The sequence below is a fragment of the Eptatretus burgeri genome, chromosome 9, assembly GCF_056783735.1.
Source record: "Eptatretus burgeri isolate ZD-2024b chromosome 9, Ebu_testis_v1, whole genome shotgun sequence".
NCBI lineage: Eukaryota > Metazoa > Chordata > Myxini > Myxiniformes > Myxinidae > Eptatretus > Eptatretus burgeri.
Window position 1 is genome coordinate 89,039,858 of NC_140969.1, and position 117,500 is coordinate 89,157,357.

The 117,500-nt window shown below is 45.1% G+C and overlaps 5 protein-coding genes across 20 annotated transcripts in view; 1 reads left to right on the plus strand and 4 right to left on the minus strand.

Moving 5' to 3' along the window:
• LOC147020573 (focal adhesion kinase 1-like) overlaps positions 1–3,962 on the minus strand; it is a 110,013-nt gene extending 106,051 nt beyond the window's left edge. The window contains exons 1-2 of one of the 2 annotated variants that reach the window (XM_085896009.1): positions 3,865–3,962; positions 3,732–3,777 (exon numbers count right to left, since the gene is read on the minus strand). The gene's annotated coding sequence lies outside the window, so the exon portion shown is untranslated. Of the gene's footprint in view, positions 1–3,731 lie in introns of both variants that reach the window. The other variant, XM_085896008.1, reaches the window with a different exon arrangement.
• Positions 3,963–9,488: 5,526 nt separating this feature from the next.
• Positions 9,489–19,180, plus strand: CHRAC1 (chromatin accessibility complex subunit 1). The gene is made up of 3 exons (XM_085896010.1): positions 9,489–9,831; positions 11,548–11,677; positions 18,861–19,180. The coding sequence occupies exons 1-3, from the start codon at positions 9,631–9,633 to the stop codon at positions 18,941–18,943; spliced, it is 414 nt and encodes a 137-aa protein (XP_085752136.1). The 5' UTR covers positions 9,489–9,630; the 3' UTR covers positions 18,944–19,180.
• Positions 19,181–35,741: 16,561 nt separating this feature from the next.
• LOC147020576 (sialin-like) lies at positions 35,742–70,046 on the minus strand. Of its 3 annotated transcripts, XM_085896013.1 has the most exons (12): positions 69,878–70,045; positions 52,287–52,492; positions 51,356–51,434; positions 49,198–49,431; positions 45,827–45,914; positions 41,923–42,009; positions 41,066–41,193; positions 40,773–40,934; positions 40,556–40,688; positions 38,341–38,488; positions 37,479–37,569; positions 35,742–37,300 (listed from the first exon to the last, which is right to left on the minus strand). In XM_085896013.1, exons 2-12 carry the CDS (start codon positions 52,319–52,321, stop codon positions 37,157–37,159), a joined length of 1,329 nt encoding a protein of 442 aa, XP_085752139.1. In that variant the 5' UTR covers positions 52,322–52,492; positions 69,878–70,045; the 3' UTR covers positions 35,742–37,156. The 3 variants fall into 3 exon arrangements, with proteins under 3 accessions (XP_085752139.1, XP_085752137.1, XP_085752138.1); XM_085896011.1 differs by lacking the exon at positions 51,356–51,434 and having other exon boundaries at positions 69,878–70,046; XM_085896012.1 differs by lacking the exons at positions 38,341–38,488; positions 51,356–51,434 and having other exon boundaries at positions 69,878–70,046.
• Positions 70,047–76,047: 6,001 nt separating this feature from the next.
• On the minus strand, positions 76,048–116,249 carry TDP2 (tyrosyl-DNA phosphodiesterase 2). Of its 8 annotated transcripts, none has more exons than XM_085896015.1 (8): positions 116,062–116,249; positions 115,762–115,904; positions 110,576–110,692; positions 93,301–93,806; positions 91,690–91,781; positions 83,189–83,307; positions 82,795–82,965; positions 76,048–76,559 (listed from the first exon to the last, which is right to left on the minus strand). In XM_085896015.1, the coding sequence occupies exons 3-8, from the start codon at positions 110,687–110,689 to the stop codon at positions 76,272–76,274; spliced, it is 1,290 nt and encodes a 429-aa protein (XP_085752141.1). In that variant the 5' UTR covers positions 110,690–110,692; positions 115,762–115,904; positions 116,062–116,249; the 3' UTR covers positions 76,048–76,271. The 8 variants fall into 8 exon arrangements, with proteins under 8 accessions (XP_085752141.1, XP_085752146.1, XP_085752145.1 ...); XM_085896020.1 differs by lacking the exons at positions 115,762–115,904; positions 116,062–116,249 and adding exons at positions 114,584–114,802; positions 114,905–115,140; XM_085896019.1 differs by lacking the exons at positions 115,762–115,904; positions 116,062–116,249 and adding exons at positions 114,578–114,802; positions 114,905–115,140.
• Positions 116,250–117,065: 816 nt separating this feature from the next.
• The window catches only part of LOC147020578 (protein FAM8A1-like), a 15,971-nt gene continuing 15,536 nt past the window's right edge, over positions 117,066–117,500 (minus strand). For 4 of the 6 annotated variants that reach the window (XM_085896027.1, XM_085896025.1, XM_085896026.1 and 1 more), the window contains one exon: positions 117,066–117,500. This exon is cut by the window's right edge and continues 41 nt beyond it. In XM_085896027.1, coding sequence (XP_085752153.1) covers positions 117,350–117,500 — 151 coding nt within the window. In that variant the 3' untranslated portion in view covers positions 117,066–117,349. The other 2 variants (XM_085896023.1, XM_085896022.1) reach the window with 1 other exon arrangement.

A 117,500-nucleotide genomic window follows, 5' to 3' on the forward strand; every position in this document is an offset into this window, starting at 1 on the left:
TAAGTGGCGATATTATGACGTCAACTTTTTTTCTTGGAAGAATTTCCAAAATCGGAGATGGTTACTGCCTGCGCGTGGGCTTTCTGCATATGCATAGCAAGTTTCACGAAGATCCGATGAAAACTCTGGGTTGTGAACCAAAATATGTCAAAAATAGGAATGACGTCATAAAAATTGATGATGTCATAGTGATGTATGTGCGGTAATTCATCTCTGCGAATGCCCTGTTCGATTCCCACAAAACAGAATTCAAAAAGCTTGCCTAGTTTCGGAGTTAAATTTTTAGGCGATTTCCATTCGCGGAGATATTTTGACGTCATAACTTTTTTTTCTAGGATTTTTCAAAATCGGAGATCGTTACTGTCTGCGCAGGGTATTTTTACCTTTATGCGCCAAGTTTCAGGAGGTTTCGAAGAAAACTGTAGGCTGCGAAACAAAAAAGTCCACAAGAACAACAACGTGAGTAAGACTTAAAGATCCTCCACGAGGATCTAAAAAAGGTGCAAAAACAGATCCCTGCAACTTCAGACCAATCAGCCTTCTCGCAATCATCAGGATTGTTATGGCATCCATCACCACTTCAGACATTAAAACCTTCCTCTTCTCCAATGGCTTGATTTCCGATCATCAATTTGGTTTCAAACCAGGTTACGCTACACTGGATATGCTGCTTCTGCTCTCCCAACAATGGATGGAGGTCCTCAATGCTGGACATGAAATCAGAGCCATATCCCGAGACATATTGTGGGCTTTTGACACGGTCTGGCACCCTGCCCTACTCACCAAACTCTCTTCCTATGGTATCCAAGGCCATCTCCACTCATGGCTCACAGACTTCCTCTCCTGTCACAGCCAACGTGTGGCCCTAAATGGAGTTCTTTGATCCCCTCTTCCTGTCCAGGCTGGAATTCCTCAAGGCAGCGTTCTGGGCCCTGTTCTTTTTCTGGTTTTCATCAATGATCTCTCTGACTCTCTGGAAAATCCTCTTTATCTCTTTGCTGATGACTCCACCCTCTGCTGTACCATCTGTCATCCCTCAGACCGGCAAGCAACAGATTCTTCGCTCTCTGTAGATCTGGACAAAATCACAAACTGGTCCAACATGTGGAACATGTCTTTCAATCCGGACAAATCTCACACTCTCACTTTGTCTCTGCGAAAGGACCGGTTGAAACCCTCACACCCCCCATTTACTTTCGCAACAATCCTCTGGAAGAAGTCCTTTCATTCAACTTCTGGGTCTCACTATCTGCCATGACCTTTCCTGGGAAAGTCACATTTCAAACCTCGCTTCCAAAGCCAGTCTCCGACTGGGAATCCTCCATCGTGCAAAGTCCTTCCTCGGCTCCCTGAGCTCCTGTCCCCATACAAAGCTTTCGTCCGCAGCCTGATGGAGTACTGCTCTCCCCTCTGGGCTGGTGCTCCTGCCTCTCACCTTTCTCGGCTTCACGTTGTGGAAACCAAGGCATTTCGCATATCTCCCGCGATGAGGCTGAGTCTTTGGGCCTCTCACTCTTTCACTGCAGGCAGGTCAGTGGTCTTTCTGTCCTCTCCCATCTCCTCTCTGGTCTCGCCCCCCCTGCTCTGTTTGCGATATAGTTTTCTGCCCTTGCCCCCCCTTTTTCCGCAGGGCGCTCAAGGTCCACCAACAACCCCCTTCTGGTAAAACTACCAAAATCACGAATCACTGCTCACCTTCACTCTTTCATTCCTCTTTTTTCCCCACGTATGGAATAAACTCCCACACTCTCTTCAATCCCATTCTTCCCTCCAGGCCTTCAAAAGAGCCTGTGGGGTCTTTAACGTCCACCAACTCATGTCGGCAGACGGGCTGCCGAGTTTAATGTCCATCCGAGGGACAGCACACACATTGATGAATCACCCTACCTGTGAAACACCAGGATGACAGTTTATAGCTGGGTAGGGATTCAAACCCAGGCTCGATAGCTTTGAGGTGAATGTGCATACCTCTTAGCCATCCTGCCAACCCCAAACTCTAACACAGTACTGCACAAATTTTTTGTATTTTTTTTCATTTAAAATAATTTTCATCAAGAAACGATTTGAATGGTGAAAGAATAACAGGTGGAATCATAATGCAGGTAAGTAAGTAAAAAAAGAAAAAGTAATAACTCCTTCAGGGTTGCAGAAAAGTTTGAGCAGGATCGAAAGAATCAGAGGCCTCGGCGCCTGCACTCCAGAGATAACATTCATGTGGTCAACCTGTACATTGGTGGAGGTTTCCTTTTTGTTTTTCCTGTGCAAAAGAGTGCCAACTGGAAAAAAAAGTAGAGTTCACAGTATGATGAGCAACTAAGGAACGAGAAAACAGAAATCAATGCAAATGAATCGATGGGTATTTCTCCACCGGCATTAGAGGTCCACCAACTGTTAAGTTTGATCTCGATTAAAGGTGACATTACCAAAATTAAAGATCACGGAGAAAAGAGGGTTATCAGATACTTTTAACTCGAGTTATGCTCTGCAAAATTATTAAACCCGATGAAAGACAGATGGACAGACGGAAGGACACACTGGCGAAAGGACGGACAACCCGAAACCATCATGCCCCCAGCCTTTGGCTGCGGAAGCATAAAAATCAAAACACTAATAATAACCATACAAAGGAAGACTTCAAATTTAATGTGCAAGATTTCATAACTTCCAATATATTCCACAAAAAGAGAACTAAGTAACGAGGTTGTGTAATACTAACTGTATGTACACATATCCGCCCGCTGTGTGATCCATGGATGGTCTGGACAAATGTCCTGTTGTCTGCACCTCATGCGTCAGCCAATACCTTTCAGCACAAACCCTATAAAATGGTTTCAACGACATGCTTGGTCTCGATGAACAGGACGCAGCCCCGACTGGGACATCATTTTGTTAGCCGATGACAGTTTGGCCATTAGGTGAGGCGGCTCATGTCTGCACAGCAAGTAAAGTGGGTTTAGATGTGTGGAAGAGAAAGAGGATTCAACTGTTTAGAGGGTCATCGATTGAGTGAGTCAAAGAGAGATCCATCCATCCATCGGGATCATACTCTGTGCAGAGCGTTGCTGCTGCCTAAACAGTCTCCTTGGCTATTGGACACAATCCTGGACGGGTTGCCACTCCGACACAGTATACCAGCACGCTGATACTCATTTTGCCAACCTCAGAAGGATGACAGGCAGTCAACCCCACCTGGTACTAATTCAACAGCCAAGTGCGATTTGAACTCAGGATCTTAAGATCCCAAGCCTGTCACCCGAACCATGAAGCCAACACCAGGCATGAAGAGAGATCCACATCGGCTGTTATCGTGAAACACCATCAAAAAGGGTAGAGTGCAACAACGCCACAAGATGATTTTCAAAAGCTTACACCAAGAACCGTTTATTAATTTCTTTAACAGAAATTTGGTGATGAAGCCATCTTCACCTACTCGTCATTATCAGAAGAGCTTGTAAAGCAGAAGACATTACATTATATCGAGCTAGAAGAGGACACCGAGAGAAAGTCTGGAGGGCAGCACACAATTCATGGCGACAGGGTACAGACACATTTCAAACACCTATTGACAGCCAAACAAAGGAAATAAAAAAATGGAGAAATAAATTTTAAAAAGGGAGGAATAAAATACTGTCACTGTTGAGATGGAATGGGTGAAAGTAAGCATGAGAGAGCGAAGGAAAAAGAGAATGAAGAAATGACAGAATAAACAGAGGATTGATTTTGAAACGTACCCGATCATGGCCTTCCCATAAATGAGAGCAGAAAGTGTTCCTGAGCCTGTGGACGGAGTAAGGTGGAGACAATCGGATGAGCAGACGATGCTGATCGTAGTGGTCTTCGATGGCCACGACGGTTCGTACTTACCAGGCGCAGTCGATTGTGACCCAAGCGGTGCCTGCTGAGAATGTCCTCGAGCTGATAACAGCTCCGGGTGAAATACTGCTTTGGTCGTGCAAGAAAACCAAAAGCAACGTCACACTTCCGCCAACGACACGTTATAGCAAACCACAAGTTGACATTATTTTGGGAAACCACTACAGAAGTACAAAACATCGTGGATTTTCCATACTCTATGATGTCCTGAAAATTGAACTCATGGTTTATCCTCAGAGGGCAGTGAGAGCATGCAGCACTGTCCCTAGGAGGATAGAGGTAGCACAAATGGTAGATAGATTTAAATGGGCAATTAGAAGCTTTGTGGGGATAAAGGGGTCTGTGCATTTTAGCATGACTGGTTGATAGCTCGGTATGGGGGGTTTTTTTGTGTACAAAGTTGAGGCCATGGAGGAGTGAGAACAATATAATGGATGAGAACAGGACAAAAGGAAGTACACCAACAGCAGGGTTGAGGATGAGCGGTTGTGATACCTGTAAGAGGGTCACATCAAAAGGTGAATAAGTGCTGTTGGAGTGTGTTCACTCTTCACCCTACAACTATCATCACTGCTCATGGAAAAATTGGTATATATATATATATATATATATATATATATATATATATATATAGGGATGGGTTGAAAATTGATGCTTCCTATTCATTTCCTCCAAAACAGGTAAAACATATTTGAATGATATGAAGAATACCGCAACCTGGGGGTCAATAAGGACCATTTTGGTCGTTTTAAAGATTGCAATTTATTTTCTGTAAGCCCTTGTATCAATGTTATGGTATTGTGTTCAATCCACCTATCATGTCTGTAAAGTGTAATCAAACAAAATGGATATCCACAGTACAGTGGATAAAAAAAAAAGAGGGAAACACCAATGAAAAAGCAAGGCGTTGAGCCACCACGTGCAGCCAGTACGGTCTGTAAGTGCCGTGGCATTGAGTCCATCAGCCTCTGGAATTCTGCAGGAGGGATGCGGCACCATTGTTAGACGAGAAAGTCAATCAACTCACACCTGTTTGATGGAGGTGGAAAAAAAAAATCAACCAATGTGTGTGTTTTCAACTAAAGAAAATGGCGTCGTTCCAGAATATCCCACAGATGCTTGATTGGGGTCAGATCTGCTAACTGAGATGGCTTTCACATCAGGACAACATCAGGGTAATGCTCATGAAACTATTGGGTGACCACACGTGCTCTGTGGATGGGGGCATTGGGGGGCGGGGTAGGGGAGTCTCCTCTTGCAGCTATGATTGCCAAAATTTTTGGCAACCAGGCCTGTGCAGCATTTTTATACATGACCCTAAGCATGCTGGGATGTTATTTGCTTCATTAACACATGGGCCACACCTGTGTGGAAGCCGTTGCTTGGTGTCCCTCGTTTACCCAGAGTGTTTCCATCCTTTTGTTCACTACCTGTACATACACATTTGTCAAGTGACCGTCCATATTCATTCCAGGAAAGAGGTAGGGACAGTAACTGTTGTGTAACGTTTTGTAACCCATTGACCTCACATACAAGGTGGATAGGGATGCCGTATGAGTTTTCAACTAAAGAATAAAATTTGATGCAAATGAGTCGATGGATATCCCTCCACCATTAGATATGAACTCATTGTGACCTTCGATCTCAATGAAAGTTCACATGAAAGAGAAAAGAGAGACATCGGATGTTTCTAACTCGAGTTATGATCTGCAAAACGATTTTCAAATGGCACATGACCTTTGACATATTGAACCCAAAATTGAATCAGTTCATCTTTGTATCACAGTCCATTACTTGTGCCAGGTCTGGTTGAAATACCTTCTGTGGTTCACAAGATATTGTGGTAACAAACTTTATCAATTGGAGGTCACGTGACCATACCTAGACCTTTTGAACCCAAAATGTAATCAGTTCATCTTTGCATCATAGTACATACTTGTACTAAGTTTGGGAAAAATTCCTTCAGTGGTTCACAAGTTATCTCGGTAAGGGAAAATCTGATACACGCACGCACGGACGGACGCATGCAAGCACGCCACAACAACATGTTCCCGGCGCCTTAGGCTGCGGAGGCATAAAAAAGAAACAATTACTTCGAGCACAATTTTTAAACCACCAAATAAATACAATATAATTGTTCTTCAAAATTAACATCCGTTTGTCACAAAACAACAAAAACATGTGTGTCCTGGGTTTCCATTGTTGGTTAAGTTTTCCACACCCCCACCCCCACCCCATTCCCTCCTCTTTCCAAATTTCCAGTGTTTAGCCCTTCCGAGGGTTTCCTTCTGTATCCATCTTGTCTATCCCCATTCATCCTCTCCTGCCCCCCATTCCTCTCCACACCCATTGTTTATCCAAGTCTCCCTCTATCTTGGCCTTCTACTCTGCTGTTGGTGTTTCTCCCCTCTCTCAACTGTTCCTTTAGTCCTGTTGCATCCTGATCCATTCAGTGTACTCATACGAGCTCTTCCATGAGCCTCGATTATGTAAATACAAAAAAAAAAGTTAAATTTCACATAACATGGTTCACACGGTTCTTCTTAAATGTTCTCTTTGATGCCACATTTGTCAAGGTAGATCTTCACAATATACCTTTAATGGCTCAAATGTGTCAAATGGGAAACCCCAATTCGTACCTGTCTGGATCCTCTTAATCATATACCGATCCACCGATGCACTCCAAACCATCTGTCCACCTTGATATCTCGTATCTGGAACGTTGTGGTGTCTGTAAATGATATTTTTTGGAATTCCTTCTCTGCTTTACTGGAACTCCTGCCTCGATTGACTGCCGACATGGCCTTTTTCAAATCACCTACACCTGTATTTTCGGAGAGAAAGGGAGTGTGTGTGGGATTTGCCGGGGTTGAAAGACATATTCCAAGTGTTGGACCAGTTCCTCATTCTGTCAATATCTGCAGAGTGGAAGGAAGCTGCAGCCTGGCTGTCTGGATGATAAGAAATGAAACAACAGAGGGTGTAATCATCATCAAAGGGATAGGCAAGGTTTTCCAGGGAATCAGAAAGATCATTGATAAAGATGAGGAACAAGACTGGGCTAAAGATACTGTGTTGGGGGCAATCCAGCTTTGACAGGGAGAGGAGATGAAAGGATCCCATTGATAGCGACACACTGAATATGGGAATGGAGGAAGTCAGGAAGCCACGAGAGTGTCCTGCGTCGGAGCGGCGACCCGTCCAGGATTGTGCCCAATAGTCCAGGAGACTGCTTCGGCAGCACCGACGCTCTGCACGGAGTATGGTCCCATTGGATGGATGGATGGAGAGGAGGTGGCCTTGGATACCATAAACAGAGAGATTGGATATCAAGGTAGGGTGCCAGACTGTTATCAAATACTCGAGATATGTCCACCGACATGGCCCTGATCTCATGCCTGAATTTGAAGGCTTCCATCGATTGTTGGCAGAGTTGAAGCAGAATATCCAGGGTAGAATGACTGGCTCTGAATCCAAATTGATGATCTGAGATGAGGCCGTTGGAGAAAAGGAATTATCCGACGTCATCTGCAATGATAAGATTACATTCCATGACCTTGCTGATGATTGAAGCAGCTGATAGGCCTGCAGTTAAAAGACGATCCATTTTCTTAGGAAGAGTAATTACCACAACTGTTTTTTTTTTTGTACTTTGGAAGGAAAATGTAAATTCCTACACCTGGAGCACCCTGGTTGTTGTTCACCTCTGCTAAAACCCCTCTCTCACCAGAGGGTTGCTGTTTCCATCTGAGAAAAAAAAGTAAAATATTGCATATTAAATAGTTCTTCATGTCAGAAAATTATGAGAGTGCCATACCCACTCCCTCTGGCAGGGGTCAGTATAGCACTTTCATGATGTCACCACAAATGTGTCATTCTGTCCCCCAGTTTAGCAAAAAACAAAACAACAACTAGAAGGGCACACGGTAGGGCGCACACCTCCACCACCCAATGCCTGATCCACAACAACATTTTGGGCCCATTACATTTTTGAAACATCATGCTATACAGGACTAAATCGTTTTTGGGGCCTATCTCTCAAGTCTCAATGGTGGAGAATCACTTCAATAAATTAAATAATTCTCTTATCCAGATCCAGATTCGGATCTTCACCAAAATCGAATCAATTCTTCCTCGTCGCACACCCGACGTGTCCACCAAGTTTCGTTCGAATCCGTCCACAACTTTTTGAGATATCCTGTACAAGTATAGCACTTTCATGATGTCACCACAAAATGTGTCATTCTGTCCCCCAGTTTAGTACAAAACAACAACTAGAAGGGCACTCGGTAGGGCGCACACCTCCACCACCCAATGCCTGATCCACAACAACATTTTGGGCCCATTACATTTTTGAAACATCATGCTATACAGGACTAAATCGTTTTTGGGGCCTATCTCTCAAGTCTCAATGGTGGAGAATCACTTCAATAAATTAAATAATTCTCTTATCCAGATCCAGATTCGGATCTTCACCAAAATCGAATCAATTCTTCCTCGTCGCACACCCGACGTGTCCACCAAGTTTCGTTCGAATCCGTCCACAACTTTTTGAGATATCCTGTACAAGTATAGCACTTTCATGATGTCACCACAAAATGTGTCATTCTGTCCCCCAGTTTAGTACAAAACAACAACTAGAAGGGCACTCGGTAGGGCGCACACCTCCACCACCCAATGCCTGATCCACAACAACATTTTGGGCCCATTACATTTTTGAAACATCATGCTATACAGGACTAAATCGTTTTTGGGGCCTATCTCTCAAGTCTCAATGGTGGAGAATCACTTCAATAAATTAAATAATTCTCTTATCCAGATCCAGATTCGGATCTTCACCAAAATCGAATCAATTCTTCCTCGTCGCACACCCGACGTGTCCACCAAGTTTCGTTCGAATCCGTCCACAACTTTTTGAGATATCCTGTACAAGTATAGCACTTTCATGATGTCACCACAAAATGTGTCATTCTGTCCCCCAGTTTAGTACAAAACAACAACTAGAAGGGCACTCGGTAGGGCGCACACCTCCACCACCCAATGCCTGATCCACAACAACATTTTGGGCCCATTACATTTTTGAAACATCATGCTATACAGGACTAAATCGTTTTTGGGGCCTATCTCTCAAGTCTCAATGGTGGAGAATCACTTCAATAAATTAAATAATTCTCGTATCCAGATCCGGATTCGGATCTTCACCAAAATCGAATCAATTCTTCCTCGTCGCACACCCGACGTGTCCACCAAGTTTCGTCCGAATCCGTCCACAACTTTTTGAGATATCCTGTACACAGACAAACAGACAGACAGACAGACAGAAAGGGGGTGAAAAAACATGACCTCCTTCACCTTCGGTGGCCGAGGTAATTACCAGGTTCGGATTGGGTTTGTACTGGAAAGGAACTGTCCCTAAAAACGGCGGTTTGGTGTTTTAACCTGTGATTGTAATCCATGACGGAGTGATTCGTACGAGCAGCAGGTTCATGAACACGTATTTTAATTAATTAATTTGTCCTGGTGTTTAATCCCAAAACCAATGACGTCACGTTTCCCGATTTTTTAAAAATTCCGTTTCGCGATCTGATGACGCCTGAGATTGTAAAACAATGTTTGTGTTTGACAAATCGGTATTTAAGGAAAATGGTGATCGGTTTTGTCCGAGTCCTTCCCGGTGATGGGACTCGGCGGTTCATCGTGTTCATCGCGCGCCCGGCCATGCTCGGCGCGTGACCATCCCGTCCTGCGGACCATCCCATGACAATGGCGGCTCTGACGGATGCTGGAGACGGAGGATGTTACTATGGCGGTTGTACTACGAGTACAAACAACGACGATCACACCGACAGCCACAAGTCGGTGTTGTTACCGCTCTCGCGGGTCAAGCTGATCATGAAGAGCTCGCCCGGTGTTTCCTACATCGGCCTCGACGCGCTCTACGTCATGGCCAAATCAACGGTGCGGCCGTTTAATCCTTCCCACCTTTCGTTCTTTATTCATTCGTTTCATTTGTTTGGGATAAACGGACTGGACTGTGCGTGGGCTCCTCGTGCTCGTCACCACATCCTCCATTAGATACACGCTCGTTGTGGGATATAATTAGCGCGAGCTCTTTCTCTGCAACAGGGTGCCGGCATTGTGGGAGGGCGATGTGCACCACTGCGGTTAAAACCTCAACCATGAGGAGGTTAAGTGGTTGGGGGAGTGGAGTGTCGGAGAGGTGGTTGGGGGAGGTGGAGTGTCGGAGAGGCGGTTGAGGGAGTGGAGTGTCGGAGAGGCGGTTGAGGGAGTGGAGTGTCGGAGAGGCGGTTGAGGGAGTGGAGTGTCGGAGAGGCGGTTGAGGGAGTGGAGTGTCGGAGAGGCGGTTGAGGGAGTGGAGTTTCGGAGAGGCGGTTGAGGGAGTGGAGTGTCGGAGAGGCGGTTGAGGGAGCGGAGTGTCGGAGAGGCGGTTGAGGGAGTGGAGTGTCGGAGAGGCGGTTGAGGGAGTGGAGTTTCGGAGAGGCGGTTGAGGGAGTGGAGTGGCGGAGAGGTGGTTGAGGGAGTGGAGTGTCGGAGAGGCGGTTGGGGGAGGTGGAGTGGCGGAGAGGCGGTGGAGGGAGTGGAGTGTCGGAGAGGTGGTTGAGGGAGTGGAGTGTCGGAGAGGCGGTTGAGGGAGTGGAGTGTCGGAGAGGCGGTTGAGGGAGTGGAGTGTCGGAGAGGCGGTTGAGGGAGTGGAGTGTCGGAGAGGTGGTTGAGGGAGTGGAGTTTCGGAGAGGCGGTTGGGGGAGTGGAGTGTCGGAGAGGTGGTTGAGGGAGTGGAGTGTCGGAGAGGCGGTTGAGGGAGTGGAGTGTCGGAGAGGTGGTTGAGGGAGTGGAGTGTCGGAGAGGTGGTTGAGGGGTTGTGTTCAGGGGTGGTGGGGAGTGTTGGAGAGGTGGAGTATCTGAGAGGTACTTGAGGGGGAGGGGAGTGCGAGAGGCAGTTGGGGTGGGGAGGGGTGTCTGGGAGGTAGTTGGGGGGGGAGTGTCACAGGTAGTTGAGGGGGTGGAGGGGTGTCTGGGAGGTAGTTGGGGGGAGTGTCACAGGTAGTTGAGGGGTGGAGGGGTGTCTGGGAGGTGGTTGAGGTGGTGGGTGTCTGGGAGGTAGTTGAGGTGGGGGGAGTGTCAGAGGTAGTTGAGGAGGGGAGTGTCTGAGAGGTAGTTTGGGGGGTGGGGGTGTCTGGGTAGTTGAGGAAGTGGGGGGGGGTGTCTGGGAGGTAGTTGAGGAAGTGGAGATGTGACGTTGATGGTGGGGGTGAAGAAGAACTCTTTTGTCAAGTTTAATATTTTATTGACAATGACAATGGCATTTTATCTGCAACCAAAAGGGAAAATAGACAATATTAGTCTGATTACTTTCACACGATATGGCACACAGGAAAATGCCATGAACCAACAATGAAGATCTCATATCGGCATTTACATATTGAACATTACTAACTGACGATATACAATTGCACTAATGATAATAATAATAATAATAATAATACGAAACAACGATAATGTCTAACTCGAATGAATAAACTAATAACGGACAAATGCACAAGACACAAGGACATAGGGCAATGACGATCACTCTTTGGGGGGGATCTGGGCAGGGATGTTGGAGATGTTGTGCACACAGTGAAGCTTTTGTGACGTTTTGTTTGTTTATTCCAGGAGATGTTTGTGCAGTGCATGGCACAACACTCACTTTTGGAAGGAGCTAATGGTGGAGATGTGAAAAACTTGTCTTACGGGAACCTGGCTCAGCTTGTGCAGAACAACAAAAGTTTTCAATTTCTGGCAGGTTTGTACCCCCATCGTGTTAATCTCGTTTTTGGTGTCTCGTAAAATCATCATCTCATTAATTCCTCTTTTTCAAGGAATCGTATCGTCTTGTAAGTACAATTAAATCTGCATTTGTAACTCCTCCAGCCTGGTGTTTGCTGAACAGTGAAGGTGGCTGGCTTAATATTGTTACGGTTGTGGAAATTCACAGAACACCATTCAGGTATCCCAGAGATCAGTTATGTCGATAAGTGTGTGTTCAGATTAGATTTCCCCACCGATGTCTAAAGGGAATTATTCGTGTCACCGGGCTGTGATCTTTGAGTCAGCCATTATTCTTTTGCTATCGTTATTTTGGAACAACCACTACTTCAACAACCACGCCATCCCCACCACAGCACCAACCACAACCACACCATCCCCACCACAGCGCCAACCACAACCACTATCTCAACCACGCCATTCCCACCACAAAGCAACCACAACGTCGCCTCACCTTCATCTCCACAAATGCCGCCATCTTTTCGCCAGCCACGGCAAATCCTACCAACGAACAACATCTCTGCCACCAGACGCGGGGACTCCCTAGTTGGGGCGAGGGCCGATGATCTCTGCAACGTCCGCGTGGGAAGGATGATCTCTGCAACGTCCGCTTTCTTCGCATGACTTGCGATCGGATCAAAAGATCCTAAGGGGCAGAGCCAGCGAGGGGTGAAGGCTGAGAGGTCAAGGATCAGACCTCACCCACGGACCCCATAGAAAGGCGCGCTGGAACGCCAAGCGAGTCAGTTGAGGTTTTGCCTGCGGTTAGTCAGGGAGCTGCAGTAGGTGGAGGTCTGGGTTCGCCGTGGAGTTCAGTCGGAGAGAGCCGAGGAGACTGGAGCTTGGAGCCAGGGTTCGAGTCTAGCGGAGGGCAGTCGGAGCTTGGAGCGCAGCCAGCTTGCCGTGCAGAACTGCGAGTCGGTGGGGAAAGCCGGAGAGAGATCGCCAACGCTGAGGAATGGACGGGCTCTGAAGAGAACATCAACTCTCGAAAGAGCAAAGGCCCGTTCATTCCTCTGAGGCGGCGTCGGCTGGGCTGGTCCACCAGGCCGCACGGCGGGGCCTGGACCAACCGAGCTGCCGTGTTTCCGGCGAAACGTCGAGGGTCGCTCAGCGAGTCACCACGAGTGTGACAGGTAACCAGCCCGGCCTCCCGGAGCTCTTGCGGTCTCCACAGCTCCGTGAACTATAAAGGTCCATGAGGTCCAGTTCTACCCCTCTCTTTCCTGGGGTTTCTTTGAATGAATGTTGTGGCACGATGTCCTTAAGTAGAATTGCAATAAGTGTACATAATAAATAGAACGGTTGTAGTCCTTTGTCTTGCTAGTGTTTTGTCCCTTACCTGCATTGCTTTACATACGTGCTTGAATGCATACGTGTGTAACAAATAAATGTCCTTGTGTGAATGTTGACCTGTTCGTTGCGTCCTTTCCCTCGATTGAGCTGCCGTATTGCATTCGGAATATTAGCTGGCTTTTAAATAGCTGATAAAGTAATCGGATCCGGCGGGGCTTGGCGATTTCCACCGCTCGGCAAATCGCAAACGGAGCGAGCTGCTTAAGCGGCTCGTTTCCAAGCAGGTCCCGTTGAGGTGTAAATCCCCGGCATTTCTGTCTGGGCGCATACTTAGGTAAATTGACAATTCGGCGATCGGACAGTCATGCGCGGACAGAATAGTTGGCTGATTTTCGGTGTGATTAAAGACACACCCGTGGCTGGATTTCGGCGTTGATCCGAAAGCTGCGACTAGGTTTGCCACGTTCGGTGGGCACGTGGCCGCGATTAGCTAAAAGCGGTCGCTTGCACGCCGGCGGGGCGGAAAACCACAACAATATCTTAGGGTGTTGAGTTTAAGCCCCTCTTCCATTTAAATAACACGAGGTGGGTTGACTCAGTCTGTCCTCCTTCCGAGGTCTGCAAAATGAGTACAAGCTCACTGGGAACGGGGAACTGCATCGGCGGCACTGCTGTGCTCCCAGCAATGGTGTGTGTGTGTGTGTGTGTGTGTGTGTGTGTGTGTGTGTGTGTGTGTGTGTGTGTGTGTGTGTGTGTGTGTGTGTGTGTGTGTGTGTGTGTGTGTGTGTGTGTGTGTGTGTGTGTGGTCACAAAGCATAACATGCTCTGATAACACTGAACAACAAATTTCAAAATTTTTTTTTTACTGGAGATGTGTAAAGTGATTTAGACTAATTTGGGTACGCTGATTTCAAAAATCATAACCGTTTTGCTGTATCACGTCAGGATTTTCAGGAACAGAAATATTCCCATTGCCTAGAAGTCAGGATTTCAATGAAATTTACATATGTCTTTCACATGTCTATTTCGTACAATTGTTGTTAACTTGTGCTATATTTCTTTCTTTCAGATAAAGATGAGTAGGCGTTCCTGTACCAATCATCCTGACAACTTCTGTTATGTCTGTGGTCGGTATACCAAAAAAGATCAACAGCGAAGTATATCTACAGCAGTGAAAATGAAGGCCGCCTACTTTCACTACTTCGGTTGTAAGGTGGGGGACCAAGAACAGAGCTGGGCACCACACATCTGCTGCACAAGCTGTCACACAACCTTGACTCAGTGGTTGGTGGGCAAGCGCGCGAGCATGCCATTTGCGGTGCCCATGATATGGCGTGAGCCGCAGAATCATCATGATGATTGTTATTTCTGCTGCACAAGCATCGCCGGCTTCAACAAGAAGAATAAAGGTCACATCAAGTACGCTGACTGCGTCTCTGCTCGTAAACCTGTGCCTCATGATGACGAGAACCCCGTTCCAACACCTCCAGCTGATCAGAACATAGCTGTAAGCAGTGGTGAAGAGGATGGTGATGATGAACCTTTTGAACCCGACACTCAAGAATCACACCTTCTGAACCAGGGAGACTTAAATGATCTTGTAAGAGATCTCTCGCTGTCAAAGGCGAAGGCAGAGCTGCTTGGATCAAGGCTGCAGCAGTGGAATCTACTTGAACCTAACACCAAGATATCCTTGTTCAGAGCACGTCACAGAGACATGGCTGAGTTCTTTGAGATGGAAGACACGATGACATTCTGCAGTGACATCAACGGTCTGTTGAAAGAACTTGGGTGTGATCACGATCCTGCAGACTGGCGCCTCTTCATCGACTCGGGGAAGAACAGCTTGAAGGCTGTTTTGCTCCACAATGGCAACGAGAAACCATCAGTCCCACTGGCTCACGCGTTCGGCATGACAGAGACCTATGAGACTATGCGGCAGCTGCTTGATTCCATCAAGTACAATGACTTCAACTGGCACATCTGCGGAGACTTGAAAGTGGTGGCGCTGTTGTTAGGGCTGCAGTCAGGCTACACGAAATACATGTGCTTCCTTTGTCTCTGGGATAGCAGAGACGACAAGAATCACTGGACGAAGAAAGATTGGGAAGAGCGAAAAGAGCATGTACCTGGTCGACACAACGTGAAGCATGTCGCCCTTGTCGACCCAGCCAAGGTTTTCCTTCCACCACTCCACATAAAGCTCGGCTTGATGAAAAGTTTTGTACGGGCAATGGATCTGAATGGGCGTGGGTTTTTATACCTCAAGGAAAAGTTTGGCAACACCTTGTCGGAGGCCAAGATCAAGGCTGGTGTCTTTGTTGGACCGCAAATCCGACAGATTATGAAGGACGAAACTTTTCCGACAACTCTAAACCCCAAAGAGCTGGCAGCGTGGAGGAGCTTCAAAGCTGTGACGGACAACTTCTTGGGGAACGAGCGCGCGGACAACTATGAAGAAATAGTGCAGCAGCTGCTGGAGTCCTTCAGGAAACTTGGCTCCAGGATGTCCCTGAAAATCCATTTCCTACACCAGCACCTGAACTTCTTCCCTGACAACTTGGGAGCAGTCTCGGACGAGCACGGCGAGCGATTCCACCAAGAGATTTCACTCATGGAGACGCGTTACCAAGGGCGGCACAACCCGAACATGATGGGCGATTTCTGCTGGTTCCTGCATCGTGAAACTGACACAGAGCAGCACAAACGCAAAGCCAAATGCCTAAAGCATTTTTAATTACATTCTAGTGGAGTTTTTCTGTAATTTCTATAATTTTGAAGCATTCATGATTAAATAAATGAATTTTTGTAAATTTCATTGAAATCCTGACTTCTAGGCAATGGGAATATTTCTGTTACTGAAAATCCTGATGTGATACAGCAAAACGGTTATGATTTTTGAAATCAGCGTACCCAACTTAGTCTAAATCACTTTACACATCTCCAGTAAAAAAATTGTTGTTCAGTGTAACCACCTCCAGCGAGAGAGGTGGTGTTTGAGAGTTATATGTATGAGAGTTATATCTCCATATGTCTCTGAGCGGTTTTTGTCTCTGGGCGGTGTTTATATCCTGACGGGAGTTTGTCTGGGTGGTATTAATGTGCGGGCGGTGTTTGTCTCCAAACGTGTCTGGACGGGAGTTTGTCTCTGGACGCGTACCTCCATATGTGTCTGGACAGTGGTTATGTCCGGGCCGGTTTTGGCTTCAGATGTGTCCGAGTGGTGTGTTTCCTCCAGACAGCTTTGTTCCAGACATGTCCGTGCGGTGTTTGTTGCTGAACGTGTCTGGACAGGAGTTTGTCTCCGGACGCGTATCTCCATCTGTGTGGTCGGTGGTTATGTCCATGCGGGGTTTTCTCTTGACGTGTCCAGGCTGTGTTTATAGTATGACTAGTAGAAAATGGATTTCAGACATTATTTTATTTCCATCTTCACTGTTATTCTATGCAGAATCATTTTGATGAGACGGAATGAATCGTAATCAATGCTCCACCGCACGTCTGCCTTCCCTTCCCCCACCCTCCCTTCCTCACTCTCTCCTCCCCCTCCCCCCCTGCCTCGCCCCTCCCCCTCCCCCGCGCCTCACCCCTCCCCCCTCCCCCGCGCCTCGCCACTCATCACTCCTCCCCCTGCCCCGCCACTCCCCGCCCCTCATCACTCCTCCCCCCGCGCCTCTATCTCCACTATCTTTCCTCTCCATCTCAGTGTTCCCGTCATTAAAGCAACGCGTGGTATTTGCTCATAAATAATAAGGGAAGATGATATTGTTGGTATGAAGTTGTTTAAAGCGCCGTCACACCTTGACGATTTAGCCAGCGTATGCTGAGTTATGAAAAATTTGTCAAACGCTGGCACACGTCGAATACGTTATGGGTAAGTTTTGATAACATTAAGAGCACGCTGAAAAACACTGCCATACGTCGTTGTACTTTGCGGTTGTCCTCAAATTTTAGCATGCTTGAAATTTTACGACGTATGCCAGCGTTTGACTCGCACGTTCCGCTACGCTGCCCATAAGTTGTAAGGCACGTTATGTGATCGTTGACACACGTTACTTTTAAGTTACTCATCATTTTAAACACGTCGAAATGCTTAGCGTACCTAAAACTTATTTCTAACCTATGAGTAACGTGCTTTTAACCTATGTGTAACGTACCTCCAACGCATATTGACGTATGTAGACGTATTTCATTGACGTCTTCCGGACGACCAGAGAACTTGCTGAACGTGTTTAATTTACAGCTTCCATATAATGGCGTATTGGCAGCGTTTAAAAAACAACAATAACTTCCGATATTTCGTCACGTGCCGATACGTTACATCACGTCCGATTTCCTCTTCAGTTTGCTCATGTCTTATTCTTAGTTCCTCCTCTGTGAATATTTTCTGTTTGAGGATATAGTCACGTCGACGTCGAAACTTAAAAGCAAATGTCCGAATATATTTTAAAATTCGTGATAGACTAAAAAATATATATATAAAAAACAACAACAACTTCAGATATTTCATCACGTGCCTTCACGGAGCCAAGGAGAAAAAAAAGAACATGTGCCTTGACGGAGAAAATAAGTTTCGGGTATGCTAAACATTACCTCGACGTGTTTCGACTTATGAGCAACTTACAAGGAACTTGTGTCGACGTGCGTCAACGATCGCATATCGTGCCTACAACTTATTCCCAGCGTAGCGGAACGTGTGAGCCATACGGCGAGTACGTCGTAAAATTTTCTGCATGCTTGAAATTTCACGATGTACGAGACGTACCACGAAATATGACAGCGTACTTCCTCGTTTTTCAGTGTGCTGTTAACGTATACGCAACTTCCCCATGCCGTATTCAACGTGTGCCAGCGTTTGACACATTTTTCATAGGTCGGCATACGCTGGCTAAATCGTCAAGGTGTAACTGCGTGGTTGACCCTTCCAATTCTCAGGCGGTTACGATTTAAATCGGCGAGCGGCAGGTTTTTAACAGGCTGCGCCACGAGTTCGTCGGCGATACGTACAGCGCGCTATGCCTAAGTTAAACTATCGTTGGGCATAGGTTGTGAACGCCGACAACAGGCTCAGCATTCGTTGGTATAAGTTATCTATTCGACAACGAAATGTTCTGTGCCCGTTACTAATATGTTACGCATACGACCAACACGTTATGAATACGACCAAAACTTAAAAAAAAAACATCAAAATTTCAGCGTACGCCAACGTTTTACATACATTTTTTATACGTTGCCATTGCTGGCTAAATCGTCAAGAAGTGACAGCGCCTTTATATCGAAAGCTATTGGCCAAAGGACATGAGTTATGTTTCTTTTTATATTCTCTGATGGGATGGTGCAAGGGCACTTACCTTTATACCTGACTCGACAACAATTGTTGAATCGATGTTTTGCAGGCAGGGCTACACATCACAAAGTGTCCCTCGGACGGAAGTTAAACTGAGGAGTCTCATCTGCCGTCATTGGTTGGTGGACGTTAAAGCTCCTTCCGTGTCCTTCACAAAGAGTAGGCGAGAAATTTCCGGCACTCCAAACAAATTCTAAATTCCTTCCTTGACTTCCTGAGTCGGAGTGGCCACCCATCCAGACATGTAGCTTAGAAAGCTCTGCATAGTGCATGATTATAATTAAAGATCCCTTGGTGTCCTTCAAGAAGAGTGGGCGAGTTATCGCCGGCATCCTGAACAAATTACAAATCCTGCTCGAACGAAGCACAATTGTTGGAGAAGACTGTGGACCACCAGGAAAAGGCTTCCACTAAAATCTCACGGACTTCATGTGTTTAACAGAGGAGGCAAAGGTTATGGGGTCGTGCTAGCGATGATGATGACACTCATAATACATCTTGTTCATCTTTCCTTCAGATGTCATTCCACAGAAGATCCTTGCAAGCGAATATATGGAGATGATGGAAGAAGAAAAGAGAATGTTAGATGAGGAAGGATGAGGACTTGAAGATGAGCAATTTTTATACATTCAGATAAAATTAAATCTCTTTATTCATGTTTGTCCTCTGTCTTTTTTTTCTTCTTCTTTCAATGTTATCGTGACACGTTTTTCATCCTCTTTTGCATTTTTTTTGTGTTGAAAATTCCTCGTTCCATCACAAGTACCACATGAGTGCATTGTGTACTGTACATACAGCAAAAGAAAAATTAAATTTGTAAAGATTTGTCATTCACAAGTTTGCCATAATATTTTTTATTATTTTTTTTAACAAAGGGGTTTATATATTGTGCCTTCTGTTTTCCTTTAACTTATTCTTCTGAATCCAGCTTTATGCTAAATACACCTGTTTGGTTACTCCCCCTTCCCCTGCACATGTATCACTTGTGATATGAAAGTTGAGTTTTAAAATACTTTATCTTGCTGTTTTTTTATTTTTTGCATTGACAGCTTGTCTGATGCGTTATGCCTCCCACCGAAGGTGAAGAAAGTTATGCTATCACCTCCTCTATGTCTGTCTCTGTCTGTCTGTGTGCAGGATATCTCAGTTGTGGACGGATCCGGATGAAATTTTGTGGACACGTTCGGTGTGTGACAATGACGAACTGATTAGATTTTGGTGAAGATCCGGAGCCAACGACTCAAATTTTTTTGGTGATTCTTCACCATTGAGAGAGAGCGCCAAAAATAATATATAGCACGATATTTCATAAAGTTGTGGACGGATTCAGATGAAACTTTGTGGACAGGTTGGGTGTGTAACCGTGACAAATTATTTTGATGAAGATCCGGATCTGGATATAATTATTTAATTTTTAAAGGGCCAAAAATGATTTTTAGATCCTCGTGGAGGATCTCCAAGTCTTGCTCACATTGTTGTTCTTCATCTTCTTCTTGTGGACTTTTTTGTTCCACAGCCTACAGTTTTCATCGAAACTTTCTGAAACTTGACGTATATATGTAAAAATACCCTGCACAGACAGTAACCATCTCCGATTTTGAAAATTCCTCCGAGAAAAAAAAAAGTTGCGTCAAAATATCTCCACTAATGGAAATCGCCTAAAAAAATTCTCAAACTCGGCAAGCTTTTTGAATTCTGTTTGCGGGAATCGAACAGGGCATTAGCAATTAGCAGAGACTAGTGCGTGCAAACAAAACAAACAAAAACTTTCAAACCGCGTGCAAGAAACAACAACCACGCAGGCCGTTCCTTCGCTCTCGTGTGCCTGTACGTGTGTGGCCGTATGTGCAAAAAAAAAAAAACTTTCAAACAACCAGACAGGCCGTTCCTTCACTGTCGTAAACGACGACTGGGTTGGGGCATTGTGTTTAAGAAAATCGAGAAAGAAAGAATACAGTCAGTCGATAAATCGAGAAAGAATACAGTAATAGTCACTGACTGGATTGGGGCATTATGTTTAAGAAAATCGAGAAAGTACAAAATCGAGAAAGAATACAGTACTCGTCACTATCCGGAAGTTCGCATATCGCAGTTATGATTATTCGCAATTTAGTTTTAATGGCCAATTATTCAATTAGCGCCAACGTATTTTGCCTTTTCGCAAGGAAAAACACGGAGAGGAGAGGAGAGAAAAAACCCGTAATGGCGAAGGCGGCTGAGTTTCTCTTCACTATCGACCACGGCTACGCAGCAACGCTTCGTCATTGGTTGATATAAAATGGCCGCAGCAACGGTTCCTGTCATTGGTTGGTAAATAAATGGCCATAACTTGGGAAGCACTTGTCCGATTAATATCAAACCTTGAAAAGGCACATCCTCAGGTCCCCAGCAATATATCTGGCAAGTTTCAATTAGATCGGACCAGCGGTTGTCGAGAAACAGCGGTTACACACACACACACACACACACACACACACACACACACACACACACACACACACACACACACACACACACACACACACACACACACACACACACACACACACACACACACACACACACACACACACACACACTGCTGGAATTATAGAGAGATGAATTACCGCACATATGATACATCACTATGATGTCATATCAATTTTTATGACATTCCTATTTTTTGTTTCACAACCCAGAGTTTTCATCGGATCTTCGTGAAACTTGCCATGTATATGCAGAAAGCCCACACGTAGGCAGTAACCATCTCCGATTTTGGAAATTCTTCCTAGAAAAAAAGTTGACGTCATATCGCCACTAATGGAAATCGCCTGTACCATTATCTCCGAAACTAGGCAAGCTGTTTGAATTTTATTTGCGGGAATCAAGCCGGGCATTAGCACAGATAATTTATCGCAAACCTGATGCATCACAATGACGTCATATTCGTTTTTATGACGTCATCATTAAGAGGACGAGGATCTTAGCTCATTTGAGCTTGTTATAATACACAGACACGACAGGGCGTAGTGGCGTGCGCCTGTAATCCGGCAACTCGGAGGCTTGGGTTGGAGGATCGCTTGAGGACGGGAGCTCTGCGCTGGGCCGTTATATGAGAGGGTGCAGGGAAGCCCGGAATCATGGTGAAACCCAATCCTTATCTCTGTGGCGTAAGAGGCGACCAGGGTTGCGTCAGGAAGGGCATCCAATGAGATTCTTCATCATTCAGAGATGGAGCCAAAAACAATATGGTACTGTATAGAATGATATTTCAAAAATGTATTGGGCCTGATATGTTCTCGTGGATCAGGCATGAGGTCGAGGTATGCGCTCTACAGACTGCCCTTCTAGTTTTGAACTGTTCTTTTAATCATGAGAATCCAAGACGTTCTGCAGAAGGTGAGGGCACGAAGCCTGTGTGTCCAAGGTCCGAGTGACGACCCCCGATGGGTGTGTTGGATATTGTGACTTCACATCACACTAAGCTTATTGGAAACGAAGTTTATCAGGAGAATTAAACCTCTTCAGTCGGTAATAAAACCAAATTGTGTTTGCAAATCTGCAGTGATTATGCAGTCTGGTCTACTTGGGCCTACATGTGCTGCAGCCTATGCTATGGTTTTAAGTGTTGCATGTTTACCTTATCCTGTAAACAAAGGGTTAGAAAGTGGGCAAGCTTGTCTAGTGGGGTGCAAAGATATGTTTTTTATTTGGAAATATATTGAGATTTGACAAAATGATTCATTTTAATACAAAAGCTATTTCAATGGATTTCTATGAACTCTTAAGGATCTAACAACGCTTATAGTAGGGCGCATACCTCGTCCACTCTGAACCAGTTTGTTTGATATACCACTGATAGGCCGGATCTGTTTCCGGACCTGAAGATCAAAGTGGCTTGTTCTTGTCACTGAACCAACACATTGACCTAGTTTTGTCTGAATCCATCCACCACTTTTTGAAATGCCATGAAACAGAAGACCAAAAAGGAACCCAAAGAAGTAAAGAACTAACATGGAGTCATCAGGAGGAACCTGGATGCGATTCAAGTTTCAGCCGCTACTCCACAACCCTCAAACCCATCCAGGTGCAACCAAGTGACCCTGACAGAAAAATTTCTGCAAGAATTCACTTCTCCTTAGATAGATAACGAAAGAGGAATAGAGAGTGAAAGAGAAGAAAAAGCAAAATTAAAATGAATAAAGAGAATTGTGGGAAAAAAAATTTTTAGAAAGAAATGTGTAAGGAACAAAGGTGTTGGGAAGAACCCGGACAGATAGATTTCATCAGTTTCTCCCCAGGCTCAAACGCAGCAACATGTCCAAGCTACCAGATGTCCATGTCATGTATTATTTTTGGTCCCATCTCCTGATGGTGAAAAATCACTTGAAGATAAAAACATTCTCATCTTCGAATCGGTATGTCCTTGACGGACACCGAACCTCTCCACGAAGTTTCATCCGAATCCGTAACTTTTTGATATATCGTGTTATACAGTGCAGTATATCATTTTTGACCCTCTCTTCCAATGGCGAGGAATCGCTTTAAAAATTATCGGATGCGGATTTCACCAAAAATCTCATAAATTCGTCCTTGTCACACACCCAACCTGTCCACCAAGTTTCATCCGAATCTCTCCATAACTTTTTGATATGTCATGTTCACAGACAAACAGGGGTGAAAACTTAACCTCCATCCACCTTCAGTCATGGAGGAAATTAAAGAATATGGATACATATCTTCAATATTATGACAAATTCGTGTATGAAATCAGGATTTGAGAAAGCTTGACGTTTATTTAAGTGGAATCGAACTTTTGCACCCCACTGTATGTACTCAAACCTCCAGATTTACACCAACCACCAATATCCCTTTCTTTTCCAGATACTATTATATATTAAAAAAAAAACCAATTGTCTTTGAATAAACTCAACTCGCACTCTTATCATCAGTCTCCATCTCAAAAGTAAACCATCGACCCCTTTATACTGTACATTTATCATAAATCCACCAACCCCTTTATACTGTACCTACATCATACACCCACCGACCCCTTTATACTGTACCGATATCATACACCCACCGACCCCTTTATACTGTACCTACATCATACACCCACCGACCCCTTTATACTGTACCTACATCATACACCCATCGACCCCTTTATACTGTACCGATATCATACACCCACCGACCCCTTTATACTGTACCAACATCATACACCCACCGATCCCTTTATACCGTATCTTTATCATACACCCACCGACCCCTTTATACTGTACCTATATCATACAACCACCGACCCCTTAATACTGTACCTATATCATACACCCACCGACCCCTTTATACCGTATCTTTATCATACACCCACCGACCCCTTTATACTGCACCTATATCATACACCCACCGACCCCTTTATACTGCACCTGTATCATACACCCACCGACCCCTTTATACTGCACCAACATCATCCACCCACCGACCCCTTTATACTGCACCAACATCATACACGCACCGACCCCTTTATACTGTACCTATATCATACACCCACCGACCCCTTTATACTGTACCTATATCATACACCCACCGACCCCTTTATACTGCACCTATATCATACACCCACCGACCCCTTTATACTGTACCGAAATCATACACCCACCGACCCCTTTATACTGTACCTATATCATACACCCACCGACCCCTTAATACTGTACCTATATCATACACCCACCGACCCCTTTATACTGCACCTATATCATACACCCACCGACCCCTTTATACTGCACCAACATCATACACCCACCGACCCCTTTATACTGCACCAACATCATACACCCACCGACCCCTTTATACTGCACCAACATCATACACCCACCGACCCCTTTATACTGTACCTATATCATACACCCACCGACCCCTTTATACTGTACCTATATCATACACCCACCGACCCCTTTATACTGCACCTATATCATGCACCCACCGACCCCTTTATACTGTACCTATATCATACACCCACCGACCCCTTTATACTGTACCTATATCATACACCCACCGACCCCTTTATACTGCACCTATATCATACACCCACCGACCCCTTTATACTGCACCAACATCATACACCCACCGACCCCTTTATACTGTACCTATATCATACACCCACCGACCCCTTTATACTGTACCAACATCATACACCCACCGACCCCTTTATACTGCGCCAACATCATACATCCACCGACCCCTTTATACTGCACCAACATCATACACCCACCGACCCCTTTATACTGCACCAACATCATACACCCACCGACCCCTTTATACTGCACCAACATCATACACCCACCGACCCCTTTATACCGTATCTTTATCATACACCCACCGACCCCTTTATACTGCACCAACATCATACACCCACCGACCCCTTTATACTGCACCAACATCATACACCCACCGACCCCTTTATACTGCACCAACATCATACACCCACCGACCCCTTTATACTGCACCAACATCATACACCCATCGACCCCTTTATACTGCACCAACCTCATACACCCACCGATCCCTTTATGCCGTATCTTTATCATACACCCACCGACCCCTTTATACTGCACCAACATCATACACCCACCGACCCCTTTATACTGCACCAACATCATACACCCACCGATCCCTTTATACCGTATCTTTATCATACACCCACCGACCCCTTTATACTGCACCAACATCATACACCCATCGATCCCTTTATACTGCACCAACATCATACACCCACCGACCCCTTTATACTGTACCTATATCATACAACCACCGACCCCTTAATACTGTACCTATATCATACACCCACCGACCCCTTTATACCGTATCTTTATCATACACCCACCGACCCCTTTATACTGTACCTATATCATACACCCACCGACCCCTTTATACTGTACCTATATCATACACCCACCGACCCCTTTATACTGTACCTATATCATACACCCACCGACCCCTTTATACTGCACCTATATCATACACCCACCGACCCCTTTATACTGCACCAACATCATACACCCACCGACCCCTTTATACTGTACCTATATCATACACCCACCGACCCCTTTATACTGTACCTATATCATACACCCACCGACCCCTTTATACTGCACCAACATCATACACCCACCGACCCCTTTATACTGTACCTATATCATACACCCACCGACCCCTTTATACTGCACCTATATCATACACCCACCGACCCCTTTATACTGTACCTATATCATACACCCACCGACCCCTTTATACTGTACCTATATCATACACCCACCGACCCCTTTATACTGCACCTATTTCATACTCCCACCGACCCCGTTATACTGTACCGAAATCATACGCCCACCGACCCCTTTATACTGTACCTATAGCATACACCCACCGACCCCTTAATACTGTGCCTATATCATACACCCACCGACCCCTTTATACTGCACCTATATCATACACCCACCGACCCCTTTATACTGCACCAACATCATACACCCACCGACCCCTTTATACTGCACCAACATCATACACCCACCGACCCCTTTATACTGTACCTATATCATACACCCTCCGACCCCTCTATACTGTACCTATATCATACACCCACCGACCCCTTTATACTGCACCTATATCATACACCCACCGACCCCTTTATACTGTACCTATATCATACACCCACCGACCCCTTTATACTGTACCTATATCATACACCCACCGACCCCTTTATACTGTACCTATATCATACACCCACCGACCCCTTTATACTGTACCTATATCATACACCCACCGACCCCTTTATACTGCACCAACATCATACACCCACCGACCCCTTTATACTGTACCTATATCATACACCCACCGACCCCTTTATACTGCACCAACATCATACACCCACCGACCCCTTTATACTGCACCAACATCATACACCCACCGACCCCTTTATACTGCACCAACATCATACACCCACCGACCCCTTTATACTGCACCAACATCATACACCCACCGACCCCTTTATACTGCACCAACATCATACACCCACCGACCCCTTTATACCGTATCTTTATCATACACCCACCGACCCCTTTATACTGCACCAACATCATACACCCACCGACCCCTTTATACTGCACCAACATCATACACCCACCGACCCCTTTATACTGCACCAACATCATACACCCACCGACCCCTTTATACTGCACCATCATACACCCACCGACCCCTTTATACTGCACCAACATCATACACCCACCGATCCCTTTATACCGTATCTTTATCATACACCCACCGACCCCTTTATACTGCACCAACATCATACACCCATCGATCCCTTTATACTGCACCAACATCATACACCCACCGACCCCTTTATACTGTACCTATATCATACAACCACCGACCCCTTAATACTGTACCTATATCATACACCCACCGACCCCTTTATACCGTATCTTTATCATACACCCACCGACCCCTTTATACTGTACCTATATCATACACCCACCGACCCCTTTATACTGTACCTATATCATACACCCACCGACCCCTTTATACTGTACCTATATCATACACCCACCGACCCCTTTATACTGTACCTATATCATACACCCACCGACCCCTTTATACTGCACCTATATCATACACCCACCGACCCCTTTATACTGTACCTATATCATACACCCACCGACCCCTTTATACTGTACCTATATCATACACCCACCGACCCCTTTATACTGCACCAACATCATACACCCACCGATCCCTTTATACCGTATCTTTATCATACACCCATCGATCCCTTTATACTGCACCAACATCATACACCCACCGACCCCTTTATACTGTACCTATATCATACAACCACCGACCCCTTAATACTGTACCTATATCATACACCCACCGACCCCTTTATACCGTATCTTTATCATACACCCACCGACCCCTTTATACTGTACCTATATCATACACCCACCGACCCCTTTATACTGTACCTATATCATACACCCACCGACCCCTTTATACTGCACCTATATCATGCACCCACCGACCCCTTTATACTGTACCTATATCATACACCCACCGACCCCTTTATACTGTACCTATATCATACACCCACCGACCCCTTTATACTGTACCTATATCATACACCCACCGACCCCTTTATACTGTACCTATATCATACACCCACCGACCCCTTTATACTGTACCTATATCATACACCCACCGACCCCTTTATACTGCACCTATATCATACACCCACCGACCCCTTTATACTGCACCAACATCATACACCCACCGACCCCTTTATACTGCACCAACATCATACACCCACCGACCCCTTTATACTGTACCTATATCATACACCCACCGACCCCTTTATACTGCACCAACATCATACACCCACCGACCCCTTTATACTGCACCAACATCATACACCCACCGACCCCTTTATACTGTACCTATATCATACACCCACCGACCCCTTTATACTGTACCAACATCATACACCCACCGACCCCTTTATACTGCACCAACATCATACACCCACCGACCCCTTTATACCGTATCTTTATCATACACCCACCGACCCCTTTATACTGCACCAACATCATACACCCACCGACCCCTTTATACTGCACCAACATCATACACCCACCGACCCCTTTATACTGCACCAACATCATACACCCACCGACCCCTTTATACTGCACCAACATCATACACCCACCGACCCCTTTATACTGCACCAACATCATACACCCACCGATCCCTTTATACCGTATCTTTATCATACACCCACCGACCCCTTTATACTGCACCAACATCATACACCCATCGACCCCTTTATACTGCACCAACATCATACACCCACCGATCCCTTTATACCGTATCTTTATCATACACCCACCGACCCCTTTATACTGCACCAACATCATACACCCACCGATCCCTTTATACTGCACCAACATCATACACCCACCGACCCCTTTATACTGCACCAACATCATACACCCACCGACCCCTTTATACTGCACCAACATCATACACCCACCGACCCCTTTATACTGCACCAACATCACACACCCACCGATCCCTTTATACCGTATCTTTATCATACACCCACCGACCCCTTTATACTGCACCAACATCATACACCCACCGACCCCTTTATACTGCACCAACATCATACACCCACCGACCCCTTTATACTGCACCAACATCATACACCCACCGACCCCTTTATACTGCACCAACATCATACACCCACCGACCCCTTTATACTGCACCAACATCATACACCCACCGACCCCTTTATACCGTATCTTTATCATACACCCACCGACCCCTTTATACTGCACCAACATCATACACCCACCGACCCCTTTATACTGCACCAACATCATACACCCACCGATCCCTTTATACCGTATCTTTATCATACACCCACCGACCCCTTTATACTGTACCTATATCATACACCCACCGACCCCTTTATACTGCACCAACATCATACACCCACCGACCCCTTTATACTGCACCAACATCATACACCCACCGACCCCTTTATACTGCACCAACATCATACACCCACCGACCCCTTTATACTGCACCAACATCATACACCCACCGACCCCTTTATACTGCACCAACATCATACACCCACCGACCCCTTTATACCGTATCTTTATCATACACCCACCGACCCCTTTATACTGCACCAACATCATACACCCACCGACCCCTTTATACTGTACCTATATCATACACCCACCGACCCCTTTATACTGCACCAACATCATACACCCACCGACCCCTTTATACTGCACCAACATCATACACCCACCGACCCCTTTATACTGCACCAACATCATACACCCACCGACCCCTTTATACTGCACCAACATCATACACCCACCGACCCCTTTATACTGCACCAACATCATACACCCACCGACCCCTTTATACCGTATCTTTATCATACACCCACCGACCCCTTTATACTGCACCAACATCATACACCCACCGACCCCTTTATACTGCACCAACATCATACACCCACCGACCCCTTTATACTGCACCAACATCATACACCCACCGACCCCTTTATACTGCACCAACATCATACACCCACCGACCCCTTTATACTGCACCAACATCATACACCCACCGATCCCTTTATACCGTATCTTTATCATACACCCACCGACCCCTTTATACTGCACCAACATCATACACCCATCGACCCCTTTATACTGCACCAACATCATACACCCACCGATCCCTTTATACTGCACCAACATCATACACCCACCGACCCCTTTATACTGCACCAACATCATACACCCATCGACCCCTTTATACTGTACCTTCATCATCCACCCACCGCCCCCTTTATACTGTACCTACATCATACAACCACCGACCCCTTTATACTGTACCTACATCATACACCCACCGACCCCTTTATACTGTACCTTCATCATACACCCATCGACCCCTTTATACTGCACCAACATCATACACCCACCGATCCCTTTATACTGTACCTTCATCATACACCCACCGACCCCTTTATACTGTACCTTCATCATACAACCACCGACCCCTTTATACTGTACCTTCATCATACACCGAGCGACCCCTTTATACCGTATCTTTATCATACAACCACCGACCCCTTTATACTGCACCAACATCATACACCCATCGACCCCTTTATACTGTACCTTCATCATACACCCACCGACTCCTTTATACTGTACCTTCATCATACACCCACCGACCCCTTTATACCGTATCTTTATCATACAACCACCGACCCCTTTATACTGCACCAACATCATACACCCATCGACCCCTTTATACTGTACCTTCATCATACACCCACCGACCCCTTTATACTGTACCTACATCATACACCCACCGACCCCTTTATACTGTACCTTCATCATACACCCATCGACCCCTTTATACTGCACCAACATCATACACCCACCGATCCCTTTATACTGCACCAACATCATACACCCATCGACCCCTTTATACTGTACCTTCATCATACAACCACCGACCCCTTTATACTGTACCTTCATCATACACCCACCGACCCCTTTATACCGTATCTTTATCATACACCCACCGACCCCTTTATACTGCACCAACATCATACACCCATCGACCCCTTTATACTGTACCTTCATCATACACCCACCGACTCCTTTATACTGTACCTTCATCATACAACCACCGACCCCTTTATACTGTACCTTCATCATACACCCACCGACTCCTTTATACTGTACCTTCATCATACAACCACCGACCCCTTTATACTGTACCTACATCATACACCCACCGACCCCTTTATACTGTACCTTCATCATACACCCACCGACCCCTTTATACTGTACCTTCATCATACACCCACCGACTCCTTTATACTGTACCTTCATCATACACCCACCGACTCCTTTATACTGTACCTTCATCATACACCCACCGACTCCTTTATACTGTACCTTCATCATACAACCACTGACCCCTTTATACTGTGCCTACATCATTTTTCCACCGACCCCTTTATACCGTACCTTCATCATACAACCACCGACCCCTTTATACTGTACCTTCATCATACACCCACCGACTCCTTTATACTGTACCTTCATCATACAACCACCGACCCCTTTATACTGTACCATCATACAACCACTGACCCCTTTATACTGTACCTACATCATACACCCACCGACCCCTTTATACTGTACCTTCATCATACACCCACCGACCCCTTTATACTGTGCCTACATCATTTTTCCACCGACCCCTTTATACTGTACCTACATCATACACCCACCGACCCCTTTATACTGTACCTTCATCATACACCCACCGACCCCTTTATACTGTACCTTCATCATACACCCACCGACCCCTTTATACTGTACCTACATCATACACCCACCGACCCCTTTATACTGTACCTACATCATACAACCACCGACCCCTTTATACTGTACCTACATCATACACCCACCGACTCCTTTATACTGTACCTTCATCATACAACCACCGACCCCTTTATACTGTACCTACATCATACACCCACCGACCCCTTTATACTGTACCTTCATCATAAACCCACCGACCCCTTTATACTGTACCTTCATCATACACCCACCGACCCCTTTATACTGTACCTTCATCATACAACCACCGACTCCTTTATACTGTACCTTCATCATACACCCACCGACCCCTTTATACTGTGCCTACATCATTTTTCCACCGACCCCTTTATACCGTACCTTCATCATACACCCACCGACTCCTTTATACTGTACCTTCATCATACAACCACCGACCCCTTTATACTGTACCTACATCATACACCCACCGACTCCTTTATACTGTACCTTCATCATACAACCACCGACCCCTTTATACTGTACCTTCATCATACAACCACTGACCCCTTTATACTGTGCCTACATCATTTTTCCACCGACCCCTTTGTACCGTACCTTCATCATACAACCACCGACCCCTTTATACTGTACCTTCATCATACACCCACCGACTCCTTTATACTGTACCTTCATCATACAACCACCGACCCCTTTAGACTGTACCTTCATCATACAACCACCGACCCCTTTATACTGTACCTTCATCATACACCCACCGACTCCTTTATACTGTACCTTCATCATACACCCACCGACTCCTTTATACTGTACCTTCATCATACAACCACCGACCCCTTTATACTGTACCTACATCATACACCCACCGACCCCTTTATACTGTACCTTCATCATACACCCACCGACCCCTTTATACTGTACCTTCATCATACACCCACCGACTCCTTTATACTGTACCTTCATCATACAACCACCGACCCCTTTATACTGTACCTACATCATACACCCACCGACCCCTTTATACTGTACCTTCATCATACACCCACCGACCCCTTTATACTGTACCTTCATCATACACCCACCGACCCCTTTATACTGTACCTTCATCATACAACCACTGACCCCTTTATACTGTGCCTACATCATTTTTCCACCGACCCCTTTATACCGTACCTTCATCATACAACCACCGACCCCTTTATACTGTACCTTCATCATACACCCACCGACCCCTTTATACTGTACCTTCATCATTTTTCCACCGACCCCTTTATACTGTACCTTCATCATACACCCACCGACTCCTTTATACTGTACCTTCATCATACAACCACCGACCCCTTTATACTGTACCTTCATCATACAACCACCGACCCCTTTATACTGTACCTTCATCATACACCCACCGACTCCTTTATACTGTACCTTCATCATACACCCACCGACTCCTTTATACTGTACCTTCATCATACAACCACCGACCCCTTTATACTGTACCTACATCATACACCCACCGACCCCTTTATACTGTACCTTCATCATACACCCACCGACCCCTTTATACTGTACCTTCATCATACACCCACCGACTCCTTTATACTGTACCTTCATCATACACCCACCGACCCCTTTATACTGTACCTACATCATACACCCACCGACCCCTTTATACTGTACCTTCATCATACACCCACCGACCCCTTTATACTGTACCTTCATCATACAACCACTGACCCCTTTATACTGTGCCTACATCATTTTTCCACCGACCCCTTTATACCGTACCTTCATCATACAACCACCGACCCCTTTATACTGTACCTTCATCATACACCCACCGACTCCTTTATACTGTACCTTCATCATACAACCACCGACCCCTTTATACTGTACCTTCATCATACAACCACTGACCCCTTTATACTGTACATACATCATACACCCACCGACCCCTTTATACTGTGCCTACATCATTTTTCCACCGACCCCTTTATACTGTACCTACATCATACACCCACCGACCCCTTTATACTGTACCTTCATCATACACCCACCGACCCCTTTATACTGTACCTTCATCATACACCCACCGACCCCTTTATACTGTACCTACATCATACAACCACCGACCCCTTTATACTGTACCTACATCATACACCCCCCGACCCCTTTATACTGTACCTTCATCATACACCCACCGACTCCTTTATACTGTACCTTCATCATACACCCACCGACCCCTTTATACTGTACCTACATCATACAACCACCGACCCCTTTATACTGTACCTACATCATACACCCACCGACCCCTTTATACTGTACCTTCATCATACACCCACCGACTCCTTTATACTGTACCTTCATCATACAACCACCGACCCCTTTATACTGTACCTACATCATACACCCACCGACCCCTTTATACTGTACCTTCATCATACACCCACCGACCCCTTTATACTGTACCTTCATCATACACCCACCGACTCCTTTATACTGTACCTTCATCATACAACCACCGACCCCTTTATACTGTACCTTCATCATACAACCACGGACCCCTTTATACTGTACCTTCATCATACACCCACCGACTCCTTTATACTGTACCTTCATCATACAACCACCGACCCCTTTATACTGTACCTACATCATACACCCACCGACCCCTTTATACTGTACCTTCATCATACACCCACCGACCCCTTTATACTGTACCTTCATCATACACCCACCGACTCCTTTATACTGTACCTTCATCATACACCCACCGACTCCTTTATACTATACCTTCATCATACAACCACCGACCCCTTTATACTGTACCTTCATCATACAACCACCGACTCCTTTATACCGTACCTTCATCATACACCCACCGACTCCTTTATACTGTACCTTCATCATACACCCACCGACTCCTTTATACTGTACCTTCATCATACAACCACCGACCCCTTTATACTGTACCTTCATCATACAACCACCGACCCCTTTATACTGTACCTACATCATACACCCACCGACCCCTTTATACTGTACCTTCATCATACACCCACCGACCCCTTTATACTGTACCTTCATCATACAACCACCGACCCCTTTATACTGTACCTTCATCATACAACCACCGACCCCTTTATACTGTACCTACATCATACACCCACCGACCCCTTTATACTGTACCTTCATCATACACCCACCGACCCCTTTATACTGTACCTTCATCATACACCCACCGACTCCTTTATACTGTACCTTCATCATACACCCACCGACCCCTTTATACTGTACCTTCATCATACACCCACCGACTCCTTTATACTGTACCTTCATCATACACCCACCGACTCCTTTATACTGTACCTTCATCATACAACCACCGACCCCTTTATACTGTACCTACATCATACACCCACCGACTCCTTTATACTGTACCTTCATCATACACCCACCGACTCCTTTATACTGTACCTTCATCATACAACCACCGACCCCTTTATACTGTACCTACATCATACACCCACCGACCCCTTTATACTGTACCTTCATCATACACCCACCGACCCCTTTATACTGTACCTTCATCATACACCCACCGACTCCTTTATACTGTACCTTCATCATACACCCACCGACCCCTTTATACTGTACCTTCATCATACACCCACCGACTCCTTTATACTGTACCTTCATCATACACCCACCGACTCCTTTATACTGTACCTTCATCATACACCCACCGACCCCTTTATACTGTACCTTCATCATACACCCACCGACCCCTTTATACTGTACCTACATCATACACCCACCGACCCCTTTATACTGTACCTTCATCATACACTCACCGACCCCTTTATACTGTACCTTCATCATACACCCACCGACCCCTTTATACTGTGCCTACATCATTTTTCCACCGACCCCTTTATACCGTACCTTCATCATACAACCACTGACCCCTTTATACTGTACCTTCATCATACACCCACCGACTCCTTTATACTGTACCTTCATCATACAACCACCGACCCCTTTATACTGTACCTTCATCATACACCCACCGACCCCTTTATACTGTACCTACATCATACACCCACCGACCCCTTTATACTGTACCTTCATCATACACCCACCGACCCCTTTATACTGTACCTTCATCATACAACCACCGACCTTTATACTGTACCTTTATCATACACCCATCGATCCCCTTTACACTGTACCTTTATCATACATCCACAGATTCCTTTATAACATACCTATATAATTTACCAATGGTCTTCTGGTTTGCGATGTGTATTATAATTTATGATGTGGTTCCACTGTAAATTAAAGTCACAGGTGTTCCGTGCAAACTGCCATGTCGCCTACAAGCGAGGAGGATCCGAGAAATTGAGGAAGTGTGACGGTTAACCATTTTACCTGCAAAAAGAAAACTCTGAACTCGAACCTTGGTTTTGCACAGATGGAATTTAATTATTCTTTTTGATTGTATTTCCGTTCAACTTTTGTTCACCTTTTACCCCACAACTCGATAAAATCGTGTCACACTGATGTTAATCAGTTCGGAAATGGAAAATGCAGTTGTTAAACCTAAAGCAGGAGGTGTTTGTGTGAGCAAAAAAATTTTTTCCATGAAATATATGAACAAATAGGAGGCACAGATCAAGTATTTTAAGAAGAATATATTAAAAAAAAAAAAAATAAAATAAAAATCAAGGAACAAACTCCCAATGGGGATGGAACGTACTTGTGGGAAGAGTTGCTGCCGCAAGTCAAGTTGAGAGTCCTCACGACGAGTAAATGGCGAAACGGCCTCATAGTTACACAATAAAGATAATAAATACTGCAATGCACTTCCACGACCAGGTTTGCACCGTGCGTACATGGATTGGTTCCTATAGCGTTTGCACCATACGTACAAAGTTCCTGTCGTGTTTCCACAAGCTGTGGTCGAATTACAATTGCAAATTTTGAAAAAAACAAAATTGCTTTCTCTTGTGCTACATTGGGAGTGCCACAACCTCTGAAGTTCTGTTGGGTTACACATCAGAGGTGTGCACCGCTTACAACGAACCATTTCTTGTATCTGCCGCGTGTTTGCGAGTTTCCGAGTTTCCGATGGGTAAGTGAAGGAAAACTCTTGAAATCAACTTTGTTGACTCGGCATTGCCCATCGAAGTCTGATTACTGCCGCTACATTGTGCGACAAAAGGTGTTTCTACAACGAAACACCAAACATAGGAATGAGCAATCGGAACAATTTATGGTTTTTCAAGCAAATTAATTTTATTTTTCCCTTAATTACTTGATACAATGTTTGGAGGTAATGTTGCTGTATTTAAATGACCAGCATCTGCCGCTTTCTCAGTTTACAAAAAGTGTTGGCACTGACATTGCTTCCAAAAGCTATGCGAGTACCTCTTATGCACCAGCAATTGGTAACCATGACGAGGACGTCTGGCTTAGTTAAGGCTCATCATGCGATACAAAGTTCCAAATGGTCTATCGATAGTTTAATTAATCTTATTAAGGCATAGTTGCTTTCCATTTCTTAAAGGTACAAGATAATAAAAGGCATTAAGTGTTTGATTTTGTACAAATAAAATAGCACGTTTCTTCTTAAAATATTATATTCCCACAGTTTACTCTCCGAAAGATAAGTTAATTACCACATAGTGATCCACAATTTGCTTCAGTTAACGATAATATAAAACCCAAAGTCTCCACGACCTTCGAAGGGATAAGGAAAAGCAGAAGTTGCTATTTGTTTAAATCAGAAAAACGTTTAAAATGAGATATTCCTGAAATCTTTCCTTGTGTCCGGCGAAGGGATCTCGTGGGGGTCAGAGATCACTGTGAAACCTCAGTGGACATGCGGCCTCGAAGCATCTGTGGCCACGGCCCAACTCTGCACCTTTCCGGATGCGCAGATGTTGAAAAACAAGGCACCAAACACGTCGATGGCAGCGGCGATACAAAACACGGTACGCCATTCCTCGAGCAGGTTCTGGGACATGGGTGGGGGGGGGGGGGATGTGCTTCCAAGTGGTGATGAATACATTGAAATTGATTTTAAAACAAATTCACCTCCAATCCCATTCCCTTAACGAGGTAATCAAAACGAGAACCCTTTTATATCACAGAAACACAAGGACCTATCATTTTCAATGGTGTTATGTACTTACATTTGGGGTGAGGTAGTGAGCAACAACAGGCCCCAGGAAGCCTGGAATAGTCGCGAAGGTGTTCGTGATACCGAGGAGCAGGCCTGCATAGCTATTGATGGAAAAACAAGGGATGGAAAGTGTCGATAAGTTGTGTGTGTGTGTGTGTGTGATTATTTAAAATGGTTTCAAACACAACATGTTATTGTTTGTATTGTTAAGGCGAGTTATAAGGTGTCGTTTGGAAAATATTCAAACACCGGAAGAATTAGGCTTGCAGAATGGACCTAAAAAGGCCTCCAAAAATAAGTAATTACAGCACCAGCAAGTTGGCCGTGCCCGCACAGGATTCGAAGTGGGGGCGGGATGGAGGAGGCAAAAATGTAAATGGCGTCCTCTGTCATCGAGCTGGGAGCAACAACTCCCATTTATTGCCACATCCGATGCAATTTAAATGCTCTAATGGCGGCGAGGTGCTTCAACTGAAACCGTTTGTTCGATGTATGTCGTTTTTTTGATGCCTCGAGTCCATAATAACAATTTGTGTTGTCAAAGCCAGTGAAGTGACCAATTTCAAATGAATACAGGAGTAGGATTACAAGATAGACTCGATAGAGCACCAGGTAAATCACTTAAAGGTGAAAAGGCTGTTCGTTCTGGATAAACATCATAAATTAGCATTTATTTACTTGATTACTAAAATGCACAAGAATCATTTTAAGATGACGTTCATCATCGCAGGTAAACAATGTGGTTTAAAAACATCGTCGAGTAGTATTACGGGGGGGGGGGGGTGATGAAAGTCATTAATAAATAAATCAAGGTAGTGATGGCCAATTCTGAGAGAATTAATATGATGTCATTGGGCCAATGGTGAGCTCACCCTGGTGCAATGTCCAGGTGATTAATATTGAAACCTGAGCCACAAAGACCTCCCACTCCGTTGGATAGTGCAAGAAAAGTCACAGCTAGCACGTGGTTGCAACCCCCGAACGTCACAGCAACAAGAAATACGGCCGGCAACACCATACCTGCGCAACAGGTGATGAGGAACTTTGTAAACATATGATGTCAGATAGTATGGTTAAAGAAAAAACAACATTCTCTTTGACAACCGAGACGAGCAATTATCAGGTAGGGTTTGGTACCGATAAGGTGACAACACAACCTTACATCTACTCCTTTAACTCGAGAATGGAGGAATAATTTGAACAGCAGCTATGAAAGAGTTGTTGGTTGACCTCTCTTGGAAGGAACCATCTATTAACTACGTCGGCAGATACGGTGGAATTTTTGACCCAACTCACCTGCAAGTTGGACTGATAGGATGGCCAGGAGGTCACCTCGAAGCTGTCGAGCCAGGGTTTGAATCCCGACTCAGCTATAAACTGTCATCCCAGCGTTTCATAGGCAGGGTGATTCATCAATGTGCGTGCCGTCTCGGTTGAACGTGAAGCTGGGTGTTCCATCTGCCAGCATTCGTTGGTGGAAGTTAAAGATCTCACAGTGTCCTTTGCGAAGAGATGGCGAGCTATCGCCGGCGCCGTGAACAAACTACAAATTCCTGCCCTAACCTACAGAGGGCACTGCATCAGTGGTATACCCAATGATGCCGCCCCACAGCTTGGTGCTGCATACGAACGAAGAAGACAACCTCGTAGATGGTTCTATGTTGCACTTGTTTGAAATCCATTCCAGTTCCTTACACAATAGGTAACAGAACTTGCTAAAATACTACACTGTCGTAGCAACCTCTACACTCGACGACAGTTTTCGAAGCAAAACAGTCCGCAATCGTCAATTATATGAGCAACAAACAGGCACCGTTTTCACCCTTATTGCTGCTTCTTAATTGATGCAAGACCGCTGCAGACTGAGGATTTTGAGAGGCATGCACTCCACCTTAATGGTTAGGGTGGTGGGCTTGAGATCCTGAGTTCAAATCCCCCTTTGCTGTTGAATTAATACCAGGTGGGGTTGACTCTGCCCGTCGTCATTCTGAGGTCGGCAAAATGAGTGTCAGCATGCTGGTACAGTGTCGGAGTGGTGGCCCGTCCAGGATTGTGTCCAATAGCCGAGGTGACTGTTTAGGCAGCACCAACGCTCTGCACAGAGTATGGTCCCGATGGATGGATGGATGCAATACACAGTCTTGAGAACTACCATGTCACACTGATGGTTGCTGAGCCGTTCGGGTTAGCCCTAACCCTAACCCTAACCCAAGGATTTGAGCAAAGGGAGGTTGACATTAGAACATGTCAATGATCATATTATCCGGCTTAAACGATATAGTCAATTGTGTCAACGAATATGGAATGCCTTTTCTTCAAAGTAGAGACCTATTGCAGCCTCTTGGGCCATCAATTCTCATGTTGCCACCACGAACGCCATAAATTACCATTTATTTCCCAGATCAGGAAGTGCCTCTGGAATCAGATTTTTCGATCACTCAACTGCTGCTGTCAGATGTTCCAGAATTCACCTTTTTTCTACAAAGTGGACAACTCTTGCCACAACCAAGTATTTTATGTTTTTATCCACTCCTTTTAACATATTCCTTATTTGTTGCTAAGCCTGGTGTTGGCTTAACGATTAAGGTGGCTGGCTTAAAAACTTAGGGTCTTGAGTTTGAGCCTCTGGAATGCTGTTACATAACACCAGGTGGATTGACTAAGCCTGTCATTCCCTCCAAGGTTGGCAAAATGAGTACCAGCTTACTGGGAACAAGGGGCACTGGATCAGTGGCACACCCATACTCCCAGCAATGATACAACCAGCAGCTGCAGGCTGCATACAAAATAATAAACGATTGGTTGTCTGGTTTGATCCCACCGAAGTTTGCTTTCTATTTTTGCATTTTGTAGTCATTCAGGAACTTTGTTCACAGCAGATGAGTTATCGTTTGTTTGTTCGCTTTATATTCAAAATATTTGCAGTGGTGAACCATGTTTCGCAAGTTGAAATAAAAAGAATTAAGTTATGACATCATTTTTACAAAGTGCCTCACGCGAGGTTTGCTTCAGTGAACTTAACTGAACATCCGTTCATGTACATCAAAGTTGGCATATGTAGGTGAATGCAAATCTCGATGCCCGTACCGAGTGTCGTGAAAACTTTGCGCGTGCTCGTCACGGACAAGATGTTCCTCTCAACAGTCAGGTCGGCCACCTGTCCGCCAGCCACTGTCACCAGCCAGCCCATCAAGTACGGCAATGCAGAAAGAATTCCATTCTGTGGTCCAAGATGAGCATTTCACTTTAGCACACAACACCACACGTGCCCTCTCCGAACAGAAGCACACCAGACCTAGAGCACCTGTTTGATGTTGAAGTGAAGGACGGTGTCCATGTAGGTGGGCAGCATGGTGAGCAACGTGTAGAACGTCCAATTGTAACAGAAGTGGGCAACGATAATGGCCCAGAGTCGGATCGACGTGGCAATCGATGTCCAAGGAACATCTCCACCTTGTCCCCAACCCTATGATATAGGTCTGGTTAGAAGGGTTTTTATGAACATCAAACCAATAACGAGGTTTCTCACAAACATCCTGTTCAAACTACCCACATTCTCACAGAGTGGTAGCGTGATGCTTCCCACGACCCACATACCGGTGGAGCTGTGTCTCCAATGCAGTCTGCAATGTAATCTTGCTCTCTGATGGAGATGTAAGGGTGCTGCTTGGGTGTGTTCCAAGCAAATACAAACCAGGACACCATCCAAAACAAGCCAATGGAGCCTTGAGGCATTCAGCCAAAAAAATGGAGAGGGGTGGAGTAGCTGTTAGTCGAAGGAAAAGAGTATCTTGTTTGAGAGTGGAGAAAGGTTCCAGAACATTTGGGAATGAGCAGCCATGAGAACAGGAAGTTGTGAAAGAGCAGACAAACACGGAACAGCACTTATCAAACTGCTACACTAGTTCACAACAGCAAGAGATTTGCCGCCAAACGAAGAGATAAAGTGTCACACTGTCACTGTACTTAATACTGTGTGTGTGTGTGTGTGTGCGTGTGCGTGTGCGTGTGCGTGTGCGTGTGCGTGTGCGTGTGCGTGTGCGTGTGCGTGTGCGTGGTTTCACTTCTATACACTCCTGAAATTAATTGCCCAAGGGGTTTTGCACCCCGACTCTTTCGATGCAACTGCGTATCATCTCGCACCACTTGGACGGAGCTGGTATTACAAGTCATAAAATATGCCATAGACATCATCAAAGTGGGGGAATTAACCCGTCCGTAAAGATGGGTTCTTTGCTCGTAACAAAAACTGCAGAGGCACGGCCCAAAAGATTTGATATGCTTGTAATTGGACAAATGCTGGAGGATCTCTGGAGAGAGAGTCAGTGAGTCAGATTTTATCAGCCCCAAGCCAGAGGGATAAAATATTAATATTCTTGAGAAAAAGAATAACAGCTTAAGCTACAGAATTGCAAGTGTGAAAACCAAGAGAATGGGAATTTGGGGCATCTCACCAAACACGTAGAATATGGATGGCCACCCCCAGTAATCCGCAAGGATCCCGGAGAGAGGAAGGGATACAACAGTACCCAGGTTCGTTCCTGAAAATGACCATACATCAACCATAATAATGGGACTGAGATAAAAGTGCAAGGAAATTCAAGGCTTGAGTATGAAAAGACAACACAATGTTGTTCATCGAGGTTGTAGACGTTAACAACCAAACATAAAAGGACGGATTTCAAAGGAGTTACAGTGAAACTGGTGCTCAGACAAAACGGCTCGAAACTGGTTCTTCGTTAATCATTATTTCAAATAAGATTTGTTAGAATACAAATACGCAAATAGTACTCGAACACGGATTGTAACAACCACATCTGCTTAGTCAGACCCAGCGAGGGTGGTTCTGGGTACTTGCAAGTCGATGGTCTATCGATACGCAACAAGTGTCGCTGAGGGTTCAGCCATTGTGATGAATGTGCGTTCACCAGGGAGCAAAACTCAAAGATTAAAAAATATATATATTTTGTTATGGTTTTAAGGGCCTCATAATCAATATGCCTGGTGTTGGCTTAATGGTTAAGGTAGTGAGCTTGGGATCCTAGGGTCCTGAGTTCAAATCCCGCTCAGCTGTTGAATTAGCACCAGGTGGGGTTGACTCTGCCTGTCATCCTTCCGAGGTCGGCAAAATGAGTGCCAGCATGCTGGTATACTGTGTCGGAGTGGCGACCCGTCCAGGATTGTTCCCAATAGCCAAGGAGACTGCTTCGGCGGCACCAACGCTCTGCACAGAGTATGGTCCTAATGGATGGATGGATGGATAATCAATGTTTGGGTTTAAAAAAAAAAAAAAAAAAACATGATTGAAAGCAATATTTTCAGACCGACTCAAGATCAGGTGTACTATACTTCCAATCATACCTTTTTTCTGAATGTTCCACCCTAAATTGTTTTACAAGTGTGACAGAAACACCGAAATTTGGTAAGTGTAATCCGACAAATTTGTCTTCCTTCCTCGAGATGGAATCGTACAGAGGAGGAGCTGCATGATCTTGAAGGCCTTGTTTTGCACGGCCTTTCTCTACAGGCAAGAATTTGCATCGGCTGTCGATTGAAAAGATAATTCATCAATCATTTATGAAACGTCTGCTCACGTTAGTTTGTGGATGCAAAAGATCCCACAACTGAACTGGCCAGGTGTCTTTTGAGTGTCTGTCAACAAAGACCAGCCAGGTTATCACTGGCACTCTAAACAAATTCCAACTTCTTACCACTCTGTGCAGAGCGTTGGTGCTACATCCATCCATCCATTGGGACCATACTCTGTGCAGAGCGTTGGTGCTACATCCATCCATCCATTGGGACCATACTCTGTGCAGAGCGTTGGTGCTACATCCATCCATCCATTGGGACCATACTCTGTGCAGAGCGTTGGTGCTGCCAAAGCAGTCTCCTTGGCTATTGGGCACAATCCTGGATGGGTCGCCACTCCGACACAGGATACCAGCAAGCTGGTACTCATTTTGCCGACCTCGGAAGGATGGCAAGCAGAGTTAACCCCACATGGTATTAATTCAACAGCTGAGTGGGATTTGAACTCAGGACCCTTGGATCCAAAGCCTGCCACCCAAACCATTAGACCTAGAGGAGATAAAGGAGATAAATAAACATTAGATAAAGGAGAGAGGAGGGAGGGGGAGCGAGGAAGAGGTGTGGGGGAAGGGAAGACAGTATAAAGTGAGAGGAAGGGAAGGCAGACGTGCGGTGGAGTGTAAATTACGATTCATACTGTTTCATCAAAATAATTCTGCATAGAATAACAGTGAAGATGGAAGCAAAATAATGTCTGAAATCCATTTTCTACCACCTGGACGCGTCCGGAGACAAACTCCTGTCTGGACAAGTCTGCAGAAAAACTCCCGTACAGACATAAATACCACCCGGACGCGTCCGGAGCCAAACTGGCTGGAGACAAACACCGCTCGGACACATCCATAACTCCGAAACCATGAAACCTAGCAGCCTGAAACTTTGCATGCATACCAAAAAAACTCAAAGGAAGTGCCAGACTGAAAATTGGGTGTTTGGGTCAAATAAAACACCCATTTTGAAAATAATTAACGGCCTTATTTAATGATATCCTCTGCCAGGCACATCCTCGGTCACCGCTCTCTATGGGGTCTTCAGGCGTATACCAAGTAACCTCGCTGGGGTCTGAAGCCGCCATGTTTTTTGGCCTGCTCAACCATGCTTTGACTTGGAACAGGCCGCAACGATTTCTGAACGATAATTTTCTTTTTCACTTTCCTCACTCGTATCGAATGCCTTTACATCATAGCTATAAATCGTTGTATACATCGCTTTTTAAGTACTACACTTTTCAAATTAGGAGCTTGGAGCGATTTCATGCATGATGATTTTCCATGATCTTCTCTCACGGAATAATTAAAGTATGTCATCAAAATATTATTTCAGTGTTGAGCATCGAATATCGTCTGGACTAAACAAGTGTCGAAATCTGTTCTGAAATCTGATAATTTAAATAAATAACGAGTCTTATAACTAAGCCAATAATCGTATTTACTTTAAGCCAGCAAGGCTATGTTCCCTTCCTTCATACATACAGAAGAAAATCTGAAACTTCCAAAGCATTTTAAAAACTTATCTTTTTCTACTGTTTGGAGAATTATATTGAGTGAACAAAAAATTTAGGAAAGGTAAAATTAACCAGCTTCATTGAGCGACATCATTTAATTCATTCACTGCAAGACCTCACACCCCGTCCCCCAGAGTGACTGCCTATCCATAGCGTCTGCCAGATCAGTGTCTAAATTTTCAGTGGTTTCGCGAGGTGCTCCACAGGGAATCAAAGGAAATCTGGTGAAAAACGGACGTTAAAAAAAAAAAAGTTATGACGTTTGCACACACATCACGTGACCCCGAACCAATGTACCACGTGACACGTGCACAGACAAGCAGTACAGGCAACATGGCGGATTTTTTGCAATGTTTATATCACGGGCGATTGAACTTTGCAATATTTCCAGGGTTGTTCTGCATTAAGCAGCAACTCTTTTGTGGATAAAGTTATTGTTTGAACGAATTCATTTTATTTCATTAACTGCTGCGTGTGCCGTGAAGGCCAGCTTTAAAGTTAAAGAGATCTAATATGGTATGCAGCGACAGCCTGGCCAACCGTTCCTTCTTAAGCATTTCATTGGAGTGCTTAAGCCACTTGTCGAGCACCCATTGTCGATAGCGATGCCGCCCGACATCAATCTGAGCGAATCGTTCACCCACTGCGGCCGCTTTTGACACGCCACTTCATTCAGAGCGAGTGGTTCCTGCTCCGTCACCCTGAGCGAGTGACTCGTGCTCCATCATCCTGAGCGAGTGGATCATCATTTTTTGTTTCCATCTTCACTGTTATTCTATGCAGAATCATTTTGATGAAACAGTATGAATCATAATTAACACTCCACCACAGGTCTGCCTTCCCTTCCTCTCACCTCATTATGTCTTCCCTTCTCCCACCCCTTCCTTGCTCCCCTACCCTCCTCTCTCCTTTCCCCTCCACGTCTTCATTCTCCCTGCTCTCTCTCCCCCACCACTTTCTCCCTTTTCCCCTTCAGTATTCCCATCAGTGAAGCGACGCGTGGCGATGGGTGTTATTTGCTAATATTATGTATGTATATATATATATATATATATATATACATATACATATATACATATACATATACATATACATATACATACACTGGAGTTACACATACAAATTTGCACATATGCATAACTAGTTAATTAACCCCCAGGTTTTACTTTTTAAAATTTTTTTAACAATCCCTACTACAATTTCACAATGATGTTTATGTCCTGTTTTATACACAAAATGTGAATGGCACATCTCCGACTGACCGACATAGGAGATGGTCATCAAGCGGCTGCGCTCGAATGGAGGAGCCCAATGTGACCACATAGCATGCATCGATGGGAATGTCACGCCCTGCCAGGTACAATGGGGGCAAAAAATAAGTTAACACAAACTTATCAAAACAGGCTGATGTGAAGATACTACACATAAGACCATACATACTGTATATATAAAAATTACTTACTCACTCACTCACCGATATAAATGCTTTGTACTTTCTAGCTGGGATATAAAGTTGAAATATTGGGCAGTTGTAACTCAAAGCCATGATTCCAGGAAAGAAAAATCACAAAACTGTCCGTTAATGTCCATGAACAAAAATGTCCGTAAAATAAAGTTGACCGATGGAGCTTCGCCCCCACTCATGGAGGGTTACATGACCAAAGACAATGGCATGTCACATGATCTTGCACAGAACAATTGCTCCCAAAGTTAGTGACTGTTTCTCAGTTTTATAGCGGTATGATTTGAGAAGTGTCTGTGGGTTTTTATCGTTTACGGACGACCTACACTTGTAGGAAGTCGTAAACATTTATTGTTTAAAGACTGTGGACAGTAGTGGTAAGTGTTACAGTGCATATTTTAAGTATTGCATGTTTATATATTGTACAGTTGGACCTATAAACCTCTAAACCTATAAACGAACCCCTGCTTTTAACGATCGACATTCAGAGCATCTTTTATTAAATTTATATTTTCCAGGCTTAATGATCCACATTGCTGGAAAACCTGGATATAACAATAACTTTGTCCAAGCAAGATGATTGCAAACACAAGGCACTGAATAGAAAATTGGCAGAAGACTGATGAGATTGCCAAAAAAATTTTTTAAATCAAAAGAAACAATTCTTTTATTATCCCCTGCATCATGATACAATCACGACATGGAATTTATTTTCTGCATCGGAATTTAGTTTTTTTGATAAACAAGAAAAACTAGAATGGCACTCGGTAGAGCGCCTCCTTCCGCCAAGCTGAACAGTTTACGTTTTGTATCTCAGTGATGGGCCGGATCTGCTCCCAGACCATAACCAAAATCATATTGGCTTGTTCTTGACATGTACCCAACTCATCCCGCATGTTTCATCCAAATCCGTCCATAACCTTTTGAAATGTCATGCTATAATCGTTTTTGGACCTGTTTCTAAATGGTGAAGAATCAGTTGAAATTTTTTTAAAACTCTTGGATTCGGATTTGGATCTTCACCAAAATTGAATCAATTGGCCCTTGTAATAAAAACACACCCAACCTGTCCACCAAGTTTCGTTAGAATCCCTCCATAACCTTTTGAGATATCCAGCTATACAGTATATCATTTTTAGCCTCAACGATCAATGGTGAAGAATCACTTAAATAATTATCGATCCGCATCCGGCATCTTGATCCAGATCTTCAACAGAACCAAATACATTAATCCTTGTCACATACACAACCTGCCCACCAGGTTTTGTCTGAATCCATCAATAACGTTTTGAGATAGCATGCCATACAGTGTATCGTTTTTGGCCCTAACTCTCCATAATGAAGAGTTACTTTAAATTTTTTAGTAACCGGAACTTCATCAAAATCTAATGTTGACCTCAAAAATACTTGTTCATTGAATTCAGTGACCTGATATGCAAATCCTCTTCAAATTTCAAGTCAATGGGATGAAAATTTAGGATTTTAGGAATTTCGCCAAAGTTGTTGACCTTTGGTCTATGTTGACCTTTTGACCTCAAAAACAATAGGTTTCTTGCTTATGACGAACTCTACCATGTGGTGAAGTTTCGCGAAGATCAGTTTAAAATTGTGACCTGTAGGCAACTGACATACAAACAAACAGACAGACAGACAGACAGACAGAATAATGCACAAGACCAGCCAATATACTTGAACAATCTTCAATTTTCACTAGTAACAGCAAAGTCAACCGACGAGATATTGAAAAAAAAAATCTTCGATTTTGCAAGTAACAAACTTTCCTCCGTTTGACTGTTGACTCACCCTGGATATAATTTTGCGCTTCTTTAGTGTCTGTCACGATTTATTTGATGGGGTTTCTGCTGTCGTGCCGTTGGAACCACTACATTCGAGCTCCAGGTCCTGATTATTTTTCTTCTTTCATCCCAGAAAGATGGGCTTTTAAAACGGGCATTTTAATGATTAAATGAACACAAATTTTTGGTTGGAACTCAATCGATTATTAGCTGTCCAACCAAATAAATCCATTTAAATAGCTTTCCAATGGGACCATTTAAATTATTCTACGACTTTTGGAATGAAGCGTGACTGACTGACACAAACACAAACACAAACACACACTTCTCCTTCTCGTAATAGATTATTCAGTTATTAAGAACTCATTTGGGTGAAGGAATCAATGCACAGAAGCGTTCGTGCCTCCCTGGCCATCATTAGTGCAGAGTATATTCCCCCAGAAAGTGAAATCCATCCTCCACACAAAGAATAGGTAAAGCTGGCTAAAAGACTTCCACTACTATACTATAAAGGTAGCTGTGCATGCGTCCTTGTGTGCGAGTTCCACCCATTGGTTGGATAGTTCACCTGACTCCACCCACAATTTATACACGAGGGCTGCTAATTCAGGAACCTTTTAGAACCCTCCAGAATTACTCTTTAGAATTACCCTTTGGAACCCCCCCCCCTTTTTTTTCCCCAATCAGCGCTTTAACTGCGGAGGTTTTGCAGGTTTGCTTTAACCGATTATTTTCTCTTAAAACTGTGATGGGTTTCTGTGAAGTCGGTGATAGCATAATAGGAAGCAGAAAGCGTTACATATTCTGCTGTTTTGACGTGGGAATACCCGTTTGCTTTTTTTAGCGATAGGATGGTGAGAGTAAAGATGGGACAGCTTTGGCGGGGAGAGGGGGGGGGGTTGAGGACTTTCAGTGGGGGTGATGGGGTGTGTGAGGCTTTGAAGGCTTGAGAGCAGGAGGGGAAGCAAAGATGGGAGAGAGTTGGGAGGGGGAAGCTAAGGCTTTTTTGTTGAAGAGTTGTCAGAACTGCATGTGTGAGTTTACTCACAGCAAAGATGCAAGTGTGTGCGTGTGTGTGTGTGTGTGTGTGTGTGTGTGTGTGTGTGTGTGTGTGTGTGTGTGTGTGTGTGTGTGTGTGTGTGTGTGTGTGTGTGTGTCACTATCCGGCAGGAGGGAGGGGGGGGTGACATGGTAATGTGCTAGTATGCCTACACTTCTTAGCATATATATTAGTGGCTGTCTGTAGAACTAACCATGCGCTTATGGAAACAAAATCGGAACTTTTAATCCAATTTGTGTCCAATTTTAAATCCAATGTGGAAACAAAAACAAATTAATCCCACACAAATTAAATGGTAGTCATTAAAGGTCTTACCTCACCAAGACCCTGCAGGAAACGTACTGCAAAGATGCATGGCAGGCCAAAAGAAGCGGAAATAGGGGTGACCAAAGAAAGCAGTGCAGTGAGGCCGATTCCCAATCCCATTGGAAGTTTGCTGCCCACTCGCCCTGCAAGGTAGCCTCCGGGAACCTGAGTAATAATGTACCCGTAGAAAAATGCTCCCAGCAACAAGCCCTGCTCTTTGCTGTTCCACCGATAATGAGGGCCCTGAAATCAAGGTGGCAGACAATGAGAAAACTATATATATATATATATATATATATATATAAGAACACATTACCACAAAACACAACATTATTCAAAATTCTGGGTCTTCACCTCCAGACAACAACAATAAAAAATAGGGGAAATGCCCCTGCGCTCAACCGGTGGAATCAGGGAACCACTGGAAGCCATAGACAACACACAAAATATGTAAATTAGCTGATGGTTTGAACAAAATTATGAAAGCACCATGCAGAGATGATTCTTATCAAGTTATATCCAAATTGGGTGAATATTTTTTGATAAGAAGTCAAAAGCAGCGATCCTAGAATCATAATGACCTTTTACCTTTAAATTTACCAGCTTAATATGCAATTTTTGGTGGGATTTGTAAGGCATCAGGAAACCTTGGCCCACAGAAGTTCTACAAAGTTGGGTGAAAATAGGGCGATTAGTTTTAGCATCACAGGTGATGAAGGTTGTGGTCAAGTTTCATCAACTTGTGTGTGTAGTTTCAGAGAAGAAAGCAAACACCTATTTTGGGGGTCAAACCCAGACCCACTTTGACCCCCCGTAGACCACCTTAGACCCTGCTTTATGTGAATGCCGTGAACAGACTTTCGTACATCACAGCTGATGAAGGTTGTGTTCAAGTTTCATCGAAATCGTGAGTGTAGTTTTGGACAAGATTTGAGTGCTCACATACTGACGTACACCACACAATGCTATGACCTCACCTAAACTATGTTCCAGGTGAACGAAAAACCAGAGAGTTCTAAGAACACCTTACCCACACAGTGTTCAGGGATATAATTCAATTGAAATAAAAGTGATTTTTAAAGATTTCGGAAGTTTACCGCCATTGATGCAGTGCCTTTTACACCACCTTATCGAACACGTTATATTAGTTCTTCATGGCTGTTTGTTCATATCCTTTGATTTCCTTAAAAACAGCAAGTTTTCTGTTTGGAATGATTTTCAATTTGTTCAACTGCCAGGCAAGGCAGACAAAGGAAACATATTATCTCACTCCTCTTTGCGCATGTGCGATCGGGACAAATTCAGAACCAAAGTACTGCTAAACTACATGTATGTTTGCTGATTCAGGTTCTGAATCATGTTCAAAATATAACATTCAATATAAGTCAAATTGTTCCTCGATCATAAACTGGCATTTGTAGACAGACAGACCAACAAACAGACAGAAGTGAGCCAACTGCTTTACCCCGCTTTTGGCTTCGCGTGCTTGGGGTAACAATATTATTCCTAATGTGCCTATCATATCATCACAATGTGGTGAACATCAACAGAAATTGCATATAAAGCTTTATGAGTCAAGTGATAAACAAGATTAAAATCCAAGGTAGAATAAAATGGAATGGAGACAGCAGCTTCCAACACTCACCACACCTTTCCCTAATTAATTTGCTTTGGTTTAATTGAGCCTGGTTCATTATGGCATTCATCGTTATCCGGTGAAGTTGTTCTTCAATGCTTGTCCCGACAATCGGTTCCGAGACCATTCAAACAATTAGCAAAAAGCATTGTTAATGGTGAGGCAAGCAGGTTGACAGCGTACAAGTACGAACGAGTATCTAATATCTGTCGTCTGTGATTATGCCTCCTCAACCCTCTCCCTCCATCGCTTTTCCCCCAAAAACTACCCTCATTTTGTAGACTCTGTGTCATCCAGCTAATTTGTTTCCAAACTAATCCCAGTAGGGCTTTCAGATACAGAATAAGAGTGATCACAACAATTCATGAAGTTTTTCATTGGTCTAAGTTTGTGTCACTTTGTCAGCCACTTACAATTTGTGATACAATACACATCGTACAGATGGCTCAACAACACCGAGGCAAGTCTGGCTTTCAGCTTTCTCAAAATGAGCAAATTAAATGAAAAAAAAAATAATCATGTAAGTCACACTTTCTGCTCCATTTTGTGAGAGGGTGTAGATTGAGTTGTCTTTTCATGGATGCGATTTTGCTGGCCATCAGAAGTTGTCCTGTGGGAATAAAGAGCCGTTCACCAAGTATGGACCGACAAAACACATTGGCCGCAGCAGGTGAAGGAGAGAGACTAACCTTCCTGAAAAAGATCATCAGTGCCAGAAACTGGGTTTTTAATCAACAATCAATGAGAGACATGGTAGTTATCCTGGACTTTCAGAAGCTTGGGATCAAAGTCCTTAATGTGTGACTTTTGAAATTACGCATGAATGGTAAACGAATTATAAACATGAATGGTAAACGACCTTTCACGCATGTGGTGTGTGTGTGTGTGTGTGTGTTTTTTTACAGTGACCTGTTTTAGCTCGTATGGTTGGGAGTTTGCATTACAGGCAGCTAACTGCTCTGCGAGTGAGAAAGTTTTCCAAGTCTTTCTTTGTGCAGAGACACGGCCCTTTCTCTCAGTTAGTTTTCCAGGTATTTTTGGCTTCTTTTAGAAGCTTTGTGAGCCATTTTAGTTCACAATCTTTATCTCGCGCACACTATATACTCTATGGTGCCCCGAACACCACCGTCTAGAGGTTTCTGCGTATGCGCAACGAGCATTCTGGGGCGGATTACGCCATTTTGAAAGTCACATATTCCTCGGCCTTAAATGTCCCAATGGGATTATCCAGCACAAGCAACATTGCTGCATGCATAGTGGGTAAGAGACATGTCGATATGGAAGAGATGAAAAAGGTCAAAGGGAAGAATTTGAAATAAAAAGAAAGAAGAAATTGTAGGATGAGATGACACAAGGATGATAAAATATACCCCAAACCAACAACTCTCCCCTGCCCCTAATCCACACCATCCGTCCCCTTTCATTTTACGATCACAATTATAAATTTCCAAACAACACCCACCTTTTCATGGCTAGGAAGTGCATGTGAAGGATCATTACCCATGGGACAAACTGAAGAGGAATTGATCACTTTTGGAATGCTCTCAGTTTCATTCACCATGGCCACCAATGCCACACTTAGGTTGACCCGAAGGGCATATGCCACTGCGATTCCAAAACAGGACAACAGTGCCAGATTGTACCGTGCGGAGCATAAAAATGGGACTCCTGCAAACACACAAACACCCGGTGCAAAGAGAACGTGACACATACAAGTAAAGATTCTTGAAAGACAAGACTTGCCTCCGCAATTTTTTTTTTTATGCTTCTTAGAAAGTTTCAATCACTAGATCTCTGTCGACTCACAAGACTTCTTCGAAAAAGGGAAGACATGATCAACTTTGTCACTTTCCTCAGACCTAGTGAAAATTGTAACGACTGTTTTCCTGACATCGGTGATGTCCGTTTGGTAGCTAAGACTCTTGAAGCCATCCTTTCAAACGAAATTAAATGAATCACAATCAATTGTTTAATATTCATATTTTAGAATTGATATTCAATAAAAATATCAATTTCTTCCTCTGGAAGAAGTCCTTTCTTTCAAGCTTCTGGGTCTCACTATCTGCCATGATCTTTCCTGGGAAAGCCACATTTCCAACCTTGCCTCCAAAGCCAGTCGCCGACTGGGAATCCTCCATCATGCAAAGTCCTTCCTCGGCCCACCTGAGCTCCTGACCACCAACAAAGCTTTCGTCCACAGCCTGATGGAGTACTGCTCTCCCCTCTGGGCTGGTGATCCTGCCTCTCACCTTTCTCGGCTTCACGTTGTGGAAACCAAGGTATTTCGGATCATTGGTATCTCCCACGATGAGGCTGAGTCTTTGGGCCTCTCACTCTCTCACTGCAGGCAAGTCGGTGGTCTTTGTCTTCTTCCGTCTCCTCTCCAGTCTCGCCCCCCCTGCTCACTCTGCGATATGTCCCCACCATATTTCCGCAGGGCGCTCAAGGTCCACCAACAACCCCCTTCTGATAAAACTAGCAAAATCACGAATAACTGCTCACCTTCACTCCTTCATTCATCTTCTTTCCACCTTTGGAATAAACTCCCTCACTCTATTCAATCCCATTCTTCCCTCCAGGCATTCAAAACAGCTGTTCACCACCACCTTTTATCATCCCCCATCCAAATCCTCGATCTTTTCTACCCGTTCATCCACCCCAAACCCACCTCCTTCAAATTCCCTACTTTCCTTCCTGAAAGTCCCTGTCATGTCCATCTTGAAAACCTCGTGTTCCTCGCCCCATCCCTCTCCCTTCCACAGATCTCCAAATGTCACTGTTCCCCACTGTTTTGTCCTTCCCATTCCCGCCCCTCTGGTCTCATGCTCCCTTGCTGTCTGTTGTGTTTTAGCTCTCATATGAGCCTCGACAAGGTATACAAAAAAGTTTTTTCACCATTATTATGACATAAAGTTAGACCAATAAATTGGACAGAAACAATTTTGCCATTTTAAATTTGATCCCTGATCCTACATTTCGATGCATGCCTAAACCCAGTTTGGAAACCTAGCTGTCCCTGATACTCTTTCCACACGTGTCTCAACCCGAGAGGGAAACCTGGCTGTCCCTGATACTGCTTCCACACACGTCTCAACCCGAGAGGGAAACCTGGCTGTCCCTGATACTGCTTCCACACACGCCTCAACCGGGGATGGAAACCTGGCTGTCCCTGATACTGTTTCCACACACGCCTCAACCCGGGATGGAAACCTGGCTGTCCCTGATACTGTTTCCACACACGCCTCAACCCGGGATGGAAACCTGGCTGTCCCTGATACTGCTTCCACACACGCCTCAACCCAGGATGGAAACCTGGCTGTCCCTGATACTGTTTCCACACACGCCTCAACCCGGGATGGAAACCTGGCTGTCCCTGATACTGCTTCCACACACGCCTCAACCCGGGATGGAAACCTGGCTGTCCCTGATACTGCTTCCACACACGCCTCAACCCGGGATGGAAACCTGGCTGTCCCTGATACTGCTTCCACACACATCTCAACCCGGGATGGAAACCTGGCTGTCCCTGATACTGCTTCCACACACATCTCAACCCGGGATGGAAACCTGGCTGTCCCTGATACTGCTTCCACACACGCCTCAACCGGGGATGGAAACCTGGCTGTCTCTGATACCGTTTCCACACACATCTCAACCCGAGAGGGAAACCTGGCTGTCCCTGATACTGCTTCCACACACGCCTCAACCGGGGATGGAAACCTGGCTGTCCCTGATACTGCTTCCACACACATCTCAACCCGGGATGGAAACCTGGCTGTCCCTGATACTGCTTCCACACACGCCTCAACCGGGGATGGAAACCTGGCTGTCCCTGATACTGCTTCCACACACGCCCCAACCCGGGATGGAAACCTGGCTGTCCCTGATACTGCTTCCACACACGCCCCAACCTGGGATGGAAACCTGGCTGTCCCTGATACTGCTTCCACACATGCCTCAACCAGAGAGGGAAACCTGGCTGTCCCTGATACTGTTTCCACACGTGTCTCAACCCGAGAGGGAAACCTGGCTGTCCCTGATACTGCTTCCACACACGCCTCAACCGGGGATGGAAACCTGGCTGTCCCTGATACTGCTTCCACACACGCCTCAACCCGGGATGGAAACCTGGCTGTCCCTGATACTGTTTCCACACACGCCTCAACCCGGGATGGAAACCTGGCTGTCCCTGATACTGCTTCCACACACGCCTCAACCCGGGATGGAAACCTGGCTGTCCCTGATACTGCTTCCACACACATCTCAACCCGGGATGGAAACCTGGCTGTCCCTGATACTGCTTCCACACACATCTCAACCCGGGATGGAAACCTGGCTGTCCCTGATACCGTTTCCACACACATCTCAACCGGAGAGGGAAACCTGGCTGTCCCTGATACTGCTTCCACACACATCTCAACCCGGGATGGAAACCTGGCTGTCTCTGATACTGCTTCCACACACATCTCAACCCGGGATGGAAACCTGGCTGTCCCTGATACTGCTTTCACACACGCCTCAACCCGGGATGGAAACCTGGCTGTCCCTGATACTGCTTCCACACATGCCTCAACCCGGGATGGAAACCTGGCTGTCCCTGATACTGCTTTCACACACGCCTCAACCCGGGATGTAAACCTGGCTGTCTCTGATACTGCTTCCACACACGCCTCAACCAGAGAGGGAAACCTGGCTGTCCCTGATACTGCTTCCACACACACCTCAACCGGGGATGGAAACCTGGCTGTCCCTGATACTGCTTCCACACACGCCTCAACCGGGGATGGAAACCTGGCTGTCCCTGATTCTGTTTCCACACACGCCTCAACCCGGGATGGAAACCTGGCTGTCCCTGATACTGTTTCCACACACGCCTCAACCGGGGATGGAAACTTGGCTGTCCCTGATACTGTTTCCACACACATCTCAACCCGAGAGGGAAACCTGGCTGTCCCTGATACTGTTTCCACACACGCCTCAACCCGAGAGGGAAACCTGGCTGTCCCTGATACTGCTTCCACACACGCCTCAACCCAGGATGGAAACTTGGCTGTCCCTGATACCGTTTCCACACACATCTCAACCCGAGAGGGAAACCTGGCTGTCCCTGATACTGCTTCCACACACGCCTCAACCCGGGATGGAAACCTGGCTGTCCCTGATACTGCTTCCACACACGCCTCAACCGGGGATGGAAACCTGGCTGTCCCTGATACTGCTTCCACACACGCCTCAACCCGGGATGGAAACCTGGCTGTCCCTGATACTGCTTCCACACATGCCTCAACCAGAGAGGGAAACCTGGCTGTCCCTGATACTGCTTCCACACATGCCTCAACCGGGGATGGAAACCTGGCTGTCCCTGATACTGCTTCCACACACGCCTCAACCCGGGATGGAAACCTGGCTGTCCCTGATACTGCTTCCACACATGCCTCAACCCGGGATGGAAACCTGGCTGTCCCTGATACTGCTTCCACACACGCCTCAACCCGGGATGGAAACCTGGCTGTCCCCGATACTGGTTCCACACGTCTCAACCCGGGATGGAAACCTGGCTGTCCCTGATACTGCTTCCACACACGCCTCAACCCGGGATGGAAACCTGGCTGTCCCTGATACTGCTTCCACACACATCTCAACCGGAGAGGGAAACCTGGCTGTCCCTGATACTGCTTCCACACACGTCTCAACCCGGGATGGAAACCTGGCTGTCCCTGATACTGCTTCCACACACGCCTCAACCCGGGATGGAAACCTGGCTGTCCCTGATACTGCTTCCACACACATCTCAACCGGAGAGGGAAACCTGGCTGTCCCTGATACTGCTTCCACACATGCCTCAACCCGGGATGGAAACCTGGCTGTCCCTGATACTGCTTCCACACATGCCTCAACCTAGGATGGAAACCTGGCTGTCCCTGATACTGTTTCCATGCATGCCTCAACCTGAGTTGCAAATCTGACTGTCCCTGATATTGTTTTCATGAACTACTCAACCTGGGTTGGAAACCTGAGAGGGAAACCTGATACTGGTTCCATGTTAATTGAGCCCCTCCCCATTGACTGGCAATTTGAGCTGCAATCAAATATTTTTGGACCTTTTTGGTGAAGCGGACCTTGTAACATCCACTACAGTCGCTAGGAATAGTGAGGAACTTGACAAGAAAAAAGCTGAAGTTAGTGCTCAATCTAAATCGAGTCACTTGTGGCTAGGATATCAGCGGATGCTCCATACTGCACGAGCGCTGATCAAAGCAAATCGCACTGGGTCTTGGCTGATCCAGTGGTGGAGTGTCATTGGGATATCCATACAATCCAATCATAGGCGGAGTGTAAATTTTTGATGCCAGAGGTCACATGGTTTGGAAGCCATATTCATTTGAAAACTGATCATTTAAAAATCTTCTTCTCTGAAACTGCTTAACTGATCGATATGAATCGTATCACAATAAATGCAGCAAGGGTAATGGACCAGAACTGCAAAGTCTCACATCGATAGGTTAATCAGTTTCATTGAATATTAACCGTTTAATTATTTTCTTAAAACCAATGCGGCTGCTACACCACGTGACTGATGAGGTCATTGGTAAATAAAATATATGCAGCAAGGGTAGTGGAACATAACTGAAAAGTCTCGCATTGATAGGTTAAGTGGTTTCAGAGAAATAAATGTTTTACTATGATTGACTGTTTGGGGAATATTGGTTGGAAATTAACATCATCGGTCACATGGTCTCACAGCCACGTTAGACTAAAAAACAAAAAAACAAAAAAAAAAAAAAAAACAACCTTATCTGATCAACGTGAAACTCCAAAGACATGATTGACCACAAATTCTGAATTTGATTTGATAAAGATGACGTCGTGGGTCAGGTGTCCGATCTAAGCAGGGTTGTATCCAAGCGGGGCAGCGTGGTACCCAGCCATACTTGCTCGCAGTTATAAAGTGCCCTCCTCGTCATTATTAAGCCTGGCGTTGGCTTAGCAGTGAGGGTGGCTGGCTTGGGATCCGAGGGTCCAGAGTTTGATCCCCGTCAGCTGCAGAGTTAACACCAGGTGGAGTCGACTCAGCCTGTCATCCTTCCGAGGTCAGCAAAATGAGTATCAGTGTACTGTTATTGGGGCACAGCATCAGCGGCACAGCCACGTCCCAAACCAATGACTCAACCAGCAGCCACAAGGCTGCACACAAGTGTGTATCGTCATTATTATTATCATCTCTCCATGCCTTTCCGTGGTTATTTAAGAGAAAGCAGAGCTGTATGCCACCACAGCACCTCCCCAGGTTGCGGCTTGGGGAATGGCCCCCAGATATGTGGGTTACCGGTGTTCACCGGGGCGGAGAATCAGCGGCACATGTCCTAGCTGGAGGTAGGGTAGTACCTGGCAGCTCTACCTCTCCGAAAAGCCTCCATGAAGTGATATTGGAACGTGTATTTGGCAATTTTTGGTCACTGTAAAACCCCTTTGCCCTCAGTTATAGGTTAAATAGCATGCAGCCTCCATCACAGTAAGTGGAGTTCCAGATATACTTGGATTCTGGTCAAAGGACGCTGGCCTGCTCGAGTTCGCTGTGTGCTCAGTTTTTGGGACCATGCGGCAGATCTTGCAGGAGAGAGAGAGAGAGAGAGAGAGAGAGAGAGAGAGAGAGAGAGAGAGAGAGAGAGAGAGAGAGAGAGAGAGAGAGAGAGAGAGAGAGAGAGAGAGAGAGAGAGAGAGAGAGAGAGAGAGAGAGAGAGAGAGAGAGAGAGAGAGAGAGAGAGAGAGAGAGAGAGATGGTGATGGGCCTGCATGAACTATCACTACTATAATTGTAGTGCAGGCTTTCCTGCAGACAAAATCCTGCGGCGATTGGAAGTGGCATCGGGAGCAGGCGCCGGGTGTTGCTGGAAGCTCTTAGTCATGTACCTGTACGTAGGTAACCAGTGTGATGGTCATTCATTGTGAAATCGGGGCGACTGCAGCGTTCGTGTACTGCTGAAGTGTTAGAGCAGCCATATTTCATGGGGAACCTGCTTCCCCTCCCACCCCCCCCAAGTCGGGGAGAGGCCTGGAAAAGGTGGCCTAAAAAAAGCTCATCCTACTTGCATCTACTGGCAGACCATGGCCAGCTGGCCGCCCAATTCTGTGGTCGAAGTAAGGAACAAAGAAAAGCAATTATTTTTGTATTTGGAGCCTGAAACGTTCACATATTGACCGATGGTGACAATTGCATTGAGAGAAAAACAGCCATTGTTGCCCTCTTTTTGAGCCAACATGACGTTGACTTTGCTGCAATCATTGAAACGCTTCTTGCTGACGAATTGCAGCTTACGGAGGTGAGAGCCGGCTACACATTCTATTGGATTGGGAAGCCAGAATCGCAGCCACGCCAGGCAGGAGTTGGCTTTCCAGTCCAGACATCACGCATGCAACATCTGGTGTGCCTTCCGAAGAGAAGAAATGAAAGACTGATCACCATGTGCATCAAGCTCGCAAATGGGCACCATGCCACTGTCTTCAGTGCCTATGCCCCAACGATGACCTATCCAGAGGATACAAAGGAGCATTTCCATGATTGCTTATCGTGGACAATCGCAGCGGTTCCTTCAAGAGACAAACTCCTCCTTGGTGACTTCAATGAAAGGGTTGGCAATGATTTTGCTACATGGGACCGTGTTTTGGGTCATCACGGTCTTGGAAAGGAAAATGCCAATGGTACGCTTCTCCTGAGTCTGTGTGCTGCGCATTAACTGGTCATCACCAACACCATCTTCCAGCAGAAAAATAGCCTTCAAAACATCATGAATGCACCCTCGATCCAAGCACTGGGCATGTGCTTGACGATGCCATTGTGCAGCAAAGGGATCGAGTAGACGTCCGCCTCACACGGACAGTTCGTAGCTCAATGGCCTGGTATGATCATCAGTAGCTCAAGGTCATTACTGCACTCAAGGTGCATGCCAAGTTGTCATCAAGAGCACAGCGCCTGGACATGGACAAACTCATGATTGAGGGAAACGGGGCACGACTGCAACAAAACATCAATGCAGAGCTCGAATCACTAGCCAATGCGTGCGACTCACCTGCTGACATTGACATAGAATGGCAGAAACTGATGGAAGCAATACAAAAAGCAGCTCTGACTACACTTGGCAAGAAAAGATGCCGGCACAAAGATTGGTTCAACAATAATGACCCGGAAATCTATACTATCCTGTCTGATCATGGTAGCAAACATCTGGAATGGGTGAATGATAAAGACTGTCAGGCCAAAAAGGAATGCTATCGGCAGGTAAGATCATTTGCCCAGGCTCGGATCCAACAGATGAAGGACAAGTGGTGGCTTGATTGGGCCAAATGTCTGCAGGAGGCGGCAAACAATAAGGATGTTTGGGCTTTTTACCAAGAACTCAAAGCAGTTCATGGCCCCAGCTTCAATGCTGTAGCTGCCATTCGCAGTGCCGATGGAAACTCCTTAGTATTGGAGCCGACATTGATATACAGAGATGGGCAGAGCATTTTGAGCAGGTCCTCAACCACCCGTCTGATATCGCCGATGCTGTCATTGATGAACTCCCACAAAGGCTGACACCGGACAACCTCAGTGTCCCCATTCAACTGGAGGAAGTTGAAAAGGCCATAAAAGCGCTGAAGAACGGAAAAGCCCCTGGAGCTGATGGTCTCCCTTCAAAAGTCTTCAAACATGGGGGAAGCCACCTGACCGACAGACTTCAGCACTTATTCAGCACCATCTGGGAGAGAGAAGTTGTGCTGCAGGACTTTAAGGATGCAACAATAATCTACCTTTATAAAAGAAAAGGTGACCAAACCGACTGTAACAATCACAGAGGCATATTGTTGCTGAGCATCGCAGGCAAAATCCTCGCGTGAATGATCAACAGAATCAACGCACGAGCTGAGGAAGTGAACCCTGAAAGTCAGTGCGGCTTTCAAAAGATCCGGGGCATGATCTTTGCTGTGCGCCAACTCCAGAAGAAATGTAGGAAACAGAACAAGGACCTCTACCTGGTCTTTGTGGACCTGACAAAAAGCTTTTGATTCTGTTTGTCAAAGAGGACTGTGGAAACTGCTGGTCCGTGTTGGATGCCCAGAGAAACTGGTGAATATCGTTCGATCATTTCACGACGGCATTATAGCCCATGTGGTGGATGGTGGACAAGTCAGCCGCCTTCGGTGTCGAGAATGGTGTCAAACAAGGATATGTATTTGCACCTCTGCTTTTCAGTGTTGTGATTTTTGCAATGATGCATGATGCCTAAAATGACTGACGAGGACATTAGCAATCTGTATGACGCGGAATGTTCAACCTATGCCGCCATAAGGCCACGACGAAGATTGGGCACATACTGATCAGGGAGCTGCTATATGCCGATGATTGTGTGCTTGTAGCACACACCGAAGCCGATGCATCAGGTCCTGATTGACTGTTTTGCTCGTTCAACAACGAGGTATGGCCTTACTGTTTCAATCAAGAAAACCGAAGTGATGCTGCAGCCGAAACCTGGAGTACCCTACGCCGTACCAACAGTCACTGTCGGATCTGAAAAGTTAATTTCAATGCCCAAATTCTGCTACCGAGGCGGCATGGTTTTGGATGACTGCACTGTTGTTGCTGACATTATTAGTGGAGCAGCAGGGGCCAGAAAAGAGGCTTATTTAGTGACATTCCCACACCAGCAGTACCACATTTTCCAATGTGGTTATTATTGACCACCAACTATCCCTGTACATGAAAACCAATGATACTAGTCTGGGAAATGGTGGCATTGTGAGAAATAGGTCAATTAAGGTCGTTGACCCCTGAATTTCACAATATTTACGAAAACGGCTATAGTTTATATAATTTTCATGTTACAATACCTTGATATACATCAAACTGATCCTAAGACAATAGGCTATAACATGCAATAACAACAAAAAAAAAACCATGTGGCTAATAATTGTAAGTGCAGAACCAATTTTATTACAAATTTTGCCCCCAAAATCCAAATTTTCGCATTTTTCAAATACTTTTAGCATCACTCATCACATGCATAATATAAAAGTATCAAATATTAAGCATTAAAAAGTTTCTCTTGGGTCTGCTGCAATTATTCATATATAATATTATCTATTATCTTAAAAGTAAATCATATTTTCATCACATTTTGTACAAGATGTCTGAAAATACTTGAAAATGGTATTATTCAATACTCATGGCAAATGATCATTAATTTCATATGAAACGTCTTTGAAATAATATATTTTTGTAAGGAATGATAATTGTTGATGAGTATATCAATAACACACAGGGATAGATCCAGAATTTTTGGAAGGGGTGGGGGAGGGGGTTACAAATACCTATGTACTAACACCCCCTCCCCCTTCCTCAATATCACTAAATACATATGCACTAAAAAAAAAAAAGTGCCACCCCTAAACCCTGAACCAACCCTAAAATAATGCCCCTGACAAAGAATATTGGATTATATAAGATGATCCCATATGCCACAATAACCCTGAGATGACCCCCCACATTCCTGAGATGGTCCCCACATGTGGCACTGCTATAAATAGCACTCTCATCAGCCATGAGTTTACAATGTATATGAAATTAGGTCAGTCACACTTGAATAGATGCGATAGACTACACATACTGCAGCATGTTTTATGTGACACCCTCTTCTCTGTTAAAATGTAAGTATGAAAATATTTGTTTCTATTTTTTTTTTAAATTATGAATAGTCTTGCGATGAAGATATATTACCATGTAGCAAATTTTCTGATGGAAAAACATGTGGTATACTGAAATGTTTTGCCTACAGGCTGTTGAGCTGGGGTTAAATGGTATTGTCATGAGAATGTGTCTAAAATGGAAGTCATTACTGCATAAATTTTATGTAAGGTACATGGTGTTGTGAAAAATAACCCCCCTAAAAGAATAAAGTCCTACGAATAGGGTTTATCCCAAGGTCTAAAATACTTTTGAATATACATTGAATTATTTTCAATTTAGTGGATTAAATAGACTTATTCTGCCAAACTATTGGTGACCAATATTTTTTACGCTTGCAGGCAGATCCACATTTTGTCTTAGTGTACTCAAGATTACTTCAACAGCACTGCTAACAAGAAGGTGCCACTGAAGTGAGTCTTATCATTCAAGAACTCTCCAGTGCCCCCGAGCCTTTTCACAGATGATGGCAACATGACAACCTGTGCTAAGTCAGACTTCAAGCACAAGCTTGAAGAGCTGGTACCTGGAGAGAAAATTACAACAATACAGAGGTGTGATGTTGTTATCTTCGATGGACATGCATCCATCCAGATGCTGGGAGTTCCAAATACTGTAGAGAAGGTGACTTTCAAGAACATCGCACAAAGGTTCCTTGCCTATATTCTGCACACCAGCAGCACCATTACAGCCAGCAATGCCCTAGTCCAGCAAGTGCACATTGTCTTTGACAAATACACCAAGGATAGCATCAAACCTCAAACCCATGCAAGGAGAGGTGAAGGACAAGGTCACATCTACCATGTGAAAGGAGATGCACTCATCCCTCAGAACTGGAAGCAGTTTTTGACCCATGGAGAGAACGAAGCAAACTTGATACGGTACTACACACAGTGCATCACAGAAAATGCACCAGAGCTATTGAAGGAAGGACAGACCATTTTTGTCAGTGGTAGTCAAGAAGATCAAGCATCTTCCATTACATGTGAAGGAGTAAAAGAAGTTAGTTCCTTGTGCTCCAACCAAGAAGAAGCAGACACAAGAATCATCCTCCATGCTGTAGCTGCGGCAGATGATGGGGCACAGACTATTGTGGTGTGCAGCCCTGATACTGATGTTCTGGTCCTCTTAGTTCACCATAGACAAGCAATCAAGACCAAAGAGATCTTTTTTTTTTTGACTCGTCGTGATGGCAGGCACACACAGCTTACCCGTTATATACCTGTGCACACCATCTATGATACACTCACCACTGAACAGCAGACAATTCTTCTGTCAGTCTACTGCGTGACTGGTTGTGATACGGTAAGCTCTTTTTTTCGGCCATGGAAAGCGCACTGCCTTTACGATAACGATGCAGAAAGCTGACCAGTTCCAGCCTCTTGGTCTGCTAGGATCTGATGAGCAAAACATTTCAAAGGAGATAGAAATGGCAGCCACAAAGTTTGTTGGCTACATGTATGGCAAGACAAACTGCATGTCATTGGATGCCCTGATGTGTCAGAAGACTGGACAGAGGAACATCCAGGGAAAGAAACTACCACCAACAGAAGACGCTTTCAGTCTGCATCTACTTCGCTCTGCTTATCAGCTGTTAATATGGAGAGACAAGCTGCTTACCCTTCTCCAACCTTACCTGATGCAACAGCATATGGCTTCGAACACAGCCCAGGTGGTACTGGTCTCCAGCCTCAAATGATGAGTCAATCGCCAGCTGCTCCAGAGTTGTTAAATGACCTTGTGTGTGACTGTCAACCCAACACCTGTGCAGTGGAGTGTTCTTGCTTGGAGAGTGGCCAACCATGACAGTAGCATGCACCTGTGAAGCCTTGGTGGATGGAGGGGACAAATCATGTTCAAATCCCTTTACTCTCTCTCTGCATTTTACAGTGATAATTCAGACTCAGATGCAGACGAGATATCAACATAATATGTAACAATAATGTTGACAGTTTCCTGGCATTTATCTTAGTAACTGATAATTTTGTTAGAAAGATTGTATTTGATGCCAAAAGTGGAGAGTTTGTACAAACAGCCATTATCGTCCTCAATATTTCTTTGAAATTTCTTTTCAACAAAGTACATTGAAAAATTACCATTTAAAAAATATTTATAGTATATAAGAATTCGTACCACCCCTCCCCCCCCGCCCATTTACACAAATCCTGGATCCATCCTTGTGTGTTGTTGATATACTCATCAACAAATATAATTCCTTGTGACAATATAATATTTGAAATAAATTTTTCTCTTAATAAATATGAAATTAATCAAGTTAATGGTCATATGACATGAGTGCTAAATAATACCATTTTCAGGCATCTTCGACAAAATGTGATGAAATTGTGATTTACACTGAAGATAATACAATGTATTATATATGGATAATTGATATCCCTGTGTGTCGTAAGAGGCGACCAGGTTTACATCAGGAAGGGCATCCGGCGTAAAAACCTATGCCAAATCATTATGTGGACAACAAAACGAATTTCCATACCGGATCGGTCGAGGCCCGGGTTACCAACGACCGCCACCGGTACCAGTGGTCAGCAGGGTACCAGTGGAAATTGTGCTACTGCTGGGCGAAGGAGGAGAAGGAGATGGGGAAGGTGAGTCTGGAGGCAGTGGGAGAGGGGGAAGGGTAGAAGTGTGGAGGTGAGAGTTGGAACTCTGAATGTTGGGACGATGACTGGCAAAGGGCGAGGGTTGGCTGATATGATGGAGAGAAGAAAGGTGGACATACTGTGTGTACAAGACACCAAGTGGATGGGGAGTAAGGCAAGGAGCATTGGAGGTGGTTTCAAACAGTTCTACCATGGTGTGGATGGGAGGAGAAATGGTGTCGGGGTAATCCTGAAGGAGGATTATGTTAAGAGGGTATTGGAGGTGAAGAGAGTGTCTGACCGAGTGATGAGTGTGAAGTTGGAAATTGAAGGGGTGATGATGAATGTCATCAGTGCATATGCCCCACATATGGAGTGTGAGATGGAATATAAAGAAGATTTCTGGAGTGAGTTAGATGAAGTGGTGGAGAGTGTATCCAAGGATGAAAGAGTGGTGATTGGAGCAGATTTCAATGGACATGTTGGGGAAGGGAATAAAGAGGATGAGGAGGTGATGGGGAGGTACGGTCTCAACAAGAGAAATGTGGAAGGGCAAATGGTGTTAGAGTTTGCAAAAAGAATGGAAATGGCAGTGGTAAATATGTATTTCAAGAAGGAGGAACACAGGGTGACATACAAGAGTGGAGGAAAGTGCACACAGGTGGATTACATCTTAAGCACGAGATGCAACCTGAAAGAAATTAGTGACTAAGGTTGTGGCAGGGGAGAGTGTAGCTCGACAGCATCGATTGGTGGTCTGTAGGATGACTTTAGAGGTGAGGTTGAGGAAGAGAGCGAGGGCTGAACCAAGGACTCGATGGTGGAAGCTGAAGGAGGAAGATTGTTGCGTGAAATTTAGGGAGGAGGTGAGACAGGCGTTGGATGGTGGTAAAGATGGGTGGGATGATTGGGCAACGACAGTAGAAGTTGTGAGGGAGATAGCTTGGAAGGTACTTGGTGTGACATTTGGACAGAGGAAGGAAGATAAGGAGACTTGGTGGTGGAACGAGGAAGTACAGGAAAGTATAAGGAAGAAGGGGTTGGCTAAAAAGAAGTGGGATAGTCAGAGAGATGAAGAAAGTAGGCAGGAGTACAAGGAGTGGCGGCAAAAGGCAAAAAGAGAGGTGGCAAAGGCCAAGGAAAAGGCATATGATGAGCTGTATGAGAAGTTGGATACAAAAGAAGGGGAAAAGGATTTATACCGATTGGCAAGACAGAGGGACCGAGCTGGGAAGGATGTGCTGCAGGTTAGGGTGATAAAGGACGCAAATGGGAATGTGCTGACGAGCGAGGAGAGTGTGTTGAGAAGGTGGATGGAGTACTTTGAGGAACTGATGAATGAAGAAAATGAGAGAGAGAGAGAAGGTTGGAAGAGGTGGAGATAGTGAATCTGGAAGTGGGGTGGATCAGTAAGGATGAAGTGAGGACTGCTATGAAGAAGATGAAAAGTGGAAAGGCGGTTGGCCCAGATGGTATACCAGTGGAGGCATGGAAGTGCTTAGGAGAGATGGCAGTGGGGTTGTTAACCAGATTGTTTAATAAAGTCTTGGAAAGTGAGAGGATGCCGGAGGAGTGGAGATTAAGTGTACTGGTTCCGATTTTCAAGAACAAGGGTGATGTGCAGAGCTGTGGAAATTACAGAGGGATAAAGTTGTTAAGCCACACCATGAAGTTGTGGGGAACAGTAGTGGAAGCTCGGTTGAGAGGAGAGGTGACGATCTGTGAGCAGCAATATGGGTTTATGCCAGGAAAGAGCACCACTGATGCGATGTTTGCTTTGAGAATGTTGATGGAGAAGAATAGGGAAGGCCAGAAGGAGTTACATTGTGTGTTTGTGGATTTAGAGAAAGCTTATGATAGGGTGCCAAGAGAGGAGTTGTGGTATTGTATGAGGAAGTCGGGAGTGGTGGAGAAGTATGTGAGGATGGTGCAGGATATGTATGAGGACAGTGTGACAGCGGTGAGGTGTGCGGTAGGAATGACGGACCGGTTTAAGGTTAAAGTGGGATTGCACCAAGGATCGACTCTGAGCCCTTTCCTGTTTGCAATGGTGATGGACAGGTTGATGGACGAGATCAGACTGGAGTCTCCATGGACTATGATGTTCGCGGATGACATCATGATCTGTAGGGAGAGTAGGGAGCAGGCTGAATCGAGCCTTGAGAGGTGGAGGTACGCACTGGAGAGAAGGGGAATGTTAGTCAGTAGGAGTAAGACGGAGTACATGTGCGTAAATGAGAGGGAGGGTGGTGGTATGGTGCGGTTGCAAGGAGTTGAGGTGGGGAAGGTGGATTGGTTTAAATAGTTGGGATCAACTGTCCAAAGTAACGGAGAGTGTGGGAGAGAAGTGAAAAAGAGAGTGCAGGCAGGATGGAGTGGGTGGAGAAGAGTTGCAGGAGTGATTTGTGACAGAAGGGTAGCTGCAAGAGTGAAGGGGAAAGTATACAAGACGGTAGTGAGACCAGCTATGTTGTATGGTTTGGAGGCGGTGGCACTAACAATAAGACAGGAAGCGGAGCTGGAGGTGGCAGAGTTAAAGATGCTGCGATTCTCGTTGGGAGTGACGAGGATGGACAGGATAAGAAATGAGTATATTAGAGGGACAGCGCAGGTAGGACGGTTTGGAGACAAAGTAAGAGAGGCGAGATTGAGATGGTTTGGACATGTGCACAGGAGGGAAACTGAGTATATCGGGAGAAGGATGTTGAAGATGGAGCCGCCAGGTAGGAGGAGAAGAGGAAGGCCAAAGAAGAGGTTCATGGATGCGGTGAGGGCGGACATGCGGGTGGTTGGAGTGTCAATGGAAGATGTCGAGGATAGAGCGAAATGGAGACGGTTGATCCGCTGTGGCGACCCCTAACGGGAGCAAGCCGAAAGAGGAAGAAGAAGATGTATAAATAATTGCAGCAGAGAGAAACTTTTTAATGCTTAATATTTGATACTTTTATATTATGCATGTGATAAGTGATGCTAAAAGTAAATGAAAAATATGAAAATTTGGATTTTTGGGACAAAATTTGTAATGAAATTGGTTCTGTACTTACTATTTTCAGCTACATGTTCTTTTATGTTATTGCATGTTATAGCCAATTGTCTTAGGATCAGTTTGATGTATATCAAGGTATTGCAACATGAAAATTATAAAAACTATAGACGTTTTAGTAAATATTGTCAAATTCAGGGGTCAACGACCTTAATTGACCTATTTCTCAGAATGCCATCATTGGTTTTCATGTACAGGGATAGTCGGTGGTCAATAATAACCACATTAGAAAATGTGGTACTGCTGGTGTGGGTATCTCCCTTTTTTGGTGGCCCCTGCTGCTCCACTGTATGGCCCGGATAGCAATCTTGTGGACAGATTGTGGAATATCCATGATGTACATTTATCCACCAAAGTGTCAGTCTACAAAGCCGTCGTATTGACAGTGCTGCTTTATAATTGTGAAACCTGGACACTTTACTGGTGACACATCAAGCAGCTAGATGCCCTACCACATGCGCTGCCTAGGAAGGATTGCAGGTGTGCAATGGCAGGATCGGGTACAAAATACAGAGATGCTGGGGCGCTGCAGCTTGCGAGGGATCGTGGCCTACATCATGGAAGCTCACCTGCGCTGGATGATCGGTCACATCATCAGAATGGGTGATGCGTGACTTCCAAAGGCCCTTCTTTACAGTGAACTGACTGATGGTCTGCAGAACATCGGTGCCCCCAAAAAGTGGAATAAAGATCAATTGAAAGCCACTTTGAAACTATGTCAAACGTCAGACACTGGGTTTGAGGCCCTCGCTCTTGACAGGTCGAAATGGCCTGCTGAGTGCAAAGAGAGGGTGAATCAGTGCGAGTGCTCGCGGGCGGAAGAGCTGAAGTGCTGCGCCAGGCAGCCACCCATGTGATCGATGTTCGATGGCGTCAGTTTGCTGAGCAACAGACGAGCACATGATAGACGAGCCACAACGGTGACGAAGATGTTGGCAAACACCGACGACGTGGCACTGTGATGTGGCATGGTCAACAGATCTGTCGACGACGACGGCTGAACCGATCTACCATGCCTTGAGCCACATAGAGCTGCTCCATTACACATCAGTTGTGCCGAAACAGTTTCTTGATGGACAACAATCCTGGATGAGTCCCACTTTGGCACAGGAATTGGTAATTTGTTCAGGATGCTGGTGACAACCCACATACCCTACGCATAGGACACCATGGGATCTTCAACGTCCACCAACTAATGCCGGCAGACTGGACACCCAGTTGAACGTCCATCTGAGGGACTGCGCACGCAAACACACACCAGGATTACAGCTTATAGCTGGGTCAGGATTCGAACCCAGGATAAACAGCTCAGATCTGCTTCGTACACCTACTATACCTGTACGCCATCCGGTCGGCCCCAATCCGCAGACTGGATCATTTACTTGCTTTCAATGTACCGACACATCGGTGTGGGGAAAGTTAATTCTTGCATTTGGATTTGGACTCGCAACCACTGGCACAGGTTACTCATTGATGTAGAAATACGCACAGAAAAGTTCACTCGGGGAGATGTCCACTGACCCACAACACGGAGCCGAACCCTGACAGCGACGAGTCACTTGTACCCAGTCCCCGGGTCCCTCAAATAAGTGGACGAGTTTCGGACCTGGGACTGCTATATCCGGCTACCCAAAGTGCAGGCCGAACCGAACACGGTGATGTGACGTTCACTGGGGAAACACAAGCACCTGATGGAACTGCACATTCTCTGCTCGGCAGCAGCGGTTGATCATCTTGAGACCGGATAATCTCCGACTCCTCGTCGCTGCCACTTTTTGACATTTACGAACACAACAAACACGACAGGAACGATCAGCGAAGAGGGAGGACGTGTGAAGTGAAAATGGAGGGAGGAGCCAGATGGGAAGGGGGGAGCAAGATGGGAAGGGAGGAGCAAGATGGGAAGGGAGGAGCAAGATGGGAAGGGAGGAGCAAGATGGGAAGGGAGGAACAAGATGGGAAGGGAGGAGCAAGATGGGAAGGGAGGAGCAAGATGGGAAGGGAGGAACAAGATGGGAAGGGAGGAGCAAGATGGGAAGGGAGGAACAAGATGGGAAGGGAGGAACAAGATGGGAAGGGAGGAACAAGATGGGAAGGGAGGAGCCAGATGGGAAGGGAGGAACAACATGGGAAGGGAGGAGCAGCATGGGAAGGGAGGAACAAGATGGGAAGGGAGGAGCAAGATGGGAAGGGAGGAGCAAGATGGGAAGGGAGGAGCAAGATGGGAAGGGAGGAACAAGATGGGAAGGGAGGAACAAGATGGGAAGGGAGGAACAAGATGGGAAGGGAGGAACAACATGGGAAGGGAGGAGCCAGATGGGAAGGGAGGAGCAAGATGGGAAGGGAGGAGCAAGATGGGAAGGGAGGAGCAAGATGGGAAGGGAGGAGCCAGATGGGAAGGGAGGAGCCAGATGGGAAGGGAGGAGCAAGATGGGAAGGGAGGAACAAGATGGGAAGGGAGGAACAAGATGGGAAGGGAGGAACAAGATGGGGAGGAACAAGATGGGAGGGGAGGAACAAGATGGGAAGGGAGGAACAAGATGGGAAGGGGGAGCCAGATGGGAAGGGGGAGCCAGATGGGAAGGGGTGAACAAGATGGGAAGGGAGGAACAAGATGGGAAGGGAGGAACAAGATGGGAAGGGAGGAACAAGATGGGAAGGGAGGAACAAGATGGGAAGGGAGGAACAAGATGGGAAGGGAGGAACAAGATGGGAAGGGAGGAACAAGATGGGAAGGGAGGAACAAGATGGGAAGGGAGGAACAAGATGGGAAGGGAGGAACAAGATGGGAAGGGAGGAACAAGATGGGAAGGGAGGAACAAGATGGGAAGGGAGGAACAAGATGGGAAGGGAGGAACAAGATGGGAAGGGAGGAACAAGATGGGAAGGGAGGAACAAGATGGGAAGCGAGGAGCAAGATGGGAAGCGAGGAGCAATACGGTGAGTGAGGAGCAAGATGAGAAGCGAGGAGCCAGGTGGGAAGGGAGGAGCCAGTTGAGAAGGGAGGAGGAAGATGAGAAGCATGGATTCAGATGGGAAGGGAGGAGCAAAATGAGAAGCGAGGAGCAAGATGAGAAGGGAGGAGGAAGATGAGAAGCATGGAGTCAGATGGGGAGGAGGAAGATGGGAAGCGAGGAGCAAGATGAGAAGGGAGGAGGAAGATAGCAAGCGAGGAGCAAGATGAGAAGCCAGCAGGAAGATGGGAAGGGAGGAGGAAGATGGGAAGCAAGATGCAACATGAGAAAGGAGGAGCCAGATGGGAAGGGAGGAGCAAGATGAAAAGCGAGGAGAAAGATAAGCGAGGAGCCAGGTGGGAAGGGAGGCGCAAGATGGAAAGCGTAGAGTCAGATGGGAAGGGAGGAGAAAGATGGGAAGCGAGGAGCCATGGGAAAGCGAGGAGCAAGATGGGAAAGCGAGGAGCAAGATGGGAAAGCGAGGAGCAAGATGGGAAAGCGAGGAGCAAGATGGGAGGTGAGGAGCCAGATGGGAAGCAAGGAGCCAGATGGGAAGCAAGGAGCAAGATGGGAAGCGTAGAGTCAGATGGGAAGGGAGGAGAAAGATGGGAAGGGAGGAGAAAGATGGGAAGGGAGGAGAAAGATGGGAAGGGAGGAGAAAGATGGGAAGGGAGGAGCAAGATGGGAAGCGAGGAGCCAGATGGGAAAGCGAGGAGCAAGATGGGAGGCAAGGAGCCAGATGGGAAGCAAGGAGCAAGATGAGAAGCATGGAGTCAGATGGGAAGCAAGGAGCAAGATGAGAAGCATGGAGTCAGATGGGAAGGGAGGAGTAAGATGGGAAGGGAGGAGTAAGATGGGAAGCCAGGAGCCAGATGAGAAACGAGGAGCCAGATGAGAAGCGAGAAGCCAGATGAGAAGCCAGATGGGAAACGAGGGGCCAGATAGGAAGGGAGGAGCAAGATGGGAAGCGAGGAGGAAGATGGGAAGGGAGGAGCCAGATGGGAAGGGAGGAGCCAGATGTGAAACGAGGAGCAAGATAAGAATCGAGGAGCCCGAGGAGCCAGATGAGAAGCGAGGAGCCAGGTGGGAAGGGAGGGGCCAGATGAGAAGCGAGGAGCACACTGAAAAGAAAGATGTAAGATGGGAATGATGCACAGAGTGAAATTGGAGGATCGTTTCAGCTTCCACGATACTGTACTCCAAAACAAGTCGTTTCAAACAGATTAACATAGAGATAGGCAGGTATCACCACATAACCACCCCTCAAATGGATACCTTGACCGCATGTCATTAAATATCAATACACTGTCCGTGCTTATAATCACGTGCTGATAATATATTAGCACCAGTCTTAGACACTTTTGGAATGCAATCAAATCTGCTATTCTGTAAGCAGTAATTAATGATTACTTTGATTCTCTTACCAATCCTGATATGTGGTGCAGTCTTGATATGTGACGATAGGTATACAGTCATGGCAAGTCCCACGTACCCCATCATGCCTCACAGCACAGCTTGTATGTGTACTGGTAAGTTCCATCGAGAGATGAACAGAAAATCATGTACCGGTATGTTAGATGTACAGTGCCCCGATATAAAGTGTACACCCCCTTTTCAAAATTTTCACCTTATGTTGCCTTATAACCTGGAATTAAATTGCATTAAATCAGACTTTTTCCACATCATAACCTACAACTTCCAAATGAAAAACAAATTCTATAAATTTGAGAAAATCAATTAAAAATACAAAACGAGAATATCTTGCTTGGATAAGTGTCCACCCACCCCCCATGCCCCTTATAATATAAATTGTAATTTAGCTCAGGTGTAACCAATCACATTCAAAATCACGTACCAAGTTAATTGTCCCCCACCTGTATTAAATTGTAGTGATTCTGATTATTTCATAATAAAATCAGCTGTTCCTGAAGGTTTCCTCTGCTGGGGAGTGAATTTCACAGCAAAGACTCAACCATGAGCACCAACGAGCTTTCAAAAGACATCTGGAATAAAGTTTGGGAAAGTCGAGATCAGAGGATGGGTATAAAAAAATATTTCAAAAGGCCTTGAATATCCCTTGGAGCACAGTCAAGATAATCATTAAAAAGTGGAAAGTGTATGGTCCCACCAAGACCCTGCCGAGATCAGGCCATTCCTCCAAACCGGATGACCAAGCAAGGAGGAGATTGATCAGAGAGGCCACAAAGAGACCAATGGCAACTTTGAAAGAGCTACGGGCTTTTATGGCAAAGACTAGTCACTGTGTGCATGTGACAACATCCCAAGCACTCCACAAGTCTGACCTGTACGGTGGCAAAAAGGAAGCCATTACTCAAAAAAGCCCACCTCGAGTCCCGTTTGAGGTATGCAAAAAAACCACTCCAGAGATTCTGAAGCAATGTGGCAAAACGTTTTGTGGTCTGATGAAACCAAGATGGAACTTTTTGGCCTCAATGCAAAACGTTATGTTTGGCACAAATCCAACACAGCACATCACCCAAAGAACACCATCATGTTGGGGGATGTTTCTCATCAGCAGAGACTGGGGCATATGTCAGGATAGAAGGGAAAATGGATGGAGCAAAATCCAGAAAAATCCTGGAGGAAAACCTGCTGACCTCTGCAAGAAAGCTGAAATTGGGACGGAAGTTCACCTTTCAGCATGACAACGTCCCGAAGCATCCAGCCAAAGCAACACTGGAGTGGCTAAGGAACAAAAAGATAAATGTCCTTGAGTTGCCCAGTCAGAGCCCCGACCTGAATCCAATCGAAAATCTGTGGCATGACTTGAATGAAGATTGCTGCCCATCAATGCCCCCCACGCAGCTTCACTGAGTTTGAAGACTTTTGTACAGAAGAATGGGCATATATTGCCAAATCAAGGTGTATACCATGGCACTCTATAGGCACTGTAAATACTATGTATGCCTGGTCTTGGCTTCATGGTTAGGGTGGCAGATATTGGATCCAAGGGTCCTGAGTTCAAATCCTGTTGAATTAATACCAGGTGGGGTCGACTCAGCCTGTCATCCTTCTGAGGTTGGCAAAATGAGTGCCAGCTTGCTGGGATGATTGAGCCATTCGAGTATCCTGTGTCAGAGTGGTGGCCTGTCCAGGATTGTGCCCATTAGCCCAGGAGACTGCTTCGGCAGCACCAATGCTCTGTTCCGAGTATGGTCCCGATGGATTTGGATTTTGTAAATACTATGACAATGTATAGACATCATGCATCACCAAACTTTGCAGGCTTAATTTACAATGTCATATAATTATGTTTACAGAATCTAAATATTCTGACAACCCCTCCATTTGTTCTATTCCAGAGTCAAAAGTCGACGGGTCGAAATGTTTGCCGTGCCAGATGATGTCACAGCATTCTGGATTCTGATCGTTGGTGTTTCAAACCCAATGACAGAATTGTTGTCTCCATTTACTGTGTTCATCACAGGATTGTTGTTGTTGTTCTTTGGCACCCTGTCATTCATCCTTGGTCAGTGTATTACAAATATGTAACATCATGACCTTTGCTCATTACTTGTTACCCTATGAAGTATAACCATCATCATGACAGAGCCAAATGAATAATACAAGTGTCAAAAATACAAAAGGAAGAATATAATTAGAAATTAGCAGGATAGAACCATAAATACATGTGGAAAAATTACGGGCCCAGACGGGGAATCAAACCCAGGTCCTCTGGCAAATCTATCTGAGCTATCTGGGTGACCCACTGACTGAGCAACGCAATTCTTCCACATATACAAGTGCCATTCTCTTTCCCCCCACTGCTTCCGGGGCCCTCGCTGCCAACCATATGAGCAGCGAGGGTCTGCTCTCGAGAGGGTCTCTCGGTGTTTGAACCTTGTGTTGGCTTAGTGGTTAGGGTGATGGCTGGGGATCCAAGGGTCCTGAGTTCAAGCCCCGTTTGCCACTGAATTAACAGCAGGGGGTTGATTCAGCCTGTCATCCTTCCGAGGTCGGCAAAATGAGCACCAGTGTAGCAGCCAAAAGGCTGCAACACGAAGGGAAAGGGTGTTGATAGATTTATTAAATCTGGTATTGGTGTGGTGCAGGCATGATGGGCCAAATGGCCTATTCCTGCACATAATTTCCTTGTAAATGCTGTGGAGTGCTGATATTAAATTTGTTACAATGGATGGCACTTTCGGTGGACAATCCTGTTGAAATTTCAACTCTGTTTCATGAATTATAAAATGTGTAATTATATAATTATCAATATCTATTGAACTATTGTGGAGAAATTAAGTACATCTCCCGGTTATGCCCAAACAAGAACTACAAGTCAAACGAGAACACTCGGTTGAGTATATATACCTCAGCCAGGCTGAACAGTTCATGTTTTGTATCTCACTGATAGGCCAGATCTGCATCCAGACCTGAACCAAAATCTAATCGGCTTGTTGTTGTCATATACCCAACTCAACCACCAACATTTTTTATCACTCATCCACAACATTTTGAGATATCATGCTGTATATCATTTTTGGCCCCATCTATATCAATGGTTAAGAATCTTTTAAAATTCTCGTATCCAGATCCTGATCCGAATCTTCACCAAAATCTCATCAATTTGTCCTTGTTACACACTCAATCTGTCCACCAAGTTTCGTCCATCCATAATTTTTTTGAGATATCTTGCTCAATGACAAGGGTGAAGGGTGAATGCAAGCAAGGGTGAATACATAACCTCCGTCCACTTTCGGTAGGTGGCAGAGGTAATAATATAATATGAAATGGAGAAATAAAAAAAATGAAAAGGTTTTGTGTAGAGTGATGGGGTTGCGCACACTCCTGCACCCTAAATGCTATAATTCGCCATCATTTTTGGAGGAGGGAATTGGACGGAACGGGTGAGTCTTGCTTTTTCTATATAACGGTATCGATTAAAATTAAGAACTTTATTGAGAAATGTACATTATGCATGAGATTTCTTCAGGATCAAGAAATCAAAATGCTTTCAACAAAAAATATCATTGAACGACTTAAATTCAATGCTATTACAAATTGCCTCTCATTTTATCCAAGACATCTTGAACAATCCTGACCAGAGATGTACTTAACAAATCAAATATATTGGCAAAATCCTTAAGTTTGTAGTGTTTCAGTTTCAATGCACCAGATCCCAATGAGCCAACAGCCCCCAGTGGTCGCTGGGAAACATCTTGCACATCAACCGTTCTGTGCCCACCAGGCGGAGTGAGCGAGGAAGGAGCTTGGGGGGAGAGAGGTCGAGCGCTGCTCGGAAGTAGATGCGGTCAAAACGAAAGTGTGATTTGGTCGAGAAACCAAGGTTGTCATTTACAGACGTGTCCCATGTGTACTGAGTTTCAGACGAAGAGCCGAGGGTTACCCACATATCACGCATTCTCCAAGGAAGTCCACCGATTTCAGATACCTTCACATGTAAACAGAGGGTGGAAAAAAAAAAATCAAGAGCAGCAGTTTTGTACTATTTCACAAACAAGGGCAGGAAGTCAACATCATACATCTAGACCTCGAGGTAGTGGACAAAAAAAAAGAAAAGGAAAGGAAACAACTGGGTAAATGAGGAACACCAAGCAACTGCTTCCACACAGGTGTGGCCCATGTGTTAATGAAGCAAATAACATCCCAGCATGCTTGGGGTCATTTATAAAAATGCTGCACAGGCCTGGCTGCCTATAATTATGGCAAGCATGGCTGCAAAAGGAACACCTCCCCCACCCACCAATGCCCCCATCCACATAGCACGTGTGGTCGCTCAATAGTTTGATGAGCATGACCCTGATGTCATCCATATGTCAAGGCCTTCTCAGTCACCAGATCTGAACCCAATCAAGCATTTATGGGATATTCTCAAACGACGCCCGAGACGGCGTTTTCCACCTCCATCGAACGCGTGCGAGTTGATCGACTTTCTCGTCTAACAATGGTGCCGCATCCCTCCTGCAGAATTCCAGATGCTGGTCGACTCAATGCCATGGCACACACAAACCGTACTGGCCGCATTCCGTGGCCCAACGCCTTATTAAGTAACTTTACATTGGTGTTTCCATTTTTTTTTGGTCCACTCCTGCGTATCATATGCAGATGAAAGCAAAAAGAACAAAGTGACATTTTAAATTCAGGAAGAGCCCAATGAACATCACGATAGGCACATAAAATTTAAAGGCACTGTGGCCAAGTTTGATCATGGAGAGGTGCATGTGAATGATGCCAAGCCTCATAATCAGAGATAAATGACAAAACCAAAGGAAATCGGAATGAGGTGCAATCCAATGGAGAAAAACCGACAAGGAAATGCAATTATGACGCGATGAAAACTGAGCAAAATGTAAGGAGTGCAAAGACATATCCACAGCAGCAGCAAAATAAAACGATATACACCTGTTGGAAACACAAGTGGTGTCAGCGTTGAGCTTGAAAGATGAGGTTGAACTGAAGTTAGATTACAATGCACAGCACAGGAAGCGAGGAGGGGAAAAGAAAACAAAACCACTCTCGTATCACAAACACGACTCGCACTGCCCTGGTGCTGAAGGAACAGTTACACGGCTGACCTCGAAAGCAAATAAAGACTGGATATCCTCCATCATGCAAAGTCCTTCAACTCCCATTAACCCTCTCTGAACCCATCCCTCTTACAGATTACGATCTATCTATCCCTCTTTTGTAATCCTATTGCTTTGCTTGTGCATGGTTGTTCCCCCACTGTTTGGGTGTTCTATCTCATGTTACCCCACTCTTTCATGAGCAGAGATTTTGCAGTAAAAAAACCATGGACACCACAATGCTTCTTTTTAATCATCAGTGGAGAAGTTTTATACACAGAAGAAGGAAATTAGAAGATATTGTACATTTCACACAAATCAAGGGTATACGATATGGGATTAAAATCTAGAATCTCGAATTTAAATTTCATAAAGATGGGTGCAGCTGTTGTCACATTATGAAAGAATCAATTAAGAGTCCATACTGAGGAGTTAGGGAATGGGAGACATTACGAACTGAAATTGGATTTCATGCTCGTCTTAAGGGGCCTGGTCTGTCCAGTTCAGATCCAGAGTCCACCCAGACCAACCATACTAAAATACACAATTTGGTGTCTGTCTGACCATAATGAATTCGGTCGTTATTTATCCAATCTCAACCAAACTCTCCAGGGAGACCAAGGGTCATATGATGGAGGTTGTAACGACTGTTCAAAAAGTTAATAATGGATTGCACTGTGACTAGACCATGTTTCAAAAGGTTGTGGACACCTGTGTATTGTGCTGTGTTGCACAAGAATCAAGAAGTTGTAAAAATTATTATAACAACAAACTTCACTCAATTCCATCCAACATTCTTTTGAAACAGTCGCTACTGTTCTTAACACGAGACGAGAGAGATTTGGGGGAAACCCGGCGTTTGAGTCATTATTTGCTTATCGCGTTAACCACAGAATAATTGATCCGAGCAGTCTCATCTTGATGGGCTTCTCGGTAGGCTGCTAGCTCGGCCGCAATAATCGTCAACTAATAAATCTGCTTAAATGAGTCTTTACGTTTGAATGATGCATCAAAGAAAATATTGTCAGGTCAGGCCCGGTTAGATCTGCAACTTGCTTCAAGTACCATGTAAACCTGTACTAACCTGTTCCATGGTCGGGTTGGCAGCGACGAAACAGTCTCCCCCACCAGGTTTTTTGGTGAGGGTGTTTGGATATGAACACCCAGCAGGATTAAAAACAAAACCTGTCAAAGAGCAGAAGAGCTCCTTGTGAGCCAACGGCCATCCACATCTAGTGCCCAACTGTGTCTGCAGACGTCCTCCTGCAAGTGGGTTACTGTTTTTAGGAGGTTGGTGGCAGGATTTGTACTCCTGCCACCATAAAACCTTTCACTCCACAAAACACAAAGAAAACTAAAAACCCACTCTGTGGGAGTACCCACTGTGCTGCTGCCCTTTGCAGGGCAGCTCACCGGATGACGGGATTGGGGCAAAGCCTTCAGGACCCCAGGTCCTTGATAGAAGGAAAAGCACGGGATAAAATTTCTGGGTCACATTGCGGTAGTGTGTGACGGGGTGGTGCTGAGGTTTCGTCCATCAGACGGAGGTTTCCTAGGGTTCACCTGAGGCGGTCCCTTCGGGTGGGTGCCTGGAATGTCCCATCCCTAAGAGAGGATGATCACCTGTCTGTTATCATCTGAGCTCAAGCGTTTGAACATCAGTATTGCACCGTAGCACTCTCTGAGGTTCGGAGACTGAAGAGTGGTGAGATCATGGCGAGTGGTGACACGTAGTATTGGTCTGGTTGCTCTGATGGTTTCCATGCCCAAGGAGTTGCTGTAGCTGTGTCCAAAAAGCTGACTCCAATGATAACCGAGGTAACACCAGTCAACGAGCAGATTATGAGACGAAGGATTCGTCACTCCTTGGGTGTGGTTTCCCTGGTCTCTGTATATGCTCCGACTGAGGCGAGTGATCTCACCGTGAAGGACGCATTCTATGCCTTGCTAGAGTTTGGTTGATCAGTGCCCCAAGCGAGACACTGTTCTTGTCTTGGGGGATTTTAATACATCAACTGGCACTGATCGGGATGGTCATCAAACTGATGTGTTGATTTCCATGGGTCTGGAACTGTGAACCAGAATAGTACGAAGTTCTTTTGACTTTACGAGAAGTTGTGGACTTTGGGTGGCTTGTTCATGGTTTCAGCACCCACAGGCTCATCGCTGGACTTGATATTCCACCGTTGGTGGTGTGGAAAAGGAGATCATTGATGGTCGCTGGAGGATAATGAAGAACTGTAGGGTCTACTGGAGTGCTGAGTTCCTCAATACCAACCACAGGCTTGTTGCAGCAACTCTGAAAGAATGGTACCATCCCAGCGTATGCTGGATGTTGGCAAGCTCAAGGATGAGAGGGCAGCTGAGGAGTTTACAAACAGGCTGAGTGGGGATTTTTTTTTGGGGGGGAGGGGGGGTCTGTGTGCTTTTTGGAAATATTGAAGAGTTGTGGAGTGCATTTAAGACCACCATCCTTGATGTTGCTGTTGGATGTCTTGGAACTCACAATCAGAATAATTTTGTCTCTCAAGGGACACTGGATAACATTGACCAGAGTCGCAGGGCCAGGCTGAATGGCAGAGCTGAGCTTATCAGGGAGTTGAGGCTAAAACTACACATGCGCTGAGGGTGGACAAGGAGGCCGATGTGTGAGGAATCTGTGAGGGGGTAGAGCATCAACTGTGGTTAGGGGAATTCACGCATTGCATTCCTCCAAGCCCGTTCCTTGGTGTACTGTAGTTTTAACGGAAGGTGGTGGGTTCTTGACAGAGGGGTCAGAAGTGAAGGCCCACTGGGCCGGATGTACCAGGATGACCCATCAGTTGTTGAGTTGGATGACAGGGGTGTTACTATCCCTACTGCTGGCCCTCCAATCAACTGTGATCCACCTTCGTTAGTGGAAACACAGGCTGTGATGAACTGGTTGAAATGGGGTAAAGCTCCTAGGATCTGTGGTCGCCATGATGAACTTCCCAAGGCTGGTGGAAATGCTGCACTCGTGTCATTGCATGTAGTTCTGTGCTCTGCCTGGAACACAGGCATCATCCTAACTGACTGGAAGAGGGGCCTATTTGTCCTTTGAAAAGGGAAGGATGATTGCCAGGACTGCAACAACTACTGAGGGGTGACGCTACTCTCAGTGCCAGGCAAGATCTTTGCTCGAATCATTTTTGATAAGGTTTGCCACCATCTGCTTAAACACCAGCACCCAGAGCAGTCAGGCTTTACACCAAAGAGGTCAACGATTGACCATATCCTTGCTCTTCGGGTTCTCACCGAACGCAGATGAGTTTCGGCAGGGGCTGCTTGCAGCCGATATTGATCTCTGCAAAGCGTTTGATTCAGTGAATAGGGGTGCCCTCTGGAGGATTCTTTGTCTTCGTGGGGTGCCACCAAAACTGATCAATCTGATGTCCAAGCTATACTCTGGTACTGAGAGTGCTGCGAGATGTGGTGGTTCCATCTCTGACTTATTTCCAGTTGTTACTGGAGTTCATCAGGGGTGTGTACTGGCCCCCACACTTTTCAGCACTTGTATGGACTGGATTCTGGGGAGGATATCAGAGAGATCAAGCTACGGTGCATCATTTGAGAATGTCAAGACCTTGATTTTGCATACGATGCAGTCATCTTTACAGAGACTCTGGATATCCTTTTGGGGGCCCTTGAGGTGCTGAATGAAGAGTTGGAGCCGCTGGGATTATGGGGTTCCTAGGTTAAAACTAAGATCCAGGCTTTCAATGACATCTTGGATGCTGCTGTCCTCTCCGTACCTGTTTGTGGTGAGGATGTTGAGGTCACGGAGAGATTCACTTACCTTGGCAGTGATATTCGTGTCTCTGCTGGCTGTAAGCCAGAGGTCAATAGTCTGGGTTAGGCCTGGGGAGTCATGGATTCACTGGATCATGGGGTGTGGCGCTGCTGGTACCTGTGTGGGATGACCAAAGTCCGAGTCTTCAGGTCCTTTGTGCTTCCAGTCTTGCTCGACGGATGAGAGACTTAGACTCTGACCAGGGATCTGAAAAGGAGACTTAATTCCTTTGGTACCATTTCTCTTCGTAGAATCCTTGGCAATCGCTGGTCAGACTTTGTGTCCAACGAGTGGTTGCTGAGAGAGACTCAAATGAGATTTGTTACCTGCATCGTCCATGAGTGTCAGCTGCAGCTCTATGGACATGTGGCTCGTATTCATGATGCTGATCCTGCTCACCAGGTTCTCTCAGCGAGGGAGCCTCGTAAGTGGAGGAGAACAATGGGCCGACCACATTGCTTGTGGTTGCAGCAGGTTGGTCAGCATCAAGGAGATGGGGATGGGCCAGGCATCTGTTTTTGTCGATGGCCAGACGGAGGCCCCCGGAGTACCGGCGGAACTAAAGTTCAGCCAGGAATTGGTGATTTGTTGAGGATGCCAGCGAAAGCTCGCTTACTCTTCACGAAGAACACCATATGATCTTTAATGCCCCCAACTAATTCCGTCAGATGTGACACCCATTCACAGTCCATCCGAGGGATATGGCACACACTGATGAATCACTAAGCCTGTGATACACCGGGATGACAGTTTTTAGATGAGCTGGGATTCAAACCCAGGCTAGACAGCTTAGAGGTAAATGTGTGTATCTGCAAGCTAAGCCATCCTACCAGCCCACTTGAAAGCATATGTCACGACTTCTGGAAAAAAAAAATTACGGCTTGTATAGGAATGAATCATGGTACCAACTCGTTTGGAACCCCCTTCGTAGGGTCCCCTTAGCCATAGTTTAGTGACATTTTCTAAAGGGATTGCGTTATTTACAACAGCTAGATGCACCAACACACACATACAATCCAGAAGCAAATGTACTTTTTAGGAGACAAGAGATCGAATACACAAAATGTTTAACAGTGTCGACAACAACAATGGCTGGAACAGATAATGTAGTTAACATGCTATCCTTAGCTCTTGAAGCAGAGTACGCGTGCACATGGACGTGCAAATAAAACAGCAATATCCATCATCACATGATAAACAAAAATTCCACCACACATGAGGAAAGCATTCAATCACATCAAGCAATTGTTGATGACAGTTCACGCACATCAAATGCACTTAAAGATTACCTCTTTGTCACGTAGATTGGTATCCCCAGCAAAGATGACAGCTGAGGATTGAGGAGCCAGGTGTATTTTCTCCAGCAAACACTTCAGCTGCTTTTGGCGCTCCTTGGCACATGCTCGTGTGCTTTCCAGGTGGGACGTCATGAGACAAAGATCAAGTCCAAACACACGAGTCTGCAAAGGAAAACTCCACAATGAGACGAGAATAAAACAAGTACCCCATGATTAACTATTCCCATTTAATGCCATGCTTCTAAGGTTTAACTTCAGAGTACAAGCAATCCTCATGTGCTATGATAAATGGCATACCTTGTAGAGATATTAACCTCAGCAAAATCCAGCAAAGTGTCGACACAGTGCAACCTAAAAACTCGATGTGTTTGAACAATAGGCTAACCTTTACAATGAGAAGGTTGCGCATCATTCTTGTTGTAGGATATGGTATGATCTCATGACTGAGCAGGTCCAACCGACTTTTCTTCAACAGAATTGCTGTGTAGTAACCCTCATCACCTCCTGCTCTCCACACCACAACAACGATGATGTCTCTCTCAGGAAATGTACCAGGTCGAACAAGACCATGCATTGTTCTTTAATTTTAAAAATGTAGGGTTGGGGGAGAAAAGGGGGGGGGGGCAGAAATAGTACAAGACAGCAAGAAAGGGGATGATAGAAAGCTTGTGTGACCATGGGCAGCACTCTTGAGGGACGAGAAGGAGTTGTACAAGACAACCGACAGAGGGAGTCTGTTCCACAGACGAGAGAATAGAGGGAAGAAGGATTGGAGGTGAGCATTCAGCTTCAAATTGGGAAGGGTGACCCAATGTGGAGACCATTTTTGTTTATGGCCACCGTGCGATGTACTACTTCAACAGAGAGCAAGCAGTGACATCGTTAATATTGTTGCGGTTCTCGGAACCGCATGCATCCAACAGATAGTGGTCCCAAGACAGTTATTCCATCATTATACGTGTAGATAGTCCCTTCCCTTTTGTCGAGCGGGACAACAGGGACGTGCGTTGCGATGATCTCATAGCTAGGTTTGCTTACATCATTTTTTTCTTCACTTCGTCCCTACTCTTCTTTTCTGATTATTCCCGAGGTAAATCTGAGCTACGTGCGCCTTCGCTGTGAGATGGGCCCTCACGGAGGCCAGCGCGTGTGACGCCGCTGCGAGGAAACGATGACACGAGCATTAACAGCGCAGAGTCCTCGTTCCCAACCGAGCCCACAACCCAACGTGTGTGGTGAGGCATACAGTGCGCTTGGCAATTCGAGATTATCGACTCGAACTTCTGATGATCTGGGGAAGATTGCCGGTTGCATTAAAAAGGCATACGAATGAATATCTCTGAAGAAGCTGCACGAATGGTGTTTTCACAACACAGGAAACACAGCCAGCACGACACCCACGCTGCACGAAACGCGTACGGAGGCCGATAAAGGCGACTCCACGCCACGTTGGGCGGGATGCGAGTGTGCGAAGTAAAAGTGGCGCGTTCCTTTTCAACCAAATATGTGATACATATTGTGTTCGCCCCACACACATGCTTCCGGAGTCGTGCGGACGTGAGCGCTGGCCACGTGCGTAATGGCTGAACCACGCGCACTGTATGGAATGTGCTCGAAGGCAGACACGTACGCCGCTCGTAACTTTGTTATCGTACAAAGCAGGGCACGAATGCACAGCTCGCGACTTTGTATCGTATTTCCTCAATATCTGACATATATCGGCGTTCGCCCCGTGCACACGCTAGCAGAATCGGACGAATGCGAGCACTGACCATGTGGCCCATGGCGGATCCATGCGAAACATGCATGGATTTATCCATAACAACGTACTTTCGGCCCTCACGGGCAGCAGCGGATTCCCTACGGATGGTGAACGTCTTCTCGTCTCTACGGCCAGCGAAATATTGTTCAGTGTGGGCCACGTCGGCGTGCGCGGAGCGGCGCGTTGATCGGTGCTGGTCGAACGCCCAAGCGGGCATGCAGGACCCACGGTCGGTCGCCAGTACATGGTCGGGGAGTTTTTGCGTGCCAATTTCGGTGTGGGCGATTCGTGTCATGTCGTGGGGTCGGAGTGGAATATTTTCGCTGTCTGAGATGACCTTGCCAGAAATTGAGTGGTGCGGTTTCCGCCAAAGTTAGTGGGCCGCGTGAGGGGTCGGGGCCAATCCGAGCGCCCGATTCAGGTGCTGACGCTTCGCTTCGGGGTGGCCCCCCACCCCGCGCTGCAAGTCGACAAAAGTCGGAGCAGTCCCTCCACCTTTCTCTCTCTCTCCCTCGTCTCTCTGCCCAACATTGCCACGACCCGCCTCCTGCTGCCTGGACGACGCCTCCACGTCTCCGCCCATACGACGTTGACCCCACCCGCCTACCTGGTCCCACCGACCACTCCATCCACACACTCTGGACTCTGCCCTTTCTCCACTCAAGCCCCTTCTTCATGCCAGTCTCCACGCACGCTGCTGAAGCAAGGGACGATGCGCCAGCTGCCGGATAACACACCACGGAGCATCCCCCCCCCCATATATGTATGTGACACACGAGCATAAACAGCGCAGAGCCCTCAACCAAACATGTGCGGTGAGGCATACAGTGCACTTGGCGGTTCGAGATTATCGCCTCAAACTTCTGATGATCTGGGGAAGATTGTCGGTTTCATAAAAAGGCATATGAATGAATGAATGTATATATATATATATATATATATATATATATATATATATATATATATATATATATATATATATATATATATATATATATATATATATATATATATATATATATATATATATATATATATATATATATATATATATATATATATATATATATATATATATATGAGCTTGGTGTTGGCGCAGTGGGATCCAAAAGGTCCTGAGTTCAAGCCACGTTGGGCCACTGAATTAATACACCAGGGGGTTGACTCAGCCTGTCATCCTTCCGAGGTCGGCGAAATGAGTACCAGTGTACTGGGCCAGTGTATACCCCGGTTAAAATAGGTGTACCATATCCCTGTGTCGTAAGAGGCGACCAGGGTTGCGTCAGGAAGGGCATCCGGCGTAAAACATGTGCCAAATCACTATGCGGATCATACTGATGATCCGCTGTGGCGACCCCTAACGGGAGCAGCCGAAAGAAGAAGATATATATATATATATATATATATATATATATATATATATATATATATATATATATATATATATATATATATATATATATATATATATATATATATATATATCTTCTTCTTCTTCACAGCGGATCATCAGTATGATCCGCATAGTGATTTGGCACATGTTTTATGCCGGATGCCCTTCCTGACGCAACCCTGGTCGCCTCTTACGACACAGGGATATGGTACACCTATTCTAACCGGGGTATACACTGGCCCAGTACACTGGTACTCATTTTGCCGACCTCGGAAGGATGACAGGCTGAGTCAACCCCCTGGTGTATTAATTCAGTGGCCCAACTGGGCTTGAACTCAGGACCTTTTGGATCCCAAGCCGCTGCCCTCACCACTGCGCCAACACCAAGCTCATTATATACACATATATACATACATACATACATACATATATATATATATATATATATATATATATATATATATATATATACATACATACATATATATATACGAGGTGTGTTCAAAAGGTATCCAACCTTAATTTTTCGTGCACAAACAAATGAAGCGAGGGAGGCGTGGTTTGGTGCACATATGGAGGCGATCCAAATCCATATGCGTGAATATTTTCCCACCTGCAGAAGCTCTCAGTCGCCGATGAATGAGGTGGTGTAAGTGAGCGCCGTCGGATTTTCGTTTTTAACCAACGAAAGTATTTCCTTTGCAATTATTTATTCAGCAAGCAGATAGCAAGCAAACTTTTAAAAACCACAGTTTGCCATGGATGCTCGCTTTCCATCAACCATTCTTTTTTTCCAACTTCAGTGCCAACTCACCCCCCTCACCCCTCACTCTCACTCTCAAAGCAACCATCCCACTCTTCTCCCTCCAAGCCTCCCTCTCACCTCTTTCAAAAATTCCCCCCTCACCTTTCTCCAACCTTTCACCCCCCTCACTCTTCCTTCTCTAAGTTGCCCCCCCTCTCAACCAACAGCCTGCCTCCCTCCACTGCCCTCTCACCTCCATCTCTTCACTCCACCTCCTCAAATCCTCAACTGCCATCTTCCTTGTCTCTTGTCCCCCTCTCTCCCAGCACCACAGAGCCTTTTCTCCTCCTCATTCGGCCCCCAAACCTCGCTATTCTGCAATACCCCACACTCCTTCAGCAACCCTCCTTACCTCCCCCCTCGTCCCTCGTCCTACCCTCCCCGCCCCCTCCACCTCCTGCACCCAAAGCCTCCTCCCCTACCTCTTCATTAAAAAGTGTGGACCTCAAATATCCGGGCCCTTCCCTCACACCTTTCAGATCCTTCCATAGAGGTTGCCACTGACCATCCAGACATTATCTGCCTAACAGAAACTGTCCTCTCCCAAGACGGGCCTGACTCCCAAGCAACTCTCCCTGGTTACTCCCTTCTACCGTATGACAGACCTGAGCCTCGTCCTGGTGGAGGTGTTGCTCTCTTCATCAAAGACTCTATTCCTCACTCTCCCTGCACTGCTCTCACTCCCCCACACCCTCAGGAATACCTCTGGCTTCGGCTTCCCCTCCACTCCCACCTCATGTTTATATGTGTACTGTACCGTCCACCGAACAGTGATGACTCCATCTACACCTCACTCTCCGAAAACATGGACCATCTTCTATCTTCTCATCCAAACTCTCTCTTCCTCTTATGTGGCGACTTCAATTGTCATCACGCCAGTTGGCTAGGTGTGGGTACCTCTCTCACCTGCCATGGGACATCAGCAAAAGCTTTCTGTGACTCATTGGGACTGACTCAATCGGTCAACTTCCCGACGCGGATCTCAACCAATGGTACTCCATCTCTTCTGGATCTGATTTTGACAAATTTCCCTGACAATATCTGCTGCTCTTCCTTCGCTCCAATTGGTTCTTCTGACCACGTCCTTGTTAAAGTGGACATCTCTCTGGCTGTTATCAGAGAACCACCTCACCGCCGTCGAGTCTGGCATTTCACTCAAGCCGACTGGCAGGGTCTCCGAGCAGCCATCAAACTTACAGACTGGTCTCCTATCACTACTTTCTCAAACATCAACTCATCCTGGGAATTCTTTCAAAGAAACTTGCTCTCCCTCATGCACAGATTTATCCCCTCTCGTGTTCAGTTGTCTTACCCTTCCTCCCGCCCTTGGTTTACTGGAGCTTGTGGCGAGGCAGTTGTCCTGAAACAACTTGCCTTTGCCTCATGGAAAGCAAACCCAACTGAGGGCAATCTCAGTTCTTTCCACAAAGCTCGGAACAAGTGTGTATCTACCCTCAGGAGAGCCAGAAAACAACATCTTTCTCATCTCAAGTCTGAACTCTCAAACCTCTCTCCCTCCTCAAAATCCTGGTGGCGTTTAATCAAATCTGTTTCTGGTGTATGTTCCCCCTCCATCCCCTCCCTTACCTCAAATGGCCGCACTGCTGATTCCACACGTGATAAAGCTGAATGTCTAAACTCGGTGTTTGCAGCTAAATCTTGTGTCCCAAACCCATCACTATCTCTACCCACTTTACCCAGTCGCACCCAACTGTCCCTGGACTCTGTATCCTTTTCTCCTGACAAGGTGGAGAGCTTGCTTTCAAACCTCGAGTCAGATTCTGCAACCGGTCCAGACGGCATCAGCCCACGTGTCCTCAAAGCCTGCTCTTCTGCTCTTGCTCACCCTCTCTCTGTTCTATTCACCCTCTCATTTTCCCAAGGTCATCTGCCATCTGCTTGGAAATCTGCTAACATCACTGCCCTGCATAAAAAAGGTGCAAAAACAGATCCCTGTAACTACAGACCAATCAGCCTTCTCCCAATCATCAGCAAGGTTATGGAATCCATCATCGCTTTCAGACATGAAATCCTTCCTCTTCTCCAATGGCTTGATTTCCAATCATCAATTTGGTTTCAGACCAGGTCACTCTACCCTGGATATGCTGCTACTGCTCTCCCATCAATGGATGGAGGTCCTCAATGCCAGACAGGAAATCCGAGCCGTATCCCTGGACATATCACGTGCTTTTGACACAGTCTGGCACCCTGCCCTACTCACCAAACTCTCTTCCCATGGTATTCAAGGCCATCTCCACTCATGGCTCGCAGACTTCCTCTCCTGTCGCAGTCAACGTGTGGCCCTAAATGGAGTTCTTTCATCCCCTCTTCCTGTGCAGGCTGGAGTTCCTCAAGGTAGCGTTCTGGGCCCTGTTCTTTTTCTGGTTTTCATCAATGATCTCTCGGACTCTCTGGAAAATCCTCTATTTCTCTTTGCCGATGACTCCACCCTCTGCCGTACCATCTGTCATCCCTCAGACCGGCAAGCAGCAGCTTCTTCGCTCACTGCAGATCTGGATAAAATCACAAACTGGTCCAACACGTGGAACATGTCTTTCAATCCACACAAATCTCACACTCTCACTATGTCTCTTCGAAAGGACCGTTTAGAAGAGCCCCCATCCACTTTCTCAACAATCCTCTGGAAGAAGTCTTTTCTTTCAAGCTTCTGGGTCTCACTATCTGCCATGACCTTTCCTGGGAAAGTCACATTTCCAACCTTGCCTCAAAAGCCAGTCGCCGACTGGGAATCCTCCGTCGTGCAAAGTCCTTCCTCGGCCCTCTTGAGCTCCTGACTACTTACAAAGCTTTTGTCCGTAGCCTGATGGAGTACTGCTCTCCCCTCTGGGCTGGTGCTCCTGCCTCCCACCTTTCTCGGCTTCACGCTGTCGAAACCAGGGCTTTTAAGATCATTGGCATCTCCCGCAATGAAGCTGAGTCTTTGGGCCTATCACTCAATCACCGCAGGTTGGTCGGTGGTCTTTCTGTCTTCTACCGACTCCTCTCCAGCCTTGCCCCCCCTGCTCTCTCTGCGATTTGTCCCAACCACATTTCCACAAGGCGCTCAAGGTCCGCCAACAACCCCCTTCTGGTAAAACTACCAAAATCACGAATCACTGCTCATCTTCACTCTTTCATTCCTCTTTTTTCCCGCCTTTGGAATAAACTTCCTCACTCTATTCTTTCCCATTCTTCCCTCCAGGCTTTCAAAACAGCTGTTCACCACCACCTCTTATCTTCCCCCCATCCAAATCCTCGATCTTTTCTACCCCCGATAATCCACCCAAGCCCACTTCCTTCAATTCTCCTGCTTTCCTTCCTGAAAGTCCCTGTAATGTCCATCTTCTCTTCGCCACGTTCCCCGTCCCATCCCCATCCCTCTCCCTTCCACAGTTCACCTAATGTGTCTGTTCCCCACTGTTTTGTCCCTTCCACTCCCGCCCCTCTTGTCTCATGCCTCCTTGCTGTGAGTTGTGTTAGCTCTCATACGAGCCTCGATCAAGGTATACAAAAAAAAAAAAAAAAAAATAAGATAGACAATTACTGCATTGAGTACACTTCTTCACTTTTAACATACCAGGGAGGTTGCAGCTCTATGGACATTATGTGTATTGTTTGGTGCATATTTGTACTTTTAACAATCTTCGACTTAAATATGCAAAAAATGATGAAAATGGAAGCCGTTTTACCATGGTTGACTCACTTGTGCAGACAATAGCAGGGGTGTACTCACTTTTGTTGCCTCCTCTTTCAGAAATATTCGTAATATGCCACATTGTTTTTATGGAATGGCGGTTTTGTACCTGCATCCATATTGCAGAATGACTACTCTATCATCAATTTTAAGCTTTTGCTTCCAGCACAGCTGCATAAAAAGTTACACTGAATTATTTACATATTTGTGAGGGGTGTACTCACTTTTGTGAGATACTGCACACACACACACACACACACACACACACACACACACACACACACACACACACACACACACACACACACACACACACACACACACACACACACACACACACACACACACACACACACACACACACACACACACACACACAATATTGCGTAAAGTGTTCGCCTGATTCAGACAAAACTTGGTGGACAAGTTGGGTGTGTGACTTGGCCGAATTGATTTGATTTTGATGAAGATCCGGATTCGACAATTTAATTTTTAAAAATGATTCTTCAGCATTGAGAGATCAGGGCAAAAATGATGTATGGCATGATATTTCAAACAGTTGTGGACGGATTATGACAAAACTTGGTGGACGAGTTGGGGAGGTGACAAGAACAAACCGATTAGATTTTGGTTAAGGTCTGGATGCAGATCCTGCCTTTGAGTGGGATACAAAACGTAAACTGTTCAGCATGGTGGAGGTATGTGCTCCACCAAATGCCGTTCTAGTTTCTTATTTGACTCATTCATCTGTGAGCATGAAGAATCATCCAACTGAAAAAAATCACCCGATCTGTGTATTCATCATACGAGTCATTATCTGCAGTCCATTGCTGATGTTTAGATCAACACATATGCTATCCCTTTGATTATGGTACCTTATGGAGCAATGTTGGCCAGGTGGTACATATGAAAGTTCCAAGATCTCGTGCTACCTGCTATCGAAATACAGGTGCACGCATGCACCTGTGGCTGTACATTCTACGTGCAGTGAGGGGAAGTTGAAAGGTCCTTCGCCATCCTCAACCATTAGTGAAATGCCCTGGACCAGCGAACATTGACGCTGATGCTCGTGCTTCTCTGTGGTTTCCAGGCAGTCACACTTTTAACCCAGTGGTGGGGAGTTTACAGATACCATTGGACCAAGTCACGTTTTTGGCTCAGAAACATTTTGTACAGGAGAAAATATTTTGACTTCTCACATGCAGTCTATGGAAAAGGTCATTCATACGCACCTGTAACAAGATGGTAGCCCTTTGTGTGTTTGGCCAGGTAGTCTCTGAAAGGGTCGATGACCTCCTGAAAGCATACCACATCTGGACGATGCCTAAACATACAAAATTAGCAGCTTGTTATGATTGCAAAAAAATATGCAGAAGTATGAAATGGTAATTTCAATTATATTGACCGAGACAAACACAAAAAAAATATTTCAAAAATAGGTCCTATCATTTAAAGCTTCATAAAAAAAAAAAACACAAGTGCAACTTTTTGTAGTTTCAATCTTCTTTCGTATGCAGCACAAAGCTGCGGGGTAGCACCATTGGCTGAGGGCACAGCTGTGCCGCTGATGCAATGCTCTCGATAGGTTTGGGCAGGAATTTGTTCATGCTAGCAATAGCCTGCCGACTCTTCGTGAAGAACACCATGATATCATTAACATCCAACAACTAATGCCTGCAGACAGGACGCCCAGTTTAACATCCATCCGAGGGACCGCACACACATTGATGAATCAACCCTGCCTGTGAAGCACAGGGACGACCGTTTGTATTATGGTCGGGATTAAAACCCAGACTCGACGGCTCAGAGGTAATCGTGCTCCGGTTTGCAAATATTAAAATAAACACAAGAAGTCGCAACCTACCTACCCGATTACTGCCAATGCATACGACCTTAAACCATTTTTTTTCTGGGCCTAAACATGAAGAGATATACGTGGAGAGTACTTGCATCACATTACCTGTTATGAACAATGATGCATGGTGCCAATAGAACCCCCATTGCAACCATTTAATAATGGGTGAGAAAACGAACGCGAACACAAAAGTTCATGCCATCTGGTCAGCATCAATTTGGATGGTGATGTGGAGGTGCATGATGGGCAAGTCCGGGGTGCCAAAAGAAAGATAGGTGTATGCAGGGCCATATTACAATTCCAATCTCTTATTTTTCTCACTGGGGGTATCCAAAGCCGATCTATCTCAACGTGATTGTTGTCATGTTATCTTCTCATCGTTCTCTACAACTGTTGTCGTTACCTTCACCATCGTGTTTGGTTGTTTGTCTGTGTTTGTGAGCAGGATATCTCAAAAAAGTAATGGACGGATTTGGACGAAACTTGGACAGGTTGGGTGTGTGACAAGGATGAATTGATTCGATTTTGGTGAAGATCCGAATCCGGATATGAGAATTTAAAAATTCCTTTGGCAATTCTTCACCGTTGAGGGATGGGGCCAAAAAACAATATACAGCATGATATTTCAAAAAGTTGTGGATCGATCAAGACAAAACTTGCTGGATGAGTTGGTTCGGTGACAAAAACAAGCTGATTTTAGTTAAAGTCAGCAGATCCGGTCCATCAGCGGGATACAAAACAAACTGTTCAGCCTGGCGGAGGCATACGCTCCACCCAGTGCCGTTGTAATTTGTGCAAATCAAAAAACGTACCTGACGGTTAACAAATGAATAACTAAAATATGTACTCTTCACTGGACCACCAAAAACTTGTAAATATCGCTTGAGGTGCTCGTGGACCACAAAAAAGCAAATGGTGGGAATGATGCATTTGATTGTAATGGTGAACATCGAGAATGTGAGGAAGCACGTGAAATATTGGTACTCACAGGGCAATGGTATTGCAGATAGCTCTTGACCTTTGTGGCAGACACTCTAGGTCCAGTCCATCAATGTTCCAGCTCAGCATTGTTATTCCATCATCATCAACATCTGGTTCATTACTTGCACTAACTGTTCCTAACCCGAAGTGACTATTCTCCGTTATAACTTCAAGCTGCCCCTCATCATGTTCAACTGCATCATCTAAAATTGTGATCTCTTCGATTTCGCTCGGTTCGTCATCTGAAACCAAGTCGATGACAATCGGTGTTGCACCTTCACTCTTTGGTTCTTGTACTGTCAGGTCTTCTGCAAACTCTTCATCACTCTGCCTAATTGTTATCATTATTTCTGTTTCCTCCACTCCACATCCTGAGTTATCTTGCATTCCCTCCTGATTCATCTCCTCAATGTGCTTTGATGAAGAGGTCTCTGTTACAATGTCCACATCAGCTTTTTGTTTACTTGCTTTTGCAGATCCTCCTGCAAATTCAAAATACGAATCCAAGGCTTTCTGCAAATGCACGGAGAGGGCATGGGGAAAGGAGAGGAGGGGTAGGGTGGAATTATTATGAAGATGAGCTACTGGTAGGAAGAGCAATACAAGCAAATACAAGGAAGTCATGCCATAGACAAAAGCCTATCAGAGGTATTCGGGTTGGTCTGCTTGCCATTGCCATTTGAACACAAACCTCATTAATCTGGGATTTCATCTTTAAGTCCAATATACTGTGTTTGTACAGCTGATAATCTCTCGTATCATAAGAATTGTGCAAATTATGACTAAAGCATGAAATTTCTACCAGTGTTAGTACATGCCATAAGCTTCATTTTCAGATCGGGAGGTAAGGCAGATTTGACCTCTGAGGACCGTGAGAGGTCAATGACCTCAAAGTATCAAAATATTGATGTTTGGCGTCATTGGTTAATGGTAAACATGTTTATGATGTACAAACCATGCATTTGTGTTCCAATAGAAGTGTCTACATATTCCACACAGTGTTGGTAGTTATTTACAGACGTCTATCTTTGACCTACTAGTCCTTGACACGAGAGACATCATGGACACCCCAGTGGCAGAAACTGTGAGGAAGATAGAGTCCCTTGGTGAGGAGCAGTACACAAAGTTTGTTGAAGAAAGACTGGAACTATGCACGAAGCCAGTTACAGAAACACTGCCCAAGGACAAGTTGCCACTCTTCAGTCGGCCACAGACCAAGACGCAGTCAAAGCAGCAGATCCAACTCACCGCAGTGAAGAGTGACTGTAGTCTCTTCTCGGGGCTGTATATTGCCTGCCAATCACGTGATGGGGATCTGGACCAGTTCTTCTGCCACGAGAACCAGGCAGCCCCACCAGCATTATCAACAGGAGGAAAACTGCGCCTTGGAGTCAAAGCAGATCCACTACACTGCCTGAAATCAGACCAACCCGAAACCACAAGCGCACCTGGGGTTAATGCCACAATCCTTGACGGAGCAGCTATTGTTGAAATGCTCAATCCTGAAACGGCAAAGACCTTTGAAGAGTATGTGAACACAGTCTTTGCACCTTACATCTCCACTCAACTCGAAAAGGTCAACAGACTCGACCTCATCTGGGATGTATATCTACCTGACAGCCTGAAAGGCACGACCAGACAGAAGAGGGGCAAGGGCGTCAGGAAGAGAGTGGCTCCCTCTACATCATGCCTAAGAACTGGAAGGACTTCCTTCGTGTGGATCAAAACAAGACTGAGCTCTTTGGTTTCCCGTCACGAGAGGCCATTCGTCTTCCAATAGCAGATGGCAAGGAAATGTATGCAACATGTGGAACTGAGGTCCTGTGCTCTCCTGCAGAGTCCGACTTGACCAGCCTCGCCCCATGTTCACACGAGGAGGCGGACACTCGCCTGCTTCTACCTGTGGCAGATGCTGTGCAGAAGGGATCAGGAAGGTGGCCATACGCACTGTGGATACTGATGTTGTGGTACTGGTTGTGGCTTCATTCAACAACATCAATCCTGATGAGCTGTGGATACCTCTTGGTACTGGATCCAGCTTCCAGCACATAGCTGTTCACCAACTGGCTGCCGCCAGGAATCCAAGGCAATGTGCTACTCTCCACATCTTCCATGCCCTCACAGGGTGCGACACTGTGTCTTCTTTCGCTGGCAGAGGGAAGAAGACTGCCTGGGAGATTTGGAAAGTGTTCCCACAGGTGACTGATGCCTTTGAAGAACTCTTACGCATGCCAAGTGATGTCAGTGAAGAGTCAATGTCACTGCTGGAGCGCTTCGTTGTGCTGATGTATGACCGCACCAGTGACACCATGGAAGTGAACGATGCTGGGAAACAGCTCTTCGCACACAAGTCTCGGGCTCTAGAAAACATTCCCCCAATGCAGGCAGCACTCCAGCAGCACATTAAGCATGCATCTCTCCAGGGCAACTGCTGGAACCAAACTCTGGTCCTGAATCCAGAGTTACCAATCCCATCTGACTGGGGCTGGACAAAGGAGGCCTCTGGGTGGCAGCCTCTTTGGACGACACTGCCAGAGGCATCAAAATCTTACCACGAACTGATCCGCTGCGGCTGCGAGAAGGGATGTACCGGCCGCTGCAAGTGCACCAAGGCTGCACTCAAGTGCACTGCATTTTCAGGAGACCGTTAGGTGCAATCAGACACTTTTATATTTATGCATCTATATGGATAATGTGTGTGTATTACATGTACTGGTATGTACTATACATGCGTCTGAGGTAACTGACCTCACTGTACTTTAAGCTTCTAGACTATGTTCAGTGCACATTGAAAATTAAGGTTGCACAGCTGATCTTGCAACACGATTTCATGAAGGCTGTTCTGGACAACACAATAACCTAAATGTGTATTTCAATAAATTTGTTTTCTGAGGTCACTGACCTCATTTAAAGTACTTGTTCAGTCACGGTTGCATCTTGTGATTATGTATAAAGGCTCTCCAGAAGATAAAGGGACCAACACATGGCAACATCCCTCTTTAATGATTCCCAAAACAGACAAAGTGCACCAGAATCGTGAAAAAAAAAATGACAATTTCAATGTAATTGAGGTCATTGACCTCTCACTATCCTCAGAGGTCAAATCTGACTTACCTCCCGATCTGAAAATGAAGCTTATGGAATATACTAACACTGGTAAAAATTTCATGCTTTAGTCATAATTTGCACAATTGTTATGATTATCTGCTGCACTATGTTGCTATATCCAATGTCTAATGCCCTTCTAAATCGTAGTCATGAAACGGAAGACCAAGAAAGAACCTGCAGAAGTAAAGAGCAAACATGGAGTCATCAGGACGAACCTGGATAGGATTCGGGTTTCAGCCGCTACTCCACAACCCTCAAACCCATCCAGGCGCAGCCAAGTGGGCATTACAGAAAAATTTCTGCAAGAATTCACTTCTCCTTAAAAAGCTAGATAATGAAAGAGAGGAATAGAGATGTGAAAGAACAAAGAACAAAGATGTTGGGATGAACCAGGACAGATAGATTTCAGCAGTTACTCCCCAGACTACTAAAGTAGTCCAACGTCTATTAATACCCTTTTAGAACATGTGATATATGTAAAGCTTCCTCCATGAGCCTCAAATTGGGCAAGTATAAAATGCAGGATGGCCAACTTGATGCCAATGTATTTCGTCATTTTGAAGCACACCAACACTGCCTGATAATGGAAGCACAATGCTGGTGCATATGGCTTTTTAGTTGCAGTGTGCTCCAAAGACAGATCAACCAGCAGCAGGTGGTGGTTGTTCAGCCAGTGAAAATCTTGTGTTTAGACAGCGAATGATGAGTGCGTCTTATTAGACCGACACGATGATCAACAATTATGCGCAGCTTGGACTGCGTATGTGCATTAACCTGAAATCTGCTCCTCACCATACACTTCCATGCTGAGAGGGGCAGAGCTTCCCTTGCATCAAGCAAGCAAAGTTTTATGTATACAAGAATATATGGGAGTATACAAGTTTTATATGGGAGTTTTATGTATACAAGAATATATGGGAGCTCCATATGGGAGTGGCCGAGGTGTGGGGGGTTTATGTGTGTGTGCGCGTGCGTGCACATGCAGACCCGCAGACGTCAGTGTGTTAATATACTTCTTCTTTAATAGCCACAAATTATTTATTTATTTTTTGTATCCCATGTTCTTACAATGAAGCTTGCCCAAGTCTTTCACGAACCGGCTAGCCAGGCCTGACGTTCGACTAAGGTTAGGGCAGGATTTTCGTCATTTCTTCAGGGTGGTGGCCATAGCTCACCAACTCTATACAAAAGACACCACATCTTTTACATCCGTCGACTTGTGCTGACAAACGGGACACCCAGTTTAACGTTCATCCAAGGGATTATTCAGGCTGCCAGAGGTAGCTCGCCTACTCTACACGAAGGACATCAAATCTGTAACATCCACTGACTAATGCCGACAGAGGGGACATCCAGTTTAATGTCCATCCGAGGGACGGAAAGCACATCGATGAATTACCCTGGATGACAGTTGATAGCTGGGTCGACATTCGCACCCAGGCTTGACAGCTTAGAGGCGAGTGTGCGGACCTCCAGGCCATCCTGCCAGCCCCCCCCCCCCCCACCAGCCACCATGTTAATATAATCATTCATAATGTTATTATTATGCTATTATCATTGGAAAGAATTGACTGATTAATCTGTGGTTAAAATAATTGACGAAAAATCTAACTTGGATGACGTGGAGGCCGGAGGCTGTATTGGAGGAAGATGTATCAACAATCTAAGGTATGTTGACGATACCACTCTGTTGGCAGAAAGTAAAGAGGACATGATGAAAATCTTGTTCACCAAGAAGATCGACGTGTTTGGATTGCAAGACAATCATGTGGAAATAGTGGAACGTTTCATCTTCCTGGTTTCTAAGATTGAAGTGAGTGTGGTTAGCGTTGGGGAGAACGGCAATGTCAGGATTGACAAGGATTTGGAAAGACAAAGATGTGTCAAAACAAACCAAGAGGCGGCTGGTGAATCCTCTGGAAAAATAAGTGCAAAATTAGATAGGTACCCAGAAGCATTGGAGATAGAGGGGTATAGACTGGTAGGTAGTGTCGTGTTCAGGCCGACTAACACCAACCGGGACGGATAGCCGAACGGTTTTACTTGCAGGCGAACGGCCGAGGTTCTTGGAGATTTATGGTGCGCACGGAATGGAAAGCGGCGGAACATGTACTCGAGCAGGGATACACAAGTTTATCCTCGAACCCACAACAAACAAACAAGTGAATTGAACAAATGAGGGTTTAATGAACATAAATCAAAGACTTATGATGAAAATAAACCAAAGGTGCAAATTAAACGTGAGGTAGAACTGAGCCTAATTTGAGACGTCTCCATTCAGTCACAAAAACAGACAAGGGGAAAGAAAAAAAATAAAACACATTGCTCCCTTTATGCCGGTTCTCAGCTTGCGTCAAGAGATGACCTTTTAGGTCCTCGAAACCGCGTAGCCACCGAGCGGGAGCGGGATCTTCCTTCATTAGGGCCCACAACCTGCCGTACAGTTTCTTCTCACAATCGAGATTGCCATACCGCTTCTCTCGGTAAAAGGTTCGCCCACAGCAAAGGGTGCAGCCTTTCTCCTTGAACATACAACCGGACGATTGCACATCAGGCCAAGAGACGCGTTCTTCTTCTCCACAAAGCATACAACTTCATGACCCAGCCAAACAGTCAATGGCTGGCGTCTTGCTCCAGCACGCGAGCAAATTCACATCAGCATGAACAACGAGAATCGTGCTGCTATTTTGTCGTGCCGAGAGGGACCAGAGCCTCACGCTTTGCCCTCTTGTCTCTCCAGCACCTTCTTCTCTTCGAAGCGTACAAACTCCACCGAACAGACAACGGTCAGCATCCTGTTCCTGCACGCAAACAAATTTGCCTCAGCATGAACAACAAGAATCGCGCTGCTACATTTCGTCGTCGCGTCGAGGAGAAGCCAGAGAGGTCCTTTGTGTTCTGACCTTCGTCTTCACACTATCATCCTCCCTCTTACATCACACCGACCAATCATCAGCCTCTGGGGCTTGGCCGGCCAGTTGTTGTTAAAATGTCGTTCCTTTTTATAGCCAGCCTTGTAAATGCAGAAATGTAGGAAAAGGTCACAGGGGGCAATCACATACTGGGAGAAACTAGCCTTAAACCCTACATAGTTAACACAGCACCACCCCCCATGCGGTGACACAGAACAATCTTAAGCTCACAGTTTTCCCAACTTGATTTACATCGAAATGTCTCCTACTCATCCACGGACCATGCTATGCTATACAATCCTATATTTATGATGAAATTCCTCCATCGAGACCACAAACATGACATAAGAATTAGATAGGGACCTATAGACTGGTTTGATGTCCAGCAAATCGGATTTCATGAGGCATTTTTGAGGAAAAGCAAACAAATAGGTGTATCTGGAGCAGATTTTTGTGCTGAGTATGAATATGTTGTTTGTGTTTCCCAAATTTGCGTAATTTGGTCACTAATTAAGGTCAATTAGTGCAAAACTCATATTTTTACAAAATATGTTTTATTTTGCATCCCAAATACAGATATGCAAACTATTTGTCAATGTCTTTTATATTAAATCATACATATAGTCAAAGTTTAAAAATTAACAGAAAACGTGAAGGAGATATTCACTTTATTCATGAATATATCCTAAACGGCTGGACTTTTCATTTTTTTTACGGTAGGATGGATTGCTACTTATTTTGGACAGCAAAATACACCAGTGACCACAGTACCCTGGCTTCCATCATTGCATTGGGTCTGTTGTACATGAATATAATGTTTGTTTTGTAGATTTCGGCTAATTAGAAGTGTTCATTTTAGTGTAAAATACGGATTTTCATCTAAATAACTTAATATGCAAAATGCACCAGTACCACAGTTCTCTGGCATCCATATTGCTTTGGATCTGGGTTACAGGAAGATGATGTTTGTGTTAAAGATTTGGGTTAATCTTAGACAAATTAGCATGCTAATTAATGATGATAATTAGTGCCGCCAATGGTTCGTTAGTGCAAAATACTAAGTTTCATGAAATTAACTTGAAATATTGAAATCATGAAAGGTGGATTTCACAACCATAGTTTCCCCACCATGAAACCGCAACAACATTGTTGAAACAACTTAAGGACTAGTCCAGCATGGGAAAGATGACTGCAATGTACAGTGTATGGTGGGAAGCCTTTTATTGGGCCTTATTTTTGCATTTTGCAGTTTCTGAGTCACTACATTTGCAAGCCTCTGTGCATTGCAAGTTCCATTTCTTGCATGAACACCTATTGCTGACAACTCTTTGTGCAACCACACTCTACAATGTCTTTGCAAGCCTTTGGAATGGGAGGAAGAGATGTGAGCACAGGTTTAAGAACCCCGTCAACCAGTTTCCATCCGGACTCAGTTGGGGAAGGAATGACTGGCTTGGGATGGCAGGCCTCTATCCATACAAGGCTTTGGTAGTTAGCCCGTTGTATGTGATATTGAGCAACATCACTTGATGGTGGCATCGAATCTGGTGCATTACATTTACTGAACAGCTTCACCCGGGCCTTGTCACAGTTCTGGGATGAGGTCTTGTAAATGTGACAGATGAATTTCTCGGCATCATCAGAAACGTCCATGGACAGAGTTGGTGACCTTCCAAGATCCTTCAGGAGATTGCTGTGTTCAATGAATACATTCCATGCGGACTTCTTGGAGTGTCCAGATAAGTATGATACGGTATCGCAAGCTGTAATGGCGTGGAAGGCTGGAATTGTTTCATATACTTGGTCACTAAAGCCAAGTTGTTTCCTAATGTCATGAATAGGAACATACTTCAGCTTTTTCGATGTTCCAGCCTTGAGCCACAACTGCGAGCAAGTCAGTTTGTTGAAGTGTGCCAAAAGTAAGATCAGGATATCTGTATCACGAGCAGTCACCACTATTGTTTGTTCATTGCTGTGAATGCAATGAAGTACAATACGAGTATCCGCCTCCTCATGGGTGCTTTCCAACAAATCTGTGTTCATGTTCGCATCAGTACTTCGTACCTCCATCTCGGTACCTTCAAACCTCCACCAACAACAATGGTCTTCTCACTCGGAGCTGCAGCAAGTGCATTAGAGAGATACAGGCAAAGGTCCCTCTTGTTGTCAGTAGATGCCATGAAGTCTGTCCATTTGTTTGGAAGGGGTACATCATAGTCTTCAATCAGTCAACGAATTGGCTTGGACTTCTTCGTACGCTTTACTCGTGTATCGCCTTTGATAGACAGGTCATTGTACCGATTGAATGTCACATCATTCCTATTGTAGGCTTCTCCCTGCTTCAAAACGTGATTGACAACTACATCAGCATATTCCCCGAACGTATTCAGATCCATTGGCTTCCCCAATGACATTATCATTGCTTGTCCATCTATTATTAGACATGAAGACTCACTGATGGTAATTTCTGTAGGACAGCTCATGTCCTTCGTCAACAGGTCCAATAGAATGGATTCGGTACCTGTTCGGAGAGTGCCAGACGTGTCAGCAATGCTCACTGGTACTTTCATCAATTCATGGTTCATGATGTTGTTTGGATCAACTGTTCTGCCAGCCCTGTATGCCGTGATAAGTCTCTGTGTGAAATTCCTGTCGGCTTTCAAAGTTTCCATCTTTCCTTTTGAAGTATTTGACGCTACATGTACATTATACAAGGATGCGAAAGTGAGAGCTTTTGTCTTTGGCAATGGATCCCTGAAATTCACCTTTTTAATCGACCATTCTATCCTTCACGAACGTCTCCAGCTGGTTCTGTCCCAGTTGCTCTGCCTTCAGCAGCGACTTCTCTACATCAGCCGTTGCCACGTCTCGAGTTGCAATATTCAGCAGGGCGTCAGGCCTGTCTGCTATTTCGTCTGCCATGACCTTGAATCTCGTCAACACCTTCTAATTAGCCGAAATCTACAAAACAAACATTACATTCATGTACCACAGACCCAATGCAATGATGGAAGCCAGGGTACTGTGGTCACTGGTGTATTTTGCTGTCCAAAGTAAGTAGCAATCCATCCTACCGTAAAAAAATGAAAAGTCCAGCCGTTTAGGATATATTCATGAATAAAGTGAATATCTCCTTCACGTTTCTGTTAATTTCAGAACTTTGACAATATTTGTCTGATTTAATATAAAAGATAGACAAATAGTTTGCATATCTGTATTTGGGATGTAAAATAAAACATATTTTGTAAAAATGAGTTTTGCACTAATTGACCTTTGAACTTTATTAGTAACCTAATTAGGCAAATTTGGGAAACACAAACATATTCATACTCAGCACAAAAATCCGCTCCAGACACACCTATTTGTTTGCTTTTCCTCAAAAATAAGCACATTTTAAAATTTCTTGCCCAGCTTACTAGAATGATTGGAGATTGAGGGGTATAGACTGTTAAGTAGCTTGTGATTGCGTGCATCTGTGCTGAGTGTGATGTCTCGTCAGGGGATCGTGTGTAGTCGGTGTTGTGTATGATTCACCCGAAAACTGCCTTCGACCATGTAACCCCCCCCCACCTTCTAACGAATAAAAAAAAAGTTGATAGTAAAATTCACAAACTTTAAAAAAAAAATTTTTTTTTTTTACACAAGCATTGTTATTAAAATATGCTTGTGTAAAAATGAATGAATTCGAGAGAAGTGCTGACTCATGCCATGACGTTTCTCTTCTAAGAAGTCATGGTTGTTTTGCATTTGATGCACTATGAAAATTATATAAGTGAACTCTCTGCATGCATGTTCTCAATATGTAGAAATAGCTAATTTCTTCCATTCTGTTCATTCTCCAAATTATAACTTGGAGTTTTAGTTTAAAACGCATTATTAACTCCATCACCAAAGGTGAAGGAGGTTATGTTTTCATCGCTCTCTGTTTGTTACTTGCAAAATCGAAGCAATCAGCATCGAAGGATCAGATGATCGCGCAGCAATCAGCATCATCGCCACCAAGCAAAATGGGCCAACGACGAGCCGCCTTGCAATCAGGGGAGTCTCCCTGTGGGAGGGTGGAGTGTCTTCCTCTTCCTCAGGGCAAGGGTGGAGGGTGTGGAAAGGCACACAGAAGCACAGACTGCAAAGTGCTTGAAGTGCAGTGCTGTAAAGAGTCATTCCATCTGAAATCACCAAATTTAAGAAAATGTTCCCAATTGACCCCCTCAGATTTACTTTAAAAACTTTCATAAAATAGTTCCCCAGGTATCAAAATGAAGCTGCGTAAAATTTTAGGTCCATAGATGCGGTCAACTCCGAGATATTGAGGGTTGAAAATGTGGTTGCCCTATTTTTTATTGTCGTTGTGAGCATCACAAAATGAACGGCTACTTTTAAACTTCCACAACTTTTTAAATATTAATGCTGGAGCCTTGAAATTTTCAGAGATTTTTTTTTATAACCGCTCTGTAAGAAACAAACATAAAACTGAATATACCTCCATTAAATTTTATGACCTGATCAGTTGAAATCCAGAAAAAAAAAATGTTGGTTTTGTATGAAGACCCAACTTTGAGACCCCATATATTTTTATTGACCCATCCCAGAAGCTTGAAATTTTTTCATTTAATAACTGCATGGTCGTAGTATTCAAATACATGTTTACTTTTCTTAATCAGTCATATATAATACAGTCATGATCCCTCAAAAATTGAAATTTTTCATTTTTCCCCAAAATTCAGGTGAGGATTGCAAATATATGACAAGGTATACCACTTCAAATTGTTCATCATTGGAAAGAGCATATTCAAGTTTACAAAAGTGTCAAATATCAAAGTGGTATAATGTTTCTATCAACATTTTCAAAATATTTGAATAAATGATGTTCTGCCAGTGCTCTGCGCATTGTGTGTGCTATTTAATGAAGTCCTTTTACATGTAGTACATGTATATACAATGTACATACACATCATCTGCTATTAGGATACCATGAGCACAATACTTTGAAATTTGAATTTGTAATTCTTTGTTTCTCATTTGTAAATAGCAAGAGCTTAACTCATCTGGCTGGGGCTAAAAAGAGAACTCAGGAATAGTGGCTGATCTGCTGATGTCAGCAGTGTACATAATATAGTTACATTCAAGGGAGAACATTTGTTGGGTTCCTTTGGTCCATGTGATGAAAGTTATTGATGCTCCCCTAACATCAATTGGGAGGCAGTACAAACTCCCACCTGACTTGGAAAAGCAGATCAAGGACCAATTCAAATAATTTATGTGAAATGTTTTATTACATTGTTATTATATTGCAGTATGCGATATACTTTTGTATTATTAATTTGAATCAGAGAACTAATCATTCATGATTTCCATGGTGCCCACACCATGTTCACAACACCATTCACAACAGTTATAAAAAAGAATAGAAAATATATTTTAAAAAAAATATACCACTTTGATATTTGACTTTTGTAAACTTGAATATGCTCTTTCCAAAGGTGAACAATTTGAAGTGGTTGACCTTGTCATATATTTGCAATCCTCACCTGAATTTCGGGGAAAAATGAAAATTTTCAATTTTTGAGGGATCATGACTGTATTATATATGACTGATTAAGAAAAATAAACATGTATTTGAATACTACAACTATACAATTATTAAATGAAAAAAATTCAAGCTTCTGGGATGGGTCAATAAAAAAAATATATGGGGTCTCAAAGTGGGGTCTTCATACAAAACCAACATTTTTTTTTCTGGATTTCAACTGATCAGGTCATAAAAATTAATAGAGGTATACTCTGTTTTATGTTTGTTTCTTACAGAGCAGTTATAGAAGAATAACCTCTGAAAATTTCAAGGCTCTAGCATTAATATTTAAAAAGTTGTGGGAGTTTAAAAGTAGCCGTTCATTTTGTGATGCTCGCAACGACCATAAAAATAGGGCCACAACCACATTTTCAACCCTCAATATCTCGGAGTTGACCGCATCTATGGACCTAAAATTTTACGCAGCTTCATTTTGATTCCTGGGAACGATTTTATGAAAGTTTACAGTAAATCTGAGGGGGTCAACTGGGAGGCCTCTGGTGATATGAGGTGGAATGACTATATAGAGAGTCTGACCATCTATTGTTCTGCTTGTACAGAGCGATCCGGCTGTGTGATTGGTCAATCGACATCAAGTGGTTTTCATGGAGCCATTTTGTCTTCCAAGCAAGTTACTTCTGGGTTCGTGTTCGTACAGAAGTGGCTTTTTTTGTATACCTTGTTGAGGCTCGTACGAGAGCTAACACACAACGCACAGCAAGGGGGCATGAGACAAGAGGGGCGGGAGTGGGAAGGATAAAACAGTGGGGAACAGACACATTAGGAGATCTGTGGAAGGGAAAGGGATGGGATGGGGAACATGGGGAAGAGAAGATGGACATTACAGGGACTTTCAGGAAGGAAAGCTGGGGAATTGAAGGAAGTGGGCTTGGGTGGATTATCGGGGGTAGAAAAGATCGAGGATTTGGATGGGGGATGATAATAGGTGGTGGTGAACAGCTGTTTTGAAGGCCTGGAGGGAAGAATGGGATTGAATAGTGAGGGAGTTTATTCCAAAGGCGGGAAAAAAAAAAGAGGAATGAAAGAGTGAAGGTGAGCAGTGATTGGTGATTTTGGTAGTTTTACCAGAAGGGGGGTGTTGGCGGACCTTGAGCGCCCTGTGGAAATGTGGTGGGGACAAATAGCAGAGAGAGCAGGGGGGCAAGGCTGGAGAGGAGACGGTAGAAGACAAAGACCACTGACCAACCTGCGGTGATTGTGCAATATTTTGTGCAACCAAAATATTTTGTGTAATATTTTGCTAGATTTTGGTGGAATTATAGTATTCTGTGAGGCATGGGCTGCTCTGTTCGACCAGGGCAAGGCCGAATAATGCCCAGGCTCCCTCATGACAAGGTCAAATGTGTAATTTGGTCAGCAAAACTATGCAAAGTTGGATGGTTCCCTCTGCTTACTCATATTTGTGTTCGATAAGTACCTAATAAGGACCGTTATTTCGTATTTCATGATCAATTTGAATGTTGTATCGTGACTTGATATTGTTGTAAACCAAGTATAGTAAAACTCGTCGTATGCACATGCGGCTCCGACTTGTGCGAGGTGAATGCAAGGAATTTGGCTGAAATGTTACAATCATTCATTGTTTCTTTCATTCATTCTTGCATCGCATTTAAAATTTCCTGCTTGTACTGCAATCCGTCTCATTGAATACAATATTCATCATCGTGGCGGTCTGGCATCCATGGTCGTTGGTCGATTCATTTGGAACCCCAAATTCCATGGAGAACCACTACAGATTACCGGTTTTAGTTACATCACTGTGTCAATCTCTCGAGTGGTTGGTTAACCAACTAGTGTGGCACTCGGTAGAGCGCATACCTCCACAAGGCTGAACAGTTTACGTTTTGTATCCCACTGATAGGCAAGGTCTGGATCCGCACCTCAACCAAAATCTAATCGACTTGTTGTCGTCACCGAACCAACTCATCCACCAAGTTATTTTTCATAACTCATCCACAACTTTTTGAAATATCATGCAACATATCGTTTTTGGTGCCATCTCTCAATGGTGAAGAACCAGTTAGAAATTAAAAAATTCTCGTATCCGGATCTTCACCAAAATCGAATTAATTTGTCCGTGTCACACACCCAACCTGTCCACCAAGTTTTGTCCGAATCTGTCCACGATTTTTGAGATATACTCCTCACAAACAGACAGGGGTGAAAATATAACCTCTGTCCACCTTCAGTGGTGAAGGTAATTACATACTGTACATTATCTTATCTCAATAACTCCTGGAAAATCCTTTTTATCTCTGCCATGACATGTTTCATCCTCCCGACAGACAGGTAGCAGCCTCTTCCCTCTCCTAGACCTTGACAAAATCACAAACTGGTCAAACACTTGGAACATGGCTTTCAATCTTGAGAAATCCCACTCACTCACTCTCCCTCTGAAAGGACCATTCCACAAACCCTCCCATCTGAAAGAAGTTTCGTCACTCAAACTCCTGGGTCTCACTCTCAGCCATGATCTCTCTTGAGCAAACCACATTTCAAAGTTGGCCTCCAAAGGCAGACGCCGACTGGGCATCCTTCATCGTGCAAGGTCCTTCCTTGGCATACCTGAGCTCCTTTCCACATACAAGGCTTACATCCACAGCTTGGAGTACTGCTCTCCCCTCTGGGCTGGCTCCCCTGCCTCACATCTTGCTCAGCTTGATGTCGTGGAAACCAAGGCCTTCAAGATAAATGGAATCTCTCATGATGAAGTTGAGTCGATGGGCCTATCACTTCACCATCAACGACAGGTCAGTGGTTGCTCTCTCTGTCTTCTTCTGCCTCATTTCTGGTCTTGCACCCTCTGCCTTCTATGTGCCCCAAGTATCTGCAGGCCACAGGTGGTCCACCAGTAACCCCTCCTCGTGAAACTGCCTAAATCCAGAAGCAATGCTCACCTCCACTCATTTATCCCTATCTTTTCCCACCTGAGGAACCGCTTCCCACACTCTTCAATCATTCTTCCTTCCGGGTCTTCAAGACAGCTGTTCAACACCATCTCAGGTCATTCCCCATCCAAAGCCATGATCTTTTCCACACCCATTAAACCACTCCCACCCTTCCCAAAAGTTTGTGTGTATTGATCTTGTCAACCCCTTGCGTTTCCTCCAACCCTCGTCACCTGCATCCCTTGTTTGTCTGTTGTTCCTGTTGATGTTGTTGCTGTTGTGATTTCCCCTTTCTCCTGTTTCTTTTGTTGTTTTGTGTCCTGATCTGTTCTGTGTCCTAGCTCTTCCAAGAGCCCATATCATGTATAACCACCCCCCTCCATCCCCCCAAAAATCCATTTCTAAGACAGATTTGTGCTTCCAAGTAATCCTGTCAAAGAGCTAAGTTCGATAAAATGAGAGCCATTGGACCTGTGCTGTATATATACTCGCGAGCAGGCACAATCTAACAGCTGATTAAACAAACATGAGCAGTTAGTGCACACTAGTGGTTCGATCAACATAGGCATGTGAAATAACTAATTGTTCAAAAAGTATGCTATCCATAACCTTGTCATCTACTGAGATTATCGATGGAGACATTCCTTATAATCTGATATTAACCCGAAGGCTGTAATATCGATCGTTTGGCAGCAAGTACGATTTGAACCTGGTTGGATTACAACTTTTCGCAATACCCAGCGGTAGCACGAACCAATATTGTTCCTTAGTTCTTAAGCCCTTGTCCTCGTCCTTGTCCCACAACCACTGCTAGCCTTGAGCCTCCTGCTCTTCTTCCCTTTCCAAATTTCTCCGAGCACCAAGCTGCTCATGACTCACATCACTGAGATAAAGAAAACAACAATGATCAGCCAATTGGAGGCTCTTGCTTGACCTCTTCTAAAACCTAATCATCCAAAGCTGTGTGATCGCCTTTTAACCCCTGCCTTGCTGATGCCAATTTTACACTCTGCAGGAGCCACCCCACATGGCTTAGGTACACGTGCGTACACACACACACACACACACACACACACACACACACACACACACACACACACACACACACACACACACACACACACACACACACACACACACTATTGTGACTTGATATTGCTGCCACTCTGTCTCCTGGATGATTTCTTCCCGGTAGGGGTCAACAACATCCACACGACTAAAAGACTATGTTCCAGGCCATTTTTACTTCCAATTTCAAATCGATTTCAAAACTGCAGGAGCATCTTGCTATTTTCATGAAATTTAGTTTCCAATTTCATGAATTTTGTATTCGACTCAAGCCTGCTCTGTTCTATTTTAACTACAAAATCCACTTTCAACTCTGTCATCATGGCCTGAAGCATCTTCGCAATGTCTCCTTGTGTCCCATCTTCCAATCCAGAGGGGGGGGGGAGGTGCTCCTTTGAGTGATAGTCAGGAGGGAGGTTCCTCTGCTAAGCTCCTCCCCACTGTTAAACTCACCCACTGGTGGCCTCGTGTTCAAGCACGTGCACGCCTTCATCCACCTCTATTTCCTTCCGACGCGTGCCATTTTATTTTCTTTTTTTTAACCAAGATGGACAATGACAGAAACAGAGGGGATAACTGAAGAGTGAAAAAGAGAAGGGTGCGAACAGAAGCAAGGCAGGTGTGTTGTCCAGTGCTGTTAATGTTTATTTCATGGAATGGTCTTCCAGGGAAGGTGGTAGAAGCAGGGCTGTTAATAGGTTTAACAATCGATTTAGATAAGAAACAATGGGCATAGAGGGGTACAGGGATATTTGTTGGAATGATAGGTACCTTAAGATTAGAGCCAGGTGTGATCGAGTTGTCATGTGTGCAAGTTGGAAATGTCCGATTGTGTTGCATTTGTATCATGTCAATGTGTAGTTGTTGTTTCACACGCCACCTGTTATTTCAACAGCACGACAGGGAATCAAACTCAAGACCCCAAGATCTGAAGCCAACCACCTCAACTGTTAAGCCAACACCACGATTAGAATGTGTAGTAGTCAAGTCATGAGAAAATAATAAGAATTAAAAATTAATAAACGAGAGTTTATAGAATTATAATTCAACTAAAATGACGCAAAATAAAAAAAAATTACAAAAGTTTACCGCCTTTGCTGCAGCGACTTTTACACCACCTTATTTAACACGTACATTAATTATTCGTGTCTGTTGTTTGTGTCCTTTATGTCGTCATTAGAAACAGTGAGTTTCCTGTTTGGAATTATCTTCAATTTTGTTTGACTGCCAGGCAGCATAAATATATTATCTCACTCCTCTCTGCGCATGCGTGATCAAGACTAATTCAGAGACAAAACACTGCTAAACTACAGGTTCATCATCTGATTAATGTTCAAAATATAACATTCAATTGAAATTAAGTTGTTCCTCGATCATAAACTGACATTTGTAGACAGACAGACAAAGTGAACCAATTTATTAACGCTGCTTTTTGCTTTGTGTACGTAGGATTATAAGGGAGAGTGATGTGATCATGGGTTGCCAGCAATGTGGCGACTACACAAGCTTTGTGGGCAAAGCGGTCTCCCTCTGTGTCTGGCATTCTTAGCATCGCCTTGTGTGTATGCGAAGCCACAAAATTAAACTTAAAGAATAGAAATAAAAAAAAAACAACCTCGTTTGATGTTGCTACAGCACTGTTTCATGCAATTCAAACAGAATAGACCATCGATGCATGCTCTCAATGGGGCCCTCATTTGAGCCGTTAGCACTTACCTGCAGATTCCAGCTGTGTTTCTGGAGCCATTTTATGGCCTCGGGTTGTGATAAACTTGTCACATCTGCAAAGAGCCTTCCGAGTTCATTTTCTTTGTTTGGCTGACACTCCATTGCCTGAGCAGCCAATAACATACATTAAAACAAGAGTATAACAATATGATTACGGAAACATCCACAAACATCCAAATGATCAAAATAGTCATCATTGTCATCTTACATATCTGACATATAGCCTTCATGTATGTACAACATATGATCCAATTTTCCTCTGAAGCATTTTGTATTCAGCAAGTTGGGGTAGGGGAGGAGGGGTTGTGAAAAGTGCCTGCATCCTGGTCTTCTCAAACATATTTTTTAATACTAATGAGTGTTCGAAATTACCATTCCATAGCATTTAATGATTGAACTCGGTTTGATATTGGGTTAGAATAACGGCTGAATTAATGGGTACTGCTTTCCTGATGAGAGAAACAATTTCTGGTCTTCCTCAGCTCCCGTGGGCACCTCAAACCATATGCTATTGAAAGGGTATGACCCAACCAGAGAAAGTCTGGTCACGTGTTAGAGGGAGTAAGGGAAGTAAAGAATTGAAGAAAAGGGTATTTGGAACACTGACAGGAACATCACCTCAGAATGTGCAAACAGGCTTGACTTGCTGGTAAAAAGTATATCCTTCCATTCCACAAAGCTCACAACAAAAGTGTCCCCTCTCAAGAGAGCAAAAAACACAACATCTGTCCAACCTCAAGAATGAACTGTCAAACTCGTCTCCCTCCTCCAAAACCTGGTGGTGCCTTAAGTCTATCTCCGGAGTATGTAGAACCTTCATCCCTTCCCTCACTTCAAATGGCACCACAGCCGACTCCGCTCATGAGAAGGCTGAACGCCTCAATTCTGTGTTTCCTTCCAAATTTTGGTGTCCCCAACCCCTCGCTCTCTGTACTCACTCTACCCAGTCACACCCAATTGCTCCTCGACTCCAAATCTTTTAAACCCGTAAAGTTGGAGAAGTTTCTGGCAATCCACAATTGATTCTGCAACAGGACCAGGTGGCATCAGCTCACGTGCTCCAAAGGCCAAAAGCCCAGCTCTTCCACTCTTGCACATCCTCTTTCTGCCCTTTTCACCATGTAATTTGCCCAAGGTCTTCTTCCATCTGCTGGAAAGTCAGCCAACATCACTATATTACATTAAAAGGTGAAAAAACCAATCCCCTGAACTACAGACTTCTTGCTGATGATTGGAATAAAGCTGAGGACATGGATTCCATCATCGCAATTGACAAGAAATCCTTCCTTTCTCCAACTGTCTCATGTTGGATTCAGACCAGGTCACTCAACCTTGGAAAATGCTGCCTCTCCCTCCCAACAATGGATGGAGGCCCTCAATGTCAGACATCACATTTGGGCCATCTCTCTGGACATATCTCATGCTTTAGATACAGTCTGGAATCCTGCCTTACTCTCCAAACTCTCTGCCTATGGCATCTGAAGCCAACTCCACACATGACTATGAGAGTAGAGGAAGTCAGTAACCTAAGGTGTGGCTCTCAATGGAATCCTTTCATCTCCTCTCCCTGTCAAAGCAGGAGTGCCCCAAGGAAGTGTTCTGGGCCCAGTAATATTCCTGATCTTCAAAAATGAGCTCTGACTCTGGGAAATCCTCTTTATCTATTTGTTGATGACTTCACCCGCTGCCGTGACATCCCTCATCCTTCAGATAGGCATCTTCCATCTCTTCCGACCTTGAAAAGAAAAAAAAAAAAAATCACAACTTGGTTAAACACCTGGAATACGTTTTTCAATCCTGACAAATCTCACTATCTCTCTGAAAGGACTGTCTGGCAAACCCTCCTCTGTAATTTCTTAACAATCTTAAAGAAGAATTTCAGTCAATCAAACTATCAGCCATGAACTGTCTTGGGCAAACCACATTTCAAAGCTCCAAAGCCAGTCACCAACTGGGCATCCTCCATTGTGCAAAGTCCATTCAAGGCACACCGAAACTCTTGTCTACCTACAAGGCCTTTATCTGCAGCTTGACGAAATACTGCTCTCCCCTTTGGGCTGGCACCCCCACCTCACACCCTGCTCAGCGAGACATCATGGAAACCAAGACTTTCAAGATCATTGTATTCTCCTGTGATTATGCTGAGTCTATGGGCCTATCATTTTGCGATCTCAGACAGGTCGGTGGTCGTTCTGTCTTCTACTGCCTACTTTTTGGTCTTGTACCCTCTGCTTTTTCTCCTCCCACCCATGAAACTGCAGGGTGCACATGGTTCACCAACCACCACCTTCTATGGAAACTCCCAAAATCCAGAATCACTGCTCACCTCCACTCATTTGTTCCTCTTGTCTCCACCTGTGCAACGAACAAGCTTCCACATCTTCTTCAAACTCATTCTTCACTCCAAGTCTTCAAGACATCTGTTCACCCCCATCTCAGATCATCCCCAATCCAAAACCATGATCTTTTATACCCCAAACCCCCACCACAACCTTTTTCCAAATTTCCAGTTTTCCCCTCTGACGAGTTTGCTTCTGTATCCGTTGTCCACTCAATGCAACCTCCCCTACCCCTCATTTCTCTCCAACACCCATTATTTGTCCAACCGTTCCTTGGCTCTGTTGTTTGTGACCCACCTCTCTCTACTGTTCCTTTTGTTCTGTTGCAACCTGATCTGTTCAGTATTCTGGCTCTTCCATGAGCCAAAACTATGTGTACAATTTTTTTTTTAATGTACAGTACATATTTTAAAAATCTATGCATCTCCCCCTACCCCTCATCCTTTATTCGTCCATCTCCTTCCATCAACATCACTCCCATTCACAACAATGATGCAAAAAGAGATCCTCTCCACAAAATCGATCATTGTCAAGTCGTTCGTCTTTCCAAACAGCCGAATATCTGACCATCCATTTGGATTCCGTCCTGCCCAATTCAACTACGGACATGCTGCTGCGAGTCTCCCAGAAATAGTTGGAGACATTGAATTTTAAACAAGAGGACAGGACCATCTCAGTCTCTTTAGTTACATCTCAGGCATTCAACACAGCTCGTATCCAGCTCTGCTTGTCAAAAATCGCTGCTTGTGGAATCCACGACTTCATCAATACCTGGCTTCTTGAATTCCTCCACCACACAGGTAACGCACGTTACAATCAGTGGAACCCTCTACTATCACAATGGAGGTTGGAGACCCCCCAAGGCAGAGTCTTCAACCCAGTCTTGTTCCTCATCGACGTAAAGGGTCTCTCCGATGCTCTGGACATCCATGTCTTCTTTATTGCTTGTTGTTGTTGTTTTGTATTCAGCCTGTGGCTTCTTGTTGCATCATTTTCTGGAAGTGCAGCTGTGCCACTGATGCAGTGCCCCTGTTCCCAGCAAGCTGGCACCAATTTCACTAACCTTGGAAGGATGACAAGTCGAGTCAACCCACCTGGAGTTAATTAAACGAGACAATAGGCGGCTTGAACTCAAGACCTTAAGATCGTATTAGCCAATCACCTTAACCGTGAAGCCATCACCAGGCTATTATTTCTTGCTGATGATTCTGCATTGTTTGGTACATCGTACTGACTGGCCGGTGACCACACAAACTCCAAACCATTACCTGGTTGGTACACTAACCCAATTATAATCCCTCTTCTATCTGCCACCCATTCCATGGCTGTCAACCTCCTTACCACCACCCTAACTCTGAAACATTGACGAGTGATCTTTGAGCCAAGTCCTCGCAGTTTAAATTAATCATTAAACTTTAATCTCTCGCACTTCACCACATCTTGGCCATACCGTCACCTGGCATAACGAGTTTAAAAATTAAATAATCATCGTATCCCGATCCGGATTCGGATCTTCAGCAAATTTGAATCAATTCGTCCTCGTCACGCATCGAACCTGTCCGCCAAGTTTCGTCCGAATCCGTCCACAACTTTTTCAGATATCCTGCACACAGACAGAAAGGTGCGAAAACATCACCTTCGTCACCTTCACCTTCACCTTCACCGTCAGAGGTCACAAGACGAGTCCGTGGCTCATCCTCCCATCAATCTTCTGCTTCTTCCTCTTTGGTGGGCAGCACGAGGTTGCGGAGGTCACATCATTGGCCGAGGGAGCGGCTCATCCGATGACGCGATGCCCTCTTTAGGATGCCGGCGATAGCTCGCTTACTCTTCGCGAAAGTCGCCGTGGGATCTTTAACGTCCACAAACTAGAAATCTAGAAATGTCGGCAGACGCGAGGCCTAATTTAGCGTCCATCCGAGAAACGGCACACACCTTGATGAATCACCCGACCCGCCAATGTTCCTGAATCCCTCACCTGCAACGACTTCCTGTGAGCAACACGAGGCTGATGTCGATAATTTTCTGGCCAGTTCTGTGCAAATGTAACAAGATACGGCAATTCAGATGCGATCCGGATCTTGGACGTCTCCCAACAAACGCCGGCAGAAACTGATCATATTCCCGGAACAGCAGCGTCAAAAGTCGCAAAAAAAAAACAAGTTGTGGAACTGCCAACATGGTGAGTAAATATTCCTTTTCCAAGTTGCAGATTCGCCATATACCGATTCTTCTTCTTCACACTCGTATGCAGCACGTGGCTCAGGGGACCATTGCGCGGTTCTTCTTCAAAAACAAGTTGTGGAACTGGCAATATGGTGAGTAAATATTCCTTTTCCAAGTTGCCGATTCGCCAGATATCGATTCTTTTTCTTCACACTGCCTTATGCACCACGTGGCTCAGGGGACCATTGCGCGGTTCTTCTTCAAAAAACAAGTTGTGGAAATGGCAATATGGTGAGTAAATATTCCTTTTCCAAGTTGCCGATTCGCCAGATATCGATTCTTTTTCTTCACACTGCCTTATGCACCACGTGGCTCAGGGGACCATTGCACGGTTCTTCTTCAAAAAACAAGTTGTGGAAATGGCAATATGGTGAGTAAATATTCCTTTTCCAAGTTGCAGATTCGCCATCTACTGTTCTTCAGTCGTATGCACCACGTGGCTCAGGGGAAACATTGCGCGGTTCTTCTTCTTTTTTTAATTTAGCCCATGGGTGCGAGTGGCATCATTTGATGTGCTGCTCATGTAGTTCCCCCCCTATCGGTTGGACCAGGAATTTTTCACGTTATTAGCCTGTCACTCCAGACGAATCATCACACACATACACCCACCTGTCTATTTCCATGGTCAACCACTGGAAAAGGTTGAGGCTCTTAAGCTTCTGGGCCTTCTTCATCAACCACGACCTTCACCGGGCGGACGATGCTTCCAAGCCAGCTGCAGACTTGGCGTTCTGTTGCGCCAAGTCCTTCCTCTGTAAATCAGAACTTTTAGAACCCACAATCATTGCTGAGAGAGAGAAGCAGAAGCATATCCATAGTTGAGTGACAGGATGTTTGAAAACAGGAAACACAACATCAGAAGCAATGCAATGGATTCCGTTTACTGCTGGTAATTCGAAGCAAGTTCACCGGGCTATAGTTGGTAGGGTCTGGTTTTGCACCCCACTTGCGGACAGTAATGCTCACGGACTTGTACGCAAGGTGTTGGAACAAAAGGAAAGACAAGACTTTTCGTAGGCACCATATCTGGGGGGAGGGAGCTGGAGGGGGACAGAGGGCACACTTCTTCTTTCGTTGGCAGCACGAGATTGCAGGGCATAATCGTTGGCTGAGGGCGTGGTGATACTGCCGACACAGTGCCCTCCCGCTGACGCAGTGCCCTCTGCAGGTTAGAGCAAGAATTAGGAATTTGTTCAGGGTGCTGAACACCGTGGGATGGCTCTCCCATTCTTTGCAAAGAACTCCGTGGGATTTTTAACGTCTACCGACTAATGCTGGTAGCCCCACTTTAACGTCCATCCGAGGGACGGCACACTGATGAATCACGAGGATGATAGTTTATAGCTGGGTTGGGATTCAAACACAGGTTGGACAGTTAAGAGGAGAGTGTGCGGACCTCTCGTCTTAGCCATCCTGGCAGCCAATGGGACAGACTGAATTTGGCACATAACGGGGTAGCAAGAACTGCATTGGAGGATTCGGGAACATGGGCACTGATGGCATCTGGGGCCATCGCCGAAGAAGAGTGAGAGCCAGACAAAACTCTCCGTTTTCATGTAAAAAGGACACAAAAATCGAGACAGACAGACAGTGAGGAAGATACAGAACGGGGTGGGCGGGGCATGCGATTTGGAGGCAAACGCCTTGTTAAGCCAATCTGCTTAATTATGAGCAGAGTTTGCAGAGATGAAAGAGGGATTTTTTTTTTTCCTTTTGTCCCTCTTAGCCATAGAACACAAAAAAAAAAAAAAAAAAAAAAAAAAACGAGCCTCACGAGAACATCCACCTCATCATAAACTGTCTGCAAACATCACCGAGGGATAATAAAATAGTCCGAGACCCAACGTCCGTACCCTCACTCTTTTCAGTATCAATCTTGTATTTTTAAAGTAAATAATGCACAAACCACGTGATAAAGAAATATCTTTTATAGCAACGTGTCAACCAGGACATGTTGGGGGTAAGTTCAGAAAAACAGGCTGTGAAGAGTTAAAAGCACAGCAAGAAATCTGCCATGCAAAGGCACAACTTTTGAAGAAGACTCGACACTATTTGTGAATGATTTGGGGAAGTGAAAGTTGTTGTGGTTGGTAGCCATTGTTGCAGTTGGTTGGTAAAAGTAAGCAATCGATAACAAATCCTGGGATGTTTGAATGATATGCCATGCGCGAAAGACGGCAAAACTTAAGTGTCGACCTCACCACATTGAAAGGACTCTGAATTTAAGGTATCGAGTACACGTTGCCCTCTTCTCATTCAGTCCGCGTGCACAACCATTGTGCCCGACAGCACGTCGTACAACGTACGGTTCCATGGAGAGAACAGCAGAACAACAAACGCTGGGGCAA

Coding starts and splice junctions, on each gene's coding strand:
- CHRAC1 (XM_085896010.1), top strand. CDS start 9,631: ATGACAATGGCGGCTCTGACGGATGCTGGAGACGGAGGATGTTACTAT. Junction 9,832..11,547: donor ACGTCATGGCCAAATCAACG/GTGCGGCCGTTT, acceptor TGTTTATTCCAG/GAGATGTTTGTGCAGTGCAT. Junction 11,678..18,860: donor AAGTTTTCAATTTCTGGCAG/GTTTGTACCCCC, acceptor TCTTTCCTTCAG/ATGTCATTCCACAGAAGATC.
- LOC147020576 (XM_085896011.1), bottom strand. CDS start 69,971: ATGTCAAAAAGTGGCAGCGACGAGGAGTCGGAGATTATCCGGTCTCAA. Junction 42,010..45,826: donor GATGACCATCTCCTATGTCG/GTCAGTCGGAGA, acceptor GGTCATTTTCAG/GAACGAACCTGGGTACTGTT. Junction 38,489..40,555: donor CAAAGTTTTCACGACACTCG/GTACGGGCATCG, acceptor CCTGTTGCGCAG/GTATGGTGTTGCCGGCCGTA.
- TDP2 (XM_085896015.1), bottom strand. CDS start 110,689: ATGGAGTGTCAGCCAAACAAAGAAAATGAACTCGGAAGGCTCTTTGCA. Junction 93,807..110,575: donor AACACAGCTGGAATCTGCAG/GTAAGTGCTAAC, acceptor GTGCATTTGCAG/AAAGCCTTGGATTCGTATTT. Junction 83,308..91,689: donor GGGCTACCATCTTGTTACAG/GTGCGTATGAAT, acceptor TGTGGAGAGCAG/GAGGTGATGAGGGTTACTAC.